Source organism: Rhipicephalus microplus, chromosome 7 (genome assembly GCF_043290135.1).
Source record: "Rhipicephalus microplus isolate Deutch F79 chromosome 7, USDA_Rmic, whole genome shotgun sequence".
Classification (NCBI taxonomy): domain Eukaryota; kingdom Metazoa; phylum Arthropoda; class Arachnida; order Ixodida; family Ixodidae; genus Rhipicephalus; species Rhipicephalus microplus.
In genome coordinates this window covers 154,667,022-154,811,200 of record NC_134706.1, presented here as the reverse complement: position 1 = coordinate 154,811,200, position 144,179 = coordinate 154,667,022, and the positions used below count along the sequence as shown (strand labels likewise).

Here is a 144,179-nt window from a genome sequence, read left to right as displayed (position 1 = left end):
GAAAAAAAAAAGTAGCTCCTGGGAGATCGGCAAGATCTTTTCACTGCATTCGAAGCTTTACTTCATCGCGTGAACTATTTGTCGATTCCCTGTGAACGTTGAGTGTCTTGTAAAGTCTTGCGTTTCGTCTCCATTGCACTGACACACACACACATCACGTCACCGAAATGCATCAGTATAAAATGCTTCTGCTATTTTGGTGTTGTCTGTTTCTATACATATGCACTTTCATAATAGTGGTTGGTGTCAGCATTTTTCGGCTTTAGTTTCTTCTTTGCTTCTACACAATGTATTTTGGAATGTTTGCTTAAAATCTTAAAGATCTTTGCCCTTTTATTGCCGCAGATATAGAAGCTCGCTTCTTGAGAAGGGCGACAAGAAAATTATAATCGCTTTAGAAACAGTGCTCGTTCTTTTTTCGCTCCTGATTAATTTTGTTATGTATTACCAGCAGCGATATTTAACCTGTTGACAAAAGTGGAATATACTTTGCTCCGAAAGCATGGCGCAATTCTTTTACAGCGACAGCTGTTATGAGATCACTTTTCGGGTCCTCCGCGGCTGCCGGTATCCGCAATCGCATCACGTGAAATTAAAAAAAACCTAGCGCTAATGGCACAGTGGGGCTCGAACCCGGGTCCGCTAAGTGCCATCCCAATGTTCTACCACTGAGCTAAACACCGTTTTTTTTCTTTTCATTTTTTTAGCTACACACTGGAGCTTGTAACTTGCTGTCAAACTGCCTTAGGCAGGCTTGATGTCGGAAAAGCAATCACGTTAATACGACTTAAAAGGCGTTTTACAACAGTGAAAGAACAACCAGTCGTCGCACAATGCAAATAGCGTTACAAGTGGGCCGTCGAATGTTTCAACCTATTACAAAAGTTTGTTCTTGTTTCCGTATCAACTGCTGCGCATACCAACTTCAGCCATAATTCCTCATAGTCGTCAACCAATGCATGGACAATTGGCACAAAATTCCTTGCAAGTGTTTAGCGAATACCAGGCTTCTCAGAAGAATGGCGAAAAATAGCATTGCGAATGCCGGCCTACTACCCAAATGTTCATTATTGTTGCCCTAGTGGGAACCAAGCTAGTGTGCTTGCAGTAGTTCCCCAATGAGTGTTTTGAAAAGGCTTTGAAATGCCGCTCTTCAATCTTTTGCTGTGACTGTGCTGCGCTTACCGTGCAGGCCTGGCGTTTTTCAGGGGTGAAGATCCTTGTAACGACACCTGTTCATCCCTCGCAGCCGTTGTAGTGTGTAACAAGTATAACCTTTTGACCTCCAAGGTGGTCCCGGTTAGAGATTTCATCTTTGCGTTGTTAACAATGAAAAACAGTGCTCAGTTTACATGCCAATGGCTACTATTGGGGAATGAGAGACAAGAGCATTTGGGTTTTAGTTAACGCGCACGGTACGATCACCATTAGCAGCCATTGGCATGTACATTGAGCCCAATCTGACAAGAAGGGTTGCTACGTTATACTCTCTTGGTGTAACCTCCTTAGCTTTAGAAAGGTTTAGCGACCGTTGAGTCACATTGCCATGAATACAGTGAACTAGTATATACCATGAACTCGTGGTGGTTAAAGCTGGGAAGTAACCCGAAGCGCAAGCTGTAAGAAAGTGTGCGTGTGCCACCTCTCGTTTAGTTCTCAAAATTTCCTCTGGATGGCGGTGCTTCTATATGGGAAAAATTGTGGGCATTTAGTATACCAATCCTCTTCATCTGTACATTATCATCATTATCATGTGTTGCTCATGCATCCTCATCGTTGTCACGTAGCATCATCATCTTGGTCCGATCATCTCAGCTGTCGGCTGCCGGTTCTTCGGGCCTAATAAAGGTCTTCCAAACCAAGACTCCATACGTGGTGGAGGTGCTGTTGGATCCCCCGCCATCCTCTCGACCACTCTACCCCCTGGAGCTACGTTCAGGTCGCTGCTTGGGCCAGGTGTCCGGAAATATGTCGCACCAAGAAGAGGTCGGTGCTGCAGCCGTTCCCACTCCGCCACCGCGTGCTGCGCCTTTTCACGTCATTAACAGCCTCCAGCGTGAGCCCCATCCCTTCGCTGGTATGCGCGGGGAAGATGCGGAGGAATGGCTGGACGATTTCGAACGGGTTGGCGCTGCTAACCGGTGGGACAACACCTACAAACTCGCTTACGTGTCATTATACCTCACGGGTGTCGCGAAGACGTGGTTCCTCAACCACTTCATGGACATCCCCGACTGGTCAGCCTTCAAAGATCAGCTTCGCCATGTCTTTGGCACACCGGCTGTCCGTTCAGCTCTCGCAAAGAAAGCTCTTGCGACTCGGAAACAGCACATCGGGGAGTCGTATACATCCTACATCGAGGATGTCCTTTCACTTTGCCGCCGGGTTGACACCCAAATGACAGAGTCAGACAAGGTACGCCAGCTTCTTAAGGGCATTGGACCCGTCGCATTCAATGCCCTTGCAATCCAGAATCCGGCTACCGTTGCTGACGTTGCGACAACCTGTCAGCGCCTCGAAGAACTTTAGTCTATGCGCCTACAACCGGACAGTGACGCGGCCCGTATTACGACTGATCCAAACCTACGAGAAACGATAAGGGTAATAATACGCGAAGAATTAGAATCAATGGGATTCACACTACCTTCAGTATGTACCATTCAGCCTTCTTCAACGTCATTGCGGGATGTCATCAGGGAGGAGCTTACGTCCATGACCCATATGGCCCACCTGCAGCCCACTGTCGATCGTACTCTCCCATCGTTCTCGCATGCCGTCGCCGCACCATCAGGCACCGTCAGCTCGTCGTCGCCACCACGAACGTACGCGTCGGTTGCTGCCGCACCTCCCAGAAGCTTTCCCACGAGCTTTGCATCACCACCGCCTGAGCCATCATCTGTCCCTCTCACTGCTCTCTCTCCCGGTGCATCTAACACAAGCTACCACCCTCCTTATCGATCGACTCGCCCTACGTGCTATTATTGCGGCTATCGTGATCACATTTCACGCTTTTGCCGCAAGCGCCAGCAAGATGAGCGCCGAGGGTACGACACACGCGAACGAGACTATATCGCAGGAGCCTTGTACCAGGGCCGTCGTTATTCGTCACCGCCGCGTCGGTCTCCATCTCCGCCAGCATCCGGTGAACTGCGCAGTAGTCTTCGATCAACCAGACGCCGTTCACCATCGCCCTACCATCGCTCCTCTTCTCCTCTTCAGCCTGCTTCCCTCGCTTCTGATCGGCGTCCGGGAAACTAAGCAATGCAGTTTTTGGAGGACAAACTGCATTCCTACACAGTACTCCAATTCCTCCAGCGCGCCCTTACAATATGATTGCAGTCTCAGTTGAGGGAGTAGACGTTGATGCTTTGGTGGACACTGGGGCTGGGTTTTCTATTATTCGTGCTGATTTGTGTACCCGTCTTCGAAAAGTCACGACGCCTTATGATGGACCAACACTGGTTACAGCCCAGGGAACGATGATTCGCCCTTCCGCTCTCTGTACTGCCCGTGTGCTAATCGACGACATTCTTCATCACATACAATTCGCTGTGCTATCCCCGTGCTCCCACGAACTCATTTTAGGCTGGGACTTTCTTTCGTCTGCTTCCGCGGCTATTTGTTGTGCACAACGTGTCGTCCATCTTACTGACACAGACCACTTGCTTAGTGACGAAACCTACAGGCCACTTCGACTCATCGCTGCTGTAGACATCGAGTTACCCCCGAACGAACATCAATTAGTCACAGTTTTGTCCAACGACGTCGACTCTGGTGACATTTTGGTCACTCCATCGCCCCGTTGCCTTAATAAAGGCATAGCTCTCGCATCAGGTGTGGCTCGCTTCAACGATGGATCAGCTGTCCTCGCTGCTACGAACACCACACCAGATAAAATTTTACTGCCGCGGGGCACTACTGTCGCCTGCGTTGCCGATCTGGAGCCTCTGTGCGTCGTGCCTCTTACTCCTGCCTCCTCTAAAGGCCATCCTGGAGATCATGCTGCTTCCTCGGCCTTTACAGCAGCCATCAACAAGGACTTGACAGACTCGCAGAAGCAGCAGCTGCTTGATTTGTTGCAAAAGCATGCAAACTCTTTTGACGTTCATTCATCCAGCCTGGGTCAGACAACTGCTACAGCACATCGTATTCAGACCGACGGAACATCCATTGTGCATCGTCGTCCGTACCGCGTCTCCCTAGCCGAACGAAAAATCATTGAGGAAAACGTAGACGATATGCTGCAACTGGAGATAATCCGACCCTCAACCAGTCCTTGGTCGTCTCCAGTGGTTCTGGTACGTAAAAAAGACGGTTCCGCACGATTTTGCGTCGATTACCGAGCACTCAATAAGATCACTAGGAAGGACGTATACCCCATGCCACGTATCGACGACGCCCTCGATTCTTTACAAGGTGCTGAATTCTTTTCAAGCCTCGACTTGCGTTCCGGCTATTGGCAAATCCCCATGCACGAAGAGGACAAAGAAAAAACTGCGTTTGCAACCCCGGACGGCCTATACGAATTCAATGTTATGCCGTTTGGTCTATGCAATGCGCCCGCAACTTTTGAGCGCTTGATCGACACCGTACTGCGTGGCCTGAAATGGAAGACTTGCCTATGTTACCTCGATGACATTGTTGTATTTTCATCGACGTTTCCTCAACATCTGCAACGCTTGGACGAGGTCCTGACTTGCCTTGCGGGCGCTGGTCTTCAAATTAACACCAAGAAGTGCCATTTCGCCAGCAGATCTATCAAGGTCCTCGGTCATGTTGTGAGCAAGGACGGAATTCGTCCAGACCCTGAGAAAACTGCTGCGGTGCTTCGATTCCCTCGCCCTGACAAGCCGAAAGATTTGCGAATTTCCTTGGTCTCGCCTCTTACTTTCGGCGATTCATACAAAACTTTGCCTCCATAGCCGCACCACTACATAAGCTGCTTGCTTCTGGTACGCCCTTTCAGTGGTCTCAGGAATGTGAATCGGCTTTCGACAAATTGAAGAGTGCCCTCACAACCGATCCTGTACTTTCTCACTTTCACGATGATGCACCGACCTTCCTCTATACAGACGCTAGCGGCCACGGTTTAGGAGCCGTGCTCCTCCAGCGCGACAACTCTTCGCGAGAGCGAGTCGTTGCGTACGCCAGCCGCGTCATCTCCGCAGCCGAGAGGAACTACACGATCACCGAGAAGGAGTGCCTCGCCATCGTTTGGTCAGTGCAGAAATTTCGTCCCTATCTTCATGGCCGCCATTTCACCATCGTGACCGACCACCATGCTTTATGTTGGCTTTCGACACTCAAGAACTTGTCGGGACGCCTCGGCCGCTGGATTCTACGCCTACAAGAATATGATTTTGACATCGTATACAAGTGTGGCAGAAAGCATAGCGACGCCGATGCTCTCTCTCGCTGCCCACTACCAGCGGCTCCCCTCAGCGTTTCCGCAATCACTTTGCACAACACGCCCTCGGAGACCACGTCTACGGCGGTTTCCTCTCTCGCCTCTATGGACCAGCTGCCTTCGGACGACCCGCACGATTTTTCTTCTCGACAGCTGGCTGACCCATACTGTCGACGTATTATAGGCTACCTCACTGGCAGTTCCCGTCCTCCTAATGCGAGGCTCCGTCGCCAATTCTCGCAGTTTAAGCTGGACAACTCGGTGCTGTACCGCAAAATTTACCATCCTGACGGTCAGCGCTGGGTTCCCGTTCTGCCCCAATCGATTCGATCCGAAGTCCTCAGAGCACTTCATGACCATCCGACGGCAGGTCACCTTGGTTATCACACAACCTACGATCGCCTTCGAAGTCGGTTTTATTGGCCAGGTATTACCACTAGTGTAGCTCGGTACGTTGGGTCCTGCACTACCTGTCAATCTAGAAAACTACCCACATCTGCTCCAGCCGGAACAATACAGCCTCTTCCGTGCCCAGCCACACCATTCGAAGTTGTAGGCATCGATCTTTATGGCCCCCTTCCAGTCAGTGCTGCTGGAAACCGATGGATAGTAACAGCCGTTGACCATTTGACGCGCTACGCCGAGACGGCATCCGTCACTACCGGTTCAGCTTCTGAAATTGCCGATTTCATCCTCCGAGCCATTATACTGCGTCATGGTGCTCCACGTGTATTGCTCAGTGACCGTGGAAGGGCCTTCCTTTCACAACTAGTGAACAAACTTCTTCGCGCTTCTGGCACAACTCACAAGACTGCCTCTAGTTATCATCCCCAAACTAACGGCCTCACTGAGCGATTTCACCGCACTCTTTCTGACATGATCGCCGCCTACATTCAACCAGACCACAAGAACTGGGATGTAGTCCTACCATTTGTCACTTTCGCCTACATTACGGCTATTCAGCGGACAACCGGCTACTCACCATTTTACCTAGTTTATGGACGCTCCCCTACTTCTCTCCTGGACGTCTCTTTCTTTACCTGCCATGTGAATTCATCTCCATCCTCTTCAGAGGAATACATTTTACGGCTCGCAGAGAGCCGCCAACGTGCTCGTATAAACACTGAAGCCCGACAGCAAGACAGAAATCTGGTTTATGATGAATCCCATCGTGCTGTATCCTTTCAACCTGGAGACGAAGTGCTTCTTTTGACGCCTATTCACACACCTGGTTTGTGCGACAAATTCCAGCCACGGTTTATCGGGCCGTACACAGTTCTTGAAGAAACTTCACCAGTGAATTATCGCGTGACGCCACTTGTAGCCCCTGCTGATCGCCGTTATCGAACTACTGAGGTCGTCCATGTCTCCCGTATGAAGCCCCTCATGCGACGTTCTTTGTCCCCTTGACTTGCCGCGGCCAGGCTGGCCGCTTTCGCGTGGGGGGAATTAGTGTGGGCGTTTAGTATTCCAATCCTCTTCATCTGTACATTATCATCATTATCATGTGTTGCTCATGCATCCTCATCGTTGTCACGTAGCATCATCATCTTGGTCCGATCATCTCAGCTGTCGGCTGCCGGTTCTTCGGGTCTAATAAAGGTCTTCCAAACCAAGACTCCATAATATATGATTAAAAGATGCGAGATGGTGGTACTTGGAGTGTTGAATAGATGGACGAACGTACACACAGACAGATGCATAGAAGAACGCATGGACGGTCACACAGACGGACGCATGGACGGACGGAAGCAAGAACGAATGGACGGACGAATGCTTCTGCCCACTCTCCATCATTCACTCCGTGGATATGCTGCCAATATTTTTTCTGGTACTTGCCTAATACCCGTGCCACACGGGCTTAGAAAATGACATTTGTTGGCGACGGCCTTCAGTTCCCGAATGACATTTGTTTCGCCCGCGCTGCTACACGTCCAAAGTGAATGACATTTGACTTGATGATGTCGATCACAGCACCTTCCAACTGAGCATTGAGTGAATAGCAACAAAAAAATTAAGAAACATTTACAAGCTTCATACACATCAGATAATCATTAAATGTAGAAATAGGCGTATTACGCTGTCCTAAGTTTTACTTTCTTGCTTTGTTTCACAACGTTGCAGCCGACCGTAGCAACCTAAGCCAACCCTAGTCAGATCCACAGCGTAAATAGAAAATGGCGCCTGTCATCTCTTCACTGAATCATGTTCACTGAATAGACTCTAAGCGTGATAGATCGTGATAGAGAGTGATAATAACAACTGTAAAAATAAGACTAAAAGGAAAAGAAACAAAACTAACATTGAACTCAATTTCACGCCTCTGAAATCAGAGTAAATAACGAAGTCGACAAGCAGGCGACGTATTATCATTCATAAATAACAAGGGAAAATGCCGATGATCGCGAACGTTGACTGAGTTCTTTCTTCATCATTTCTTTCTTACATCTTGTTTTTCTTTATCTTTTCCTGTATTGCCACACTTGTATCTCCTTTACTTTCTCAGCGCCAGCTAGTGGGGGCTGCTGCCTTCACCCCACTCTTCACTACGCCTGTCCTGTTCTCACCTATCAGCTACAAGTCGGCTTTGCGTTCATGGGGAAGGATAACCTCAAGCGTGAGCTGCACGACGGTGTTCCTAGAAGATAATTTTGGTTATCTTTGTTTTCCGTGGGCTGTCTTCTTGCATTCGTCGTTATCATTACGTTCGCGGTCCCACAGGCTCTCTAAGGGACGCTGTGTTTTGGTATGACGCGACTGGCTCTTTGCACTGTGCGGGCTTCAAACGAGAACGCACCACTGCGACGCTGCTGCATGTGTACAACACGAGTGCTGCGAGGTGGTGGTGGCTTCGCTACAAAACACGAAGGAAGGAGAAAGATAACAAAAGAACAATTGCGACAGACGCACGACATTATATAGAGAGAGGCATTGCGTCTCTGGCATATGAGTCAGAACGCGCTCAGACGCACGTGCGATGCCAGCTGTCGAACCCTTTCGGTGGCGTCGCACCGTGACCGTTCCTTGAACTTAGGTGGACCAAGGGTTCCCAAAGAGAAATGAGCGTTTGCCATGACATGGAAATAATATTTTACATAAGGAATCGGTTACATTGCTCCTTTCTCTCCTCCTATAGCTGTCCCATCATTTCTGCTCACCCCACTTCTCTTTCCTTCGTCTTGCTATTCTACTCTATAAATGGTTAGGCTATGGTGTACCCCTTCGCCTTCTCTTTCCTCACCTCCTCATCCTAATATCGTTCATCCTAACCCTCAATTTCTTTTCTCTCCCCATTCCTGAACTGTAACATACAAAAATATGCAAAACTGTCCGCTCTCCCATTCACTTTTCTTTTTTCACCACCTTCACTCCTCCCCTACTACACCTCACTTCCAACTACGTGGCTTCACTATAATACGTATTCTATGCTACGCAAGCTGTTGCTTCGCACACGCCCTCTACGTATAAGAAAGGAAGTGTTAACTAAAGGGCTCGATTTCCTTTGTTAGGCACGATATCCAATATAACTAACTGACAACAATGCCAAACCATTATAGGCAATGTTAGTACTAGTCATTCTAATGTAAATGTCGAAAAAGAAAAGCGGGTGAAAAGACTTAGCAAGGACGGAACCTGTGACCTTCCAATAACGCGTGCGATTATCTACCAACTGAGCTACAGGTTCGGTCATCGTCCGTGTACTTTATAGGTTATATTGGTGTATTTTAACGTCGAAATTTTTGTCAGCGCCGTTAAAAGCCATGACGGTGTCATTTGAATACTCTTCTGTCTGGTGGCGTCACGTAACACGTCAAAATTTTACAAGCTGCCATATCACCAATAATCCTTCTCTTCGCACATAGTCCCATCACCTACGGCATTACTACTTAGTAGAATACTCACAACACTCACCTTTCATCTATTCAGCACACCCCGAATCTGGCCATTTGCATTGTTGCCAGAGGTTCTTTTAGAATGACAGCTGTTATAAGATCACAACTTGGGTCTCACGCAGCGCCCTAGTTGTGCGCCGCCACCGCTGTCCATAACTACATCGCACAAAATTAGAAAAAAATATACTTAGTACCAATAACGCAGTGGGGCTCAAACGCGGGTCCGCTGGGTGGCCGCCCTGTATTCTACCACTGAGCTACGCTGGTTTGTTTTTTCTTTAATGAATGAAATTATCACCAGTAAAGTACACACAACATACTTGATCAGAAGTCAGGCAAACAGACACAAGCGTGAAGAACGGGAAGCCACTCTGGAACGGGGTCGAAAGTCTCAACAACACTGCGCACTTGAGCAGCTGCTTCTCGCAAGACAGATCTCGTCGACCGTGTTGGCTCGGCGTGTCTATCACTCATGCGACTTTTCCATAGTGAATAAATTCGCAACAACATAAACAAGTCATAAGGAGTATTATCAGTCAGACTCTTTTTGAATGGAAGGAACCTAATACCATGAGCTGTGATTGGAAAGTCTGAGCTATGCTGGTGCTTGGGGGTTGTTGCAAACTTGCCATAGGCAGGCTTGAGGTCGGGAAAGCAATCGCGGTAATACGACTATAAAGTGTTTCAAATCAGTGAAACAAGAAGGAGTCTAGGCACAACGCGAATGGCGTAACGAGTCCAGTGCTCCAACCTATTACAAAAGTTTCTTTTTGTTGAGATATAAACTGTGGTGCATACCCACTTCAGCCATAATTCCTCATCACCGTCAGCCACTACATGAAAACTTCGCACAAAAGTCCTCGCAATAGTTTAGCGGGTAGCACACTTCTCAGAAAAATGGCGGAAAATAGCATAGCGAATGCCGGTCTACTACACTGAATTTTTTTTTCTTAATATTGCCACAGTGGGTACCAAGCAAGTGTGCTTGCAGAAGTTACTCAATGAACGTTTATACAATACTTTGAAAGTCAACTCTTCTAGCTTCCGTTCTGACCGTGCTAAACCTTCCACGCAGGCCTGGCATTTTTACTAAACTTGGTATCACGTTACGTGAATAGACAACGAAGGTAACTTACACGCCAAATCATAATAATCGTGACGTGCGTGTCATGTAATAAACATGACTACATGCTGCTCTCACAGCATGCTGTCACTGTTTAAAAAATTAGTGTTTATGAGTGTTTCAAAAAGGCTCTGAAAGGCCACTCTTCTAGCTGTTGCTGTGACTGTGCTGCTCTTTCAGCGCAGGCCAGGCGTTATTGAAGGTAACTTTATTCTTACTGTGTCAGGCTTGTTTAGATCTCAAATAACCATAATACTATTTTAACAATTTGACAAGCAGCTGCTGTGTGAACTAATTGATTCTAGACTATTTTTAAACAATGAGAACACTATGTTTGCCCATAATCACAACTTCCTTGCACCTAAATGTAACGCCAACTATGATACGATGACATCCTCTATTGCGGTGAATAAGTTATGAAATATTTGCTCTACAAACTAAATTTATCATCATCGCTGCACGCATTCAAGCATGAACTAAAGTTTTATATTTTATGATTGCCTTGTCAACAATTATTTCCTTCATAACTATGTGTCTATATAACACCTAACTATATGTCATTTAAATGTATAGTCTTCTGTCTGTATAATAACATCAAAACTACTTCTTGTGCACTTGTATAGCATAGAAGGTCTTTGCTTCATTTCTAATTCGTTCACAATATACTGTCCATTTGCACTGTGTAATTTTAGCATGCTTCCTCATTTATATTTCTGTTGTTATTGTTAATAAAGGGTACCGCTGTCATTGATCGACTTTGGGACAATTGTCTGCACATTACTAACCATGAACCCTGGTATCTTGAAATAATTGTAATAATAATAAACTGGACTGAACTAACCTGAACTACCCTGGAGGATTGAAGCCTACGAGAACGACATCCTACCCGTGAATAAGGAAATAAGTAGAAAATTAGGTGCTCGTTTCTATTTGCTTGACACAATGACAATCACAACAAAATAATGTACCACTGTTTTTGGCACATAAAAGATACTATGCAGCGTTTTGCAATGCTTTTTTTCTCCCCTTCTATTTTTCTTGTCGCCATAGCATCATTCCTTCTTGCCCTTGCTTCTGGCTAAAATTCTGTGCTAAATATCCAAGCTCCACCCTTTGCGCTCCCCCAGTCCTTCCACCTAACCTTCGAATCATTCCTCATCCTCACTTCTCTTTCGCACGCCCTTACTATGTATAGCCATGCTATACTAGGAGCTGTATGGCAAACACCCACCGTCTGTGGCGCATAAACTGCATTATAAATGGTATCACTTGCTTTTTACTCTCCCCTCCTAATTTTCTTCCTTCTCTCTCTAACGTCAGTTATCTCGCATTCCTCTTCTTAATGCACTGTACTGAGCCCTGGTATCCTTTGCTAGAAGTAGCAGGTTTATCAAAGGAGTCATGATAAGGTAGCTCCCAAAACGGCATTGCCAGATGACCGCCAGGCAGACACTGACTGGGTGACACCAGCTTAAGAATAGTAGGCCTGCATTGACGCTTATCGTGCAAAAGCCATGATTAGTTTATCGAGAAAGGACGTTTTGTCACATTGATCATCCATGCTGGTCTACTCTCCTTTCGCTGACTTCCCCTAGTCAGTGTCTGTGGCTGGCGGTCATCTCGCATTGCCGTTTTGGGAGCGACGTTTTCACGAACTCTTTAATCTGTGATTCGGCGCGCGTGTCGTCTCGTCTGGCTTGGTGTTTTGTGCATGACGTCAAGTAGTGTCTGCCGCCCATGTGCTTCTTATTTTAAACAAAGTCGACGTTAGTCCGAGTCTGCAGTGCTCTTCACAGTTTCTAGCGGGTATGTAATACCGAAGTTTGCCGAGGCCCGCTACTTATCTGCACTCAATTGAAAGTAAAGAAGCTGTCTATCACTAGGATGTTGGGGAGTTGTGCTTTCTCGAAGAAGCCTCTCGATAGAAATTGGAATGTCAGCAACAGAATCAGCGGTGTACACAAGCGCATGAGCTAATGCTGATGACGTTATTCTGGCACGGAAACGTGTCGGAGACTATAAGAAACAAATTAGATGAAAGAATTCGCTTCCGTTAATTGCCAAATAATTTCCCCTTTTCTAAAATTAACCCCACTCCTCTGACCTATACAGTGTTGCGAGGACCAAGTGATGAGTAGAGCTAGTGGTATTGAAATGTTAAAACTAGCCGAGGAAACGAGAAAACAGCCTGTTCAAGGAAAATGAATGAAAAACAAAAGAAGAGTCAAGCAACCATGGAGCAAGCCCCACGGTTTCATGAGTTCACCAACGTTAAATTAGTGAAGCTTGGTTAAACTTTCTATATTTGAAGAAAATGTTGTAGTGACATGTGCCCAATATGTGTGGCACATACATATGTCGGTGTTTCCAACCTGTGCTTTTGCTTTTTGATTTTAGAGCACCAATACTGAAAGTGACGTTCGCCCTATTTCTCTCGTGCATATGATTTGTTTGCGGAGGACGGCAAGAATTAGCTTCGTTATTTCCTTGCAAATTTACCTCTCACTCCATGACGGTAGCTGACAAGCGGAGTGAATGGGCACAGAACTTGACTTTGGGATTTGTCCAAGGGATGCCTATAGCGCAATTTTTTAACACCATTGTCAGATACGAAGAAGATGCCTAACACGGAGGTACTTTGTCCCGGTGCTTACACTCATCAACCCATCATATACATACGCCTGCGTCGGCACTATGCGTGATTATAGGCAGCACTTCCGGCATGCAAGGCAATGGAGGATTTATAAACTACAGGAAGCGTCTCCGGTGTCGGGCTACCTTTAACCAAGCAATGTCCCGTGGTGATGTGAGCGTGCGACGTCACATGATAACCTTAAGTGACGTCACATTGATTTCATGATGACGGTGCAAGTTTTGGTGACTAGGGGCATCATGATGGCGTCATAAGCTTGAAGTTATCTCGTTATGATGAATATTGGCATCACAATAACGTTGCTAAGGAGCCGCGATGAGCAGGAGGGTTGCCACATACAAGCAGACGACTCCGAAGCCACATTTTGCTGCCATACCCGCGCAGCGGCACTATCGTAATGGAGATCTATTGCTGCGTTTAAAAAGACGCTATTAAGCGAGAACATGCAACACGTATCCCGAGAGATTCCAGTCCTCACGCTCAACATCGACCACGGTTTTCCTCACGGCTTTCTTCCCGAATTCCATCCTTTTCTTGTGTGTCATTACTTTTGAAAATGTCGAAGCAATGCCATCGATGATAAGTATGTGCCACCCAAAGGAAAATGCCACCCGATCCCCCACTGCTACCGCTGGCACTTCTTTTCTTGCTGACGTCTCTTCTAAATGTTGGACGCTCCCTTAACACGACATACAAAACCTCCATTTCTCCCACACTCTTAGTCAAATCCTTGCTAGACTACATGCCAGCAGGCAGGAAATCAAGTCAAATTATCGCCGCTTCTACGCGGCTTCGTAGCCGTGTGCCTGAGAAACCGGCCCGATTTTAAGTGACCTTCCGAATAGCCGGGACAAGGATTAGCTGGGATTTTCGGTGAAACTTTTTCTGGCAAGATACGGCCTGCGCTTAGGCTTGACATTTCCGTAGGCGGCCCTGAGGTGGGGGCGGAAAAAAAACATTAGTAATTTTTCTGTTTTGGGAGCAGTTTCTCGCCGACAATGCGGCGGATCTTATGACTACAGGTAATTAGAAAACGATAAGTATGACAATCATCTACATCTTGAAATTAACATGCAAAGCACTAACAGTGCTGGAATCGAACTCGGGACCGCATGCACGTGAAACAATGTCTTACCCTTTGCACCACAGCGCCACCGCATGAGGGCTAGTGTTTTTGCGCATATATAACCACCAAGTGGCTTTTTCCAAACAGTCGGCAAAATCGGCAGAACTTTGAACTGTTATTGCGCCATATACATGCATTTGATCAACAAATAGTTCCTAGGGCTTCATGAACTGGAGAAAACCACGGTGAGCGCTTTCTGCTCCGGCTTCGGTTCGTAGTGCGCCGTTGCGCAAGAACGATTAACGTGTGTTTGTGGATTGTTTTAGTGCTTCTCCGGGAACTGCGGGTGATACGCTCACCGAAATTTGTGGACGAAGCTGTGTTCGGCTGTCGAAACAAGCATATGTTTCTCACACGTGCGTGTGCTGTGAGCAATTTCGCTGATTAGTGTCGGGAGGTACACGCGTGGCAGTGGCAGCAGCCTATTCTCAGCTGTTTGAAGACAATGCGCTTTCACACGTAAACTTTGCGTGGGCAATTTAGCGTGCCTACTCTAACATTTGCATTTCGTACGCGCGAACTTCCGCGAGCTGCACGCTGGGGCAGCAGCGCCATTTTAGCAATTCGACGATTACTTATTTCTGCAATTAGAGTTTATGCGAATTACTTTGCAATTAAGAGTGGTTTTTACTCATTTTCAGTCTTTAACTGATCCTATTTATGGGGAGTGGCTACTCTAACCTTTATTCAGCATCACACCGCTGTTCAAGTGAATGCCGAAACGCGCGTCGAGGTCAGGTATGACGTACACAAATTAGCGACGGACGGGTCGGTCTCCCCCAAATAAATAATCCTTCTGCACATCTTTTTCGCAAACGTCCGCGTACAGTTGGGGTGAAAAAATGGTGCAGAATGAACCTCAAAATCTTTATTGTTACGCATGCAGTTGCTCTTTAGATAATGGTAATTTTTATAGCTGGTACGTTATCTCTACAGCAGTACACTGGTTCTCTTGGTCGTGGTTCATTGTTACAAATCCATGCTTGAATATCAGAGCTCTATTTAATATTCAAAAGACTGAGCACATGTCGGTGACATATGCTCTCCTGCTGACTTTTGCACCTGACTTCTGACTTCTGTACACGATGTTCATCATCAAATTACGCGACCACCAATGCAACAACCAATCGATTTTCAATTTCAATCTTTCTCTGTCTCGCTGCCTTCGGTTTGTTTCTTTTTTGCCCTGCTTTCATAAAATCAGCAGTTAAACTTGTTTCGTAGAATACGAGCGTCAACATACATAGACCAGTGTTTCGGTAAGCTGTCGCGCATGTACTAGTACTCTTTATTTAGTGCATGACACAGTGTCATACCACTACAACTGATAAACGGAAAGTAGTTTGTACACTTTTATTGAAACCAAAAAAGTAACACTAGGACTGCACATCCCAGTGTTTGCCAAAATGCAGGGAGATGTACGATATCTTGAATAAAGTGTGTCGTAAGGCACTGACAAACGTTTCCATCCCTGACCATCTTGTAGAAAATCTACCATCACAAGACAGCGGGACGAAACAACGACGCACAAATGCCATGGCATGCAGGCGACGGTGAACGTGATGCCGGCGCCGGGTGCCGAGTCTGTGAAGCGCAGGCAGGGTGGAAGCATTTCTTTCTCTTCTTTTTGTTTTTCCCCGCTCGCACTTGTCGCTGAACAGTTCTGCGTAAATTGATGCCGGCTCCTGGCGCCAGGCGTGCGGGCCAGAGGCGGCGGCTCTCTCCCTTTTTTTCCTTCTTGCGCCTGCTCTTACCTGCTGTAGGCGTTACTTCCGCGCCGCGTGGCTGTCACGGGTGTATTCTATTGCATGGCTTCCTATAGACAGGATTTAAGTCAGTACGCAGGAGCGCGCCGCCTATATGTCATTCGTTATCCGCCACCTGACTGAGTGCAGTATCTGTAACATACAGCAAACCATGCTGTCATGTTCATCTTAAGCCCTACAATACGCAGATTTTTTTCTGCTGCTTGTTTAATACCGATGTTTGACGGGCATTTTTATTCGCAATCAGTGTCGATCCAGACCACCACAATCAGGAATAGGTGCTCCTACACGGTCACTTTTATTCTTGATCAGGCGTGACCGCGATCAAGAATATTGCGAATCACTCATCGTGATCTGCTGAGAGATCGCAATATTGTGTCGTCTGCATCCCCTGGCCGAGCTTGTTAAAAGTACAATAAACATGAAAATTTAGCATAGTTCAATCAATCGGCAATGAAACAGCTAGATCTTTATAAAAAGCAAACTAAACTGTGTAAATAGGAACAATACCTGAAATATTGCATACTTGAATACTCCCTTTGACCAAATGTAGCTATTGTAGAAGCAGGCGATAAGCACATGGCCGTTGTCTTTCACGCTTAGTTCAACTATCACACCTTCGGAGCAGTTGAAGCACCTCGAAGCAAACCGATCATGAGTGTCGCCAGCTTTTTGACTACGTCGCAGCGTACCTCCTTTTGTCGTCAAATGAAAATACCTTTGCAGTAATTGATCGCTGGTACGACTAACTGGAAAAATTAAAACGTCAGAAGCGATACTCTGGCGCGTACAATGAGTTTGACGCTTCATTTCGACTGGACGGCTACGAGGGGTGACTATAAGAAATAAAAACGAATAATAAGAATCTCGCACAGCAATACAGGTAAGGGCAAGGAAAATTATATCGAATGACAAAGTTTTGAAATTACTTATGTAGTGGCACGCATAGTTCTTGATGTTACTATTGTGGTGGCACGCAAAGTTTTTGTTACACGAATAACATTGCTCATAATGGACATAGTGTACCGGGTGCAATACACGTTAATTTGCATCTTATGTGCATGCGTATTTAACTCGTTCATTCTGGATCGCCCACAATGCGTTGTTTTCCATAGGTTCTTGTACAGAAGCTGCAATTGCGCGATGTTGTGCACCTGCATTGTGCGCTTTTTGCGGCCGGCACCTTGAACTATTTCTTTTAGGGGCTAAGCCCTTTACGCCGTGGGGTTCGTGTCATCGTAGTCATCGTAGTCGTAGTAGCCAGTTACTACGTAGTAGCCAGCCATTGCATGTCAATTAAAACGGTATCACAGCATATCCACGGAGTCAATGATGATGAGCAGGGCTAAGCGTCCGTTAGTTTGTCTATGCTTGCGTTCCGTCCATTCATCCGTCCGTCCATCACTGCTTTAGTTCATGCATCCATTCATCCGTCTGTGCGTCTGTTCGTCGCATCCATCCGTGCGTTCGTCCACGCGTCGGTTCGTCTGTGGGTCCGTCCATGCGCCCGTTCTTGACGCTTACGACGCGAAATGCACTTCTTTTACTGAACGCAAGCGCCAGCTGGTGCATTTTCTTTTACCAAAGCTGAAGCTAGATTAGCTTGGTCCGTGTATCAGCGGCCATCAAGTTGATCGCGATTAAAAGTGGTCGTGTGACACAAGTAATATTTCATTTTCACAATCCCAACAACTTTGGAAACCAAGTGGTGCCTCTCTGTGCCAGTATTACTGCATAACATATCGAAAAACAGAGGAAAAAATGATAACCACGAGACTGTGCGAAACATATAAACGGTGGAGGAATACCACAAGATGGTTAGCAGTAGTATAGGATGACGTCCTTAATCTTGATGTCACGGAAGGTACGTGGAGATTTTATGTCACTCTAAGGACAAGAAGATGTCTGCTGCGTTAAAGAGACAATAGAGAGGGAAAAAATTCAGCACTAGTAAAGAGAAATTCCGCAATTGCGACAAGGCAACTCGCTCCGCGAGGGAACGCTAAGTAGGCAAGTAAATGCGTGATTATAAAACACGAGCCTAAACGCCACCTTGAGATTGCCGCATCAAACACTGTGGCGTCATGAGCATCTAGTACTCGATTGTAACATCTACCAAATAGCTGCTAAAAATTCCCGCATATGCACAGCGTGAATAATGATAAGTAGGGCGAAGCGTCAGTCCATCCATCCGTCCGTGTGCCTGTCCGTCTGTGCCAGCGTTCATGTGTCTGATCGCGTACGCAAATGCAGACGGTGTGCGAGCAACACCGACGAGACGCGAGCCAAGGAAGCCGAGCGCAAGCGTCTTCAGCGTACCCGTCGCTCTGCTTCGTCCATGCCCCACCAACGATCCGCCACTTACGGCGACCATCCAGGAGACTGAGAGAGGCACTCGTTCACGAACTATGCAGACAGCGCGTGGGTAACAACGACGACCACGTGCTCAGGGAAAGCGCGCGGAGCAGCGAATCGAAAAGTAGCGGCTCTTCAGAGAGTGGCGACAGAGTACCACCATCTAACAAATGAAGCAGAAAATGTTCATTTATTTCTCTCTCTCGTCTCTTCTTCTCTCGGTTACGCGCAACTGGGGACAAAGTTAGATTATAACAAGCTTCGCCTCTCAGTGGTGCTTCTCTGTGCCAGTATTACTGCGTAACATATTGTCGCGCACATGCACGAAGACAAGGAAGCGTATGCGGTAAACGCACTTGTCGGCTGGAGTGAGAAAGAAAGAAGAGGATCAGGAGAATCTCAAACCAGTCGGCTGCTTCTGAGCTGCCCCTCACGACCTAATAAACGGCCCCTTTCAACCTCTACCGTTCCCTTTGAAATGTAGCAGAGTGGTGGAGGAGCTGGGTAAGCGCTTCAATTACGTAACGATCACTGCCACAGCTTCGACGAAGCCGTCGACTTGCCGGTCTCCCACCACCTGCCGTGAGTAACTTCGACGTGCCCGAAGAAGCAGGAGTTCCCCGGACAGCACCTCTCCCTCTCCGTCTTGTCCGCTTTCGTACTACTGAGTTCCACCGCCCTTCAGAGGAAAAGCCGGGGAAGATGTCGATGCCTGGCTCACCAAGTACAAATGTATGGGGAAGTCCGGCGGTTGGGATGCAGCCGCTATGCTAGCCAACGTACTGTTCTTCTTGACCGACGCCGTGCTGGTATGGTACGATAACGACGAGGACGCACTGATGACGTGGAACCTCTTCGTGTGGTGTGCCAGGCCACATATTGCGGTTTCGCAACCATCGGGTGACACCTCGGTATTACCAACCATCCGACTTTTTACGACCCTTCAAACAGTCTCATGGTGTCCGGCGGCGGGCCCACATACCACCTGATGACAACTATTGGCGCAGCAACTTCCGCATCCACCTGCGGCGGCTGCATTTCTGATGGAGGCGGAAATGTTGTAGGCCCGTGTGCTCAGATTTGGGTGCACGTTAAAGAACCCCAGGTGGTCTAAATTTCCGGAGCCCTCCACTACGGCGTCTCTCATAATCATATAGTGGTTTTGGGACGTTAAACCCCACATATCAATCAATCAACTTCCGCATCCACTCCGCGGCATCTGACAGGAGTTTAACGCCCCCACCACGACCTCGTGCTCGCCGTTCTTCTTCACCGCTGCATCGCAAAGCGCCTTCTTCGCCAAAGGAAAAGTAGCCAGTGCTGCTGATGGGGGGGAGGTGCTAGAAACGTGCTACTGACAGAAATACCTCCTGTGTGTATGTTTAAAAACAAAGTGCGTGTTTTCGTGGATTATGTGCCTGTGATGGCCTTGGTGGACACAGGTTCAACGATTTCCGTGATGAGTGCTTCCTTTCAAGTCGTGTTAAGGCGGAAAGTTGTTTTAGGGGCGAAGCACCATAAAGCGGCACCCCTTCGTCTCTCGTAGTCGTAGTCGCTGCGCGTAACAAGTGTTATACTTGGACCTGCAAGGTGGTGCCGGTGGGAGATTTCCCCTGTGCATCGCTGAACAATAAAAAGTTCGCGGCGTGCGAGTTAACTAAAAGCCGAATGCTCCTGTCTGTCATTCCCCATTAGCTACTTTTGGCATGTACATCGAGCACTATCTGACAAGAAAGGGTTGCTACGTTATACTTGCTGGGCGTAACTTCTTTATTTTTAGAAAGGTTTAGCGAGCGTTGAGCCGCAGTGCCATGAATACAATGAACTACTATATACCATGAATTCTAGCTGGTTAGAGGTGGGAAGTAGATACGAAGCGCAAGCCGTAAGAAAGTAAAAGACGAATTCTCCTGGCTCTCATTTCCCATTAGCAGCCATTGGCATGTACATTGAGCACTATCTGAGAGCAAAAGGTTGCTACATTATACTCGCTGGGCTTAACCTCCATTGTTTTGGAAAGGTTTAGCGAGCGTTGGGCCGCAGTGCCACGAATACAGTGAACTAGTATATACCATGAACTTGAGGTGGTTAATTGTGGGAGGTAGAATCCAAGCGCAAGCCGTAAGAAAGTGTGCGCGTGCCACCTCTCATTTAGTCCTTGAAATGTCCGCTGGATGACGGTGCTTCTATATGGGGATTACATGATGAAAAGATGTTAGATTGTGGTACTTGGAGTCTTGAATAAATGGACAAACGGAGACACAGACAGATGCATGGATGGACGCATGAACGGATGCAGGGGCGGATGCTTGGACGAACGCAGGGATGGCCGCACGAATAGACGCATCCACAGACGGGAGGATAGACGCATGGACGGTCATACAAACGGACGCATGGACGGACAGAAGCAAGAACGAATGGACAGACAGATGCTTCGCCCCACTCTTCATCATTCACCCCGTGAACATGCTGCCATTTTTTACCTGGGATGAAACTTCTATGTTCTGTGGAGTGAGTGGAGAGTCGTTGCGCCCTATGGGTGTGTGTAGTGCTGAAGTAATGTCGGGGGCCTTATCATAAGTTCAGAGTTTGCGATTATTCCTCGGTCGACACATGACGTCATTCTCGGCATGGACTTCTTGCGAGAATGTGGTGCCACTGTAGACTGTCACACGGCGAAAGTCTTTGTGAGTGGTCAGATGCCGTCAGAACTTCTGGGAATGCCAGCGGATGACCAAACTACGCTGTGTGTCTCTGGCGATACGTTCATACCAGCGTTGCCTACCGTGCGTGTTCCTGCTGTTTGTCGTGGCGCGGAGTCTGACAGTTTCGATGCGAGGGTAGAACCAATGCACATAAACTGCGTGAAAAACAATGTGCTGGTTCCCCATTCTGTAGTGTCGCTCGATGGCGGACGAACTCGCCTATAGACTGTAAACTGTTCCTATGAGCAAGTGACACTATCCAATGATTTGAAATTAGCTTCGGTCAGTAAAGAACACGCGACCTATTCAGTGGCCGAGCTCACAGACATGCTGGAAGAACGTGTTGGAACTGGTTGTCACAAATTGGACGGGGCGCTTATGGCAACAATAATTAAGTCGCTTAGCTCAAGCAAGCGCCGAACTTTCATGAATGTGCTGTTGAAGCATGTTTCGGTATTTTACTTTGCGCCGGACAAAGTAATCCCTATCCTCTGTCACGAATGCGCCATACCATCAACACTGACGCGGCAAGTCCGATTCGCCAAAAACCATATCGTGTTTTCCTGTCAGAAAGACAAATTATCAACGAGCAAGTGCAGGAAATGATGCAAAACGAAGTGGTACAAGAGTCAGCCAGTCCATGGGCAGAACCGATAATCCTTGTTAAGAAGAAAGATGGATCTTGGAGATTTTGCGTCGAATATTGCCGACTGAATGCCGTGACTAAAGAGGACGTATACCCGCTGCCCCATGTAGAGGACGCAATAGACTGCTTAGATTCGGTCTCTTATTTTCCCTCCGTAGACTTACAATCCGGCTATTGGCAAATTTCGATGCACCCATAGGACAAGGAAAAGACTGCCTTTGTAACCCCTGATGGGCTCTTTGAATTATGCCATTTGGACTGTGCAATGCAACGGCCAGGTTCGAGAGGTTTATGCACACCATTCTGCCTGGCTTGAAGTGGAACATCTGCATGTGCTACCTCGACGACGTCATCATCTTTGGCCGCACGTTCAGTGAACACAACTCTCGTCAGGATGCTGTTTTGAACTGCATCTGAAACGCTGTCCTAGATTTAAACTCGAAGAAACGCCACTTCGGAGACTGCCAAAAGCTTTTGCCCGGGCATCTCGTTGACAAGGATGGCATCCGCCCTGACGCCGAGAAGACAGCAGCAGTTGAGGCGTTCAATGCGCTGCGTTTCGTCAAGGAGCTTCGCAGTTGCCTGGGGCTTTGTTCGTACTTCCACTGCTTTATTCCGAAGTTTGCCGACGTTGCGTATCATCTCACATGCCTCTTACGAAAGGATAATTCGTTTGGGTGAACTGCGGAGTGCGATTCTTCATTCAGTCAATTGAAGTTTTTACTGACTTCATGACCCGTCCTTCAGCATTTCAGTTCTTCTGATCCGACAGAGCTTCATACGGATGCTAGCGGCATAGGTATTGGAGCCGTCCTAGTAAAACGTTGCGGTGACCGCGAACACGTCATCAAATAAAGTTGCTCCCTAAGCAAGTCGCTCCCTAAGCAAGCCGGAGCGACATTACACTGTCGCGGAACAAGAATGCCTGGCGGTAATATTTGGAATTCACTGGTTTAGGTCTTACCTGTATGGACGCCCATTCACAGTCGTAACCGACCACCACTCGTTGTGCTGGCTTGTGAACCTTCGTGACCCTTGCGGCCACATTGCGCACTGGCCACTCCGGCAACAAGAATACAGTTTTGCGCTTACAAGAGTGGTCGTCGACATGCTGACGCGGACTGTCTTTCACGTATGCCATTTAGCACAACGGGCTGTGAATCCGATGAACTTGGCCAGCTTGTAGCGTCTGCGTCGCCTAAAATCCCGGACTACCCCAGTTTCAGAGCAGAACAGCGGAAGAACGCTAAACTACCACCCCTATTCGCTGCTATATCCGTTTCCACTATTGCATGCTGTTTCTGTGTGCGTGATGGCCTGTTGTTCAAAAGAAACATCTCCAGTAGTGGCGCGCGTTTCCTTCTAGTGGTCCCGGAGAGCCTGCAAAAATTTATTATGAGTGTCATGCACGACTACCTAAATCTGGACATTTAGGTTTTGCGCGGACGCTTTACCGGACTAAAGAGCGCTTTTATTGGCCTGGTATGCAGAAGGAAGGTAGGTAAATAATCAACTTTATTGATTTACGAAGGAATCATTTGAGGGGGGGTGTGGTAGGGGAAGTGGAATCAGGATGACGATGAGCCTTCGGGCCGCTCTAGGTGGCCGGACACTGCTGTGCTTCGGCGACCCTTCTGGCCCAGCTCACTGTCCGGAGCTGTAAACCTGGTTGCGAGCTGCGCAGAGCAGCCTCCGATCGCTCCTGGTGTTCTGACCCTTGCCACGGGTGCTTGGGTTTGTTTGGACAATTCAGAAATATGTTCTGGAAGTTGGCTCTGGTGCTAGGACAAAGTTGCAATGAGGCGAGGTTTCGCCATGAGAAAAAAGGGAGAGAAGAAAAGGAGTCGTCTCTGTGGCTGTTTGAAGTCTGCGCCACAAAGCCTGGTCACTTCTGGAAAGAGATGTATGTGGTGGGGGATATGTTAGGCGGGAATTTCGGTAAAATAGCGTGAGATCGTGATAGCTGAAGAGTCGATTCCTGGCACCTCGAAGCGAAGTCACTGTGAGCCCGGTTGGCGAGTGCTCGGGCTTGGGTGTGAGCGGCCGTGTTGCCTGGGTGTCCACAGTGCGCAGGGACCCAGAGGAGGGTGATGAGGCGATCAGGTGGAGGAGATGATTCAAGAATTTTAGCAGCCGGAGAATGAATTCGGAAAGTGGCGAAATTACGAATTGCAGTTTTTGAATCGGAAAAAATATACTCAGCAGAGGAGTGAAAAATGGCTAAAGCAATTGCCGCCTCCTCTGCTTCCAGGGATTCTGTCGAATTTTGAAGGGACGCACTAGCGACCAGTTTTTGAAATCCATCTACAACGGCTACCACGAAAGCTCGATGATCTACATATTCGGCCACATCTACATAAACTGCGCGAGAATTAGGAGAGAAGCACTTCTGAAGGAACTTGGCTAGAGCTTCCCGTCGCGCCCGATTATGTTCTGGGTGAGTATTTTCGGGGAGTGGTGGGATTAATAGCTTGCTGCTAACAGTGACGCGAACTGCGTGCGTGGCCGTGGTGTGACCAGGAACGTTGATTCCAAGTCAGCGCAGGAGTACCTGTCCTGTTTCTGTGAGTGATAGTCTTTGATGTTGGCTGAAAAGATGCGCCTCTACAAGCTCTCCCAGAGTGTTGTGCACCCCAAGTTGAAGTAGTTTATCCGTGGCTGTTGACTTAGGCAGATGAAGCGCAGTTTTATAGGCATTACGAATAAGACTGTTAAGTTGCTCGATGTTCGTAAGTGAGAGATAGAGGTAGGGGATAGATTAGGTAATTCTGCATAGGCAAAAGGCCTGTATGAGGCGGCGTGTGTCTGCTTCCCTCATGCCGCGATGACGATTGGATATGCGCCTAAAGATGGAAGCTGTATTGTGAACTGAGGTGTGGATTAACTTTATTGTGTCAGCGTTCGAACCATTGTCGGAAATATTAGGGCCTAAAATATTGATTTTATTGACCCTGCAAATAGGGGTGTCATAAAGCATGACTTCAATGTGACATGTATCTTGCTTTTAAACTCAATTACTAGGAGGTTTGATTTAGCTGCCGAGCAGGTGAGCCCAATATTGTTGGCATGTTTAACAACAATGTCAGCGGCCAACTGAAGCTTCGATTCGATTTCACCATGGTTGCCAGCATTGACCCAGATGGTGATGTCATCCGCTACAAGGAGTGATTGATGGAAGAAAGTTTGGCAAGTTCCCGCGCTAGCGGTATGGGAGTAACGTTAAAAAGGAACGGGGACAAAACCGATCCCTGGGGCGTTCCCTTGCTACCTAGTTGAAGGAATTGGTTTTGAAAGCATCCAACTGTAGGCGGACGTACCTATTGCTGAGAAAGGCAGAGACATACCTGTGCGTGCGAGAGCCTACGTTTAGTTCACTAAGAGATTGTAAAATTGAGGGGTGAGAAACCTTATCAAAAGCCTTAGTCAGGTCCAATGCAAGGATGGCTCTGGTGATGTGTGGAAAAGTAGGATTTAGCACATCCTCCTTAAGCTGCAGCATGACATCCTGAGTGGAGAGTCCCGCTCGAAAGCCGTACATAGTGGAGGGAAACAGTTTTTCTTGTTCTATGTAGCGATTAAGACGATTGAGAATTACATGCTCCATCAGTTTTCGTGTACATGAGGTAAGAGAGATCGGTCTAAAATTATTAAGGTGTAACGGCTAATTATGTTTGGGTATGAAAATCACCTTAGCTGAGTTTCATTCCTAGGGCAGCGTACCCTGCTCCCATTGTTGATTAATGTAATCGGTAAGAGCTGCCACTGACTTGGAGTCTAAACTTCGGAGTGTCCTGTTAGTAATTCCATCTAGTCCTGGAGCAGATGTGGTGCGAAGTTTGCTTAGGGCAGCCCAAACTTCCGCTTCTGTAATTGGTGCATCCAAGTCGGCATTGGGAGCGTCATTGTAGGTAGGTAACGATTCTCGCCTTGGGCCAGGGAAATACGTAATTTTAAGAGCAGTTTCAACATCTTGCCCTTGTTTTTCTACTTCAAACAAGAGTTTCGTAATTCGCCTATTACTTTCACATCGCGAGGAGCATGGGTCTAACATATGGCGAAGCAGGGACCAAGAGTTCTTCATATGTATAGTACCGTCGAGTCGGTTACTTATCTGGTTCCATTGCTGCGATGAAAGTTCGGCCACGTGTTCAGTTACAAGCTGGAGTGTTTGTGACATTTTGCGTTTTAGTTTGCGATTATATTTTTGCTTAAGCCATCGTTTCTCCAAGCTCTGATAGGCCTCCCATAGGTGGAGTAGCCTGCTGTCTACTGGATCGTGGATATGTGCTGCTGGGGCTAATTTTTCGCTAAGAGCTACATCCTGTTTAGGCTGAGACGCCCAGTCTTCATAGTCTTGAATTTCTTTTTTCGGGTTTCGGTCTCGGATTTCGCGAAATTTGTCCCAGTTAACAATAGCTTTTAAATGAAACTGTGGACGAAAATTGGCATGGGACAGTGTAATCGTTAGGATTTAATGATCACTGCCGAGGTTGACCCCACTGTGTGTCCAGTTAGCTTGTCGCACATTTTTAGTGAAAGTATTGGTAGCATGCAGTCAGTGACTAGAGTGTTGGTAGCATGCGGTCAGTGTTGGTAGCTTGTTGGCAACAATTCGTGTTGGTAGCATGCAGTCAGTGACTAGAATGCACCTGTTTCGCTGAATGTATTGAAGAAGGCTGGTGCCCTTCCGAGTGTTTCTCCTGTAACCCCAATCTACGTGTGGGGCAATAAAGTCACTCGTTACAACTATGGGAGCAGAGTTTGCTATTTGGATGGCCCTATCGATTGCTTCAAAAACAGCAGTGAGGCCATCTCTAGGTTGAGAATAAATATTCAAAATAAAATATGTGCCTTGTGCTGTATGACGTGGGGAAGTTCAAGGAGAAGGCAGTCACTGTAAAGATGGGAAAGATCGTGCGCTATAAAGGAGATATTCCTTCGTATATATGTGGTAGCCCACGGGGAGCTAGGATGTGAATATACAGCCTGACAGCCGAGGAGTTTGCAAGCTGTTAAAGGCTCCTGTTCGGAGAAGACATCAGGGGCCCGTGTAGACCGCTGTATATAAAGTGAGAGGTTGTCTCTCTTGTTTCTTAATCCAGAGCAATTCCATTGCCATATGCAGAGGGAAGAAGGTGAAGATGAGGCAAGGGTGCCGGAGGGGGTTATGGCTGCGAAGGTGCTGGAGAGGGTTGAGATTGTGGGAGACAATTGAGCCGAGCAACTAACACGTCTAGAATACTCTCCATCCTATTGAAGCGTTCAGCAATTTGCGTAATGCCTAAATCAACCTTTTGTTTGAGTTCCCGGTGTTCTTTCCGAATTTTTTGACTGGTGCTTTTAAAATCATCTTCCGATGACTCGGGCTGCTCTGTCCTTTTCTTTTTTGCTGGCTGTGGAGAGGAATCTATAATATCGGTCCCTGATTCGGCTGCCATATAAGGCTCTATGATAGAGAGGGAGATGAATAGGGGTGGAGAAGACGCGGGTGGGGCTGCTGTAAGTGCACCTAAACAATCCAGCACCAGAGCCAACTGTTGTTTTCACTCTTGATTTTCTCGCATTAGACGTTCGATAGTCTCCTGAGTTCTAGAATTTTCGTTAGCGTCAGAGAGCTTACAACAGGAGCAGGAGGCTTGCTTTGCCCAGCTCACCTTTTTGGGTTTGTTGCTGAAGTTGCGGCTTTGTGATGCACTTCGTCCAGGGCTTTTGCTTTTGCTGCCACGGTTTCGTCCAGGACTCGTGCTTCTGCTGCTATGGTTTCGTCCAGGACTCTTGCATCTGCTGCTACAATTTCTACCGTCGATGCTTGCAAAAAACTCCTTCTCGAGCTGGAACTCGGGCTGCTTCTGCTGGTACTCTTGTTGCGGCCTTTGTCGTGGCCGAGAGAGACGGCTGAAGCCACGCTGAAAGCGTTGCTTGCATGCCCTGTCACCCGTCTTGTGAGCGTCCCCACAGATGATGCACTGCGGAGTGCAGGGATAGTCCTCCGAGTGTTTCTGTCCGCACCTTGAGCAAGTGAGGCGATTTGGCAAAGGACAGACATCTCGTCAGTGGCCGACTTGTCTGCAGTTTAGGCACGCTTCCACCTTCGGTCGAAAGTTGAAAACGGCGTAGAGGATGCCAAACATTTTGACTGACGGAGGAAGCTCCTCAGCAATGAAGTGAATGAGCACTGAGCGTGAGGTACGCCCCATGTCCCTTGCTTGGACTATTGGTAGAAGGGGATTCGCCCGACGTAATTCTTGAAGCAAGTCCTGAGGTCATTCACCATTCCAAGCGTGGTAGATGATCCCTGCCCGTGCCCCGTCTGGGGAAGCTATGTACGCATGAAATCCCAGTTTTTTACCACGTAACGTGAGTTCTCGTATTTTTGAATAGTTGGCAACTCGGTCGGCGCAAGATGTGGACTCGGTGAAAATATTCTTGGTCAGATTGGTGCACACAAGATCTTCGTTGGCAACCACAGAGTGCAGTCCGCTGTTGGCGACTACAGCCGCTCGTAACTCTCCATCGTTGTATTGGGCCAGATCTACGCCCGCACTCGGAAGAAAGACAATCTTGAAGTCATCGACTGGCAACCATGGCAGTCGTTTTAAGCGAGGATGCGCCACAGCTGTGCAGTCGAGCTTTGAGGAAACGCTGGGCGGTGATTTCGTTTTGTGCGCTGGCGTTTTGGCAGCTGACGCCGCTTTACTTGACTGCGTTTCTTCAGTTTCTTTTGACTGCTGTCGAGGTGAGCGTTGTCGGGCATTCAGGACTACACTCCATTCTTGCTGGGTTCAATTCTGTGGCAGGTAAATCCGTGCCACTCACCATGTATGCCATTGCGTTGCCGAATGAACTTGTGCACGCGCGTCGAAGCGCGAGCCCGACGCCGGTGCCGGTGGCGTTAGGCCTAACGAGGCGGCGTTCCCCCGCTCAGCAAGAAATGAAGTTTGCAAAGCTCCTCAAGAACAAAGAGGTTTGAGGCACTCACCAGCAGCATCGGCAACTTGCTGAAGTTCAAGAGAGACCACTGTTGGCACCAAAAAAGCAGTCTTGGTTCAACAAAAAACTTCGTAGAATACGGAGCCCATGCGAGGCACACCAGCCTTGCCTGGCCCCCTAGCGGGAAAAAAACTGGTATGCAGAAGTCCGTTGAGAGTTATGTGGCAAGCTGCATGCAATTTCAGTGTTACTAACGTCCATCAACTGGTCCAGCCGGGCTTCTACAGCCGATGCCAACTCCAAGTGCACCTTTCGAACAAATGGGGATTGACTTTCTGGGTCCCTTTCTAAAATCGGCTAAGGGCAACCGATGGATAATTGTTTAGGTCGACTACCACACACGCTACTGCGAGACGGTGGCCATCCCCTCCGCAACTGTCAGTGAAGTCTCGTCGTTTCGCAACAGTACGTCATCTTCCGACATGGCCCGCCTTGCCTGATTATCAGCGATCGTGGACGACAATTCACAGCAGATGTCATGGAGGAGCTACTTCGTTTGTGTGAATCCCGCCTGCATCACTCGACACCACAGCACCCCCACACTATTGGGCTGACGGAGCGTACCAACCGCACCATTATCAACCTGTTGTCTATGTATGTCTCATGCAACCTTAAGAACTGGGATGGCATTCTCTCTTTCATTACTTATGCGTTTAAAACCGCGAAGTATGAGATTACAGGTGATGGCCCTTTCTTTTTAGTTTATGCACGTTCGCTCTGGCACACAATCGACACAATCTTACCTTTTCGTGATCACGACAACGTCACTGTAGCCGAAGAGGCGCGTCGCATAGCTCGGCTACGAACATTGGCATCCCAAGACAAAGCGAAAGCACGCTATGACATTCACGATCGACCAGTGATTTATCGCTGTGGTGATCTGGTGTGGTTGTGCACGCCGATGCGTAAGCGCGGGTTATGCCAAAAGTTCTTGGCCACATACGGTGAGACTTTTATCATTGTCCACAGACTTACAGAGGTCAACTATGTAATTGCTAGTCTCACGGCGAGTGGTCGACAGGCTGCCAAAACTCAAGTGGTTCATGTTGCCCGCCTGAAACTGTACACACCACGACAACTCGACTGACTCGTCCAGCGACCTTCGTCTGCGCGGAGAGGAATGTTGCGCACATGCACGAAGACAATGAAGCGTATACGGTGAATGCACTTGTCGCCCGGAGTGAGAAAGAAAGAAGAGGATCCCGAGGATCTCTAATTAGTCGGCCACTTCTGAGCTGCCCCTCACAATCTAATAAACGGCCCTTTCAACCTCTACTAACATATTTCAAACGTAACAATAAAAAAAACACAGGAAAAGAAGAGAATCGCGACGTTAAAAAAGCAAAAGAAACTTACAAGGAGGCTAGATGTATACCTTAAAAAGGGAAGAGTGCATAATCTTGACATCGCGGACGTGACCGTGCGATACTATGTCACCCTGTGGGCGAAAAGACGTCCGCTGGTTATGAAAGAGACGCTAGAGAAGAAAACAACGTTTTGCGTACTAGTAAAGTAAAATTCCACAATTCCGACAAGGCGACACTCTCCGCGAGGCAACGCGAAGGAGGTGAGTAAGCGCGTGAAGAGAAACATTTGCAGATCTCACGTACAGTGGGAATCAATGATATGCGAAGCACAAATCATAAAGGTTGATACACCACTTTATAATCAGCACAATGTTACGAGGTGGAGGTAAATGATGCCTTACATGACTTACGTGTCATGATTATCATGTTTGAATGCGTCGTTTACCTTGCTCATCTATTCTTGTCTCGTGATACCAAACTTAGTATGTGTGAAGCTAGCAAAACGGCCGCGAGCACGCTATGGGCGTGGGATGTTGTCATGTTTCTATATGACACGCTTCTCAGGATTATCATGTTTGCACCAGTCATATACTTTCGTCAACCATTGACGTCACGTAACACCAAATTTCGTATATATGGAGCTAACAAAACAGCTGCGAGCGCATCATGAATGGCTCAATATACTCCAATGTAGCGTTGACTCGCGCGAACGCTGGGCAAAGTGACGCTTCGTTAACAAAACGCACACGGGCACTCTATAGTCTCACGCCAGGTGCGACCAACGCGACTAGCACCCATCGGCGCGGCCCGATGGCAACCGGCGCGAAACGCGACATGCTGCATTTCGCGCCGATGCGTAAGCAGATAGCACTGCGTCTCCCTTTTTTCGTGACGGAGATGCGCCGGACGCGCTGAAACGTGCATGCGTCAAAGCAACGCAGCGCAGCGCGCACCTGCGAGTATATGGCAGCACCGGTGCCTGGCGTCGCAACGCTGGCGTGATGTGACGAAATGAACGCTGGTGAGCACGCGCACCGCGTCACGTCGAAATGTACTGGCGCCTTGACTGTGGCATGTAGTCATGTTATCACATGATACGCATCTCATGATAATCATCTTTGGCACAGTCGCATATATTCGTCACCCATTCACGTACCATAATACCAAACTTGGTAATGACATGCTAGCGAAACGGCCACGAGCGCATCATGAGCATGGCATGTAGTTATGTTGTTACATGACACGCACGTCATGATATTCTTGTTAGGGTCTGTCGTTTGTGTTAGCCATGCAATCATGTCATACCATACCAGTTTTGCAACATGCCATGTGAACTAAACCACTGCAAGAGCTGCAGGACCAGGAAATGTAAACCATGACATTCATGACTTACATATCACAATTTTTATGTTATGACTAGTCAAATATGTTCTCTATGCAATCATGTTATGCCATACCAAGTTTGGTATTGATACCATTATCGAAAGATTCAGGAGAGCTAAAAGTAGTAGGTGGCCAGATAGATAGATAGATAGATAGTTAAATAGATAGATAGATAGATAGTTAAATAGATAGATAGATAGATAGCTAGATAGATAGATAGATAGTTAAATAGATAGATAGATAGATAGATAGATAGATAGATAGATAGATAGACAGATAGAGATATAGAGAGATAGATAGATAGATAGATAGATAGATAGATAGATAGATAGATAGATAGATAGATAGATAGATAGATAGATAGATAGATAGATAGATAGATAGATAGATAGATACGCTCACAGTGGCCGAAGCTTGCTAAGAAATGCTTCGCATTTAAAATGTGAATCGAGACACTACCTTCAGATATCCGCACCGAACACCGTGGCGTCGTAAGCATGTAGTACTCTATTGTAGCGTCTAGCAAATAGCCGTGATAAAAAATTACAGCGAAAGTTGTGCATGCTAGGAGAAACAAAACCCATCCGGCAGCGGTGTCACAAGTGGTCTCCATCCCTGTTACGTCGTTCGCAGCTTCGTATTGACGCAAGTGCGCCATAGGCTGCGTTGTGAGTGTCGTTGTTCATTCTTTCTTAGCTATGAACTTCAGCACACCCGCAAGAGTTTCTCCTTAAACCATAAAGTTTTCCACAATACTTACTAGAGGGAACTCTGGCGCAAGTGTCTATGGGAGTTGCAACACACGGCGCTTCAGCGAGCATGGGAATGATGGGTAGTACACACATTTGTCTAATTTTCGTACTTTTGGCCTGCTTCTGGCTCCGTGTGGGTTCGTGTGGCTTGGAGCTTATTTTTCACGAAAACATAAATTAGCAAATGTTCACCGTTTGCGCTTCAGAACCTTATTTTTTTAAGCTTGCTATTTCGAATCAAGTCCCTAAGTTCAACAGGGTTCGTTCTTTCTTACAAAACAAAACCGTAACCAGTAATAAACAAAGCCGCAAGTACCATTCGCCACCCGCAAGTACGAATACTAGGCAAATGTGTGTACTACCCATCATTCCCATGGTCGCTGGACGATCGCAGCGCCTGAGTGCCCTCTTGTTAATTTTGGCAAACTCTATGCCTTAAACCTTCCACTTGTGCATTCCCGTTCGTGATTTGGCCGCGCTAAATCGCGAACAGGAATGCACGCGCCGGTGGCAGGCGGATCCTGCAAACAACGCCGCCAAGTTAGCTCGCGTTGTCAAGCACTTGCAACAACGCGGTGTTACAGCGTCAATGCGGGAGCATGTTTTGCCGGGACGAACACCCGCAGTCGGCGGTAATTTCTTCAGTGGCTCCTTCGCCTCAGGGCGACGTCTGTGACCGCATGTGGTTCGGAAACACCCGCTGTAATAAAAGCATTTCGAAAGGCAGTTAACCACTCATTACACGCCTCCATGACCATGAATATGCGAGGCACAACTTGCGGCATGTAAAATATACACTATGGTAAATCCAAGCCAAATCTGTGTCTAACCTCAATAGGGCGCTTGATCATATAACCAATAACTGTGAAAGGCTTCAGTTCCACGTCGGGTTCAACTCACTGCTGAACACTTGAGTCGCTCGTTCCAGTTTTCGCTGGTTAACCATTTGAACGGAGTGTTTGGGCGGTGATTTTTTTTATCAAATGAAGTGTAAATAAAAGTGGAATACTTTCATACATACTGTTGAAGATTTGTGTGGTGCGATACCTTCTTTTTCACATAATACTCCAGAGCCATCTAGTTTCCCGGAACTTGTAAAAAACAAGATAGGCAATTATAGGTTTATATGCGATTCCAAAAAAATATCGTAGTGTTTTGCATATTGAACTCCTTACAGACTTACTAAAGGTATTGGATACAAAAGATTTAATGAACCTGCAAAACTACATTGAATCGGCTATCATAGAAGTGTAAAGTTCATGGCTGCGCCATTGTTTTAGATCACCCTGTTTTCCCAATAAATACTCACAAATTGTATCGTATGCCAGACCTTTCTAGTCCTTCACCTTCGTTAAAATCATGAAGCAGTGGCACGGTCTCCTCAGTGAACGAAATCAAATCTACGACCTTTAAACAAGCGCTTTTTCACAGTTTATTTATATAGGTTGCCAATGCAAGAGGTATTTACGTATAGCACGCGCGTAGTTCTCAATCCGATTGCGAATAAATGTGCATCGCTCACTCCAATCATTCAAGATTCGAGATATTTGATCACTATGGCAAGAAGCCATATTAGCTAATGTCCCTCAACTCCTAACCACAACGTTTACGGTGCCGTAGTTGCTTATACCGACTTTGCTAGCGTACTACTGCAAAAACTGGTTAGCATCGGTTAGCGTTGGAGCAATCATGACTAAATCGCTGGGTATTTGCTCTGGCTGGACATACAGTGCGATTCGGCATTTGATCCGAATCTCTGTAAAGTGCAATTTAACACTTTTCGTTCGCGCCTTCCTTCATTTCTGATAGAAACTAAATTCAAATTGAACTTAATAGAAGCAATTCGACGTGCGACACCTCACGCAGCGTACGTCGATTCACTACATGTAGGGCGAACAACCCATCAGCGCATGGGCTCCAGCCATATACGTATCTCAGCTTTCATGCTAGAAAATCATCGTGTCGTCTTCATCAAAAAATTGGCAAATCCCACATACAGTGGGAATAGATGATATGTGAAGCACAATTGAGAAATGTTGATCTGTGACTTTAAAATCAGCACAACGTTACGAGGTGGAGGTAAATGATGCCGTACACCACTTCCGTGTCATGAGTATCATGTTTGGATTTGTTGTTTACCTTCGCCATCTATTCACGTCACGAGATACCAAATTTAATATATGTAGAGCTAGCAAAACGGCCACGAGCACGTTATGAGCGCGGTATGTTGTCATGTTCTTACATGACACGCGTGTCAGGATTATCATGTTCGCACCAGTCAATTATTTCATCACCCATGGACGTCACGTAACGCCAAATTTTTTATATCTGGAGCTTGCAAAAGGGCCATCAGTGCATCATCAAGGGCCCAATATACTCCAATGTAGCGTTGACGCGTGCCCACGCTGGGCACAGCGACGCTACGTTAGCAAAACGCGAGCACTCTATAGTCGGTTGCCAGGCGCGACCAGCGTCCGTCAGCATGACCCAACGGCAACCGGCGCAAAATGCGAATTGCTACATTTGGCGTTAATTAGGCAACTCTGTCTCTCCCTCCTTTCGTGACGGACGGACGCCGGACGCGCTCAAACGAGCATGCGTCAAAGCAACATAGCGCGGCGTGCGCCTGCGAGGATATGGCAGGACCTGCGCCCGGCGTGGCAACGCTGGCGTGACGTGACGAAATGAATGCCGGCAAGCACGTGCACCACATCACGTCGAAATGTATTCGCGCCTTTACTGTGACTTGTAGTCATGTTATCACATGATACGCCTCTTTTTATTATCATGTTTCCACCAGTCACATACCTTCTTCATTCATTGGTGTCACGTAATACCAAATTTTGCATATTTGAACCTTGCGAAACGGCCGCGAGCGCATCATCAGTGTCGCATGTAGTCATGTTACGTGACACGCATGTCATGATTATCATGTCTGGATGTGTCATTTACCTAGGTCATCCGTTCGCATCGCGTAATACCGAGTTTGGTCCAGGTGCAGCTAGCAAAACCCTCGCGGGCGTATCATGAGCGTAGCATGTAGTCATGTTATTACATGACACGCATTTTATGTTTATCATGTTTGCACCCGTATCATAGCTTCGTCATTCGTTCACGTCCCATAATACTAAATTTGCTATAAGTTAAGCTAGCAAAACGGCTGCCAGCGCATCATGAGCGTGGCATGTAGTCATGTTGTTACATGACAGGCATCTCATGATTATCATGTTTGCACCAGTTACATACGTTCGCCATCCATTCACGTACTGTAATACCAAATTTGGTATATGTGACGCCAGCGAAATGGCCGCGAGCGCATCATGAGCATGGCATGTAGTCATGTTGTTACATGAGACGTATGTCATGATTTTCATGTTAGGATCTTTCGCTTGTGTTCGCCATGCAATCATGTCCTACCACACGGGTTTTGCAACATGCAATGTGAACAAAACCACCACAATAACTGCAGGACCATAAAATGTAAATCACAAGATTCATGACATACATGTCATGATTTTCATGTTATGACTAGTCAAATATGTTCTTCATACAGTGATGTAATGCATACAAAGTTTGGTATCAATACCAATATTGAAACAGCCAGGAGAGCTAAAAGTAGTAGGTGGCTAGATAGATAGATAGATAGACAGATAGTTAAATAGATAGATAGATAGATAGATAGATAGATAGATAGATAGATAGATAGATAGATAGATAGATAGATAGATAGATAGATAGATAGATAGATAGATAGATAGATAGATACGCTCATAGTCGCCGAAGTCTGCTAAAGAATGCTTCGAATTCAATACAATACAAACAACCTCACACAGCCATGCTTCTTTGTTTTAAGAGCAATGCCAATAGGGCAATGCCTTCGCGAGCGCCAAAATTCTAAAGCCCACGTTCACATAAGTAATGACTCCGAGCGTTAGCCTACAAATTTGGTGGTGCTTATAGTGGCGCCACTCGTGAGCAAACACGAGTTAAAGTGTCGAGCGCTTACTTTCGGCCACACAGTTGAAACTTCTACTCTTATATTACGCGTTAACTAGCCCTATTGCTCTTCTCGATGGTCTCTATATGAAGAGCAAAGGTGATAACGAAGCAAGGAAATTCACCAAGAAGGCCGGCGTCCCTGTATACCTGCGAAAAAGCCTTTCACCCCGGCTCGACAGCACGTTGGTTATTCAAAAACATATGCCGCCTTGACGAAATGGCACACTTTCAACACAACTTTGTTCAATCATGAGTTACTTCTCATCAGAAACAGTTTATTGAATATTATTGTGCCACAGAGAACGGCGATATCCAGAAATACTATGGTGATCGCAGCCATCGGAGCAGCATGTTAGGAACCAGTGTCACAGGCGCCACCAGCGGCGCCTTTGCCGCTTTGCGATTGTCTGATGCTGCCCGATTGGTGCGGTAGCCGCGCGGCTACGTTTAGCAACGACATTCAGACAATGGTGTCGTTCAGCCGCAACTTCTCTGCGCATACCTATACGCTTTGTCCCCTTAGTGCATTCTAACCAAGCATGATCAGTACAGTCGGGGTTAAAGCAGAATGGTATCATTGTTGCCCTCGCAGCAGCCTTCTTTCTGATTTCTGCAAGGCAGAGTTGTGAAAGTCTTATCGTCAGGGATTGTCGGCTTAAATGGGTTTAAAGATGTGATGAAATGGCGCTCAAATAATTGTTTAGTGAGGCATACAAAAAAACGATGTGCATACGCGCCACTGAACAAATATTTGCCATTTTTTTTGGCCGCTTAATGTTCCAAATGTGGGTCCTAGCTATTGTTAGAAAAGGCAAGGGTTCTCGTGTTCCACCCTACAAAATGCACAAGATTTATAATCGAAGCTGCAGCAATTGCTAGAGACAGCTGCATCCAAAAATTGTTTATAGTTTTATCTGAAAAACAATTGGCGTATTTAATTTCAGCACGTGAGGGTCCGGGGTGAGCACGTTGTTTCTTGCAATCTCTTTTTTTTTGCTTAAGCAAGTGATCCTATATTCTTTTCTGCAACATATATAATTACGTCTTAGTAGTAATAAATTAGTTGGAAGTCCGCGCTCGTTCTCGCTTCTTGTGTTCGTTGTCTGAAAATTTCGCGCTGAGTTTTTAATGAAATATTAACAAGCCCAATCCCACATTTTGCACGACCGGGTCCGTGCATTGTTGCGCTCGTTGTCGTCAAGACCGCCCATGCAATCGCAAGCTCTACAGGTGCCTTTAACGCAACACGCAACACTTTCTGATGTTTCATTGTGTACAGCATGAATATCTCAAGCTTACTTTGATCTTGTCGTTAACGCCGTACATACGTGATTGCTGTGCCAGCTACACAGCAGTGCTGCCAAATGACGGCGTTAAGACGGTAGGCTTTCCGTCATCCAGCACAGACACGTGGCAACGAATGTGCGGAAGCTTTGCTAGGATACGTCACTCGCGTGAGACATAAGGCGTATTACCGTACGGCAATCGTCTAGGCTCGATCTGTCTTCGCTGAGTATGCATGTGTTACCCATAGTTTTACGCTGAGTGAGAATACTACTGACGTAATCCTACGCGCCGTTCAGGGGCCCGGGAAGTCGTGCGAAGTCTCGCGTCATCTCCTGTATTATTTCTATCATCCGATGTCTTTCCGCAATAATAATATTTATAATAATAATAATATTAATATTAATAATAATATTAATAATGAAAGATTTCACTTGATCTTCCGAAAGGGAAGCTCTGAAAGGATGCGAAGCAGTAGCGTTGCGTGCGGGTGGCGTCACGGGTTGAACGGTGCTATCGCCCATGCTGCAGTGAGTGTTGGAAGGTTTTTTTGAAGCGATGGCTGGCCTAGGTCTTGTGGTTTCATCAGAGTGACGGCCGGGTTAAGCCTAATCGCTTCGGCGAATGTTTCGGCAGGCAAGGAGCGTCGTCTTCCAGCGCCCTCTCCATCGCAGTTAAACGAGCCGAAAGAGTGTTACCACTCGAAGTGCACTCGTGCGTTGCGAGTGGTGGAGAGAGTGAAGCGAGAGAGAGGTGACACGTACCGACACGTTTTAGCGCGTAAGTTAGGCGCACGTTAGATTCATAGCGCCTTAACCGACGAGTCGGCGGTGTAGCGAGCGGCGGTTGCGGGCACTGCGGCGAGCGCACGGCAGGCGAGGAAGAGAGTGATGTCGCCACACAGTGCAACGGGAGCGTAACATCCACGCACCACTGCGGCTTGACCTACTTGGCACCGCTCGAACGTCTGCGCGTTGTGGTGCATTGCAGCACGTTAGCATGGACGCGAGGCGGGACACCATTAAGCAGGCCAGACCGAGAGCTGCTTCACATCAAATATTATCTAGAGTTCGACGTCTCATAACCACGATAAGGTTGTGGAACGGCGGTAGTGGAAGGCTCCGGAAGTTTTGATCATCAGCTGTTCATTAACAGGAACTCACATGGTACAGTACACCGGCTTCTCCCATTTGGCCTCTACTGAAATGTGACCACCGCAGCGAGGTCAAACGCGCGACCTTCTAGTAAGCAACCGAGTGCCATGAATACTGCTCCACCATGGCGAATTACGCTGTCTGGAAAGAAAATCAGCTTAGCACAGCCATCTACAATATAATATGACAAGGACGGGAAAAAAAGAAGTGGGTTGAGGAAGACTGATGTGAGGGTGCCCAGGAGTGAAACAACCAAGGGTGATGCTAAAGCATAGCACACTCTTGCATAATATCTTATAGCAAAGAGAATACACATGAAGGTGAGGAGGTGGAAAAAGGGGGAGAGTAAAAATATTCCATAGCCATTTATAATGTAGTGTAGAGGAGGAAAAGGAGGGTGAAAGAAATAGCATAAGAAGTAATTCAGAGGAAAAGGGGTCCGATAGGGTGCCGCTTTCACTACTGCATAATGATTTGTGGGTCTACATCTAAAACTAATCTTGTTAGACTAATAAAATTGCAGAAGAAAGCTATACCATATGTAGAAAACCTATCATTCAACGATCACACGTGTTTATACTTTTTAGAACACTGTGTTCTAAAGGCGAATCAGCTATATAAGTTTCATTTACTCTGTTAGGTTTTTAACGAAATTAAGCTTCATCCTTCTAGATATATTGAATGGCAATCTAGTAGCTATGTGCCTTATGAATTAAGATAGGACCAATATAGAATTCCACTTGTCCGAACTACCTATGGAACGCAAGCACTCTTATATTTATTTCTCAGTCTTCTCCACAAACATATTCAGGTTATAAAAATTGCGAAGAAATATTTGTCTCTGAAATCTTTCAAGAAGTATATCAAAGCTTGCCTTCTATTCTGTCCTCAAGATTGATAAGTTTTGTTTATAGCAGTCGTTTGTTTCTCTGGTTTCATTATTTGTAGTGTTATGAATCTTTTTTGTTGCGTTACAAGTATATACTTCATTTACTCTGTACAAAAACAATGTTACGCATGCATTTTTAGTGTGTTATATTGTATTTCTTTTTATATTGTATGCTCTGGGTGGTGCTTTCGGGTACTTGGGTCCCATCAGGCAGAGGACATCCGCCTTTTGCCCTTGTAACCGAGACGTACATTTGTCTGAAATAAAGACAACAGCAACAACTACAACAACAACAACAACAAAATGAGGACGTTTCCCACCAAGGATGCCAAGTATACTGCACGTTTCAAATGTTAGCGCGGCCGAACGGCAAGCGAATCACTGTTCCTCACGTCCTACATCATTCGTGCTGAGTCATAATCCTCCTCATTATCATAATAATCAGACGGAAATGCCCACTGCCGGGGAAAAGCCTCTCCCCTGTTCCGCCAATCGATCCGGTCATGTGCTTTCTGTTGCCAGGTTATACCTGCAAACTTCTTAATATCAACTGCCCACCTAACGTTACGTAATCCTACTTACTCTCATCTGACAATTTGATGAAATTTCAAGGGAAGGTAAATGCCTGAGGTGGTGACGAGAAATTAGGTCATGCGAAGTACAACTGCATAGTTGTTTTTCCTTTTTTTAGACATCCACATCTTTTCACAATGCCTGCCACGTCAGAAAGACGAGACGCATCGCCAGAATCTCCAGATGTTTAACTGCATACACTTCAAAGTATATCAATTCACTATAACAATTTATTTTGAGCAAGTTTAGCTACTATTTTTATTGCAGACCTTCTGTCGCTTTTTGTTCTCTACATCGTGTGGATTCCTTAAGTTCACGCTACTATCCAAGACATTTTTTCCTAAGATGTAGGCTTTTCTAACATTCGTGATTCTCTTACGAGTACGACATTTCTAAGATGATTTTGTATCCCTGAAGCTAGAACTAAGAATCAGAAGCCATAACTGAGATGCTCCACTTTTTTGTTTTTTTTTGTTTCATTTTATGTAAACTTCACGTCACTTTTAATTCCTTGAAGACCTCTGTAGGGGTATTACATAAGGGGTGGTGTATAACGAGAAAAAAGAGTGCTATACAACAGTGTTTTTAATCGCTTCTGCAAACATAGATGGGTTTGTGATGGCATAGATGTCGTGAGGAAGGCCGTTCGTGTTTCGCTGCTCTTAAGAAAAAGGAGGCTTGGAATGCAGTGGTCCGGGTACGTGGTATTGCGACTTGTAACAGATGACCAGAGCAAGAGGATATGCGCGGAGGCAGCGTGATGTACGGTGGATGATTCAGTGAACTGTAATGAAACATATGAAGAAGAAGAGGGTGGCACACTGTCGGCGTGAAGCAAGGGTTTCTTGACTTGATTCCGCCTTTAGGAAATAGATGCTGATATCGTACCAATATGCAGAATGAAGGAACGTGGTAGCCCGATTTTGAAGTGATTCGAGTTCTCTTATGATGTATGATCGATGAGGGCTCCAGATGAAAGATACACACTCGAGTTTGGACCTGATCAATGACTTGTATGCACGCGTGTTGACGTGAGACGGAGTATAGTGTAAGTGTCGTCTTGGAAACCCTAGTGATTTATTAGCAGACGAGATGATGTTAGTAGTGGAACGACGCCAATGCAGGTCATGAGCCAAGGTGATGCCGAGTTATTTGAATGATATAACTGATTGTATGGGAACATTAGTGATGGGATAGGTAAACTGAAAAGGGTTATGGTGGTGGGAAAAAAACAAGCTTAAAATTATTAGGATTTAAGTTCATTAACCTACGATCACACCACGTTTGTAATTTGTTAAGATCATGCTGAATGAGTATATTTTTGAAGCGTCATGAATGTTGGTCATGAATAAAGGCCATGAATGTTGGTTACTGATCGGTAGATTACACAGTCATCGGCAAACATACGAAAGTCACATGATACATGCATGGTAGATCGTTATCTTAAATTAAAAAGAGTAGAGGCCGTAAGACACCCTTGCGGGACACCTGAAGTTACAGGTAGTCGGTTAGAAGAGTGATTATCAGCAAACACAAATTGGGAATGATTAGTCAAGACATATGTTATGCATGCAAGTACATTAGGATCTAGATTTGACAGCAATAAATGCTTTAGCAAAATCCAAGAAGAGAGCATCAGTCTGAATGTTGCAGTCAAGGTTAGATTGTAAGTCATGAATTAAAAAGGCCAGCTTCGTTTAACAAGAAAGAACCCCTTCGGAACCCGTGTTGAGAAAGATGAAAAAAGTGAATGGAGTCTACGAAGTTGATTATATGGGAGTAGATGACATGTTCCATGATTTTGCAGGTGATGTTTGTTAAAGATATGGGACAGTAAATTAGTGGAGAATCTCTGTCACCTGATTTGTAGACTGGTATGACCTTGCCTACTTTCCACTCTGCTGGCAGAATGCTTGATGATAATGACTGCACAATAACAATTTAAGTTATGCGGCACACACAAGTTTGACATTTATGGGAAGTTTTGAATTAGTGTCATCGACACCTGCAGAAGAAAGCTTACTCGTTTCTATAATCGAAATGATGCCTTCCGTAGAAAATGGAATCGGGGAGATAAACTCGACGCTACGCGCCGGTGAAGAAAAATCGGGAACTGAACTCTCATTTGTAAAAACAGAGAAAAAGGCCTCGTTAAAAAGTTCGCGCATTAATTGTTGTTGACTATATCGCCACGCGCATTAGAGAGATAAGTGGTGCACATCTCCTGAAGGTTTATCACTTCCCAGAATTTGTGAGGGCTGGATGAAAGCATTTTGGGCAGCTCCTCATGAAAGAACACGTGCTTGGCGTTTTTGATCATTCTTAGATAATCATCTTCCGCGGCGTAATCTTTTTAACATAAGGATGGAAGTTTAGCTTGTTTGGCTGATCGGAAGAGGCGCTTGTTCTTGTTTCTTAGTTTCTGAAGTGTACGTGAAGACCACGGCTTGTTTCGGTGGGCGGTGCACGGTATTTTTCAGATAAACTTCTAGACAAGAGTGGCTACCTTATCTATAAATGTAATCTAATTCTCATCCATTGGGCGTGTACGGCTTATTCTCTCGATCTGAAGAAGAAAAGATACCTATTCATTATTAATGGCACTTTAATTGCCCGTGTCGTAAATACCGATTGTTTTGGTGGCTAGATCTCATGTTACAGGTCGAAGCGCAAAAGCCGCATGAATGACCTTTTGGCCACTGCCGGCACGCAGATATGCAATTGATGATAAGCTCTCTTGATGATTAGTTAGTATTTGATTTAAGAAGCTAACTAAACAGAAATTTATGAAGTCTCTTGCGGACTCACTGCCGACAGCTGACGGGACGCTACTACTCCAATCTATTTGAGGAAAATTAAAATCGCTGAAGAGCAGTATCTCTGCTTGCGGATACTGTTTGCCAAGGCCACTCAGGTCCTATTACAGACGCCTACAAGGACAGTATGAGGGTGAGTACGGCAAACGACCCAAAGAATTTCAAGTTCAAGAGAGTCAGTCCTGGCCACCGAGCACGATAACTGTTGGTGCACAGCAATCAGGACCCCGCTTCCACGAGCGCCTGTTTGCTCCTTACTATGAAGTTGGAATCCAGGTAGGTTATCAAGCGCTTCTGCATCGGTTATATGATTTGGTCATTTACTGCTTGGGGAGAAAACAAGCTCAGCAAAAGTGATGCGTTTCGGAAAAAAACTGCGCGCGTCAGCAAAGACTACGGAAAGTGACAGGCCAGATTGAGGTGTGGGGGTGTGCCCGGCAGATTTGCGCCGAGGAAATTGTACGATGCTTTCCTTACAGTTTGCGATTGCTCGTCGTAGACATAGCGCTTGTGACCCATTAGCAGTGTTTTGTACGTGATGGAAAAAGGCAGCGACTTGGTTTTAGCAAAGGCAATCAATCGCCGATGGACATTTCGAACACGACGTGAAAAACCTTCACGAACGCTAAAATTGGTTTTTTTTAATTTTAGTCCGTTAGAAAGAATCTCTGCTTTTGTTTTATAAATGGGAATTGAAATACTATGGGACGATGTTGTTCAATATCCTTGCGGCGACCCAGACGATCGGTGCTCTCAATTTAATTTGGATTGATTGAAATACCTAGACGATCAAGGCAGTGCTTGATGACAAGTTGTTCAACTTGGACAAGTGCTTCTGACACAGTTGATTCAGGAAGGTCATAAAATATGAGGTTATTGCGCTGAGAATGATTCTCGGCGTCAACTACATGCGCTTCAATCTTGCGCAGAAGGTCACTCACAAGAGTGGTGTCTCTTCTGAGTGCTCCCACATCACTGCGTAAGGAAATATTACTTTTACAGTGCCCTTCCAGATCAGTCATGCGTCTACTGAGATCTGCTTTAGATTTATCTGTTGATAGCAAATGGGTCTAAAGGTCCTGTACCTGACTGAATAATTCCGTCTGACCAGCTGACAGTTTCTGCACTTCAGTCAGTAAAGCATTAGAAGCAGGACCCGGATCGCTATCAATATCGCCCAAAACCAACAAGGTACGAATCGCACGAGAACACTAGAGTGCAGCAAGAACGAAGCAGTGGGAGCTCAGCTGCTTAAACAGCCAGTAATTACTAGACTTCTTAGCGAGAAGAATGTAAGTTTTACTAACTTGCATGACAAGAGTGAAAGGATTAGCGGTTTGCGTTGGTGCACAGCCGCCGAGCCCACGCAGCGCCGACGGCAAAGGCCGCTCTTTTGTAGTCGCCAAAGGCATCGATGCTGATGCTGATAGCGCCGACCAGGTTTTGTCGAGGACCATGTAGCTGACCGGTGGCGCCGGAAGGGATCCAGATCTGCTGCGTGTGATGAAATCTAGTGGTTCCAAGTACGTTGCGGTTGATAAGCTTGGGTCGATGACCAAGAGGGCGTGACAAGTAAGCACGCCATTTTCACTGGATCAATGTTGATACTGCAGCGGTAGGCTCAAAGATGCTGAAAGGAAAACGGAAAGCAGTATGCGCAGGAATGCGCACTGAAACACCTGCATGACGAGTGAAAGGATTAGCGGTCTGCCTTAGTGCACAGCCGCCGAGACGACCCACGCTTGATTAGTGTATTCGACCTTAAATAATAACAAATGAATAAATGAGGGGACGTATTTTTTGTGTATTTATCAAAGAAAAATAAGGGACGTCAGTAGGCCTAAATGTAGGCAAGCGCAAGATCGGGTCGCGAGGCAGTCTCTAACGCTGTTGATTGCTCTTTCTAACAGCTTATAGTTGTCCTATTGTAATGAGTAAATGAGAAAAATGTTTTTTTTTAATCCGGACGTTTCTTTGCGTACTTCAGGCACTTTGAGCGTCTATTTTCTGTAGGCACATTCTTTCCTAAATTTTTTTGTATCATCTCGTTACACTGTAATTCTAAGCTCAAACCACATCTGCAAGGTTCAAGAGGCTTCGGGGCCGTAGTAGATCACTTTGCTAAGATTGCACGCACAACGCGAACATCAAACATTATTGTGGGAAGTACATGGCCGCTAGCAATTGCGCTAAATATTCGACAGCGCATGCATAAATGCCGATGAGCGCCAGAGTTTGTCAGTTGACCGACGGCCGACGATCTGTTCGCCGCTAGCCAGTGTGTATCGCTGTACCTTCTGTTCACCGGCCACATGTTCGGCCTTATTAACAGTTTATTCTTGGAACTACAGCCTGATCCTGTCATTCCCATCACAACACGATGACATCTGGTGCAGGCATGTACCGGAAGCCCCCGTGCAGCCATCAACCCAGCCCCAGTAATCAAGGAGACATCGATGCCAAATCAAGCAGCTAGTTAGTCGCAGGCAACCAAGGCTACATTCAGAGTACGGTGCTCTACCCGATCTGACTCGCAAGCGCAAGGCCACGAGCACTACCACGGCAACTATGACATCCTCTGTGCCAACGCCTGCCACAGTTCTTATTCAGCAGCAAAGGGAGCCACTCACTTTGCGTGGATCATGATGTGAAGACACGCAGTCCTGACTGGAGACCTAAAAGTGAGTGGCCACCCTCAACCAGTGGGACAAGGAAGAGAAGCTGCGTCGTGCCTATTTCTATTTGGAAGAAGATACCCTGGTTCGAGAATTGGGAGTCTGGCCTTCAAAGCTGAGATATTTTTCGCGTCAAATCTCTGGAAACGTTGAGGAGCATCACTTTCAAGGAAAAGGCCGGGACCTTGCTGGAGGTGCGGGTACAACTCCCGAATGAAATTTTGACCATTTTCGTGGAAGAAACCCTGCGACTATTCCACCACTCTGACCCCGGCCTACAAGAGGAGAAAAAATTCGTTTTCTCATGCGAGGGGTGAAGGAACAATTATTCGCTGGACTAGATGAAACCCTCCGTACAACGTTAATGAATTCCTGTCAGAAGCAGTAACGATCGAATAGACGCTGGAAGTGTGAACCCACCAGTACAATTGGCGAGCGATGCATACAGGCCAGGTCTTAATGCTTTCGGCTTGGACAACCTGCGTGAAACAACAGGAGCGATCATGCGGGAAGAACTTCGTAAGCTGTTACCCTCATCGTATCCGTAAGTGGACTCGATCACCGACATTGTTCACGAAGAAATCCACCTGTCCATCTGCACCCCTGAATATCCTCTGCCACACCCGTGGGCCATGCGCTACGCTGCTGCAGCCCGGTGCTTCGCTCAACATTCACGCCCACGTCAAGAGGTCACCCCATCGCAGTTCTTCCGCTATACACCGCTGCCACATCCGCCTTACTATCAACCTATTGGCCAGCGCAATGCCTCGAGAAAAACCGACGTGGGGTGCACTCCCGACAGCCGCCCTCTCTGCTACCACTGTGGAGAAGCTTGCCACCCCTACCACCACTGTCAGTATCGCCAGATGGGACGTCGCGGTTTCACTATTACGTGCCTACTCTACAGCAAACTCCCTTCCCTATTGCAACAGGTTCCCAACATCCAGCATGCCATCTATGCAGATGACATTACAATTTGGGCGACCAAAGGATCAGACGGAACAATTCAGGACGCCCTACAGGAAGCTGTGTCTGTGGTACAAGACTATGCTGCTGCCGGCAGCCTTACGTGCTCAGTGGATAAGTCGGAGTTGTTATTGGTATAAAAGCGGCACCGCAAAACCGCTGATTCTCCTAACATTTCGCTGTTTCTTGATGGTCATCCTACCCCTCTGGTACCACGAATTCGCATTTTAGGCCTCTACCTTCAGTCTGACGGCAAGGCCTCGTACACTACGCACCTTCTGGCTCAGCAGATAACTCAAATGACACACATGATCCAACGCATCACCAATCGCAGGAGAGGCCTCTGTGAGAAGGATGTCCTCCGCTTAGTACAAGCACTCATAGTTAGTCGGCTCACCTATCATCTTCCCTTTCACAATCTCACTCTAGCTCAAATAAAAAAGATGGACATCCTTCTACGGACAGCTGTGAAGGCGGCTATCGGCTTGCCTGCACACGCATCTACACAACGCCTCCTTCAATTAGGAGTCCACAACACCATAACCGAACTCATCGAGCCCCATCACAACAGTCAGCTCCAACGGCTCAGGCAGACCCGTCAGGGCTGCGCCATCCTGTCTCGTCTTGGCTACCCTATTCCTCAAAAACCCGCACAAGTACCGCGACATAAACTTGCTTCTACTGTCCGCGCACTCATTAAAGTGCCTCCAATTCCACGCAATATGAATCCCTCTCTCCACGCCGGTCATCGACGTGCCCGGGTTGAGGCTATGACACGCGTCTTTGGTGATGGTACATCAGACTTACAAGTACTTTACACTGATGCAGCACGCTACCCAGAGAAGTCAGCCATGTGTTTAGCCGTGACAGATTACACAGACGCCCTTGTGGCGTCTGCCACACTTCGCACTACAGACAGTGGTCTGGCAGAGGAGGGAGCTCTCGCTCTGGCAATTGTTCACGCTACGACATTGTCACATGACTCCCCTGTCATTATTGTAACAGATTCACAAGCTGCTTGCCGTGCTTTCGCTCAAGGACTTGTGGCTGCACATACACACAATATCCTCTCTTCTGTCTCACCGTCCGCATTACGTCCTGTGCGTATCGTCTGGACTCCTGGACACGCCTCTCTCCACGGTAATGAACGCGTTCATGCGGTTGCCCGAGAGCTGACCGGCCGGGCTCCATTGGAAGAGCTGTCCAATGCAGACGACGCATCGACAGAACCACTAAACTACAACGCTACGCTGCAGTACTATCGACAGAGCCGTTATACGTATCCTCCCCCTCATTCTTCACTTAACAGAGCAGATGCTGTCGCTTGGCGGCAACTACAGACCAATTCATTTCCTTGCCTTTACATGCTAAATCGCTTTCATCCGACTCTCTACCCCTCCTACTGCCCCTTCTGTGGATCCGTACCGACGGTGTACCACTCCACGTGGGAATGCTCTGCCCCACAGGGCGTGCCTCCCATTCCCAATCCCACCCCTTCCTCTTGAGAGTCTGCACTGCTCAGCTTACGCCGGCAGGAACAGCAGCAGCTGGTCCAGCGGGCTCGCAGGGTCGTGCAAGGCAATGGAGCCCTGGACTGAGGGCCCCACCCAAAGAAGGCTCAGTGTGCATTTGTTATTATTAAATGTTTATTCTCTCTCTCTCTACTCTACAGCGAGGGGAAAGACCACATGACATCGCTGACTATCTTGCCGGAGTTCAGTCGACACCCGGAGGATCGGCAACCAGCATCAACAGAGAGTTCGAACCGTCGCACCCAGAATGGTTGCAGTTCTTGAGTGACAGCTTTCGGCCAGCCGTGCCAAATCAAGTCGCGCACTACTGATAGTAGCTTGTCGCGCGTTGTATCACGCTCTATATCTTTTGCTGTCAGTGGTAGTTCGTTCAGAGTGGCAAAATAAAAAATGTCTTCATTTTGCTCAGAGGTCTGGGGCAATGGCAGTCTAGATAAAGCATCTGCGTTACTGATTGCCGTGCCCGGCTTATGTGCAATCTTATAGCTGTAGTTAGCTAGGAAAACAGCCCATCGGTGTACTCTAGCTGTGGCTACAGCACTAGCTTTCCTTTTCGTGTCGAAGAGCACGGTGAGAGGTTGATGGTCGGTAAGAACCTTAAAAGTTTGACCATACAAGTAGTTATGAAATCGCTTCAGACCAAACACAATGCTCAAAGCTTCTTTCTCTATTTGGCTGTAACTATGCTCCGCATGTGATAGTGATCGCGGCGCAAATGCTATTGGCTTCTCTGTGCCGCCCACAACATGCGACAAAACAGCTCCCAAACCGTACTCGGAGGCGTCACACGTTAGCTGTATTTCTTTGTTGACATCATACAACTCAAGCACATTTTCGTTAGTAAGCATTTTCTTACTGGTTTTAAATGCCTCATCACATTGGCGTGACCAATCCCATGCTGCTTCTCGACGCAACAAATTATGCAGGGGCTCTAAAACCGTAGCCAGATTTGGCAAAAATTTTGAAGAGTAATTTACCAAGCCCAAAAAGGCTTTGAGCTGAGTCACCTTGTCCGGTTTTGGCGCCTGCTTGATCGCAGCTACTTTATCCGCCGTAGGATGCAACCCATTCTGGTCAACTTCATGACCCAGGTATCTGATTCGTTCTTGGAACAGCTTACACTTCTCAGTGTTGACCCGTATGCCATGTTCTCTTAGGCGTATGAGCACCTGCTCCAACCTGTCATGGCATTGCTTTCTATCTGCGCCTGCGATGACGACGTCATCTAAGTAACAGGCTGTTCCTGAGAGGCCGTGTAGGATCTGATCCATCACGGCCTGGAACACCGCCGGTGCACAGGCTACGCCGTATGGCAAGCGCCGGAACCTGAACAGCCCCAGGTGGGTATTGACAGTGAGCAGTTCTTGTGCTCGCTCGTCTAATTCGAGCTGTAAGTACGCCTTGGACAAGTCCAGAACCGAAAAGACAGTTCCACCATGTAAAGTTGCAAAAATATCCTCTGGCAGAGGGAGCGGGTACTGGTCTACCTCAATGGCAGGATTTACTGTGACATGGTAGTCACCACATAGCCGAAGCTCCCTGCCATTTTTCTTGGGTACGATCACCAAAGGTGTCGCCCACGCACTGTGCCGCACCCGGTAAATGACTCCAGTTTTTTCTAACTTTGCCAATTCCTGCTCGACTTGTTCGCGTAGCGCATACGGCACTGATCGCGCCTTACAGAATACAGGTGAAGCGTTTTCTTTAACAACAATGCTCGCCTTGAACCCTCTTATCGCTCCGTAACCCGGCTCAAACACTTCGCGGTATTTGTCAGTCAAGGGAGTTTCTTTTGTCAGTGCCTTCACTTGCATAACTTCATGCCATCAGATTTTGATTTTATTCATCCAGTTACGGCCAAACAACGTAGGCATTCTTGCACATTTCGTCTCTTTCGCAATTACTAGCGGCAAATGAAAGCACTGCTCGTGGTATTGCACTTCAACGTCAATGACGCCTTTGGTATCAACGGGTGTACCGTTATATGTAACAAGTCTGACATCTGTTTGCCTGAAATTTGCCCCAGGAAAATACTTCGCGCACTCTGCTTCGGACATAATAGAAACTGCCGCTCCCGTGTCTAGTTCTATGGGTACCTCTTTCCCGTTTAGTCTTACATTTATTACAATGGCACGGTTGCCCGAACGGTTATCGGTGTGACAAAGCGTTAGCAGTTCAGTGTCCAACGAGTGCTGCTCTTCTAGATGATGTACAACCCTACTTTTACACATTTTCGCGACATGGCCCTTCTTTTGACATTTATAACACCTGCTGTTCAGAAAAGGACAACTTACAGGTGCGTGTTGTCCACCGCATCGCTGACAGATAGTCTTAGTAGTCCGTGTCACCGAAGTCTTTGTTTTGCCGGAGCCGTGGCCGGTGCATGCCCCACTTTGTGAACTCCGACGCAACGCTGCTGATTGGCTCTGCCAATGTATGTCACTGCAGCTGGCTGACTGTTCGGCGGTGTTTTCCGCGACCATTTTCACGGCGTCTTTCGCTGCCGCCTCCATGGCCGTATCGGTGTTGCAGACGCGCTCCCAGGTGAGCTCGCTGTCGCTCATGGCCAGCAACCGGCAACGTATGGCTTCGGAATGCAGGCCTGCTATCAGGCGGTCACGAAGCGCTTGTTCCAAAAAGGCGCCGAAGTCACATAATGATGCCAATTTCTTCAGCTGCACGACAAATTCTGCGACAATTTTTTGAGAGGCTTGCTTCCTTTGGTTGAAATGGTATCTTTCACTCACCACTGACCGCCTCGGAGAATAGTGCTTCTTCAGCGCCGACACGACTTTCGGGTATGACGACGTGCTCGGCGTCTTGGGTAGTAGCAGATTTCGGAGCGTCACGTATGCTTCTTCTCCGATGGCGCTCAAGAACAGATGTAGTTCCTTGGCCTCGGCAATCTCATTGACTGTGGTGTAGAGCTTGAATCTTTCGGCGAACACGTCGAAGCTGCCGCTGCCGGGAGCCAATTCCGGTAGCTTGCTGAGAGCCATTGCCGTCTTCAGTTCTTGTCCAAGTCCCACCCTCATCGCCACTTTGTTGCATCCGCCAGAAGAGAAAGACCAAGGCCTTATAAAACACCTTTATTTACGGCACTGCATGCTTGCAGCACAAAGTAACGATTCACACAGCAACAGAACAAGAGCCAGAATATATACGCCCACCAGACACTCGCGCATGTACGATAACATGTTGACGTCACTAACACTGTTCATCGGCGATGCCTTTCACGCACCGTAATACAGATAACAACACAACACTTACCAAAAAACTAAGGGCACCAACCGAAAAAGGTGCGGTTGCTCTACGTATAATTACTGAAGATCCTCCGCCGACGCTGCCGACTACGCCAGAATGAAATAGGAAAAACACAGATGCAGATCTGAAGTAGAAGTTTCTCGACCGGAAGACCAGACGAAGCCACATGGTAAAAGCGCAGTAAACCGACGTAACCGTGATCCGACGCCGCGGTCTATAGAACGCAAGGCGATTAACTATCGATCTTGAAGTTTTCATCGACGGCCACAACGTCACTGGTCTCGTCGATACTGGAGGCGACAAATTGTTCTGCAGTGGGTCGTTCCTCGCGAAGTTGAAAAAATGTTAGGACTGCTTGGAGAGGCTCCAAAATCCGCTCAGCTGGAGGTCAACAAGTAACGCACAGCTGGAAGCCACCAAGTAATCATATTCATCCCGTACGCTTCGCAGTCCTGTAGGATTATTCAAAAGATGCCATCCTTGGCATGTACTTCTTATGCCTCTAGGATGCAGTCATTGAACTGAGAACACAGTTGGTAACAGTATCCACAGGAAAATCACTACCACCGCGCACACCACCTGAAAGCCACGTCTTGAATGTCCTGGAGAAACAGGTCACCATTCCGCCTCGTTCTGCGTCATTATTTTACTCGACACCCTGCAATCAGCAGACCAGGAAAGCGTAGTTGATGGTAATCAGCATCTGTTCGTCACCCACGATGTTTTCGTTGCAAGAGGAATAGCCGAGCTGCGGGGAGTCAAAGAAACAGTTATGCTCATTGATTTCAGTAAAGAGACAAACACGAGAACAAAGGCACGACGGTCGCAAAGATCAAGAAAATTGTGGATGCCACCAGTGCATTCATCCTCAACGATTCCATGGAACGTACAACAAGAAACCAAGCCCCTCCTTAAGCTTCGGACGTTGTGTTGATGGGTTTACTAAAGGCTGACCCTACGAAGCGACCGTGAAGGAACAGGACAATATCCACCAACGTAGCGCAAAATGACGCTACGGCCGGTTTCGTCGACTGACCGACACGGCACAGAGATTGACCTCGTGGACAGTCGTCAACAAACAAGGGTTTATGCACGATATGCAAGATGTATCACAGTGCGACAATCACGGGCTCGCGAGCCGGCAGGAAACTCTGCAAGACCGGCCGAGTGTAGGCTTGTTGTGAGCCGCTAGGGCTATCAGACCAGGGACCGCTGCCAAGAGCACGTGCGAGAAGCCACCTGCTAGAGCAGCGCGTCATCCTTTCGTGCAAGCGAGCGAGCACCACGCGAAGGGAAGTTACCGGGGTAGGGACTGTCACGGGCGGCCAATAAGGACCGACGGTGCACCTTGACGTGTGCTATCATTGCATTATGGACAGGAGCGTGTTCTCGGCATGTTTGGACACAGGCCATTTTGGAAGAAAAGCCAACACTCGGCTTTCGTAGGGCAGATATGCTCGGCGCTGAGATATGCCCGGCGCTGAGAAGATAGGATGACTGAAAGGAATACAAAATCTTCGGCGGTACATTATAACAATTCTGTTGGAGAAGGAAGTCGGGGTTCACAGGATGAAAATGAGGGAATAAGAAAGATAGGGTCACTGAGGAAAAAAAAGATTGAATTAGGTGAAAGAAAGAAATAAGTGAAACAGAAAGAACAGAGACCGCAGGAAAATAATTGTAGGTAGTGAGAAATGGAGAAACAGAGACATGTAAAGACAAAGAAAAATAGAGAGAAAAACAAAAGAAAGAAATAAAAAAGCAGACAGGCAGCGAAATCAATTGTAAGAGAAGGAGGTCGGAAAAATGACCTCAACAATACAAAAAGAACGAGAGCAAGATTAGCAACGTTTGCTATAGTTTAGCAAGCGATGCGAAAGACTGACCTGAGAGTTTGAAAGCCTACCCAAGGCGCGTTCAGTTAGCAGACTACCAGACTTAGTATGATCGATTATTGTATGATTTAGGGCAAGCTTAGCAATTTTTTTCGGTCAAGGAGAAAGGACTGCATCTCTTAACACCCACGTGATTAGTAATTTTTTCGGAACGTTATTTACCCCAAGCTCCCTTCGCATCTCCCTCAGTCGATCAGAGCCATGCTTTAAGAATATTTACATGGAGATTTCGCTTTTCCTCTGTTAAATCTTTTCAACGCGAGAATGACATCCTTTGCATTACTCAACTCTCTACATGAAACATAGGTATTTTTTTCTACAACTTTATTATTAATGAACTTTCACCACAATTTTTTGTGTTTCCTGGTATTAAGATTCAGAGTTCAACTCGATTCGTATTCAGCAGCCATTTTCTTTCACCCATACTTTCTACAAAGTATGGTAAGAAAACCACAACCTTTATCTTGCTAGGAAGCGCAGCCACTATAACAAAGAACACACAACACAAGCGGTTGTGTGTTCTTTGTTATAGTGGCTGCGCTTCCTATCAAGATGGATGCTTACCAACTGGCCCGATACAATTGTTTATTGAGTCACAACTTTTACTTCCATTTTGTTGTAGACCCCTCTTCCACTTACGCTGATAACTACAATATCATTTCATCAATTTAGGAAAGATCTAAACATGTACTTCGTGCATAATAACCAGAAGATATATAGTTTCTTTATTTATTTGTGCTCTTTATTATTAGTGTATTTTGGATAAAGGTTGATTAGCTGTTGAACCCTTTTAGATGCGAAGCGGCTATTTAAATATATAGCCTGTGTGACGATGTCCGTTTGTATCTCAGTGCCAACGCGCCACACCGCGTTCTCCCCACCGCATTTGTTTGAACGGTCGGTCAAGTCGCAGTTGCGCGTTGACGGCACTCTCTTTCCCACCCGCAGCAGTTCCCTCACCTGCCGGCTCTAGCCAATACACCTATACTTGGCGCCAACTTCCTGTGGCAGCACAGCCAAGGCTACGAAGTCCCAACACGCGCTTTCTTACTACGCTTCTGCATGTAGTCCACAAACGTTTAATTTGGTATGATGCGTAGCATAATGGAAAGTATAAAAAGAACACATGTTAATAAGATGTTAAAGATGGTCTGTATTATTATTAGGAAGCATCACTTGGGCAGGTTTTTCATTATTTGCTGTTTCTAGTTTTGTTTTTTTGTGGTGCCATTTCACCTTTTAAATGCGAAGCATTTCTTAGCGAACCTCGGTGACTATGAGCGTATCTATTTATCTATCTATCTATCTATCTATCTATTTATCTATCTATCTATCTATCTATCTATCTATCTATCTATCTATCTATCTTTCTATCTATTTATCTACTAGCCACCTACGACTTTTAGCTCTCCTGGTCATTTCGATAATGGTGTCGATACCAAACTTGGCAATGCATAGCATAACTGTATGAAAAACATATTTGACTAGTCATAACATAAAAATTATGACAAGCATGTAATAAATGTCATGATTTACGTTTCGTGGTTCTGCACCTCTTGAGGTGGTTTCGTTCATTCACCTGCCATGTTGCGAAACTTGTATGGCATGACATCAATGCCTGGCGAACACAAGCGACAGACCCTAACATGAAAATCATAACATGCGTGTCATGTAACAACATGACTACATTCCACGCTCATGTAGCGCTCCCGGCCTTTTCGCTAGCGTTAAATATACCAAATTGGGTATTACGGTACGTGAATGGATGACGAAGGTATGTGGCTGGTACAAACATAATAATCATGAGGCGTGTGTCATGTAACAACATGACTACATGCCACACTCATGATGCGCTCGCGGCCGTTTTGCTAGCTTTACATATAAAAAATGTGTTATTACGTGACGCCAATGAATGATGTTTTATTTGGGTATTTGTTGTCCTATCTCGAAGAGCTTACAGCGTCGTGGCGACACGATGTCTCATCCTCCGGCTAGGAGGGACAATACTTGCGGGCATAGAAAGCCGGCCGGTCGGCTACTTGTTTGAGGATTAAAAGAGCGCCGCTCCCTCGTCAGCTCTGGCGTTGGTCACAGCAAGGCAGATGGTCTATAATTTTTTGTCTTACATTTGTTTACTCATATGTCATAATCGTGCTATCTCATGCAATCTCCTTCGTATTTTTTTTACTGTTGTTTTAAGTTTTTCGCCTCAATGGCATCTTTTGGTACTTGTCCATTCAAGTGTTTACTACCGTATTTGCTTTGTACAGGAGTATCCGATGCACTTCCTGGGACGTCCATCTGTTTATTCAATCCCTGTAACATTGCTCAACATTTAGTAATAAAAATTCTGATTCTTATTCTAGCCTCTGTGAAGAGAATGCATGTTCAACGAACAGCAAATAAATGCTGTAATTTTTATATTAAGAGAAGCGCCAATAGGCCAGACGTCACGCTCACAAATAAAATGATTTCTTGCGAAATAATAACAAATGCTTGTTGAAACAAACGTGATGCCACAGTTGTATTCCCTATGCCCGGAAGACATGATTGTATTCATTCAGTCAACCCCCATTATTTCCGGTGCAGGAAATATCTTTGATCCATTGCGTTGATCTATAAACACTGCAGAGCATGTTTCACCGCTGTTACATACGTGGACGATTTCTAAAAGTTACACCCGCACCGACGAGCTAAGTACCACCGCACCTAGGCAGTTGAACTACCAATGCACGTGCATGTTTGCGTGAATGCGCCTTACAAAATACTGATGGATTCGCAGCCTTTGCTAATGGACCGATTCGCATCCCGTGTACGGGCCTTATTTAAAGGTACCTATAATTTTTGTTGCAGATGAGCTTGCGTAAGAACCGAGGTAACGCTGGGTACTAGCAGAGGCTGACTGAGGTTATCATCAAAAGGATAATTGCAAACGGCATTTGCAATATACCCCACTACGTAGATGAAGGAGCGATACGTATAAGTGGAGGAAGTCCATAAATTTGCCGACATGGTGGTATGTAGGTTGTGCGATGTTCTCGCTGTGAAAGCAGTCGTCTGGCAATGCGAACACACCTATAGCTACTGATCCACTCGGTGGGTATGCGCCCCATCTTAGTGTATGTGACAAGGCAGGCAGAAGATGTTGAGGAGCGTCGCAAAGATATGCACATTTTGCGAGTAATTGCCCGGTGCATGCTTGTTGTAAACAAGTGGCTCTCTTCATTTAGCACGATAACGTTAGAGAGCTTGTGTCACAGAAATTCCGCCGTCAGCGTCAGCCGCATTGGTTGTGAGCGAGAAATTGTCCGTGAGCGAAATATTGAGAAAGAAGGAAACAAAATAAGGTATAAAATATTAGGTTTCCCTGAGGATAAAACCTAGGCCGTTCGAGTGGTGAGCGGCTGTCCTACCGCAAAGCTGTCCTAATAAGCAGCTGTCCTACCATAAAGAACACTATACCATATATGCCATGTAGTGGATTATAAATGTTATGTAGTGGAAGAAGTCTTCTCAACGCATTTTTTTCGACAGGTGGTACGACGAAAACGATCCCATTCGGCGATTTTTAGGCACATTTGGGAGGCCAAGAAACTACGTCAAAAAAGGCCAAAATAGTGCAGCCATGGCCCCTAAAACGCACAGGAATTTTCAAACAGCTCTAAAGATGAAAAACTATGTTCATCTTCCTCAAAACATATCATGCTTTTCCAGAGTCGTTGATCAAGCAAACAGCAAACGCTAGATAATGTGCTGCCATCTGTGAGGTATTGTGAGACTGTTTATGATATCTGATATAGGGAGCACGTGGCGTGTAACCTGGAGGCCATGTGACTCTTGCTTTAGATCACTCGGCAAGAATATTTCAGCTGTGTGAACACCGAGGCTATCCGCTACCCTATAATGTTCTGCTTCGCTGGAGCCTGTAAGATGGAGCCATAAGCTTTCCCCCTTCTTCCTTTCCCCCTCTTCTTGGTGTAGAAAAGCCCAGGGCTGTAGGAAAGTAGTGGTGCTCATTTATCGTCGCTTTAACACCCTCACCGCACCGTCAACATCTTCCCTTCTCCCCCCCTTTTTCGCGGCGCCGCTCTATGCGTGTCGCTTGGTTGATATCACGTGATTACTCGGTTTTCTCAGATATAGAAACCATCGCTCATGTGCCAGATATGCTTTGCGGAATTCGCCAGCAGCTTACTACGGTTTTTAGAGCTTTAACCGTCGTCGTTCCGGCGAGCCATCTATCGGCACGCCGCAAACGAGTACATAATCGGTTCCTCCCCACCAAACTCTCGCTTCGCGCCATTTGCTCACCTAAAGTGTTCTTGCGCCGTGCTTTTGACCAAAAACCTGTATGTAACGTTCGCGCTTGGGCGTGTGTTTGTGTGTTTGTGTGCCACCAACCGCTCACGCTTGCACGCGCGCGCGTTTGTGTGCGTGTGTTTGTGCATGTGTGTGTGTGTGCGTGTGCGTAACAAAACATATTAGTAAGTATGCACTTAGCGGTTGAAGGGTGCACTAGGGGCTGGATTTCGCAATCTCGACCAACTCCTAAAGGCGAAGCTTAAAGATACCCCAATTTTTTTCGTGGCTTACCATAAATAACTTCTGCCATGGAGCTAACAGCTAACCCCTAAATATTCCGCGTGTATAATTTTCACATGCTTGTTTCTTGAAGCGCCGTCTGAAATGTAACTCTCTAACTTTCGGCATCAGTGACTGAATCGACCCCAAGCAATCAAGGACCAAATAACCACCGTGGTCCACCATCATCCCTCCGCATTCGCCATTGTCACCTCCACAGTGGCGAAATTCCTCATGTAACACCTTTCAAAGCTTCTGATCTCAATACTATTCCATTGTTAAAAATTGCCCAGAATTTAATATTCGCAAGCATAGTGCAAGTTACATTTCCGAATTGCTCAGGGGTAAAATCAATGGCCGCCCCTCGCCACAGTTCAGCGGCCTCCGTGTGGCGGTGAATAATCCTTGCCACTATCGGAGAAGCATGGCGTAGTACATCCACTCCATCCACATTAAGGAGAGCATAGCGCGAAACAGCGCCTCCAACACCCCACTCGTTACAGCTTCTTTGCTCGTTACCTGTCGACGCCTCTTCCCTTCCTCAATAGCACCCCACTTCTGGCAACGCCGAGTGCTACACACTAAGCATTCACGTCCACTGGTGCTGGAGAGCACACGTCGTGACGCAGATTGAAAGAACAGAGGCGCGAGCGAGCAAACAAGAAATGAGCATGCATTCATGCAACCTGCTGAGGCGAATCTACAGAGGCGCTGCGGAACGCTCCCACCCTGCCTCCTTCTACAAACAAAGAGCGGTGTCCGTACGTGCGAACCCCATGGGCGGTACCGGTGTGGATGCCGACTATGGTAATGCCAAAGAAGAAGTGGGTGCGCAAAAACACTTGTCCATCCTCGAAGCAAACGCGGCGCCACGCTCGCATTCTTTGAAAGTTGCGCCTACCCTCGCAGGTACGTTGCGTTGCTGGAGAATCGGCACATGCGATCAAACAGGCTGTGAAGAAGATCTTGGCCCAGCGCTCGGCTAAGGGAGCGACGGGATTTATGTGTGCTGAGTAGGCGCCCTTCTATTGTGGCGTCTCTGAGAGAGCGGGCATATAAACGGCATCGAGGCGCGTGTTACTAGCACTCAATTGATTCTGAAGAGCGCTCAAGAGCGCAGGTAGAGACATATGTTTTCAAGTGTCTGTAAAGGGCATAGTGCGCGCGCGCATGTCTCAAGATTGCCCTACTCAGATAGTAAACTGCTGCGTATAATAGCTGCGTACTGGTGTACAATACTCAACTGCATGCATTTATACTATACAGCCGTGTACATAAGTTCACTGTGCGTTGCAGCGACGACAAGTCGCGCACGAAGATCGTTAACAAGTTAAATATTAGTACAAACGGGCTTAGCTCTACTGTGGTTGCTGGCGATCGCTTAGCCCAAGTGCCAAATATCCAATGCGTCAAAACTTTAGGGAATTTCATTGATGACAATGGGAGCACGAAACTAAATTTCTTGCATACTATGACTCACCCTGCCCAGGTGATCTTGTGGCTGAAGAACTGGCTTCTGACCCACAGGCCGCGGGATCAGATCACGGTTGCGGCTGTTGCATTTTCGATGGAGGCGAGAAGTAAGTAGGCCGATGTGCTAGGATTTGGGCACACGTTAAAGAACACCGGGTGGTCGAAATTTTCTGAGCCCTCCTTTAATTCGTCTCTCATACTCATATAGTTGTTTTGGGACGTTCAACCCCACATATCTATCAAGAACAGTAGGGCTCACATGAATCGTTGTTTACACTCCAACTGTGTTTCATCGATGATTCTTCAAGAAACTGAAGCGTCGCTTTCCATATCGAATTGCGTCGAACTTTGCTCTTTCTTCTTTGACAAAAAACAAAGCAAAAACATTGAGTTTTTGCTTTGTTTTTTCAAGGGCCTACTGTTCTGTTCAGTCGTATGCCCGATTGAGCACCATCATATATTTGCGATGGACTAAGCAACCAGAACTTTCAGATTGGCTTTACTTTCTTTTACGCTAATTATTGCCGCAGTTGCTTGAAATGCTTGGTCACGTTGAATTAGCACAGTTATTTGTCTCAATGTTCATTCAGGATAATTATACATCACAAGGTATACTGTCGTGATTAGTGGTGGCGCTGCGTATGGCTCTCGGGTAAGGTTACCTGCGGGTATCTTGTTTGCAGTCTGTAATGCGCACCATTTTGGAATAGCAGTTTTCAGGCACTCCACGTGGACGATAATTGTCAGATGGTGCAATAATGCTTTAAAAATATTTGACCAGACGAAATTTGTATTGTACTCAAACTTGGTATATCACCATAATCACAAGGTACAGCATGAATTCTTTCTTCTAATGAGGCAGCTATGGGCGCAATAACATATTTGCTATGTTCGAACTTGCCGACGCGATGGAGATAGAGAGAGAGAGAGAGAGAGAGAGCACTGCAAGGAGATAAGGAGACAGGTGGCGCGTCAGCAAACTCCAAGTGTGTTTGCGATGCTTAACCAAGCAATAAACTAAAGCAGCCAACAGCGGCCTGCAAAGAGCAAGCAGGGTGGTGCGCATGAACGTTGAAAAGCAATCTTTATTTTTACCACCTCACAGCAGACCTAAGGAGCCTACTGCTGCTATTGCTCACCGACGCAGTAAACTATGCGATAAATAACGTTGATAATATTGCCAAGTTCCTTTCCTCAAGTTTTGTTATCAGCCTTTTACACTACGTTCAGCGCAAACCGCGCCCACGATGTTCGAGAAGCTTCGAGGCTTTAGTAGATTGTTTTTTGTTTTTGTTAAGATTACACCCACTAAGCGATGAGCTGGCCGACCAGCTTTGGGCCGTCTGGAGAGCTGAAGATGCCACCCTGGTGCAAGGACTTCGAGCGGTCACCTTAGGCACCGCCATCGTAATCGACGGAGAGTGGGAGGGGACAGAGTTTAACACCTTCTTCCCCCACCTCGCTCGGTAAAACTGCCGGACTTTTAGGCACCGCCATCATAATCGACGGAGAGTGGGAGGGGACAGAGTTTAACACCCTCTTCCCCCACCTCGCTCGGTAAAACGTCCGGAGTTTATTCATTCAATCATTCAATCATTCATTCGGGAACATCATAGATTATTCGGGAACCTACATCGCCGCTAGAGATAACGCTAGAATATTCGAGGGCAAGGGTATAATTGCCGTCAAGCCTCGCCGCTTGTAAGTTGATCGACGGCCGACGCTCCGGTCGCAGCTATCAATCTAATACTGCTACTGTAATCCGACTTTCGCTTTACTGGGCACAGGTTCGCCCAAATAAACAGTTTGTTATTCGACTCTTAGTATGCTTCATTCGTCCACGTCATGACCCCGTGACAATGTATCCATCCCTGTCTGCTTTACGTTGAGGCCTTTCGAGGGCTGGAAGCCCAATTTCAGGAAGAGAAGTGCTGCGTCGCAGATGTATGTATGTATGTATGTATGTATGTATGTATGTATGTATGTATGTATGTATGTATGTATGTATGTATGTATGTATGTATGTATGTATGTATGTATGTATGTACCTGCAAGGGCGTGTGCGTAAACAGGCGTTTGGTGTGTAGCGACACAAGGGACCCGAGCTAACGGGGGGGACAGCAGTCTCACCAGAAAAGAATTGGCCACCCTGGTACAGTTTCTGGCCACTACCTCCCACATGCATACGTCAAATAACTCGCGGCCCTCAGTCCCCAGCAGCTGCGAAGCAACTGACCACGGCGGTGGTCAGATCTGCAACGCAGCAGAGGGTGCTGAGGGAGACCGGGCAAAAGGAGACCAGGCAGTAGGAGAATATGGCATCGGTTCTAGAAATGCCAGAGGAGAACTACCAGTAGAATTTGCAGAACGCAATAAATTACGTATTTTCAATGCCTCCTACCGAAAACGAGGAAACCGTAAGTGGACATGGAGGATCCCTAATGGCGAAATTAAGAACTAAATAGGCTTTATAGTGAATGCACACCCAGGCATCGTGCGGGATGTGGAAGTGGTTGGCAAGGTACAATGCAGTGACCACAGATTGGTACGGTATCGAATTCACCTAGACTTGAAGAAGGAATGACAGAAACTGATGCGCAAAAAGCCAATCAATGAGATAGAACTGAGAGGAAAAGTACAGGAATTCAAAGTCTCGCTTCAGAAGAGGTACTCGGCTCTTATTGAGGAAACCAATCTTAGCATAGATACAATGAATGATGATCTGACGAGTATCATTATGGAGTGTTAAGTGGAAATTGGAGGCAGGGTAGTTAGAAAGGACACTGGCAAGCTCGCCCAGGAAACGAATAATCTTATTAAGAAGCGTCAAAGCATGAAAGTCTGAGGTACAACAGACAAAATAGAACGGTCAGAGCTTTCGAAGTAGAATAATAAGCGTAGGGTACGCGATGTAAAAAGGTGTAACATGAACAGAATTGAACACGCTCTGAAAAACGGAGGAAGCATCAAAGCAGTGAAGAGGAAACTTGGGATAGAGAAAAATCGGATGTATGCACTGTGACGTCCCCGCAAACACGTACTGAACCCTGGTCCTTTCAAGACGTTTACGCTCGTTAATTGAACCCACGCATTGAAAAAAAGGAAAAGAGAACCTTCGGTGTAACGAATGGGCATTCCGGAGTGGAGTACCTGGAAGGATTATTTCTACTGTTCTTGCGGTCCCCCCCCCCCCCGCGCAAACACGAGGACCGGGCGGCGCGTTGTTGTCTACAGACAGTGTGACAGTGTATGGTGGCAATAATCCGCGCGCACCCTTCAGATTTGTGGCATGAGGGAGCAGCAGAGCACCTTTTGTTGGTTCGGGGAATGCGACCCTGCCGCAGCGCCTGTGCCCGGTCCGGTCTGACTTTCCGTCAGCCTCCGTGGCTCCAGGACTCATTACTGCGTTCTGCGCGGATGGCCATCCGTGGCGTTGAATGACGAAGAAGGCACGGCTACGGAGAATTTCGCGGGAGACACCGAGCTGCATGGAGACGTCGAGACTCGTTCTAGACATCGGCTCATCAAGTACCAGAAACCGGGGCAATTGGTTCGGCCGAAAGGTTTTCGGCACAACACTGCAAACTCCGGACGTTTGCCATTGCAAACGACGCACTTTGTCGGAAGCATCGGGACCATTGTTCACCCGTAATTAAAATGTCTTGGGACAGCTCGCCCATCTCTCTCTCTGAGGCTTGAGTTTGTACATTGTTACATGCTCGGCTTTGTTTGGCAGGGGGTTTTCTACTCGTGTGGGCTGCGGGAGCGGCCGTCGAAGACGACACACTCCGACTGACAAGAAAATATGCCGCGTCGATAGTGGTGATTGGTTGGGTGCCCCAGTAGGGCGGAGTCGGGTCCTACGAAAAGGGACTACGAGAAGAAGCGAGAAGAGTGAGAGATACGATGCAATGAGCCCGAGATGGTAGAGGGACGGAATGGAAAAGGAAAATAACGGTGCGAAGAGATAGCGATGAGAGGCGATGAGATGATGACTGGGGCAAGGACGGTACGATGAGGAATGAAAGTTAGGGATAGGAGGCGAGTGAATGGAGCGTTACAAAAGAGGACTAAGATGGAAATCACTGAGAGGCACGACAAAGGTGACGATGACGAAGACAATGAAGACGCTGACGAATTGGACAATGACCCCACCAAGAAGCCCTGAGCCCGACTCGAACAGCCAGCTCCGAGGCCCCCGTCAATATGAACATTCTGTGAGACGAACTTCACCTCTCTTAATTAAACGAGCTTTGCCGGAAGGGATGCGGCCTGTTGAGACATTGCGTGGTTTTATTCATGGATAACTTCATCATTTGTGTCGTCGTGTGTTTTCTTTATATATGCATACACTTCAATTGTTGCAGTTACTTTCTTTATGTGCCTGCCCTGTGTCGAACGTCGCGAGTGTCTAAATCAGGTGTTATAATTTTGTGTAGAGGTTGATGTACGCGGGTTGCAGTTAGCAAAAAATAAAATGAATCAGTAAACAGGATCAGATCGTAGCGTCTCTTACTTCCCGGCCCCAGCACGAATCCCTGTCTGTGGAAAGTGATTGAGACAAGTGTCCAAGAGGGAACCGAACAGAAAATGGGTTGAGTGTTCTTCCCTCTCTTTGGTAATCGGTGGGGTAGCAGGGGAAGTCTCAGCGCTAAGGGACAAAGAAGGCAAAATTACTACCGATATGGATAGGATAGTTAAAATGGCACAGGCGTTTTACAGAGATCTGTAGAGTAGCCGGGACAACCACGACCTTAATACTATAAGATCTAGCAGTAACCCAGATGACACCCCACCTGTAATGATAGAAGAAGTCAGAAAAGCCTTGGAAAGCATGCATAGAGGCAAAGCTGCTGGTGAATATCAGGTAACGTCAGATCTGCTGAAAGATGGAGATTGATGGTGTTAGAAAAACTAGCCACCCTGTTTACAAGGTGTCTCCTGATGAGAAGAGTACCAGAGTCTTGGAAGAATGCTACCATCATCTTAAGACATAAAAATGGAGATGACAAGGACCTAAAGAATCACAGGCCGATCTGCTTGCTCACTGTAGTATAGAAGCTATTTAAAGATAATTGCTAACAGAGTTTAAAAAACATAAGAATTCAATCAACCAAAGCAACAAGCAGGATTTCAAACAGGCTACTCAGCAATCTGCCACATTCATACTATCAATCACGTAATAGAAAAATGCTCAGAATATAACCAACCACTATACATAGTCTTCATAGACTATGAGAAGGCGTTTGATTCAGTAGAAATACCAGCAGTCATGCAGACACTGTGGAATCAAGGCGTCGATGAAGCACATATAAACATTCTGGAAGAAATCTACAGGGAATCAGCTGCTACCAGAATGCTTCCTAAATAAAGCAACGGAATACCAATCAAGAAGGGTGTAAGGCCGGGAGACACAATCTCCCCAATGCTATTTACCGCTTGCTTACAGGAGGTTTTTGGAGGCCTAGATTGGGAAGAATTGGAGATAAGAGTTAAAAGACAGTACATTAGTAACCTGTGTTTCGCCGGTGACATTGCATTGCCGAGTAACTCAGGGTAAGAATTGCAACTCATGATTACGGAGTTAGACAAGGAGAGCAAAAAGGTAGCTATTAGAATTAATCTGCAGAAAACGAAAATTATGTACAAGAACCTCAGAAGAGCTTCAGCGCTTCGAGAGATGTAGTAGTGCACCGGAAGTTGCAAACGACTAAGTATACTTAGGACAGGTAATAACCACGAGTCTCAAATAACTAGAAGAATGAGAATAGGGTGGAGAACATTTGACAAGCACTCTTAAATCATGACAGGAATATTGCCACTGTCCCTCAAGAGTAAGGTATATAACAGCGGCATCTTGCCGGTAGTTAGCTACGGAGCAGAAACTTGAAAACTTACAAAGAGGGTTCAGCTCAAATTGAGGACGACGCAGCGAGCAATGGAAAGGAAAATGGTAGGTGTAACCTTGAGTGACAAGAAGAAGGCAGAGTGAATCAGGGAACAAACCGGGGTTAAGTATATCATAGTTAAAATCAAGAAAAGGAAATGGACATGGGCCGGGCATATAGCGCGTAGGCAGGATAACCACTGGTCTTTAAGGGTAACTGACTGGATTCCTAGAGAATGCAAGCGTGTTAGGGGTGACAGAAAGTTAGGTGAGCAGATGAGATTAAGAGGTTTGCTGGTATAAACTGGCTGCAGCAAGAACAGGACCGAGTTAACTGGCGGAACATAGGAGAGGCACTTGTCTTGCAGTGGACCTAGAGGAGCTGATAATGATGATGACTCCTTTGATATGCTGTGATTTTTTGTAATTTTTAGCTGTGAACCAATGATGCTTCTACGCAGTCTATACAAAAACTATATTATAAACAAGCTCTAATATTTTGCCTTTGTTCCGGACTCGAAGAACAACTATGAGCAGTCAGTTGAGCCCACAACGTAGAAGAAAATTTAGCCTACTTTCCCTACGTGGGTGACCTGCAACGCTCCAGAGTGCATTTCGAGAGGCTACAATCAAGTATTGTCATCCATCAATTTCGCTATGTTTTATTTGCTCTCGGGATATATATCGCTATATGAAAAAACAATAGGGTTTGCATTGGCTAAAGGCTGTTCATTATTATTGCGACGTTTTTGTTGTGCTTTTGGACCTACGTTTCTGAGTTACTGAAGTATGTCTTCAGATAAGTGACCATTCTGTAATATTTTCAACTTTACGTAAACATAGAGGCTTCACGCTGCTTTTTTGCATAATGTCTGTACGTTTTACTAACGGCAAAGAGATTCTGCAGCTGCTTTTGCGATCTGTAAGGGCGCTGAACAAAACATTATGACTACTTTTCTTACTTCCGTCAATTACAACAGCCAGAACGTGCAGTCGTATGTAGTACGAAGCAAGCCATAAATTTCTGTACTATAGCACGTGCACTAGCGTGATGCTTTGGGAATATTGTCAACTATTTGTGTGTAGAATGTTAACGAGTGTAGAAACACCACTGATGAGAGAAGTATTTATTGGGGAGCTAGAGATGTTTGTCGGGCTTTACCACCGATGAGTTACACTATCTTCAAGTTCTCATTATTATCAAACAGCAAATAAACTGAGCATTTATTTTACTGCTTTCGCTGTAAAATAGACAACCCTTACTGTTTCGACGAAACGCGCTTATTTCAAGAACGAACTTAAAACTCAAATAAAGCACTTTGTAGATGAAATAAATGACGCCTCACGGGTGCCTTGTCCATAATGTAGACACTCAGCTGCGCCGGGGTCGTATACATACACAGATCACTGCAATATTGCCATGTCATCATTTTATTGTCCCTAATAATGAGGGCATGGGGCAGTAAAGACCCAGTCGTAGCATCAATTACACTTACCTTTCCAGTAGCGGATGGTGCCTGCTTGGGTGCTTCAGAGAACTCAAGTATAATTTGCGTAGACAGTTCACCTGCGCAAACAGTGGTTGACACGCGTCAACCATTGAGCAAAAGCGAGCAACGCCACAAAAGTGCTGTGAACCACCCCTCAGGATTGCGGAAAAAAATATTTAAGTTTTAACGGAAAGCAGGAGTGCGTCTATGTTGGTGTTACAAAATATGAAGAACCAGTGAAATGACGTGTTCACGTGTTGACTTCTCCTGTTAGGTGATGGCCGGTATGTTCCAACGTGACGCCAATGGCTCGCCATTACAACGTGCTAGTTAAAACCATATTTTCTGAATTATTTCTTTTTGACAGAAGTCATGGGGCTGCTACCCATTGCAAAGAACGGGTCGTGTGGCAGTGGCCGTTGGGAAGGAGGTTTGAGTGCCTCTGTAGTTCACGACGCTTGGACCCGCAAACAGTGCAGCTCGTGTTAACAGTTCTCAGTGAGTATGGAGTGCGACAAGTTGCGAACACAGTTTTGTGCAACATCGGGCGCTCCAAATCATCTACCCAAGCAAGCAACATAGTTCCAGCGACACCAAGTCAGAGCGCTTGCGTAAACCACTCCATGCGAGACTTTTTTTTCTTTTTGGCTTATCAGTGGTCAGTACTAATCATGCGTGCGCTACGTCCATGATAACCCGTTAGGCCGAGATCATCTGTTCTACACGAGTTGCAAATATAGAGCGGACCAATATTGCAATACCGTTCGCGTACTTTGTTCGTTTTCAATAATGCCTGTGTATTTCCATTTGTAACATAAAACAATGCTTCCAATGGAAGTTGTCAGCATATTTCGCCACTGTTTTCTTCTACTGAGACTTTTTAGCTCCTATTTTGTGTAATTACCCATACCTTGTTCATTACTAATGCGAAAGCAGTTATACAGACCCTGTCAGTTGGATTTTGCTTACGGTGTCGGCGTCAATGTCGATGTCATCGTCATTCACCGTATATGTTTGCTTATCTATATATATGAAAATGCTAAACGGAAAAAAATAATCCAGACGAAAATTGCAGCATATACATGGAGTGAATGATGGAGGTAGGGGCGAAGCATTCGTCCGTCTAGTCGTTCTTGCTTCCGTCCGTCCATGCGTTCATCTGTGTGACCGTCCATGCGTCCATCCGCCCGTCCGTTTGTGCGTCTGTTCATGCGTCAGCCCTGCGTTCGTCCAAGCATCCGCCCCTGCGTCCGTTCATGCGTCCATCCATGCATGTGTCTCTATTTCCGTTCGTCCATCTATTCAACACTCATGTACCACAATCCCGCATCTTTTCTTCATATATTCGGATGAATGGATGGATGGACGGATAAATGTATACGGCTGTACCCTTTAGATCGGGCGGTGGCTAGCACCACCAAGTCGTAATACTTAATGCACAAAAACTAGATTTATTTTTTTCCCTTAAATAGTGAGGTAAAGGATTCGTACTTTGCAGTGAAGGGTTTGTTTTTACTCGTGTCTTGACTTTAGCCACCAATCAGATAACCTCCTTCTAGTTAATTCTACCCACTTGAAGTCTATTTTGCCCTCGCTGTCCCTAAATCCCAATGCTTTGAAAAACTCTGTGCAATCATCCTGAACTATAGGGTGAAGCCCTTTACAGAACATTATCAAGTGTTCCACAGTTTCTTCTTCCTCTCCACACGCACTCCATACCATGTACACCCCTTCGTATTTGGCCCGATATGTCTTGGTTCGCAATACTCCCGACCTAGCCTCAAACAGTAGATAACTACCCCGACTATTAATATAGATCCTTTCCTTGGCGATTTCCTGCTTAAAAGTTCGATAGATCTCTAGTGCGGACTTCTTAATCATGCAAATTCTCCACATATCGGTTTTGGCTCCCTTCACCTTCTTAACCGACATTTTTTTATTTGGTTTGGCTCCCTGCTGTTTTCCAAGTATTTACCAGTCAATTTTCTGGTGCGCTTCCGCCATATTGTATCGACATTCTTTGTGTACAAGTAGCTGAATACCTTCCTAGCCCAACGCTCCTCCCCCATTTTTCTCAATCTCTTCTCAAATTTTATCTTGCTGCTACCTTCCGTGCCCTCAAATGAAGTCCATCCCATATCACTTTGTAATCCCTGATTTGGTGTATTCCCGTGAGCTCCTAAGGCAAGCCTACCTATTCCACGTTGCCTAATGTCTAATCTTGTTTGAACTTCTGATCTCATGCACCAGACCGCATTGCCGAACGTCAGACCAGGAACCATGACCCCTTTCCATATTCTTGTCACAACATCATACCTATTGTAATTCCACAGTGCCCTGTTTTTCATTACCACTGCATTCCTGTTACCTTTAGTCGACACGCATATTTCGTGTTCCCTTAGGTACTCGGCCCCACTGCTTATCCATGCGCCCAGATATTTGTATTGATCTGTTATCTCTAGCGTCACCTCCTGTATTCTAAGCTCACTACCTTCATTCTCATTAAAAATTATGACTGCTGATTTTTCTTTACTGAATCTGAAATCTAACCTATCTCCCTCATCACCGCAGATGTCCACCAATCTCTGCAAATCTTCCTTGTTGTCGACCATTAGCACTATATTATCTGCGTACATCAATGCTGGTAGTCCCTGTTCAATGAGTTTTCCTTGTTTGACAAAAGAGAGGTTGAAGCCCAGCCCACTTCCCTCTAATTTGGCCTTCAATCCTTGTAGGTACATCATGAATAATAAGGGTGGCACCACTGCGTAAGCCCCCGTTTTACCTATGCAGGCTTGGATACCTGTTTTTCCCACTTTATAACTACCTTGTTACCTTTACAGATATCTTTTAAAAGGTTAGTGACTACATCAACCACGCCTAGTGTGTCCAGTATTCCCCACAATTCCTCTTGAACCACGCTATCGTACGCTTCCTTGATATCCAAAAATGCTAGCCACAGGGGCCTGTGTTTCTTTTCTGCTATTTCGATGCACTGCGTCAGTGAGAACAGATTGTCTTCCAACCTCCCGTGTTTCCGAAACCCATTCTGCAGTTCCCAGCACCCCCTCATCCTCTATCTATGCCTGCCGTCTTTCCTTCATAATCTGCATCGCCAGCCTGTAGACCACCGATGTCACTGTGACAGTACCGTAGTTGTTTATGTCAGCTTTGTCCCCCTTTCCTTTATCGATCATGCTCATCCTGCTAAGTTTCCATCCATCGGGAACTTCTCCATCGATTATTATTTTGCTCACTGCCTCTCTGAAAGCCTGCTTAGACTTCGGACCTAACGTCTTTATCAGTTGAATTGGAATGCCATCTGGGCCTGTTGATGTACTACTAGGAACCCTTTTCTCAGCCCTTTCCCACACATGTTGTGAAAATGAAGCCATTGTGCCACTTGATTGAACCTTGTCTATTGTGGTGCATAAAGCACTTCTTTGTTGGAATTTTTCTGTCACCCTTGTTCTTATATATTCAATAGCTTCGTCCGCTTCTAGCCTAGCACCTTGAGCTTTAGTTATAAACCTCTGCTCTGAAACCTCTGCTCTGAAAGAAATTGGGAAAAATTTCCCATTTTCTTTCAACATAATCGGTCGGTTCACCCCGCTGCTTAGCATGTCTGTGTTCCCTAGAAGCTTCCTGACGTTTTGCTATGGCTCTCTTAACTTCCTCATCCCACTAACTTTCGGGTTTGTGTCTTCTTTTCCGGGGTGACTTGTCACGGGGCTTAGCAAGCTCTAGCTCAAACAATCTAATTTGATTTGTGTATGTCCACACTGTTTTTTTTGTCTTCAGTGACTACTTTCTCCCTTTGTTTAGTGGCTATTTCAATTTGCCTTTCTGAATAAAAATTTTCCTCTAGTTGCTCATCTTGTCTGCTTCCCACTTTCACTGTTCTACCAAAACTTAGCTTGATACGTTTGTGGTCACTACCCAGACTTCTGGAGCCACCTTCATCTATGTGCATTCCCCTGAGCTTATCATACATCCTATGTGACATCAGTGCGTAATCTATCGTCGACTGCAGCCTCTCTACCTCCCATGTTGTTTGCCCTTCACACTTCTCGGTACTGTTGCAAATGAACAAATCAAGCCTTTCACACATATCCATGATCATTTTGCCTGTCGGGTCGGTATACCCATCTATATCTTCTATGTGTGCATACATATCTCCTAGTATAATTATCTCGCACTCTCTTCCTAACTTCTGAATGTCCTTTTGATATACTGTCTACCATCGCCTGGTTTTCCTCTCTGGCCTTTTCTCCCGTCCACAAGTACACGAAACCAAGGAATGTCATTTTTCCTGCCAGTTTTACTTTTAGCCATAAATGTTCCTTGTACTCCTGATTGACCCTTTGCCAGTCTGTACTTTTATGAATGAATAGCCCAATACAACCCCCCTTTTTGATGGCTTCTGTTCTATCACAATATTCCCACGCGTAGTCTGCATTGTTCGGAGGTTGTTCCATGTCCCTGAGATGTGTTTCTACAAAACTATATACCATCTGCCTCTCCTCGTTTAGATGTTCTTCAATCTCTTGCCACTTCAGCCTGTTCCTACCACCCTGCATGTTAATATATGCTATGTCTGACTTGGCTTGGCACACGTGGCTACGTCTATTTCTGCCCCAGACTCTACCTATCTTAAATACTGGTGCCACTTTGGAATCGTATCTGTCCATACCACTTGTCAAAGAGTCTCCCTGGTTGTTTTCCTCGTTACTAGCTATCTTGCACCCCGAAGGGCCCCCTTGCCCTCCAGAAAAGCTACTGCGCGTCCTGCAAATCGCCTACCCACCTCATAACCTAGCCGCCCATCGAAGTGAATTCTGTCTCGTTGAAAACTACCCCACCTATGCACCTCTCTGTTTATTTTCACCACCTCAAAGCCTTTCTCTCGACTTATCCGCCATATCTCATGGTTTGCGTTGACAACCGTTCTTCGCAGGTTGCTATCACGCACCAGTACCTCAGGTATTGTGCATATCGCTACCTGTACCTGAGAAGAAGTGGCGTGCATGTCATCGACGCCTTTCACCAGCGTAGATGCTAGTCCTGCTGTATCTTCATTTAAGACATCGTTTAAACTGCCTGAAATTATCACGAGGTTTCGTCTATCAGCTGTAGTTTTGAGTTTTGTGCTCGCTTGCCTCATGACTGCTTCCAGCTTGCGTCCTGGGAACGCCCCTACTCAACCCTCTTGTCACCACTTACCCTCTCTTTGATGGCTTCTGTGCATCGATTCAAACTCGAGTCTCTGGCGATTATCACATGCTGTGACTTTCCAGTTGGAGCATCCTGCACCTGGGGGTTACTTGTACCTGTGACGCCGGCTGCTTTGTCCCCTCCCAGTCCCACCACTACTTCCCTGAAGCTGGGCCTTGCGAAAATTGAACCGGCTGAACCTGTTTTTTCCAAACTTGCCAGCTCTTTCTTCTCCTTCCTTCTGGTAGCCGGTTCCCTACTGTTCTGTTCGTAGGCTGCTCCTCTGTTCACCTCGCCTAGTGCTTCCTCGGCGAACTTCAGCCTGTCTCCCAATGCCCTCGTCTTCCTTTGCTCTGTTGCTAACGCATCTTCAAGCTCGGTGATTCTCATTAGTAGGTCACTCTGGGTAACCATCATTTTCTCCATTTTTTTCTTGACCTCACATTGCCTACACTTAGCGTCAGTCTCTTCTCCTTCCGCTTCTACACTTGGGTCTATTTTCAAACCAACCCCACATCCTGAACACTTCACAGTCTTTTTAACCATGTCTTTCCGACACCAATTGTCCCTATGACTTCTCTCACTCGATAATTACAAAACTCGAGCCCTTCCCTACGAAAAAGAGAAAGTCTAAGCTCTACTACAAAATTTTGTGTGTTCTATGTACATGCACCTCCCCCACTGGGTGGCAAAAGAAAAACAAAAACAGCAAAAAACTAAACAAGTCAAACACACATACATGCTTGTTACACGCCACAACGGCTACGAGGAACGAACGGGTGCCGCTATAAGAAGCTTCGCTCTATAACTCCAGCATGCAGAATCGGAAGTTTGAGGGCTTAGCCACTGAGTCATCAAAGGGCTCCTCCTTCAACGTTGAAGCGGCTAGCTATTTATCTCTACCACTTACCGCTGGCTATATCCATCTCGGTGGAAATATCGTGTTTTCAGGATTACCAGTGAGAAGGTGGGTAGAGAGAATCGTACGCCTTGGGGTTTCACCAAAATGATTCTGTTCTGTAGTTTCCGGGCCCATAAAGCTCCCTGCACTCGTTGCACATTCTCCATTTGGGAAAATGACCCACTTTTTAGACACAATGAAGTAACAACCGAGACGGTTTTTTGCGTTCATCTGTACCTGTCACTACGTTTCGTGCATCATTTGTGCGTGAATTACGCGGGGCATGTTTTCATCTGCTTGCCATTCTTCGCGTGTCCTTCGAATTCGTTGCTATCGCGTTGATTGCTGTGCCTTTATGGCAACGCCGTGACTTCTTTATTTACTTGCTTATAGTGTTTGACACAGCACCAAGTATCCTTGTTTGCTATTTGAGTTGATCCCGCCTTCTGGACATCGCTCGTGCACTTAGCACTTGTAATGCTTATTTGAAGAAATTGAACTAATTTCTGCAGCTACATAGGGGACATGGCACAGTGTCAAGAGAACTGAGCATTAAGGTAGATTGCAGAAGAAGAGAAAAAGAAAAAACCAGGATCTCGTCCATTCATATAGAAGGCCAAGAAGCTGTGTCCACTGACAAAGGTTGACCGGCCTACTAAAGTTACAAATGCTCCACTTTGGGGGCGTCTCCAGCCAAAGCGTGAAGTAGAATCCTACAGCAATGTATGGATATACTGCTATTCATTAAGGTGCCCTGAAAAATGTTGAATCACTTTTTGTGTTTTGATATTGAATGTCACGGCGATAGGCAAAGCATTTTTTGCAAGAAAATGCTCCGATATAAACCAGGGATAATGTCGATTCTGCTATGATAGCGTACCCAGCAGTAGTTCAGCGGAAGGAGTAGGGGCTTAACCATACCTAATGCATGCTTGTGCGTGAGTTTTTATGGGCGCAAGCGTACATACTTATGCAAAATATAAACACAATCAAGACGTTGTACCCCCCCTCACAAACTTCTTACACTAGTTACGCCATTGGCTGCTCAAGTCTTTGTCGGTTTGTGATGTGCTTGGGACATTCGATCAGTGTATCTGACACCCATCTTCGCAGTAGTGGCTGCACGAAGGATTTGACACCACGAACGCTGAACTATGAATCTTTTATAGATTTTTTTGTGGTTTGGCTGTTCTTATCTTCTCCATTTCCGGGACATGCCTATTCTTTGCATGGAAACAAATAATATTTGCAAAATATGATGCGAAGTTGCTTATCAGTAACGAATATATAGATAGCTCTGGTGCGGTGCCTGAAATTGTTTGCCATGGATGGGTCGACAGTAAAGAAAAGGTATGGAGATCATTTTGCGTGCGTATTTTCTTATCACAGCATTCTGGGTGAGAAGTTCAAGCAGTAAAAACTTGAAAAGCATTGAGAAACACTCACTTAATCCTGTTGTCAACTCAAGGTAACGCAGGATGGCATTATGTACGAGTGCTGTTGCCTTTTATATGTACAGCATAACTGCACAATAGACCACTTGGGTTTACTAGTTCACCAATAGTTCTGTCAAAGCTTATAGAGGAAGTGAACCGCTTTGTAAAATTGTGACCATTGAAACGCAAACACAAAATTACAAATTTGCTGAGGTTTCTTAATTTACCTCACGAGAACACTAACATCGGCCACTTAAGTGGATACCAATAATAGTTTTAGGTATCGTAATTTCTGTGGCAACCATAGCACAATTCTTGCCAGTTTATCTTACAGCTATTTACACTTCTTCCATTTCCATCAAACTCAATAGTGTTATGTAATACTCGATCACAAAATTAGGCGTCCATTACACCTTGGCACTTTGCAGCTCGAACCCGACAATTTCGTGGCATTAAGGAACAACGCGAGTAGACTCCTCAATCGAGCATTCTGAAGAGAAGATAAAAGTGAATGAAATGTGCCTAACATTGGCAGGGTGCACGGCGAAGGGCGTATACAACCCTCTCTAACACGCCATAATTTCATAGCTATAGAGCAGATATGAAATACAGCCGTGGTAACATCTTACTTGAAGGTGTTTGAGTTGCCGGTCATAATAATAAAGCTTTCGGACCACTTGCGCCCGGAGTTTATCACAATTTTTTAACACGCGCGTAATTATATGCTCTACCACTTCACAAGTAACATTCGTAGAAACGGCAGCGTTATGCTTAAGAATAGTTGCATATTACACCTTGGTACTATAGTTATTTGGTCGTCAAAACAAAGAGAAACATCCAAATAAACTAATAATAAAAATTTACCCATCAGCTTGTCTGTCTTATCCTGTTGCATGCAACCAGAAAATTCCACAAAGCGCGAAAGACCACCATCAATGAACAGCATGCGCAACCAGTTTTGCAAACTTGTGCTCCAATCTGTGAACATACGACATTAGGATTGGTTGGGTCTTGCATGAAGTATAGCATACAATACATTCGCTATGACGAAAAGCAGTCATGCAGGTTTTTTTTCTTTTTCACCTCTAACCGTTTTCGTGAACACGACTCCTTAGAATCATTTCTGTGCGCTATTGTGAGGAGAAAGACGTATACGAACGGGCCGCTGCGGTGGTGTTTTATGGTAAATGTGAACGCATACCTCTTTAACAAAAAAAGTCGCAGATCCATGAAATATAGTTATGACGAATGCTCAAAATATCATAGAAGACTTCATGCTATTGTGTTTATTACTTGACTTATGTGTCTAGGGTGGCCTGTTCCTGCCCAGATTCATGGGTATGTCGGTTAATACTGTATTGTACATGGCAAGTGCATACTTGTACTGGCTATTTCCGGAGCCCTCCACTACGGCGTCTCTCATAATCAAATGGTGGTTTTGGGACGTTGAACCCTACTTATCAATCAACTTGTACTGGCTGCCTGTTGGTATAATAGATTTATGGACTTCATTTGATTTCAAACCAATGTTGTGTCCCGAGCAGTACAGCTTTGCCTCCTTTTACTTTTATCTGTCCTTCGGCTTATTCAGGAGTTCTTTGCAGGGTGAGGTCATTTTGGCAGTCTGGGCTGCCAACTTGTGCAAAGTTTTGACACATATTCGATACATGGCATCGCACACAGCTTCATTTTAGCTTCATACCACTCTTCATTGTTGCAGCGATTATTCAAACCAATACTTTATAACCAGCGTATCACAGACGTAATGATATAAAATCGGTCCAAATCGGAGATCAAATTACGGCGTCGCTTCGCAGCTCTAGTGGCACCACGGGACCGGCCCCGTGGCATCACCGAGTAAATACGTGTCACCGACTATTCAGAGCATTTTAACACAGCTTCCAGCTTCTCGAGAGCCAATCGACTATTCGTTTCGGTATTGAGCATTTGTGGCCATTTCGCCGAGGGCTTAGTTTCTGCGACCTGATTGAGCATTATCCGTCAGACGTTGCCGGCAAAGAAATTATAGAAATAAAGAAGGAAAAAATATGGTGGGTCAAGGAGGCACAGAGAACAGGTGCGCGGTGCTAAATCGAAATAATTGCACCAGGCTCTATACACGCCGGTTGCAGCGTTTTATGGGCAATACTTATCGTAGCTGGTGCAACGTCCGTAGGCTCAGTGTTCGATACAGCCGTTCATACACAATCTGCAGTTGCTGAACCTAACCCGCACGTGCCGAATGGGTGGACATGCAGGAAAAAAATAGGCGCTTGAAAAATAATTGCGTTAATTAAAGAACAGAAATTCAGCTCCCAAATGAGGTTTGTTAGTCACTGCCTAAAGGGCAAAGGTAGCCCACGAACCTTTCGACAAGCGGACTTTTTGGTAAGAGGCTGTTCTGAATAAGACAAAGTTCTTGTTCAAGACGAAGGCTCCAGCAACATTCTTGTTCTGGTTCAGTTATTGTAGGTGACGCATACTCACTGTGCGGAATGAGTGAAGAATTTTGTGGTTTTATACAATATAGTGCAGCTTTAGAATAATTGAGGTTATATAGTAGAAAGATTACAAATTGCCGAGAAAAGTGTGGCGATTGATCTAACGTATATTATTTTCCGAAATTCCCTACCAGTGTTTCTCATCAGTTCAGTTCTTTGATAAGCCGAGGGTCCACGATAGGGTAATACATTTTGGTTATCTTCTCAAGTTACAAGTTGTCCCTAAGGACGTCATGATTGAAACAAGTACTATCGTACACATGAAAAGTGGATGCCGAATTCGAGCTATATGAGTAGTCCCGTTTCGTACGTGAAGCCTATTTGTAAAAACTTTTTAGTTCCAAGTGATTGCCTTGTGCTCTTGTATCGTTTTTCAGCTTGACAGCTTGGTGTGTTGTTTTCAGATGTGAAGCATCTTAGGGTCGAACTCAAAGCGGTGTGTAGCCTGACCACCCTTGCAGCGCATGTGCGCCCCTGTCACTCCGGCTCCTCTCCTACGCTTTCCCTCTCTCTCTTCCGAGTCACCGGGGAAGGCAACAACTCACCCCCTCAACGGTACCGGGTCCACATCTCCACTGCACACGTGCATCCCCCTGTTCCTGTTCTACGCTTCCCCTCCTACGCGCCCCGCAGATACGCTTTCCGTTTCTGTGAGACGGACAGCGTCGGCGTTGTTCATAGCCTTTGATCACCTACCCTTCTCGTGTGTTGTGCACCATGACGTGCTGCTTGGCATCACGTCATGGTTCCCTTGAACAAGAAATTGCGTAATTTTTTAAGCGAAAATGTTTTATGCCAGAGTCTACAACGGCTGCCCTGACGTACTTCTGTCCCGGAAGTGGTGTTGTAAATGTGAGAAATAAAAGATTTCAAGGGAAAGAATTCAAGGCAAGCATATGTAGCGCAGAAATGAACCAGTAACTTCTGGATTCTCAACACGCGGCAGTAACTACTACGCCACGAAGCGTACGTTTTCTGAGTGCTACTGGCTAACCATTTATATACACCATACGCCCTTTGGCACTCCTCAGAGCTTCGAAACCTCAGCTCGATCATTATCGTTACCAGTGGCGAGATGGCCCGATGGGCTCACATGTGGCGCTCTCTAAAGGTCATCGCCACCGCCAAGCGCCCGCCTCTACGAAGCATGGATCTAAGACAGCAAAACGAAGCCATGAATCAGGCTCTTTAATTTCACGTTTGTTGTGCATTATTGTAACATATGCAGGAAACCTAGTTATTGGTATCGACAGGGTTATGAACCAGAATGATTCATTATTGTCATGGTTTCATGACATCAACGAAGGGAGCATACTGTGGTGCGAAGAGCAAGCTGTTTATTCAGTCTAACCTCTGGCCAGTGAACGAAATTCAGGTTGATGCGATGCACACCGGCAGTGCGGTGCCGTCCAATATTCTGGCGTTATCGCTGGTGGTCATGAAAGTTACAGAATATTTTATAATATTCTCGTTGAATGCATATACTTAAGAAGATGATCTTCTACAGTTCCAAAGCTTCTCTAACATTGTAGGTGCAGTTTGCGGTGACTTATACACCGAGTGTAACGGGGCGTTACCAAAACAAATGTGTCCTTACTCCCTCTGAAAGAGGCATCGTCCCGATGCTTAACCATATGATAGGAGTACAATAAATATTATAGTAAAATAAAAAGTAAGTACAAGCAATATGCACAGCAAATCAATTAGAATAAGTTCTTTGGGTCTGCGCACAAAATGGCTTGAGCCACGTGACATGGACGACTGAAGGTCAGTAATTGTGCTGTTGATAGTTCGTAATGCCTTCGGGAACAACCTCGGAGTTGAGGTGGTCGAGATGTCAAACTAACCTGTATGGTCCGAAGTGTGGTCACAGAATTTTTTTTATTCATTGAGTCCACGTCGGCGTATTGGCGTCCACCCTTAAGCGCGGTTGCCGGGCTCGTAATTCACAAAGCTTCGTCGAAGATTGTAACGACGGCTGTCTCTCGTCTGCTTAATTTTTATGAGCAGGAGGGCGAGTTGACGAGCTTCTTCAGCGTGCTGCAGGTCGACGGTCACGTCGCCGTTCTCTTCGTGAGCGACGTTTGGCAGCAAAGCGCCAGGCATCGTTTCCGGGTCTCCTTCGTTACCAGCTTGTATGGAGGCATCTATGTCGTCTCTCACAGCATTTTTTTATGCGAAGGTCACGTATCGAAGGATGGCGTCCCACGTTTTGTGTTCGGCGTCGACGTACATGGCTAGCATGTCGGCGATGTTCTTGTTTAGCCGCTCGGTGAAGCCATTGGTCCTTGGGCGGTACGCTGTCGTCTGGTGGTGACTTGTCTGGTTGTATGCCAAGATCACTTTATTTAGGTCACCAGTAAATGCCGTAAATCTATCGGTGATGAGGACCTCTGGGGCACCATGATGCAGGGCGATGTTGTCGACGAAAAACTTTGTTACCTCGGCAGCACTGCTTTGGGCAGTGCCCCAGTCTCAGCGTGGCGAGTGAGGTAGTCATTAGCTACGACGATTCATTTGTTTCCAGAAGTCGATGTCGGGAATGGCTCTAGTAGGTCCATGCCGATTTGCTAGAATGGCCGGCGAGGTGGCTTGATAGGCTGTAAAGTTCAGCTGGCCTAGTTAGCAGTGTATTCTGTCGCTGGCAGTCTCAGCAGGTATTCACGTGATAGATTACGTTGGCATGGAGGCGGGGTCAGTAGTAATTTTTCAGTATTTGCGCTAACGCGCAGTAACATTCAAGGCATCAAGCCATCGGGTCATCATGCAGAGCATCCAAAGCATTCTACACATAACACTGATGGTACCACGATAAGGTAGTTAGCCTGATGAGGTGAGAAGTCTATTTCGACGAAAATGCTGTGCCAATTAAGGAACGATGCCAGTCCTCCCTTGAATACATTTGGAACAGCGGCAGCTTTATCCTAGAGGTATTTTATGAGGTCCTTAATTTCAGGGTCGGCTCGCTGTCGTTCGGCGAAGTCATCGACGCTTAAGGTTCCCAGAAAGTAGTCATTGTCGTTGTCATTCTGCGGTGTTGGGCCAACGGGGGCACGAGGCAGGCAGTCGGCGTGAGGGTGCTTTCGTCCGGACGTGTGCACGACGATATCGCCAAACTCTTAAAGTCTTGGACTCCATCGTGCAAAAATACCTGAAGGGTCCTTCAAGTTAGCTAGCCAGCACAAAACATGGTGATCGCTCACAACTTTTAAGGACCTCCTATGGAGGTAAGAGCGCAACTATGACGCAGCTCAGGCGATAGCAAAGCACTCTCTTGTCATAGAATTGTAGTCTTCTGCCTTAAATACCGACCGGCTAGAAAAACTAATAACCCTTTTTCTCTGTTATTCTTCTGCAACAGAACAGCTCCGAGACGTACGCTGCTTGTGTCGGCGTGGACTTTCGTATCAACGTCTTCGTCAAAATGCTCAAGTATCAAGGGGTCTGCAAGTGTTATTTGAGTTTCTGAAACGCGTTAATATGCGCTGTTACCCACCTAAAATCAACGTCTGTCTTCCATAGCTGCGTTAGTGGCTCGAAAATCGGCGAAAGGTGTTTGACAAAGCGTCTGTGAAAGGTGCACAAGCCGAGAAATAGGCGCAAGGCCTTCTTGTCGGTGGGTGGTGGCAACGCGGCGATGATAGCTGTTTTTGCAGGTCTGGGCGCACTGCAGTCTTGCTGACCACGTTATCCAAAAGCAGCAGCTCCTTTTACGCGAAGCGGCATTTTCCTGGCTTCAGGGTGAGTCCGGACCTCCTGGTTTGCTTAAAGTACAGATTAAAGCCCATTGAGATGTTCGTCCAAACTTGAGGAAAACACCACGAATATGCCAAGTAAACGGGGCAAGTGCGCCACTTCAAGCCAGGCAGGACTTTATCCATGAGCCATTCAAAAGTCGGAGATGCTCAGAAAAAACCAAAGGGTATCACCTTGAACTTGGACAGGCCGTTCGGTGTTATGAAGGCTGATTTTTCTCTGTCTCTTTTGTAGACTTCGATTTAACAATAGCCGGTGTTGAGGTGCATTGAAGAAAAATACATCGCGTTGTGGAGTCAATCATCTATCAGTGGGAGCTGGTACACGTCTTTTTAGTAAGTGTGCTCAGGCGGGGATAGTCTACGCAGACGCGTAGAATTTCATGTTTCTTCTTCACAAACACTACCGGTGATGCCCATGCACTCTTTCAAGGTTGGAGGATGTCATCGCGTAGCTTTTCATCAAGTTGTTTCTTTAGAGCCTCCCGTTCTCGCGGCGAAACTCTGTACAAGCTCTGACATAGTTGCCAGACACTTTTTTGGTACGATTTGACATGTTGCGACAGGGTTTTCTCAAATTGTTAATGACGACGAGAAGCAGTCCTTGTATTTGAGGAACAGGTTTCTGGGCTGTTATTGTGTATGCGTCGAAAGGCTCATAATAACGTCGAAAGCTAGTTGATGGGCTTGAGTCTTCAGAGTCGATATGGCAGAATGAGTACGACGAAGCTTGCAGGATAAATCTGACGGTTAATGGCTTCTCACTCTTGCTGTGCAGATTCCTGCTAGTGTAACTAGGTGACATCCGGCTGCATGAGTTTCGGGGCCTTCCCAAGCGGTTCTTTGTTAAACTTCGCGGCGAATGAAGGCAAATCAAATAAAAGTACTTCGAAAGTACCACTGATGACGGAATAAATGGCTCCGGTGTTGATGAGAGCTGTGATGCTGTGGCCGTCGATGAGAACGTTAGGCCACTAGTTCGTCATTTCTCGTTGCAGCTATAGGTTCTGGCGTCGGATGTCAGCTACAACAATTTGTACGTCTGCTTCGACGTTACGCCAAGAGGTTTTCTCGCCACGAAGTTTCAACGTTCGGACTACGGCTACGCTGTGGTGGATTCTTGAGCTTTTGTCACGTAGTCGTCGTCGGCAACGGAAGATCTTTCACGGTTCATCCTACAGCAACCACACCTTCATCGGTTGCTCGGTTTCTTTCCGGAGTTTTCCAAGTACGGGCTAGGGGTCTGGGCCCGGGTTAGGTTAGAATACGGGCGGCAGTAAGATGACATGTAGCAGCTGGGTGACGGCGAAAGGGAAGATCCTCGGTGTGGCCATTGTGTTACTTTAACGTAGTTTTTCGGGTTATTTCACCTCGCTGTGGACGCGGCTCATCTATAGTCAAACCTCGCAGACCCGTGCGGCAGTACTGCCAGCGACGGTAGATTTGGCTAGCTTCTCTGCAGTGGTGCCTTAGAGGTTGGTGGTCGAGGGCACGCTACGTGTCAGTTTTCCTCGTAGCTTTGCACTGGCCGGCGAGTGGATAGTATGGCATCGACGGTGGCTTTGGCTGGTGGCGCAACTGCAACGATGCAGCCTTTGACGTAGGCGTGAAGGGGGAACGTAGCGTCAGGCTGCAGTAGTGTAGCCCATCAAGTGCGGCTGAGGCTGCTGTGCTTCGAAAGCCGCAAGCGATTGCCGAACTTCTTTGCGTACAATATCGACAATTGAATACACCTAGGACAGTGACGAAGCCACCAGATTCCGTAGCTTCTCCCGCGCCATCTATTCGATTGTTTCATGTATGTAGTCGAAGCTGAGGGTGTGAACAACTGCGCTGTCCTGCATCAACCGGTGATCGATCTGGTGGGTACGCATTTCAGCGTATTCTCAATTGTCGTAGCTTCTGAGAGAAACTCTCGAAGTGTTTTGGGTGAGTTCTGTACAAGTCCCGCAAAGAACTCTTGCTTGACTGCTCGAATCTGGAACTGGAGCTTTTCTCCTCAGCCACGGCGGAGTCAGAATTACGAAATAGGCGGGCCATTTCTTCAACAAAGATGGTCATGTTTTTGTTAGGAAGTTGTACCCGCGTCTTCAACAAGGTGTCTGCCCTTTTCCTTCAAGCAATGCTCCTGAACGTGTCCATAAATGTGCCTCGAAAAAGGTATCAAATTTGAAGCCCCGATTGTCAAACCAGGTTCTTGCCGCGTCTTTCAGGAGGTAGTTCTATTCCATGTCCCAGTGGTTGAGGGTGGCTACTCGGTCGTTGGTTTCCCACAAATAATTCTGGTCTTCGAACGGCGATCAGCGGAAGGTTGGTGGCTCTATCGGCTGCTGCATCACTACCGCTGCAGGAGACGCCACGGCTGTTTTTGTGCCTCTTGTCGGCGCCGTGGGTTTTATCTTGTCCGGTAGCGGTCACTGTTGGAGGGCTGGTTCTTTTTGTCAGCGGCTGGCTCAACTGCCGATAGTGATGTCGCTATCTTCTCCACAACGTGGGCTGGGTTAATGGCTTGACGACGGCGTCCCATACATGAAATTAGCAGCCCCTTCACCACATGTCATGGGGTCGTGACGTGACGTATAGAGCAGACTGTAGTTGGTAGATCAAAGTGTTTATTTGGCCTAACTTGTGGCCAGTCGAGGAGAAGTCAGATTACAGCGGTACGATCTGGCACTGAGAGCGTCGTCCGTCAATTAATTGACAAGCGGCGAAGCGCGTCGACAGTTATACATGTGCCATCGCATATTCCAGCGTTATCGCTTGCGGCCACGTAAGTTCTAGAATAATCTGTAATGTACACGTTGCGCACGTGATATAAAAAAGAACGTTCTTTTACAGTCCCGAAACTTCTCAAACAATATAGGCATGGTTTGCGCTGAAAGTTACTTAACAGGGCGATAGGAAAACTTGTGGAAGAAATGTGGCCATTTGTTTTCTGTTAATTGTTCATGGTGCAGTGGGTGCGCAAAAAACTGAATCTACAGTAATTTTTTATCCTATATAGGATTTAAAAACACCTTGTACATTTTTATTACAGTGTCTACGTTTCTTCAAAGTGAGCAGATGAGATGCTGTCTTTATGACGTCAGCAGTATACATACCCGTTCAGGCTACCCTATTTTCGCGTATTACTGATTCCCACCACTTAAGCATACCGTTGTCCATGTTATCAATATCGAAGTGACATTTATGTTTCATGCTAAAAACACAAAATAAGAATTTGTTTGGTGTCTATTCGAAGGGGCTGACTGTAGACAAAACAATAGAAGTGAAAATAAAGCGGGATAGAAATTAAAAAAAGAGCCTGCGGAAAAAAACAGTGAAAAAACTAGGCCAAAGTTGCCTGTTAACCATAAGTACGAGCTACGCGCGCACCTACGCACGCATAAATATAGAAATATTCATCGATATATATCCCTGAAAAATTCGACTACGATAATGCAACTTTATAACTACGTGATACATGACTCAGCCAATAATTTAATGTTATATTCAATTGTTTGATCATTCGCACTTTTCCGCAACATTTCCACTGATGCTACAATTGAAAGAAGGAGGAATATGCGCGCGACGTACAAAACAGAACCTGCTAATCAATTTTCTGATAAATCCTAACCTCTTCAAATTTTTCAGCCTCTGTAACTGTCCATGGACGTACGAAGAGACAAACTTTCGAGCCGGCATAGAAGTTTCAATGAACACGATAGATAACCACAAAAAGGATAGTCCACACTTTTTTTCTTTTGCCGGCGGCTCGCGAGCCGAGCCAATCTATCTGGCACGCATCGGCTACCAGTAGAGGATATAAATTCTGGTGAGTAGCAGCCGCAGAAGGCGTCCCGTACATGCACGTCCCAAAATCCAGATCAATATGTCCACACTCTCGCCCAAACCTAGTGAGAACAAATATATGGATAGACAGATATGTATAAAATGGGTGAATTGTAGACTCTTGAAGCAGTCACGTAAATGTGAAATGAAAGGAAGAACCGCAGCATAAGGAAAACAATGACAAAGCCGAATATTATGTGCGAGAAGGCATCATCGTGATGGAAGTGTATGCGTGCGCTGATCGATTCAATCGGACGTCCTGATGAATGCGTCTGCCGTGACGTCTCCATTGACAGCAACGACCTCTTGGGGAAGGAAAGGGTGATAAAGGAGGAGATGTGGGTTATTCCACTCGGAAGGTATATTGCAACGCTGAGTGAGTGGTGGCGCCACCACGCACGTGCAGGCACCATGTTTTATTGGTAATTCTTTTGTTGCGTTTCTACAGTGTATTGGGTCTATCTATCTATCTATCTATCTATCTTTCTATCTGTAGCGAGAGAGGAAGATGGGACGGCGGCCAACGTGGTCGTGTCGTTCTCTCGCCATTTTATTCTACGCCTGAAGCTGAGCCGCGTGGCTTTCTACGTCCGACACACCAAGTGTGCTAGCTTGTTCTAATCCTCGCGCAGCTCGAGCTAGCATCAGCTGCGCGAGAGGCGCGGCGCGGTGATTGAGAATTGATGATGGTGATGGTGGCACTACAGGGGTCCCCCCCTAGCGTTTTGCGCGATTTGAAGGCATATGAAAAAAAAAGAAAGAGAGCGACAAATGCTATATACATGAACGACAATTCATAAAGTGTTAGTTTCTCAAGTCCAGGTTGGCTACGTGTATGGGCCATCGGTAAGCAGTGTGTCTCCGGTGGGCGACTCTGGGAGAAGCGCAAGCAACGAAGAAGGAAGTGCCGGGTCGCTGTGGTCGCCGACAAGCGGGTCTCACGATGACCTGGTCGGACAGGCCGAGAGTGGATCGTGTGTCGCGAGGTCATGCTGCTAACGTCGGCAGAGGGTCGGCAGTGCGGGTTTTGACGTTGGGGTCGACGCAACACAGACCTCAAAGTCGAGCGGCGTCTAACGTGCCGGTATAGATAGACGTGCCGACGCCCGCAGGAACGTGTCCTAACAATGCCGCCAAGTGTACTTTGGGTAGTCGGGTACACGACAAGTGGTGGGACATTGCGTCGGATAGGCCGAGTAGGCGCTTGCGCCGTCTTCGGGGCTGTGACTGCAACTCGTGGCTGCGTAGCAGGACGGCTCAAAAGTTGCCGCAATGTGTGACGCTAAGCACGTTGTCGTCGCCGACGTACGGTAATCGGTGGTAGACACGTTGAGGTATGAGCGTCGTCGCGGTTGTGACACACGAGCTGGCGTTGTGTACACACGTCTGGTTGTTGCCGTCCGGAGGCAAAGGCTTCGGGAAAATGATGATGGTGATGATGGCACTATCTATCTATCTATCTATCTATCTATCTATCTATCTATCTATCTATCTATCTATCTATTCATCTATCTATCTGTCTGTCTGTCTGTCTATCTATCTATCTATCTATCTATCTATCTATCTATGTCGTGCTGCATGAACGCACACAATATAAGGATAGATTGAAGTTGTTTGTTCACGGTCTTATAGTACGAAAGCGACATAATTTTAGAAAACAATTTAATTATATCATGTGACTTCCTTAAAAGAGCCATGATATTCATGAATAAATTCTAAAGCAATGCTTCGAAACCATAGCTATAGTGATTAAGCCATGCTGAAATTCGAGAAGCTCCTGTGTAATATTCTGTTATGGGGGGCGTTCAAGCATAGCCCCCTAAAATGGGTATCGACAGGTTACCTGCAAGCGTGCACTCTCAGAGGCCGTGGCTCAAGGATCCTGTGGTTTAATGTTAAAATAACTAATTTTCCCGTTTCGCAGATGTTGAACGTCGCATTGCTAGCAAACCTTTTAAATATTATTTGTTAGATTGTACGTCTCAGATTCTTTGTATGGTTATGAAGGATGCCGTACTAGAGGGCTCCGGAAAATTCAACCATTCAAGGTTATTTACCGCGCACCTAGTTCTAAGTACACGGATCTCAAGCGTTTTTGCGTCCACTAAAAACGAGGCCGCCGCGGCTGAGATTCAATCCCGCCACCTTCGGTTCAGCAGTGGAGAACAGTAACCACAAGGCTACCGTGGCAGGTACAGCTTGCACAATTCCAAGTGCCTTCCCTGAAAGCCTATACAAAGAAAGATATTCATTAAAAATAAACTGAATGTTTCGGTATCACTTAACCACTCATTCTTCATTTTATCTTCATTCTATCTTCATTTTACGTGACTACAGTTATGCAGCTCCTCAGGAAGTGTTCTCCGGCATTCGTGGCTACTGTTTTCACTGATAATTTGTTGTTTAGTTTCTGAGTATGAATCAAATATATATCAGTGCTTATCGTCATGTACTTTTTTACTCCCTTAACATTTTCTGCAATGTGCGCGGCAAAATAAAATCAGATGATGGCGTCTCGTTTTTTCCCTTACAAGAAAACCGCCATAAACACACGCGCACGAGATATGTTGTAAACTTCCTGGGAGGTTCGGTATATTTTCAGTGCAGCGTTTGCATGAAATCTTTTAGTTATCTCGAAAATTGTTAATCTTACTGAACAAGCGGGAACTGACGTAATCTTAATAAACTGCCTTTATTTACAAATTCAAAGCGCATATCACTCTTCCAGCTCTTTTTCCAATATCATCACCGAAAAAATATCTCTAGGTAAAAAATTATTAACGACCAGCTCAAGCTAATTTTGCGAGATCGGTGCAATTGTGCATTTTCATCGGCACTTGATACGTCATTCGATCCACATGCCAGTGCTGCTTACGTGCAACTCAAGCATCGGCGTTTCACGTGGCTTTGCTTAGAGGAAAGAATGCGCGTTGTTTACGCATGCACGAACGCCTACAAGACCTAATGTATCCGTCACGATGAGCACAACAGACCCTTTGCGTGCCCAGGCGAATTATTGATGAGAGAGCTGAAGTGACGGAACTGTGTTGTGCATGCCACATCCATGGAATATATTGTGGGAGTGTCTTGAATTACATAGGTAAACAAACAGTACGAAAGTTTTGTATCTTTTCTATTTCTAGTGTATAGGTCTGATACACCTTGGAATACACGCAGAGGACCGATGTGTACACAGAACGAGCGCTCATGCAAAAAATAACGAGGGTTGTGGTTTCGCCATCGGCCTCACAGGTGCAACGTGCAACAGGTGTCGTGGCAGAGACACCTGTTGCACGTTGTCCTGTAGAGAACTAAAGTTCCCTACTGGACACCATGTACAATTGACATGGAGAATAGAGCGCACCAGGAAAATTCTGACTTTGTGAAAATTTGCCGCCCCACGTGCGTCTCGTACTGAGGTCTTTTAGGATAAATGAATGAATGAATAACTCCATATTGATCCTTCGGTGCATGCGTTTAGCGCGTAGCGGTCCGCTCCCACATCCGGACATGAAGACATTGCTCCTCCACCGCGTCGCAGGCCCGATGAACAGCCCAGCTCATTTAGCGGCCGCTCGAAATCCAGACGAACAATGAAGCGGATATTTGATGCCGATGCCACTTAAAAACGTCATCCTAAGAAAGAGAGCCGTTTTTAAAGACCAAAGTCTTTCTTGGGGACCTTCGGCGCAAAACGTTTGGTCTGTCTTTCTGTACATTTGTCTGTTTGTCCACCGTAACCGCGAACCCAGTACTCTAAACGGCACAAGCCGATACCCCGAACGGCCGACCCCGTCCGCAGCGCCCACCAATGTTGCTCAAGAATTAGCCTTCATACGTGTGCGATTGTCAATTAAAAAGAAATCAATGCGCATATTTGAGGCACCATAACAACACGTATATATTCTTCATGTGCGCTTTTTACTAGAAAAGTCATAGATAAGTAATTTTAAGGACCGTTGCGCTTATCATGCTGCGCTGACAATGCAACACTTGCACAAAAAAGTGAGTGTTTCCAACGCTTTGCTAAGACGACGTGGCAGTGGCACCTACCCGCTGCCTTGCGTTTTACACCTTATCACCTCTGAGACGGGCGCGTAGGCCCGTCTCAGGGCCACGGACTTTGTTTAAAGAAAATGGTCCCGGATCTGTATGTGCGCTGCAAATGTCGTCGAAAGTTGATAGTCTTGCGTCTGGAACGAGTGAACAAAGCCTTTCAAGAAAATCGGTAAATGGTATTCTGGAGGCACCGCTTTAAAGTGCCTCGAGCGTGAAGCGGGGGCGAATGAGCACATTGAGGCACGCTAGACACGAGCGCCATCTGGCAGTTTTCTTCGAAAACGGAGGAAGGCATGCGTGCCTGCGGTAAAAGATGCGCGCCATTCTCGGAGGCGCTAAGGTGTAGAACGCAAAGCGACGGACAAGTGCCACCACCGTGTCGTTTTAGCAATGCGTCAGTAACACTCGCGTTTTTCAGCATCGCGTTGCACTGTCAGCGCCACGTGTTTAACGCTACAGTGCTTAGAATTGAATGTGTGTGCCTTCTCTAGAATGAAGGCATACATACAAAACATCGACGTGTTGTTATGATAACTCAATTAAGCACAATGATTGCTTTTTAATTGACAATCGCACAAGTATGAACGCTGAATCTTGAGCTATTGGTGGGTGCTGCGGATGGCGTCAGCCGTTTGAGGTATCGTTGAGGGCAGAGAAACAGACAAATGTACAGACAGACAGACAGACAGACAGACAGACAGACAGACCAAAATTTTCAGTCGATGGTCCCCAAGAAAGACTATCGTCTTCAACAAAACTGTCAGATGGCGCTCATGTCTCACGTGTGACGTGACTTTGTGCGCTCGTTCGCCTCCGCTGCACGCTCGAGGCACTCTGACGAGCGCCTTCGGAATACCACTTACCCATTTTCTTGCGCAGAACATCAAATAAATATTTTATTCTCTCTCTGCACACGCAAGACTATTGTTTTTCGACGACATTTGCAGATTACATGTAGATACGGGGCCAATTTTTTTAGACAAGACCTCAAGCAAACTTTGCACCCATCCACTGTACAGGTGAGAAGTCTTTGACCGGCGTCGTGGTCTGCAGTTTCTTTCTTGTATTTCTCACATTATTGTTTGTTTCTTTTTTGTAGCAATTATAGTAGTCAAAGTTGAGCAACAATACTTTTACGCCGTCTAACGCCAATGGTATTAAAGCAACTAGTCTTAGCCTGAGCTTGTACCGTAGGAATTGTGTTTAGAGTTCCCGTAGGGTGCTAGTATAGATATCGATGTTACAAGTGGAAGCAATAAGTATCCATAGTACTGATGACATTCAACTTTACCTCCAAGTTTGTAGCCTTATGTAATACATGCGGGATTTCGAGCAGCTTTATTTTTAAGCAATACCTGTTTTTAGTTTCAAAAATCGACAATGTGAAATAGCAGCTCAATGTTTCTATTTTTTCATTAAAGAGGCAGAACGCTCGACAGTACAGTCACGCATAAGTTAACGCGAAAGATAAATTTATCTTTTGCAATGGGGATATGGGGCTTCATCAAGCTGTTTTATAGAGCTAATTCCTCTGTCCCAGCCACTTACGGTACAACTGTACATGGTAAAATAAACTACACTCAAACTAAAACTCAAAGTGGAATATATATCGCAATTCGAAAAAGGCGCCATCTCACCTTGAGGAACCTATACTGTCAAGTGATTTATCTGAATAGTTTTGACGAGGCCACATTATAAGCGTTGCGTTGCAGACATTCAAAAATATCAACATGTCCTTCGTGTCCGTAGAGACTAAGTGGAAATAAACTAAAACATTTCATTGGATAATTTGGTTGAATATGAACACAGCCTGAGAACAAGAGTAGTATCCATTTCGCCTTCCAGCCAACTTGTTAGCTGCGAGGGCCTCCAGGAGAGCTAAAATCATAGGCGGATAGATCGATAGATAGATAGATAGATAGATAGATAGATAGATAGATAGATAGATACGATCAAAGTCACCGAATTTCATCAAGAAATGCTTGGCAGTTAAAAGTACCATAATATACTACAGCACTACAGTCTAAACATGAGAATTTATCTGCCAGCTCACCCCAGCCTGAATCAGAAACAGGCAGTAACCCTCAAGAAGCTGCAAACTAACACCGAGAATTTGAGGTCATTGATTGGGATCTTTCGGAGAATTAGAACGCAAAGCGAACCAAATGCTGCCGAATCAAGCCTCAAAGAGTGGTGAGAATCCATCAGGAATGATATCAAATCAGTCACCAGAAAGCTTCTCACTGACGCTAACGTGGAGGCCATGGATTCTAAACTAGCCAACATAATTGAAGCAAAGCAGGCCATTACTAAAAATGGCGCACTCAATGACTCAATCGTACATTAAGGTAGAAAATAGCAGAACTGAATAAACAAATTAAACTGCACTGCACCAGCCTATGTAAGAAGCAGTGGGATGAATTGTGAAAGGATTGATGGGCAGATCAGGCACGGTAAAGCATTGAAACTCATTAGGCACGTAACTTAGAAGTGTGGCAGCTAGGGCTAGTTGGTATGGCATGACGATAGTTATAGCGCGAGAACAAAACGACGACACAGAGACAAGAAGGACACGAAAGACACAAGCGCTGGTGTCTTTCGTGTTCTTCTTGTCTCTGTGCCGTCGTTTCGTTCTCGTGCTATAACTATCGTCAATAAGCACCTCCTAGACGAGCAAGGCACCAGGTCCAACCAAAGACACTGTCTTGCCCAGGCAAAACACACAGCCCTCAAAAATGAAGACACTGAAACTGTTACTAAACAACTAATAGACAAATACCTAACAGTCGCTAAGAAGCCAGAACTATTTCCGCGATCGGGATACCGGGGAGCCCCTCAGCCGGATCTGGATCGACCTTTCACTTTATCTGAAATCAGAAGGGTGTAGAGTGAGTGAAATAGAAAGTCTGCCCCTGGCCCAGATGGCGTGACCAACAAGTCACCCAGGAATCTCGACAAGCCCTCTATTGAAAAACTGACTGTTTTGTTAACGAAGCATGGAATGCGGGTGAAGTTCTAGATTGATTGATGATTGATTTGTATGGGGGGTTTAACGTCCCGAAACCACCATATGATTATGAGAGAAGCCGTAGTGGAGGGCCCCGGAAATTTTGACCACCTGGACTTTTTAACATGCACTCAAATCTAAGCACACGGGCCTACGACATTTCCGCATCCATCGGATATGCAGCCGCTGCAGCAGGGATTCAATCCCACGCCCTGTGGGTCAGCAGTCGAGTGCCTTAACCACTAGAACACCGCGGCGGGGAAGTTTCAGATGAATGGAAACTTTGTCAAGTCATACTAATACTAGAACCAGGTAAACCTCCAAGTCTGGAGATCTTGCAACCAATATCGCAAACATCATGTGTATGAAATGTTGCCGAGCATACAATCCTCAACAGGTTTAAGGACTTGTTGGAGGACAACAAAATATACTATAGAGTCTTGGTTTGGAAGACCTTTATTAGGCCCGAGGAACCAGCAGCCGACAGCTGAGATGAACGAACCAAGATGATGATGCTCTCTGACAACAATAAGGATGCATGAGCAGCGCATGATAATGATGATAATGTACAGATGAAAAGGATTGGTATACTAAATGCCCACACTGATTCCCCCCCCCCCCCGTGAAAGTGGCCATCCTGGCCGCGGCAAGTCAAGGGGACAAAGAACTTTGCATGAAGGGCTTCATACGGGAGACAAGGACGACCTCAGTAGTTCGATAACGGCGATCTGCTGGGGCTACAAGTGGCGTCACGCGATCATTCACTGGTGAAGTTTTTTCAAGAACTGTGTACGGCCCAATAAAGCGTGGCTGAAATTTGTCGCACAAACCAGGTGTGCGAATAGGCGTCAAAAGGAGCGCTTCGTCTCCAGGTTGAAACAACACAGCACGATGCGATTCATCATAAACAGCTTTCTGTCTTGCTGTCGGGCTTCAGTGTTTACACGAGCGCGTTGGCGGCTCTGTGCGAGTCGTAAAAGGTATTCCTCTGAAGAGGATGGAGATTAATCCGCGCGGCAGGTAAAGAAAGAGACGTCTAGGAAAGAAGTAGGGGAGCGTCCATAAATTAGGTAAAAAGGTGAGTAGCCGGTAGTCCGCTGAATGGCCGTAGTGTAGGCGAAAGTGACGAATGATAGAACAACATCCCAGTTCTTGTGGTCTGGTTCAATATAGGCGGTGATCATGTCAGCAAGAGTGCGGTGGAATCGCTCAGTAAGGCCGTTAGTCTGGGGATGATAACTAGAGGCAGTCTTGTGAGTTGTGCCGGAGGCGTGAAGAAGTTCGTTCACTAGTTGTGAAAGGAAGGCCCTTCCACGGCCACTGAGCAATACACGTGGAGCACCATGACGCAGTGTAATAGCTCGGAGGATGAAATCGGCAATTTCAGAAGCTGAACTGGTGGTGACGAATGCCGTATCGGCGTAGTGCGTGAAATGGTCTACGGCTGTTACTATGCATCGGTTTCCAGGAGCACTGAGTGAAAGGGGGCCATAAAAATTGACGCCTACAACTTCGAATGGTGTGGCTCTGCACAGAAGAGGCTGTAGTGTACCGGCTGGAGCAGATGTGAGTAGTTTTCTACATTGTCATGTAGTGCAGGACCAGATGTACCGAGCTACACTAGTGGTAATACCTGGCCAATAAAGCCGACTTCGAAGGCGATCGTTGGTTTTATGGTAACCAAGGTGACCAGCAGTCGGATGGTCATGAAGTGCTCTGAGGACTTTAGACCTAAGCAATCGGAGTAGAACGGGAACCCAGCGCTGACCATCAGGATGGTAAATTTTGCGGTACAGAACCGAGTTGTCCAGCTTAAACGGCGAGAGTTGGCGACGGAGCCTCGCATTAAATGAACGGGAACTGCCAGTGAGGTAGCCTATAATACATCGACAGTATGGGTCGGCCAGCTCTCGAGAAGGAAAATCGTGGGGGTCTTCCGAAGGCAGCTGGTTCATAAAGCCGAGAGAGAAAACCGCCGCAGACGTGGACTCCAGGAGTGTGTTGTGCAAAGTGATAGCGGAAACGCTGAGTGGAGCCACTGGTAGTGGGCAGCAAGAAAGAGCATCGGTGTCACTTTGCTTTCTGCCACACATGGATACGATGTCAAAATCATACTCTTGCAGGCATAGAATTCAGCAGCCGAGGCGTCCTGAGAAGTTCTTGAGTTTCGAAAGCCAACATAAAGCGTGGGGGTCGGTCACAATGGTGAAATGGCGGCCGTGCAGATAAGGACGAAATTTCTGCGCTGACCAAACGATGGCAAGGCACTCCTGCTCGGTGATTGTGTAGTTTCTCTCGGCTGCGGAGAGGACGCGGCTGGCGTATGCAACGACTCAATCTCGAGAAGAGTTATCGTGCTGCAGAGCACGGCTCCTAAACCGTGGCCGCTAGCGTCAGTATGCAGGAAGGTCGGTGCATCGTCGTGAAAATGAGAAAGTACAGGGTCGGTCGTGAGGGCACTCTTCAACCTGCCGAACGTGGATTCACATTCCTGCGACCACTGAAAGGGCGGACGAGAAGCAAGTAGCTTAAGGAGTGGTGCGGCTATGGAGGCAGAGTTTTGTATAAATCGTCGAAAGTAAGAGGCCAGACCAAGGAAACTTCGCAAATTTTTCGGTTTTTCAGGGCGAGGGAAGCGAAGCACCGCAGCAGTTTTCTCAGGGTCTGGACGAATTCCGTCCTTGCTCACAACATGACCGAGGACCTTGATAGACCTTCTGGTGAAATGGCACTTTTTGGTGTTAATTTGAAGACCAGCGCCCGCAAGGCAAGTCAGGACATCATACAAGCGTTGCAGATGTTGAGGAATCGTCGATGAAAAGACAACAATGTCATCGAGTTAACATAGACAAGTCTTCCATATCAGGCCACGCAGCACGGCGTCAATCATGCGATTAAAAGTTGCGGGCGCATTGCATAGACCAAACGGCATAACATTGAATTTGTATAGGCCGTCCGGAATTGCAAACGCAGTTTTTTTTATCATCTTCGTGCATGGGGGTTTTCCATTAGCCGGAACGCAAGTCGAGGCTTGAAAAGAATTCAGCGCCTTGTAAGGAATCGAGGGCGTCGTCGATACGTGGCATGGGGTATACGTACTTCCTAGTGATCTTACTGAGTGCTCGGTAATCGACGCAAAATTGTGCGGAACCGTCTTTTTTACGCACAAGAACGATGGGAGACGACCAAGGACTGGTTGAGGGTCGGATTATCTCCAGTTGCAGCATATCGTCTACGTTTTCCTCAATGACTTTTCGTTCAGCTAGAGAGACGCGATACGGACTGCGATGCACAATAGATATTCCGTTGGTCTGAATACGGCGTGCTGTAGCAATTGTCTGGCCCAGGCTGGATGAATGAACGTCAAAAGAGTTTGCATGCTTTTGCAACAAATCAAGCAGTTGCTGTTTGTGCGAGTTTGTCAAGTCTTTGTTGATTGCTGCTGTGAAGGCTGAGGAAGCAGCATGATCTCCAGGATGGCCTTTAGAGGAGGCAGGGGTAAAAAGCACGACGCACACAGGCTTCAGATTGGCAACACAGGCGACAGTAGTGCCCCGCGCCAGTGAAATATTATCTGGTGTGGTGTTCGGAGCAGCGAGGGCAGGTGTTGAAGCGAGCCGCTACTGATGCGAGAGCTATACCTTTAGTAGGGAAACGGGGTGATGGAGTGACCGAAATGTCAGCAGAGTCGACGTCGTTGGACAAAACTGTCACTAATTGATGTTCGTGTGGTGGTAACTCGATGTCTACAGCAGCAATGAGTCGAAATGGCCTTTAGGTTTCGTCACTGGGCAAGTGGTCTGCGTCAGCAAGATGGACGACACGTTGTGCACAACAAATAGCCGCGGAAGCAGAGGAAAGAAAGTCCCAGCCTAAAATGAGTTCGTGGGAGCACGGGGACAGCACAGCGAATTCTATATGATGAAGAATGTCGTCAATTACCACACGGACAGTACGGAGAGCGGAAGGGCGAATCGTTGTTTCCCGGGCTGTAACCAGTGCTGGTCCATCATAAGTCGTCTTGACTTTTTGAAGACGGGAACACAAATTAGCACAAATAACAGAAAACGCAGCCCCAGTGTCCACCAAAGCATCAACTTCCACTCTCTCAACTGTGACCGCAATCATATTGTAAGGGCGTGCTGGAGGAATTGGAGTCCTGTGTTGGAATGTAGTTTGTCTTCCAAAAACTGCACCGCTTAGTTTTCCGGACGCTGATCAGAAGCGAGAGAAGCAGGCTGAATAGGAGAAGAGGAGTGACGGTAGGGCGACGGTGAGCGGCGTTGCGTTGATCGATGACTACTGCGCAGTTCACCGGATGCTGGCGCAGATGGAGACCGACGCGGCGGTGACGAATAGCGACGGCTCTGGTACAAGGCTTCTGCGGTATAGTCCCGTTCGCGTATATCGTACCCTCGGCGTTCATCTTGCTGGCGCTTGCAGCAAAAGCGTTAAATGTGACCACGATAGCCGCAATAATAGCACGTAGGGCGAGTCGATTGATGAGGAGTGTAGTAGCTTGCGTTAACTGCTCCGGGAGAGAGAGCAGTGAGAGGGACAGATGATGGCTCATGCGGGGGTGATGGAAAGCTCGTGAGAAAGCATGTGGGAGGTGCGGCAGGAACCAACGCGTACCTTTGTGGCGGCGACGTCGAGCTGACGGTGCCTGATGGTGTGGCGACGGCGTGCGAGAATGATGGGAGAGTACGAGTGACAGTGGGCTGCAGCTGGGCTATGTAGTTCATGGACGTGAGCTTCTTCCTAATGACATCCCGCAATGACGTTGAAGAAGACTGAATGGGACACACTGAAGGTAGTGTGAATCCCATTCATTCTAATTCTTCGCGTATGATCACCCATATTGTGTCTTGTATGTTTGTATCCGGCGTAATACGCGCCGCGTCACTGTCTGGTTAAGCGCATAGACTCAAGTTCTTCGAGGAGCTGACACGTTGTCGCAATGTCAGCAATGGTAGCCGGATTCTAGAATGCAAGAGCATTGAATGCAACAGTTGCAATCCCCTTAAGAAGCTGGCGTACCTTGCCGGACTCTGTCATTGGGGTGTCGACCCGGCGGCAAAGTGAAAGGACATCCTCGATGTAGGATGTATATGACTCCCCAATGTGCTGTTTCCGAGTCGCGAGAGCTTTTTTGCGAGAGCCGAACGAACAGCCGGTGTGCCAAAGTCATGGCGAAGCTGATATTTGAAGGCTGACCAGTCGGGCATGTCGATGAAGTGGTTGAGGAACGACATCTTCGCGACACCCGCGAGGTAGAATGAGACGTGACCGAGTATAGGTGTTATCCTACCGATTAACAGCGCCGACACGTTCGAAATCGTCCAGCCAATCCTCCACATCTTCGCCGCGCATATGAGCGAAGGGATGGGGCTCACGCTGTAGGCTGTTAATGACGTGATAAGGCGCGGCACGTGATGGTGGAGTGGTAACGGCTGCAGCACCGACCTCCTATTGGTGCGAGATATTTCCGGACACCTAGCCCAAGCGATGACCTGAACGTAGCTCCAGGGGTAGAGTGGTCGAGAGGATGACGGGGGATCTAACAGCACGCTCCACCACGTACGGAGTCATGGTTTGGAAGACCTTTATTAGGCCCGAGGAACCATCAGCCGACAGCTGAGGTGAACGAACCAAGAAAACGATGCTCCGTGACAAGAATGAGGATGCTTAAGCAACCCATGATAATTATAGTAATGTACAGATGAAGAGGATTGACATACTAAATGCCCAAAATACACCTACAGTATGTTGTACTTCATATCCTCATTATCTGCTCAGGATGCTATGAAGCAGACTAAACACCACAACCTAGGCGGATTCTCTGGAAATACCAATGCGATCCTCAGACTAGACATGCAGAAAGCATTCGACAACATTAGGCACAACTACATCCTTCAAACGATAGAGGAAATAGGACTTGAATCGAAATTGTATATTTACACGAAATCTTTCTTAGGGGCACGTACGGCGAGGTTAATTGTAGAAGACACGAACTCAGACGTGGTTCAACTCAGTGATCGTGCAACCCCTCAAAGCTCGGTGATCTCTCCCGTCTTATGCAACCTATGCATGATTGGCCTGTCCAGGAAACTGAGCAATATCAGCAACATTCACCACACCATCTATGCTGGTGACCTTACCATATGGTGGGCTGGTGGTAGTGAAGGACAGGTACAAGATGCAATCCGAGAAGCGGTGCAGACAGGGGAGGAATACATGAGTCCCACTGGTCTCAGGTGCATCTACAGGACTTGGAGTTATTCCTTAACAGAAAAGAAAAAGGAGGAAGACCTAAAGGCTGGAAGCCACTATCCAAAAGTGATATACCCATATTGACCGAAAACGGGCTAAATATACCCAGAGTGGACACGATGAGGGTACTGAGCTTTTTTATGGATGGAAATGACAGGAATCACATGGCGCTCAAGAAAATTATCTTCAAGACAGAGAGTGCATACCGGATGAACAGACGACTTGAAGGGAGACAAAAAGGCACGAAAGAGGACAATCTTATCAGGTTGATCAACTCTTTCGTGCTGTAATATTTCATATGCGGCTTTTATGTATAACCAGACACAAACCCAATTAAAGAATCTCGACACGATGATCGAAAAAGTGATCAAGAGTTCACTGGGGTCTCCCGCTTCTCACCAGCACTCAAAAGTTGCTCAAGTTAGTAGTACACAACACGACTAGAGAAATTGCGGAGGCTCAAGAAAGGTCACAAATAGCAAGACTCTCTACAACTTGCACGGGGAGATCTATCAGCAATAGGATCATGATCAACACTGTCATCGACCAGGAGACGTACACCAGGATACCACAGGACCTGGCTGAGGGCGTCATCGTTGCCCCGTTGCCAAGAAATACGCACCAAACCAAACGCCAGAAGGGTAGCCCGGGCTAAGGCTTTATGAAAGAAGTTGGATAAATGAAACAGGGGGGCTTGCTTTCTCGACTCAGCCTCATATAAAGACCGAAATAGGATCGCCGCGGTAGTAGTTGACCACCAGGGCAGGTGTACCAACTGCGCCGTGATTGACACTTTTAAACCAGAAGTCGCTGAACAGGTTGCTATCGCGTTGGCCCTGACGAATGATCGATACACCGAGATATACAGTGACTCAAAACCAGCAATCAAAGCCTCAAGCAAGGGCAGGATCATACGACAAGCAGTTCGAAATAATTATAGTAAACAGGCCATTGATACACATTACATATATTGGTTCCCAGCGCACCTTGGATCACTCGATAACATTCCCATAAATCCAAATGAATCGGCCAACAGCATTGCTCGCGAACGTACGGACCGTGACGCTCTCACACATGGCTTTGATTCAGCTGGATTCGAAAATATACAACAGGATACGCCCATGACGTATAATAAAGTTACTAAACATTACTACCTGTGGGGGACAGAGCTTGCACCCCTCACAGTAGACTAAACAGAGCACAAGCGGTCACACTTAGACAATTAACACTCTTATGATTCACCTGTACAGGTAAAACAATGGTACGATATAAAATGTATGGATGCTGTTTGCAAGGCATGTAAGAAAGAAGTATGCACGCTTGAGCATATGCTCCAGAAATGTGGGTTGCTTGGCCGTGTCATTTCCAGGAAATTCTTTACAGTAATTATAAATTCGCACGACCATATCCCCCAATTTCTTGCTGTCCAGTATGCTCATGACAGGGCTAGGAGGCTTGACCTCCCAGTACAAACGTGGGATTAGCTAGGTAAGTGGCTACACCCTGTACAGTACGTGTAAATAAAATTATTTCCATCAATTGTTCAATAGGCGTGGGAAATGGCGAAGGCCTACGGCTACTAGGAATAAGGAGGCCTCACACCTTGGGCGCACAATGTGTTTGTTCAAATAAAATTTTAATATCTCTCTCTCTCTCTCTCTCTCTCTCTCTCTCTCTCTCTCTCTCTACAGAGCAATCTGAAAGGCGAGCACATGAGATGTCTGGCAGATATTTATAAAGTAAATGATCAAATATAAACTAGCTTGGTAATTTTTTTGTTCCATGAGTGTAATTAGACACCGCAGAGCTAACGCCCATGTGGCTATAACCTAATCTAGTGCGACAAAATGGTACAACTTTGATCGTTCCTGCTATAAAAAGCATTTATTTTTGCAAACAATGCGGTCACTCTAGCGTCAGACAGTCGGCGCAAGAACCTCTCGGAGTTTTCGATATTGCATTTAGCAGCACGCGTAATGGTTGATTGAAAACCAAGGATAACAGTGGACAATGATGTTTCGACCACCATCGCAAATGGCCGAAACTAAGCACGCTTCACTGGTATGAATCCACCGAACGCGTTAAGCTGTTATACTTCGTTGATCGGTATGATCGCGAACCATTATTACGGATAATCCGTCACCGCTGTTTTACTATTGTCCCAGAGACCCAGGAAAGGTCTTCAGAGTTAAGTGCACGTAAAAAAGCCAGGGGTTCAGAATTTTCGGAGCCCTCCACTACGGCGTCTCTCTTAATCATATGGTGCTTTTGGTACCTTAAACCTCACACATCAATCAATAAGGAAATGTCTCTATTTTCTCCACACATGGTCGCCGATATTAATAGCACTGATTACGTAGACAGGTCTCATAAAAAAGGGCATTTAGGGCTACGGAACACAAAAAAGGTGAAACGAAATATTGGCAGATCCCACGTACAGTGGGAATCGATGATAAGCGAAGCATAAACGAGAAAGGTTGATATGTCACTTTAAAATCAGCACAGCGTTACGAGTTTAAGGTAAATGATGCTGTAATTGAGTTCCGTGTCATGATTATCATGTTTGAATGTACGTTTACCTTCGCCATCTATTCACGTCACGTGATACCAATTTTGTGTATGTGGAGCCAGCAAAACGGTTGCGAGCACGCTATTAGCGTGGGATGTTGCCATGCTCTTACTTGACACGCTTCTCAGGATTATCATGTTCGCACCAGTCATATAGTTCGTCGTCCATGGACGTAACGTAACACCGAATTCGGTATATGTAAAGCCAGCTAAACGTCAGCGAGCGCGTCATGAAATGCCCATTATACTCCAATGTACAGTTGACGCGCGCGCACGATGGGCACAGCGACGCTAGGTAAGGAAAACGCGAGCACTCTAGCGTCTGACGCCAGGCGCGAACGGCATGACCAGCATCCGTCGGCGTGCCTCGATGGCAACTGGTGCGAAATGCGACGTGCTAGATTTCGCGCTGGTGCGTTACCCAGACAACACTGCGTCTCCCTCTTTTCGTGACAGAGAGACGCCGGACGTGCTCAGACGTGCATGCGTCAAAGCGATGCGGTGCGGCGCGCACATGTGAGTATATGGCAAAACCGGCGCCTGGCGTCGCAACGCTGGCGTGACGCGAAAATACGAACGCCGGCGAGCACGCGCACCGCGTCACGTCCAAATGTATTGGCGCCTTCACTGTGTCATGTAGTCATGTTCTCACTTGACACGCATCTCATCATTATCACGTTTGCACCAGTCAAATGCCTTCGTTATTCAATGAGACGTCACGTAATACCAAATTTGGCATATGTGAAGCTAGCGAAACGGGCCGCGAGTGCATCATGAGTGTGGCAAGTAGTCATGTTGTCACATGACACGCATGTCATGATTATCATATTAGGATCTGTCATTAAGCTATGTCGTCTATCGGCGTCGCGTAATGCCGAGTTTGTACATGTGAATCTATCGAAACGGCCTTGAGAGCATCGTGAGCGTAGCATGTAGTCATGTTGTCACATGACACGCATCTCATAATTATCGTGTTTGCACCAGTATCATACCTTCGTCATTCACTCACGTCCCGTTATATCGATTGATTGATGATTTATATATGGGGTTTAACGTCCCAAAACCACCATATGATTATGAGAGATGCCGTAGTGGAGGAATCCGGAAATTTCAACCACATGGGGTTCTTCAACGTGCACCCAAATTTGAACGTCCCGTAATACCGAATTTGGTATAGGTGAAGCTAGTGGAACGACCGCGAAAGCATCATGAGCCTGGCATGAAGTCATGTTGCTACAGAACACGGATCTTATGATTATCATGTTTGCACCCATCGCACACCTACGTCATTCATTCACGTACCGTAATACCGAATTTGGTATATTTGACGCTAGCGAATTGGTCACGAGCGCATCATGAGCGTGGCATGTAATCATGTTGCTACATGACACGCTGCCATGGTTTTTATGTTAGGGTCTGTCGCTTGTGTTCTCCGTGTAATCATGTCATATCGTACCAGTTTTGCAACAACATGCCGTGTGAACAAAACCACCGCAAGAGCTGGAGGACGATGAAACGCAAATTGTGACATTCATGGGATACATATCATAACTTTCATGTCATGACTAGTCAAATATGTTCTCCATACACCCATGCTAAGCCATGCCAAAATTGGTAATGATACCATTATCGGAACGGCCAGGAGAGCTAAAGTTGTAGGCGGCTAGATAGATAGACACGCTCAAAGTCGCCGAAGTTCGCTTAGAAATGCCTCGCAATTAAAAGGTAAATGACAAAACATACTTTGACTTTAGGGCAAAAACTGAAGAGAAGGTAGCTGAGTCTCTTTGTTAACACAGCACAGTAATACTTCATCGTGTGAGTGACCATCCTGGCTTTTTTCTCGCATTTAGCAGTTCCTGTGTCCCCTCATGAGCTTCGTGAAATAGTATTCCCCATATCAAGAGATTCGAATGCAAGACAAGAATCGATTTCATCTAAATGCTCAATCAGTACTTACTATGCTATTTTGACTACCCCAAAAATAAAATGTTGTGTCTTGAAGCACGGCTAACCCTCTCAAACGTGCCTGCTTTTTCGTGCGGGTCATTCAACTGTAGGCAACGCGAAAGAAGAAAGCGGCTGTTAAAAAAACGAGCTTTTTTTCTTCAGCGATATTCATTTTTATGAAATATTAAGGAAAAAACTCTGGTCTCAGTTGTGATAATCTCTAATAATTGAAGAACCCCTACATCAGTCAAAACCAGCTTTCAATCTATTATGTCCCCATTTGCTTTCATCACAAGATATAACAGGCCAAAATCTACTTTGCAAAAGTCTACTGCCACCTGCATTCTGCTGGCTGTTATGAGCTCGCATTATTCGTAACTATACAGTCTCAATTTTTTCACTGGAGTGTAAATTCGCTTTGCTGGTTTATCTTGAAGAAATGCGTATTCTCAGACTTCGGGCCTAACGGGTGTGCATAGCCTGTTTCTAAATGGCGAGAAATATCGAATGACGAAAAAAAAGAAAAAAGCGCGACCGCAAGAACAACAATAACAATGAAAAAGCATTAAGTGAACGCAACACTTTCACAAAATCTTATTCTGCTATATTGGATAAAGTACTCTCGCCAGCCAACTGCCTGTTGTGACATATGTCAATATGTCACTCTCTTTCCGCTTCGTTCGCGCAACTACTCTTCTGCCCGCTTGCTTATGTGGCGTGTGCTAGTTTTTGTATGAACATTCATCTTCTGGCTGGCTGGTCATGGCTGAAAACTCACTGCAAATATGAGAATGACAACTAAAAAAAATTGTTCAAACAGGTGAGCCGCATACTCAAGCCGAAGAAAGCATGACTGTAAAGAAAGTAAACAAATTGCCAATAAATCAGGAAAATACACTAAGAGCAATCACCGAGTGAAATATTGCTCTTACAGCTGGCGGCCATTTTTACTTTACCTTGTAGTCCTTTCAATTCTAGAAGACAGGTAAAAAAGATGCTTAGAAAGGTGTCAGAAAGCCACAGAAAGAAAAAGCGAGAAAACATAGAAGAGACTCTCAACGAAAAACTTGTCTCGCGAGTTGTCTCGTGTGCACACGGTTGGAAACCATCTCGCTTGCAAAAGCCATACATCTTCGGTATGTGTGTTCAGAAAACGCGCTCTATTTCACTTATTCCGACACCCAACCAGCAAACACGGCAAAACCTGTGATGTCAAACAGGAAGGCTTCAGCCTGGGTGGAAATTCATTGCCACCGTAAGGTCGAACTCCAAGCCCGATTCTTAGTACCATTGCAGGAGGACAGGTTTTCTTCTTTTTTGAAAGTGTGCCTCCTTTAACAAAGAGGCAAGAAAGGCGGCAAAAATAATTGTTTGACAGAACACGAGTATAAATTTGACAAAAGAGTGTGTGCTGTGGGTGAAGGTCGTAAGAACACCGTTGCAGAAAAAAAGTGGTCGTCTTAACAGGAAGGAAGCTGCATGAGAATCCCACATCCTATGTCTCACGGCGTAAGTTTTTCTTCTTAAAGAAACTGCAGAAAACCATGTTAACAAAAGACACGTTACGACTGCTGCCGATACTGTACACAACTACATGGCAGAACGAAGGAAGCAATCCTGCTGTGCAGGTTCATTGACAACAACGGGGCTATTTTTCTGAATTCACCGCGCAGGGAGGTGGCGCGTGGTTGATTGTTAGGCGCAGTGGCGACTTCTAGGTTTGATCTTTATCTCGCGCTCCTTTGCCCTTGGCCAGAGCTTACAAATGGTTTCTTCGCCCCCGTATTCTAACGAGCACCCTATTTGGCATCAGCGCCTACCCTACTGAAAAGTTCCGTATGAAATCTTACGGAAAATATATGGACTCCGTAACATTTCCTTATGGTACATACGGAAAACTAATGGAGTTTTATGGAAATATACGGAAGTTGTATGGCATTTACGGAAAGCTTCTTATGGAGTATATGGAAGGATAAGGAAATTGTATGGCGTATACGGAAAGCTTTTTATGGAGTATACAGAAAGATAAGGAAAATGTATGGCATATATGGAATGCTTTTTATGGAGTATATGGAAGGATAAGGAAGTTTTATGGCGTGCATAGAGTGAGTTTTATGGAAAATATGGAACGATAAGAAGACTTATGGGGCATACGGAGAGTTCATTATGGAAGATATGGGAGGATAAGGAAAGTGTATTGAGTGTACAGAAGCTTTCATAAGGAAAATACAGAATGTAAGGTCTTACGGAAATATACAAATTTTGTAAGGTGCTTACGAAAATGTGCAATAGTGTATGAAAGGAATGTAGATTGTTGCAAAAATGTGGAAACTGTACAGTTGTTGTTACATTTTCAGCAGGAAATCCGAGCTCTATAAAGTTATAAATGAATGCACAGTGACATATATAGTACAAAAGAATAATGCAGGCTAGTCTGTGTTGTCAGTCACCACTGTTCGCCCTTTTCCAGAATGAATACAACTTCTGCAGATGACCAGGTGCTAAAGTCTGTCACACGGAAAATGTGTCATTCACAAGGAATGACAATAACTGTCATTTTACTTGCATGCTGTCACACGAAAACAAATTAAGCAAGCAAAGCACAACTTCAAGGGCTCGTTTTTTGGTAGAAACAATAATAATGAGAACTAAATTCAATGTGAATGAACTTGTCAATATTAATGAAACTGTTCTCATTAACATTGGCAAAGAGAAATGTCATTTTACAATATCGACCATGAGCTTAGCTCTCCTGAGCACCGACGAAAGAAATGAAAATCTCTGAAAACTAATTGCATGTAGCCTAAAAATAATTTTTTATTGATAGTATATGTGCTCCTACAATATAGATACAGCTATACACAACTTGCCACAGCTTCACGACAGAAACGAGGTAGGGGCAGAGGGAGTGGTCAGAAAAATAATTAAGTATGAGAGCACAACTGATATGTACAAACAAATAATGGTGCTTATCATTGATGCACGGATGGTCGTGTATAGAGCTGGGTCGTTTTGAGATCTTCAAAAGCATTGTTTCAGACCACCATGCAGATTACGCTTCAATTGTAGTGCTACATAAGACACAACTTATGGACCAGCTTTAATGAATAAGAAGATTATAGGTTAAACAAATGCTTTAAAATATATCATATCATGGCTGCATGGACGCATACAAGCTATGTAAAGCGCAATAAAGTGAGGACGCATGAGCTTCTCTTGATGCTTCAGTTCTACATAGATGCTTCAACTGTGCTGCAAAGAAATTTAACCAATGTCTGTGTGTGCAACATTGTCCATTTTAAACTATCTATATGTATATATAAAATTCCTACTGCGGGTTAAGCTACGTAGCACTCCATAACTCTTTCTTTTATTAAGGGCAATTTTTTAAACAATCAACTTTATTTATTTTCTGTCTGATGACTTCGTGCCCGCAATTCTTGGTTTGGCTCGATCACAATTGTGCAGCCCTTATTTTAGAGGAATCAAAAAACATCAACCAAAATTTGGAACTGCTTCTCGGTGATATTGCCTTCCCTCAACTGCCACAGCTTGAGAGGAGTCATATAGCAAGTCTCGCGCATACCTAGGGCCTACCCTTGAAGAAACTGGTCCGGCTGTGAAATGCTCAGTTTTTTCTCAAATAAATTTTTTCGTTTAAGTTTTCTCACTTCTCGAGTCCCTTCACAATCAAGCAGACCCATTGTTCCCCTTAGTCCTTAATTTTGTTATATTATGAAATAAATAAAAAAATAATAATGAAAATAAATATACCAATAACTGTTGCGCAAAAAACACAGTCCCACAAACGTACTTGAACGCAATATTGCTTTTATTTTGTTTTATAACCTAAGGCATTAGAAAAGATAGCAGTACAATAAAAACGTTGAAAAAAAACAAAAAAAAATTAAACTTTGCGGGACTCGAACCTGCGCCACTTAGTTGTGCTCGTGCACGTGAACCGAGTGGGTTAGCTTGCTGAGCTATTGGCGCTGAAGGTAGCGCGTGGGTTTAAGTTATGTATATAAATTTGCTCTTTACACGCTATGTGTTGGCATATTTATGTACGATATGCGATCGTATCTATTGTTGTGTGCATATGTTTTGGGATTGTATATACGTCACATGCTTTTCGCATGTCTTTCAACTATAGATTGCTGCCCCGCCGCGGATGAAAACAAGTATTTTTACACCCACACACAAGCTTGAGCAGTTGAAGGTTGTTTCCCGGGGCTCTCTTGCGATTGAGTCGGCCACCACAGGGAATTAGAGTGATACGCCATTAATCCCTGCATCTAGCTGTATTCCACTTAGTAGCTCTATCGCTTGATGACAAATCGAGCGCGGGGCGCGACGCTATTGCGCACGACCATGCCTCGCGTAGTGGCGACATCAGCTGATTGCGCTGGCCCGCTTGCTTCGATTTGCTTCAGAGCAAAGAAATGTCATACCTTGAAAGATTGCGTACTGCACGATGTCAAAATGTTACTGCTTTGTAGCCATCCTATGATTCATTGAGAATTGATAACTCTGATATCACTACTGTAGAGCTTTGCGTCGGCGACACGCACCGAACGTGAAACCGCACTACGTCTGTCGTAGAAGCAGTAGGAGGCTGTCGTCTGCTAGAACAAAAACAAAACAAAAACCTGCTAAAATATTCATAAGTTGTAACTTGTTTTTTGAATAGCCGCTTATCACTTTTAAAGTTATTTCGCTAGATAACATACATTTTTTTTTTTCAGTTTATAGCAGCGAAAGTTGTTTTTTTTCCTCACACAGATATCCAAGCCAAATCCATTCACATCTAAAGCCACATGTTGTTTGTCTTTGTCTCCGTGGGTAGCTCTCTCCTGTGTTCGCGCTGCTACACACGAGAGCACAAAATGTTAAATTTACGCAAGGAAGCGCCGTTCCTCGTTCGTGTGATGTGCTAAGATTGCGCCCTATTCCCGCGGTTGTCCGAGTGCGGATCAAGTGCGAGTCGTCCAAGGAATCGGCGGGTTGGGCGGGCGCTCGAAGGACTCCAAGGTGACGGCTGACGCCTGTGGTTGCTTCCCTCAGGACAGTGTGAAAGAAACTAAAGGTAAGGGGGACACTTTTTTATGTAGACCAAATATGCCACTCAGTGCAAGTGTGTGTTGCTGCACTCGAACGAGGCGTCGTGAGACGGTAACCTTACGCGCCTTTGCGAGTGCGGTTGCCGATTCGCTTTGACAACGCTAACGCTAGCAGAGCCATGGCGCATCGGCGCGGCCTTACTGGAGCTCATTCGAGACAACTGCGGCAACATGCATGTGTATGGTGATCGATTTTTTCATATGTGCAGTGTAGTGAGGAAGACGCACACGGCGCTTGCTACGTTGTTGATTAAACGAAGCCTGCAGTGCCACTTGATGAAAAGCAGCATTTTGTTTACGTTCGCGGGCGATTAAATTCGTAACTTGGCTCGATTCACCTAGCCAACCGCCTAAGTGGGTTGATTAGCATACGTTCACGGTAGAGCGTTATTATGCCCCTAAACAGTGGCGTGTGCTTGTTAAAAGATATAATGTGTGTGCCTAGTGTAGAGAGAGAGGTGTTCGTGTAATCTGCATATGTACCTTCAAGACGCTTTAGCTTGTAACTAATAATGTACCGGCCAGCACCTACATTGTACGCCTGACTTTGAAGAAAACTTGCATGCACAATATGAGATTTTGTAATCTGCCAGAGTTGCTTTTTATAAAATAATACACTGCCAGCATGTTCAAAATATGTTTCGCTGCTGTGTGGCAGGGGTGCGGTTATCACGCTGTTGTGTAGTTGCTGATGCAAGCACTTATAGTTTTGATGCGTTAATATTTCTCATCTAACTCATCAGGTGTTTGGCTGTTTCAGCACAAACAAGGCAAAGAGAGAAGGAAGACGGGTAATGACAGGACGAGTGCCGACTTTTGTTTGCAGGAGAATACCCATGTTGGTGTATTTATTGTGACAGCCTTTCTGTGTTGCTTTTTTGCCCAATTTATGCAACAACACAGTTGTCAGCAATATGAGAGAGAACACTGAAATTAGCTTTTAAAGATCATGGTGACTAAATGCCTAGTAATTCACAGCACAAAGTAACAACAAAAGACATCAGTATGATTAATGTGGACGAGTACAGTCGTGCATCTAGAAAATATATTGTGCAAAATGTTGCCTAAGTAAGAAACTTCTCTATGTTTGCAAATAGTGTGACGTCACTTCGAGCGCCGTGCCAGCCATTCCCTCCCTCTGTGCAAGGGCTGGTTGGCAAGGAAGTTGTTTGTGATGTTCCTGATAGACCACTGAGATGTATGCGATTCTAAACCTGTAGCCTAAAATATACGTAATCTTTTGCGCAGTTACATCGCTGCATCTGACACCTACAACTTATTTGCATATTTACATTGCTCCCTTAGGACCTAACACACAAACTTGTTTGCATTGTCACTTCATGAATATCGAGCGGTAAAGGTACTGAGTATATGTGAAACAAGAATCTCTGCTTATTACATGAAGACATATGAGGCCTTCGATAAAACGAGTTATACCTTTATTGGGCTTGCGTACTCGTCGGGGCGATTCATACATGCAGCTTCAGCAAATGGTATCTTCTAGCCCGGTGACCATGCAATTTTTTTCTGCACATAGCGCAATTATCGAGATGTACCCACTCGCAGATGGTCGTGTCAAGTGCATATTTACCTTGACTAAAATGTCGAATCAAGTTTTTTCATCGACCGGTCCTTGCCATAAGTGCTAACGTCTTCGCAAATAAGACACATTGTTATTGACACTGCACACACCACACACAATATTCTCAGTTGAACCAATATTCTCAATACCTTTCAATGCACACTACATGCCGCAATCAACAGTGCACATTTTTGAAGACTATGCCACTGTTCCTCGCACAGGCCACCACGTGTGTTCACTTCTTCAAGATAAACAGACAGCGTGGCAAATATTTTACCACACAGCTAGATGTTTGCTGACACATACTACAGCTAATGTTGACATTGTAACGTGAAGTGTAAGCTTTGAAAAATTAAAACTTGCCCCAAACACCGCACGACTGTACCGGGCTGAGCCACCAGCGGGAGTGTTTTTCCAGCCACACCTTTTACATGTGCCAGTGACATCATGCTGTGACGTACCTCGGTAGGGGCCTATCGCTGCATACTTTATGTGAATGAGGGTCCTGTTAGTGAAAGCAGGCATTGTTGATTTCGTAACTTGTTCATTCCCAACTGGACCTTCATTTGCACGAGTTGTCTGACTGATATTCAGGCGAACTTTTGTGCAATAAATTATACAGTTGGCAGTCTGTGCTTGCTCCATACTGTTGTTACTGGTGTTTCTTGTTGTTACTTTGCACTGCTCATTACTGCTCACCTACAGAAACTAGCCTATCTTGCTGCTGTTTTGGACAAGATGCAGCTGGCAAGTGCGATAGTGTTCATAACTCTAAATTCTCAAGCAAAAATTATCGTTTCATATTCAGTTAGTTGCATTCATATCAGTACATTATAAGAAATCATTGATTAAACATTAATCCGTGTTCCTTCACATAATGCTCACAACTTTTATATCAAATTGTATGGTGTTTAAAAAAACATGGGTTTTAGCTAAACTTCATGCTCTTTTCTTGAACAGCTGACAAAACGCTATTGGATGCTTACTTGCCATGAATTGGCCTGTGTTTGAAATACATTGCAATTCTTCACCGGACTGCCAGTACACTTCACATTGGGGGAACATTTATTAACCGTGGATTGATTAATTAAGAACGGAAAGAAAGAAGCGGCAGGCCGGGATACTTGATATTGGCATCCGTTTTGCTACCCAGCACATTATCATGCAAACTTCCTATAGAGTGGTTATGCGTCTTGCATGTGTGTCTGTAAACCAAGAACTTTGGGTAGAACTATATTTTTCTTACAAATGGTTGCAGGACTGTGGAGGCTGTAGGGCTGCTTAGGAATGGTGGAATCCCTGGACATGTGTTCAACCTTGCTGCATCAGCTCCTTGGTGTTTTCACGGCATCTTTACAGATGTGTTGGGTGAGTAAAGCAAGCAGGTTTCAACACAAGAAAAAGTATAATATGGCAGCACCTCTTGTGCGTGCCTTACATCCCAAGTATATCAAATATTTATCTTGCACCTTGTGGCCTGTAATTTTTAAAGAGACACTTCTTTTTGCTTTATATTTGAGTCTTGATGCTTCGACAGCAATGTATTTGTGTTTGACAGCAAGTGCTCTTGAACAAATAACTGATCTCAATAATGACAAAACACCCTTCATACTTGGTCCTTAGCATAAGCTAGCACATACCTGTAGCAGATTCAATTATTCATTTTTTGCTGGGATGATAATGGGCAAGTAGCAAAGGCAAGTTCAGACTGGAGTCGTCGGTGACGTCTGTTTAGGCTCTGCCATATTGCTTTGCAACCAGAGTTACTTGTGGCCACATATACAATGAAGCCACATGACGTGCATTCTAAATGAGATTACCATATCACATTTCGCTGCATCTCAATGTGTGCCAAACAAATGCAGATATCATTAGCTTGCCACTATAAAGGGATACTAAACCAACACAAGGTTGAAATTTAGTCGTGGTGTTGCAGATGTGTATGACTCTACAATGGATGCATAGCCGTGATAATTTGTCTATATGTTGTCGCAATAGTAATGTTACACACATTGTACGATACAAAAGAGGTCCTCGCTTATTTCGCTTTTTTTCGCAATGCTTCTTTCTTGTCTCTTCTTGCCATGTGCTCCTCCTCACTGTACAAGGAGCAAGAGTAGTGGGCACACAAACACGTATTTAAAAAAAATGCTGTAAGGTGAGCACTGAGAAGCTGAACACTTCCGAAAGGCTCAAAGAGGTAAAGGTATTGTTTCTAGCTACTTTTTGGGCACCCACAGCTAGTTGTGCTGCTGCAGTTAAAAAATGAGTTAAATGTTAAAAATTAATTGGAGGTGGTTTGGCACCCATAATTGCAGTTACATACAGAACTAGGTTTCAATGTGTAAGCAAAATCTGTTCACTCTAAATCAATCCTAATGATATCTGAAATTCAGGAAATATTCACAGAAAAGCTCAGGAAAGGCTAAGTGGTTGCCCCTTGAACGTGAAGGAGATACCCTTCTTCTGAAAGGTCAATAGACAGTCAAGTAGTCTCGATATTACATGCACTATAAAATATTCTGGTGTGGTGCTTTTCATGCATGTTATAATGAGAGGGGTTTTTAATAGAACTTTTGTAACTTTGCCCTGCGTTGCTGAAATTGTTCACATAGTTATATTACATGAATCACTTTATGCCTTTTGATTTTATGCAAATGGTTTGCTTACCGAGTCGGTTTAACTTGATTTTGATAAAAACATAAATGCTCTAAACTTTTTTTTTATTATACAGCAGGTTTATTTTTAAAATACGCGACCATTGATGTGAACACAGTTGGTGGCGTGCTTGATTAATCCTTCACTATCACCACTCTAACTACACCTGCTACAGTGCATAGTGTGACAAAAGTAATGGTACTTAACATTACTGGCAGCATACACTTTTATGTCTCAAAATGTGTTAAAAAGCCTGGTAAAAATGTGTGTACGTTTTTTTTTTCGCTCCAACTAAATATTCCGGTCTACTCAAAATATCTTCCGCTCTTTTAAGGTCCTCAAACTATTAGGTGTTCAAAAGAAGTATCAATGCCATATGCTTTCTTTGTCAGCCTATTCACCACTCTAATAATGAGAATTACCCGACAACATTACCCAGTAAAATATAGGGATGTTATAAAAAGTAATGTCAATTCAATTGTCAAGAAACGTTGCCAAGTTACGTTTTTGTTCACTTTTCTTTTCATAATTTTGTTAAAGTTACTTTTGATAACATCTCCTAGAGTTTGTTTGGCATCATTTTCTACTAGTTCTCATTATAATATGTTCAACAAAGACAACAAACCCTTAAATTTATAGTTCTTTCCTTTACTCATGAATCTGATACAGTGAATCTCGGTAATCTTAGCGGTGTGTGACTTGATTTTTTTTGATCAGTTGTGCATGTGTTCAAGTACATGCATTTAGGTGGGAGGGTGAACCATTACCACCTCCTGTGACTAGCAGATTTTCTGAGAACTGACAGATGCATAATGCTGCCAAAGAAGTACAGGGATATTGGAAGTAATCGTAACGTAATTGCAATCGTAATGTAATTGCCAGTAGGCAAAAAAAGGTGTCCCACACTCGCCATAATGGTAACAAGCAGCGCTGACTTACTCTTCCATGTATAAATGCACATATATACCGTACAAAATGGAAGAGGGATAGCCGCCATGGTAGCTCAGTTGATAGAGCATCGGACATGTTATTCGAAGTTCGCAGGCTCGGTCCCTGTACAGGGCAGGTTATCTTTTTTTTCCTTCTACTTTTCTTTCTTCACAATTACAACACTTCTATTCTTCTTGAAGACTTTCTGGTGTAAAAAAGGTACCTTATAATCTGAAGAGGCAAACAGAATCTGCCAGTGCACGAGTTAGCTCTTGTAGTGGTTACAAGTAAGATATGTTTTGAAGAATAAATCATTCTGCCACTTGCCTAAAGAATGGCTACAGGACATGGCACTGGATGCACTTTGTTATTTTTGAATCAAGCTATCTTGTATTCTATTTTTATAAATTACATGGGATACACATGACGGTATCACACACTTTAATGCCACAAAGATTATGCAGCAAACAATGTTATAAATGCGAAATTGCATAAGGATAAGGTGAAAACTGCACCCTCAACGAGAATGTACAGGGAGCACAGGGTGCAGGCGTCATTCCTTCTGCCCGTGCTTTTCAAGTGCGAGCTGTTTTACCTCGTTCTGACCAACTAACTAAATTGAGATGTGTTGTTATAGTGCAAGAAGATGCTCCACGGGAAACTAGGTTTGTCTCAAACTCTGTGTGTGTCTTTCAATCTATATGGTGCCCGGTTCAAGAGTTCATGCAGACCAGATCGTGTAAAACAGGACCGTGTAAAATTGACCGTGTAAATAAAATAAAATGGACCGTGTAAATAAACAGGATCGCGTAAAATGTCGTTTTCGTGTGCAACTGTAGTTGTGGTTGTGCTGAATGACCTTTCTTTATATACACTACATAACAAACTTGCTCCTTTAGAGTCGAGTGCATCTTCGGATCGATTGTAAATGTTTGCATATGCGAGGCCTTAAGTTTTATAAGAAATTGCTCAGTGTGCCACGAGGAAATGTGTGTTCAGCGAAAATTTGCATATCATTATATACAACTCTTAAAGCCTCGTCTACAACTTTGTGCAGGTTGACCTTGAGCAGAAAACGAGGAGCAGCGGCAGCCCCCAGAAATGAGCAAGCACCCTCCAAGCTCCCGAAGCTCTCTTCGACAGGAACATCATGGTCACTGTGTGGCATTGAAAGCCATTGCAAGGAGTGCCTTATCAGTACACTGTGCTGCTCTTTCATCGCAGAAGACGAAGTTGAGTCGGGCAGGCATGTTTGGACATTTGTCTAGCCAAGTAGTGCCAATTTTCACACTGGTCCTGTTGGAGTTACTGCCACAATCACAGAAGCTACGTTACCTCTCTAAATGTACAGATGTGTCGGGGAAGATTAGCTGCATTAGGTTTTTCTATAACTGATAGCTGCCAACATTCTTCATTATACAGGAGTTTTGTTCCTCACTTATGGGTCTAAAGCCCTCTACAGAAAAAATGCAACACGTCTACTTCCAGAAGACTCGAAGGCCCTACTTGTAGGTTTTTTCGGCTTGTATCATAAGCGCCTCGTTTGGGTTACATGAACATTTTATAAACATGTACAGCGAAAATTTTGGGTGGCTGGTCGTTTTGTCGTTATCTTGTTCCTCGCAGTATTCTTAAGCATGTTGTGCATTACGTTGTCAATCTGGTTCATGTGCATAGAAGACATTACGAAGTTTTAGGCTACAGTATAAAAAGCCTGGAAGCAAGCTATCAATCATTTTTTAACAGAGTTGCTTAATCTCATACATGATACATCACTAAACTTTCGTGGGTATTCATCAATGTAAGCTCGTCTTAGTGTTATCCAAAATGAAGATGTGAGTCGACAGATGGAAACATCTAGTAATCAGGGTGAACAGTGGAAGTGCCTCAGACAGGCTGGCCGATGTTGCGAAAGGAGGACCTAATTTTTAGAAGTCACCTTGTCATCCTTGGCGTGTTAGTTTAAATAAGGTCAGTAATGACATCATCTTTTGGTGTAGGCGTGTGTGCCTGTTGGAAATGTTTGTCTGAAAAAAAAAAAAACCTATAACGCAGAAGAGTGCAGCCCTTGCTTCTTTTCAAGTTAGGTTGCGCTGATACAAAGTGTTCTCCTGTCGGAGGTTGGGGGTAAGGGAAGCAAAAAAAGATAAATGATAGAAAAGAAGAAAAAAGAAGAAAGAAAAGGGGGATGAAGTAAAAGTAGTGCTACACTGCTCCTACTTTGTATCCCCCCTTTTTTTTTCTTTTTTTTCCGTTGTTTTCTTTTTTCACCCTTTTTGTTACAATTGCATTGTCCCATCTAATGCATGAATCAATGACACATGGCTTTGCTATAGCAAAGATGGCTATGTGGTGTTGGATTGAACAGCGCAATGTACTTCATTCAGTTAATTACAGACTGATCAGTCTTGCAATAAGTGCTTCCTGTCTATCACCACACATGTTCAAATGAAAAGTTTGTGCTTGGCTCTTAGTATGCTGGTATATAGCTTGTGTCTTGGACTACTCAAAATGAATGTTGTTTTGCTGCTGTTTATGGTAATGAATTTATCCAACATGAAAATATTTTGCCTTGCAAACTTTGTCGGACCTGCCTTTCTTTTTCTTTCCTATGCAGGCATTGTATGTGAGGGAGGCAGTAACAGAGAGGTGATAGCTTGAGCTTCGGAAGAATAAATGCTGGCAGTGAAGCAATTACACATCCAACATCCCAGCCATTTTGCCAACCGTACTAAATGTGTTTTGAAAAAAAAATATTGTGCTCGGTTACTGTATTGAAAACAGCAAAATGCTAAAATATATCGCAGAGAACAAAATATTAGGCCACGTTGGTGTCTTCTGGACTTCCCAGGATGTCGTCTGGGTATTGTTTGTGAAAAGTAAAAAGTGTTTCAAAAATACTGCCTCTTTTACACCAAATTCGGTGTAGGTATTAAGTAAAGGTGATTGTGTGTAGTGCATGAAGCTCAGTAATATTAGTGCAATTTTTTTGCCAGATCAAAAGCAAGGAAGCAGTTCTCTTTATATGGCAAGTTATATGATTACACTTTGTCTTAAAGTAGAAATGAATTTTTGAAGTTTTCTTATGATGGCTGTTTTCTGCATTTGATATACGACAGCTTCCATTCCGAAGTTCTCCATGGCCCTCAATAGGAGACTTCAAAAATCATTTTCCTCATTTAAACAAAAATTGTAATGATAACACTTGCCATATAACAAGAACTGTTTATTTGCTTTCAACTTACACATAAAAGTAATATTCAATTAGACAAACACACAGCTCAAGTTGCATCTCAATGTGGACAAAAACGATTATATAGTGATATTTGTAATCTGGACCTAACATTATTTTTTTTCGTGAAATATAACTTCTGTGCAGTGAGTATTTGTGGCTCAAATATTCATACAAAGTGCAGTATTGCCATACAAGAAATGCAAACGATAAACAGTTTGGCTGAATTCTTCAAAGCCTATGTAGCGGAAAAATTGCACTAATGTTACTCGGCTTCAAATACTTTAAGAAGCACCTTTACTTAATATGTAGATCAAATTTGATATTGCAAGAAAAAGCGGTACTTCGAAATTTTTCTCACAAATAACACCCGCACGACATTCTGCGAAATTCTGATGGTACACACGTGACCACTACTTTTTCCTCTTCAAAACATTTCTGCAAATAGCTATTTTCAGAAGAGTAAATTACCATCATTTTTTTAAACTATACATCTGTGATGGTTGCCAGGCAGTATGGTTTGTATGTTTGGTGTAGAATAGCCCAGTGCGAAAAACAACAAATGTCTGAGCATCCTTTGACGCTCGGGCAATTTCGAAAGCATTTGTTTGTTAGCAGCAATTCAGTTAAGCCCTTGTCTTTATGCTTAGGCCCAGAAACAAAACACAAGTAATCAAAGTAGTCCTAAGAGTCATGCAGTCTCGCTGTTCCAAGGCTTGTGGAGCCTAATTTAGTGCAAGCTTCACCATTTTTTAAAAATTCAGATTCAACCAACAGGTTTTGGAGGCACAGTGCATTTTCAGCTAACTTGTTTCACACCAGTTACTTCGATAAAAAGTGGGAAGTAGAGGTAAAAATACCATTTTAAAGGCATTGTAGATAATAACAAAAAAGACTGCTTTCTTTTTTTGTGTGGTGCTTTGCCTGAACACTGTGCTTTTTGTGGTATATTTCGTTGTCTAGTGAACAGAGGCCTTAAAAACTAACATTAGCCATGTTGAGGTCGATTTCTTGGTTATAGTCATAGTAGCCATATTAAAAATATATGACTTCAAACTTGATTGTTCTTTTGAAGATGTTTTCTTGCATAATGATATTTCAGAGTCTTAGTCAATTTTGTGATAAGAAAACGTGATGTCATAATAGGGTCACTTTTTGTAGGGTCATTCAGTTCTACCTTACCTTTTATATTCCTAATAGAGCAGTTATTTTCAATACTGGTATTTAAAATGGAATGAGCATGCTGTATGTAGTAAAGTGTAAGCACTTACAGATAGCACATGCACCCAACTTTTCTGTTGGCGGTTTATTTCTGTTATTCTTGATTTATATGTGGGGTTTCACGTCCGAAAACCACGATATGATTATGAGAGAGGCCGTAGTGGAGGGCACTGGAAACTTCGACCACTTGGGGTTCTTTAACGTACACCCAAATCAGCACACGTGCCTACAGCATTTCTGCCACCATCGGAAATGGAGCCGGGATTTGATACCGCGACCTGTGAGTCAGCAGCCGAATTTCTGGTACTCTTGCTCCCCTATATGTGTGCAGTTCGGTTATAGTTATCTGGCTTGCACAGATATTTAATGGCACCTGCCTTGTCCTGCTTGCTTTCATGGTGATTTTAACCTTCATAAGTTACATAGGTTTACTCTCAAAATTGTTCAAGATGCCAATTTTGTGCACAAACTGTATAGTATAAAGGCAGCAGATATACATGCACACACTATTAAATGTACATTGAGAGCTTTCACTTGCAGTTTCTAAAGTTTTACTGTGCAGGAAGCATTTAAATCATAATTTCATAAGGACATATTAATCGATTATCTCTACCATTGAAAAGCGTGACAACCTAGTTATTTTAACTGTGATAAGCATGCCGTTTTCTTTGATGTGGCAGAACTAATTTATACACTCATTCCTTCTGTTATTCACATATGCATAACATGAAGGATTGTGTGCCTTACATTTTCAGTTTTATTGTGTGTGTTATATTTCTTGTGCATGTGAACTAATGTGCTAACATGTGTCTCTGACATTATTTGTGCCAATTATTTTCATTTCCAGGTGCCTATGAAGGACACAAGTTCTATGGCAGTGACCTTCCAAATTTACAGTGGTGCCGGAGCCTCAAGCAGCATTTCGCCGATCTCCACAAGGCGTTCATGATACAAACACAGCGCCACACTTTCACAGTGCTATGCTATGATTATTATTTATGTTTAAACATTTCGTTCTAAAATTGCTGTTACATTGTGTTTTGTGCCACCATCCTGTGGCTTAGGTGGAGCTCGTGAAATTACGGTGTAGTCACCTCATTTGTGTACCATCAACACTGCAATGTCACCATTCTCAGCTGGAGCATACAGACAAATAAAAAAATATATTGATTGTAGCAGGGCTGGTGTGTATAATAATGCTTCTCTATTGATAATAATAACTTTATAAGTTCTTTAGGTCTTGCATAGAACACTGCATTAATGTGTTGCAATGTAACCACCATTTATGATCGCTAGCATGTTAATTTAGTAGTTTTGTAATGTATTTTATTTGAAAGGCAATTTTGCTTCCGCATCACGACAATTAGAAAGATGCCGATGATTCAATCCCTCATTAAGTAGCTTCTTAACACATTTGTTTCTTTCAAGCCTTTGTTTACTCATCAAGGCTGTTTCAGATAGCAAACATATTTCACCTTCATGCAACATATTAAGAATGAAATATTCATATATATTTCTACACAGTACTTGCTTTTGCAAACAACGTGAATGGCCAATTGCTTTTACTCGAGATCTAGGATGTCCATTTGATCTTTGCAAGATGCAGCAGATAGCTGCATAGTTTCTGCATTATGCTAATTTCCGTAAGCTGCTTATCGGGTAATTTAGCATGATATGGCACTTTCCGTAAGCTGCGGATGTCCGCAACTTTCTGCACGATATGGCGCGTTCCGTAAGCTGCGGATGTCCGCATCTTTTCGCATGATATGGCGCTTTCCGTAAGCAGCGGATGTTCGCATCTTTCCGCATGATGCGGCTTTCCGTAGTCCAATAATTGCGTATGTACGGATCCGTATATGCGGAACGTTTCAGTAGGGTATTGTTGTGTAGCCTTAGCTGACATGCGGGGCTATTCGTCAAAAAGACGCCCAATGTGTTTGCGGCTCACCATTTCGCCTTCCTTCTGGTTCATTGGACAGTCGTTAACAAGGCTTAGAAAACTAAGTAGACCCCAGCTTTCGGCTCATGAGGCACCATGAAAAAAAAATGACCGCTTACTTTCGTGCCCATCAGATCAGATAATGATCTCAACCTGCTAACCACGATTACACATCCTCTCCCTACTGAAACGTTCCGTAAGATGCGGAGACCTCACATACGGAATTATTGGAATATGGAAGACGTATGATGCGGACTCCGCATAAGACGTATGATGCGGACTCCGCATCCCATGGAAAGACGTATCATGCGGAAATTACTGAAATGTGTGCATGTTACGTCTGAATCTAGTGCAAAGCAATATAATGTGTAAATTGAATAGACGTCCACATCTTGAGTACATGCTATACTGTGTACAAATCACAATATTTCTTAAATGTGCATGATGAGGGATTGAACCATCGGCATCTTACTAATTGTCGTGATGCGGAAGCAAAATTACCTTTTAAATAAAATACATTACAAAACTACTAAACATGCTAGCGATTATAAATGGTGGTTACATTGCAACACATTAATGCAGTGTTCTAAGCAAGACTTAAAGAACTTATAATGTTATTATTATCAATAGAGAAGCATTAATATACACATCAGCCCTGCTACAATCAATATGTTTTTTTATGTGTCTGTATGCTCCAGCTGTGAATAGTGACATTGCAGTGTTGATCGTACACAAATCAGGTGACTGCACCGCAATTTCACGAGCTCCACCTAAGCCACAGGATGGTGGCACAATGTAACAGCAATTTTAGAACGAATTGTTTAAACATAAATAATAATCATAGCACTGTGAAAGTGTGGCGCTGTGTTTATCTCATGAATGCCTTGTGGAGATCGGCGAAATGCTGCTTGAGGCTCCGGCACCACTGTAAATTTCGAAGGTCACTGCGATAGAACTTATGTGTCCTTCATAGGCACCTGGAAATGAAAATAATTGGCACAAATAATGTCAGAGACACATGTTAGCACAATAGTTTACATGCACAAGAAATATAACACACAGAATGAAACTGAAAATTTAAGGCACACAATCCTTCATGTTATGCATATGTGAATAATAGAAGGAATGAGTGTATAAATTAGTTCTGCCACATCAAAAAAACAGCATGCTTATCACAGTGAAAATAACTAGGTTGTCACGATTTTCAATGGTAGAGATAATCGATTAATATGTCCTTATGAAATTATGATTTAAACGCTTCCTGCACAGTAAAACTTTAGGAACTGCAAGTGAAAGCTCTCAATGTTCATTTAATAGTGTGTGCATGTACATTTGCTGCCTTTATACTATACACTTTGTGCACAAAATTGGCATCTTGAACAATTTTGAGAGTTAAACCTTTGCAACTTATGAAGGTTAAAATCACCATGAAAGCAAGCAGGACCAGGCAGGTGCCATTAAAAATCTGTGCAATCCAGATAACTATAACCGAACTGCACACATATAGGGGAGCAAAAGTAACAGAAATACGGCTGCTGACCCGCATGTCGCGGTATCAAACCCCGGCTCCATTTCCGATGGAGGCAGAAATGCTGTAGGCACGTGTGCTCAGATTTGGGTGTACGTTAAAGAACCCCAAGTGGTCGAAGTTTCCAGTGCCCTCCACTACGGCGTCTCTCATAATCATATAGTGGTTTTCGGACGTGAAACCCCACATATAAATCAAGAATAACAGAAATAAACTGCAAACAGAAAAGTTGGGTGCATGTGCTATCTGTGTGTGCTTACACCTTACTACATACAGCATGCTCATTCCATTTTAAATACCGATATTGAAAATAACTGCTCTATTAGGAATGTAAAAGGTAAGGTAGAACTGAACGACTCTACAAAAAGTGACCCTATTATGACATCACGTTTTCTTATAACAAAATTGACTGAGACTCTCAAATATCATTATGCAAGAAAAAATCTTCAAAAAAACAATCAAGTTTGAAGTCATAATTATTTATATGGCTACTATGACTATAACCAAGAAATCGACCTCAACATGGCTAATGTTAGTTTTTAAGGCCTATGTTCACTAGACAATGAACTATACCACAAAAAGCACAGCGTTCAGGCAAACCACCACACAAAAAAAGAAAGCAGTCCTTTTTGTTATTACCTACAATGCCTTTAAAATGGTATTTTTACCTCTACTTTCCGCTTTTTATCTAAGTAACTGGTGTGAAACAAGTTAGCTGAAAATGCACTGTGCCTCCAAAACCTGTTGGTTGAATCTGAATTTTTTAAAAAATGGTGAAGCTTGCACTAAATTAGGCTCCACAAGCCTTGGAACAGTGAGACTACATGACTCTTAGGACTACTTTAGTTACTTGTGTTTTGTTTCTGGGCCTAAGCATAAAGACAAGGGCTTAACTGAATTGCTGCTAACAAACAAATGCTTTCGAAATTGCCCGAGCGTCAAAGGATGCTCAGCCATTTGTTGTTTTTTGCACTGGGCTATTCTACACCAAACATACAAACCATACTGCCTGGCGACCATCACAGATGTATAGTTTAAAAAATGATGGTAATTTACTCTTCTGAAAATAGTTATTTGCAGAAATGCTTTGAAGAGAAAAGAGTAGTGGTCACGTGGGTACCTTCAGAATTTCGCAGAATGTCGTGCGGGTGTTATTTGTGAGAAAAATTTCAATGTACCACTTTTTCTTGCCATATCCAATTTGATCTACATATTAAGTAAAGATGCTTCTTAAAGAATTTGAAGTCAAGTAACATTAGTGCAATTTATCTGCTACATAGGCTTTGAAGAATTCAGCCAAACTGTTTATTGTTTGCATTTCTTGTATGGCAATACTGCATTTTGTATGAATATTTGAGCCACAAATACTCACTGCACAGAAGTTATATTTTACGAAAAAAAATAATGTAAGGTCCAGATTACAAATATCACTATATAATCGTTTTTGTCCACATTGAGATGCAATTTGAGCTGTGTGTTTGTCTAATTGAAAATTACTTTTATATGTAAGTTGAAAGCAAATAAACAGTTCTTGTTACATGGCAAGTGTTATCATTACAATTTTTGTCTAAATGAGGAAAATGCTTTTTGAAGTCTCCTATGTAGGGCCATGGGGAACTTCGGAACGGAAGCTGTCGTACATCAAATGCAGAAAACAGCCATCATAAGAAAACTTCAAAAATTCATTTCTACTTTAAGACAAAGTGTAATCATATAACTTGCCATATAAAGAGAACTGCTTCCTTGCTTTTGATGTGGCGAAAAAATTGCACTAATATTACTGAGCTTCATGCACTACACACAATCACCTTTACTTAATACCAAGACCGATTTTAGTGTAGAAGAGGCAGTATTTTTGAAACACTTTACTTTTTACAAACAACACCCAGACGACATCCTGGGAAGTTCAGAAGGCACCAACGTGGCCTAATATTTTGTTCTCTGCGATATACTTTAGCATTTTGCTGCGATATACTTTAGCATTTTCAGAAAAATACAGTAAACGAGCACAATATTTTTTTTTCAAAACACATTTAGGACGGTTGGCAAAATGGCTGGGATGTTTGATGCGTAATTGCCTCACTGCCAGCATTTATTCTTCCGAAGCTCAAGCTATCACCTCTCTGTTACTGCCTCCCTCACATACAATGCCTGCATAGGAAAGAAAAAGAAAGGCAGGTCCGACAAAGTTCACAAGGCAAGATATTTTCATGTTGGATAAATTCATTACCATAAACAGCAGCAAAATAACATTCATTTTGAGTAGTCCAAGACACAAGCTATATACCAGCATACTAAGAGCCAAGCACAAACTTTTCAATTGAACATGTGTGGTGATAGACAGGAAGCACTTATTGCAAGACTGATCAGTCTGTAATTAACTAAATGAAGTACAATGCACTGCTCAATCCAACACCACATAGGCATCTTTGCTATAGCAAAGCCATGTGTCATTGATTCATGCACTAGATGGGACAATGCAAATGTAACAAAAAAGGTGAAAAAAGAAAACAAGGGAAAAAAAAGAAGAAAAGGGGGGATGCAAAGTAGGAGCAGTGTAGCACTACTTTTACTTTGCATTCCCCTTTTCTTTCTTCTTTTTTCTTCTTTTCTATCATTTATCTTTTTTTTTGCTTCCCTTACCCCCAACCTCCGACAGGAGAACACTTTGTATCAGCGCAACCTAACTTGAAAAGAAGCAACGGCTGCACTCTTCTGCGTTATAGGTTTTTTTTTCAGACAAACATTTCCAACAGGCACACACGCCTATACCAAAAGATGATGTCAATACTGACCCCATTTAAACTAACACGCCAAGGATGACAAGGTGACTTCTAAAAAATAGGTCCTCCTATCGCAACATCGGCCAGCCTGTCTGAAGCACTTCTACTGTTCACCCTGATTACCCCACTAGATGTTTCCATCTGTCGACTCACATCTTCATTTTGGATAGCACTAAGACGAGCTTACATTGATGAATACGCACGAAAGTTTAGTGATGTATCATGTATCAGATTAAGCAACTCTGTTAAAAAATTATTGATAGCTTGCTTCCAGGCTTTTTATACTGTAGCCTGAAACTTCGTAATGTCTTCTATGCACATGAACCAGATTGACAACGTAATGCACAACATGCTTAAGAATACTGCGAGGAACAAGATAACGACAAAACGACCAGCCACCCAAAATTTTTGCTGTACATGTTTATAAAATGTTCATGTACCCCAAACGAGGTGCTTATGATACAAGCCGAAAAAACCTACAAGTAGGGCCTTCGAGTCTTCTGGAAGTAGACGTGTTGCATTTTTTCTGTAGAGGGCTTTAGACCCATAAGTGAGGAACAAAACTCCTGTATAATGAAGAATGTTGGCAGCTATCAGTTATAGAAAAACCTAATGCAGCTAATCTTCCCCGACACATCTGTACATTTAGAGAGGTAACGTAGCTTCTGTGATTGTGGCAGTAACTCCAACAGGACCAGTGTGAAAATTGGCACTACTTGGCTAGACAAATGTCCAAACATGCCTGCCCGACTCGCTCTAGCCATCCTGGCTGAATCTGACACATGATTTCTTAACTGCTGGCTGGACAAAAACAAAACCACTGAAGCACTCACAATACACAGCGTGAAGTTCCTCTGGAGTGGTCAACTTCGTCTTCTGCGATGAAAGAGCAGCACAGTGTACTGATAAGGCACTCCTTGCAATGGTTTTCAATGCCACACAGTGACCTTGCTGTTCCTGTCGAAGAGAGCTTCGCGAGCTTGCTCTTTTCTGGGGGCTGCTGCCGCACCTCGTTTTCTGCTCAAGGTCAACCTGCATAAAGTTGTAGACTAGGCTTTAAGAGTTGTATATAATGATATACAAATTTTCGCTGAACACACATTTCCTCGTGGCGCACTGAGGAATTTCTTATAAAACTTGAGGCCTCGCATATGCAAACATTTACAATCGATCCGAAGATGCACTCGACTCTAAAGAAGCAAGTTTGTTATGTAGTGTATATAAAGAAAGGTCATTCAGCACAACCACAACTACAGTTGCACACGAAAACGACATTTTACACGATCCTGTTTATTTACATGGACCATTTTATTTTATTTACACGGTCCATTTTACACGGTCCTGTTTTACACGATCTGGTCTGCATGAACTCTTGAACCGGGCACCATATAGGTTGAAAGACACACACTGACTTTGAGACAAACCTAGTTTCCCGTGGAGCATCCTCTTGCACTATAACAACACATCTCAATCTAGTTAGTTGGTCAGAACGAGGTGAAAACAGCTCGCACTTGAAAAGCACGGGCAGAAGTAAACGCCTGCACCCTGTGCTTTCTGTACATTCTCGTTGAGGGTGCAGTTTTCACCTTATCCTTAGGCAATTTCGCATTTATAGCATTGTTCGATGCATAATCTTTGTGGCGTTAAAGTGTGTGATACCGTCATGTGTATCCCATGTAATTTATAAAAATAGAATACAAGATAGCTTGATTCAAAAATAACAAAGTGCATCCAGTGCCATGTCCTGTAGCCATTCTTTAGGCAAGTGGCAGAATGATTTATTCTTCAAAACATATCTTACTTGTAACCACTACAAGAGCTAACTCGTACACTGGCACATTCTGTTTGCCTCTTCAGATTATAAGGTACCTTTTTTACACCAGAAAATCTTCATGAAGAATAGAAGTGTTGTATTTGTAAAGAAAGAAAAGTAGAAGGAAAAAAAGATATTGATTGATTTGTGGGGTTTAACGTCCCAAAACCACCATATGATTATGAGAGACGCCGTAGTGGAGGGCTCCGGAAATTTTGACCACCTGGGGTTCTTTACCGTGCACCCAAATCTGAGTACACGGGCCTACAACATTTCCGCCTCCATCAGAAATGCAGCCGCCACAGCCGGGATTCGAATCCGCAACCTGCAGGGCCGGCAGCCGAGTACCTTAGCCACTAGACCACCGTGGCGGGGCAGGAAAAAAAAAGATAACCTGCCCTGTACAGGGACCGAGCCTGCGAACTTCTAATAACATGTCCGATGCTCTATCAACTGAGCTACCATGGCGGCCATGCCTCTTCCATTTTGTACGGTATATATGTGCATTTGAAGCAGCGATGGCGTAGTGGTTAGAGCATCCGCCTCGCATGCAAGAGGTCCGTGGTTCAAATCCCGGTACCGCGCAGTTCCCAACCGGATTAAAAAAACAAAAAAAAAATCCGCGTGTTGATGGAACTGCATTAGGAGGCCTGGGGTGCGGCCTCACCGGCAAACACCGCCGAGAACGCACTCCCTCACCAGAGAAGGATTGGCCACCCTGGTGCAGTATCTGGCCACTACCTCCCACATGCTTACGTCAAATAACTCACGGCCCTCAGTCCCCAGCAGCTGCGAAGCAACTGACCACGGCGGCGGTCAGATCTGCAACGCAGCAGAGGGTGCTAAGAATCTCTGGATCCGGACAGGCCGCCATTGGAACCTGAACTTGGCAACGTTTAACGCTAGAACCTTATCTAGTGAGGGAAGTCTAGCTGTACTATTCGAGGAGCTAGAGGGTGTTAAATGGGATATAATAGGGCTCAGTGAGATTAGGAGGACAGATGAGGCCTATACGGTGCTACAGAATGGGCACGTCCTTTGCTACAGGGGCTTGGCAGACAGAAGAGAACTGGGAGTGGGGTTCCTAATTCACAGAAACATAGCGGGCAACATAGAGGAATACTATAGCATTAATGAAAGGGTGGCAGGTATCGTAATTAAACTGAATAAAAGATACAAAATGAAGGTAGTACAGGCTTACGCGCCTACATCCAGCCATGATGACGCTTCAGTTGAAAGCTTCTATGAAGACGTGGAATCGGCAATGAGTAAGGTAAAAACACAGTATACTATGGTGATGGGCGACTTTAATGCAAAGGTAGGGAAGAAGCAGGCTGGAGACCAGGCAGTAGGAGATTATGGCATCGGTACTAGAAACGCCAGAGGAGAGCTACTAGTAGAATTCGCAGAACGCAATAATTTACGGATTTTGAATACCTTCTACCGAAAACGAGAAAATCGCAAGTGGACATGGAGGAGCCCTAATGGCGAAAATAAGAACGAAATAGACTTTATAATGAGTGCACACCCTGGAATCGTTAAGGATGTGGAAGTGATTGGCAAGGTACGATGCAGTGACCATAGAATGGTACGGTCTCGAATTCGCCTAGACTTGAAGAAGGAACGACAGAAACTGATACGCAAGAAGCCAATCAATCAGCTAGCACTGAGAGGGAAAGTACAGGAATTCGGAGTGTCGCTGCAGAACAGGTATTCGGCTCTTAGTGAGGAAACCAACCTTAGCGTAGATACAATGAATGATAATCTGACGAGTATCATTACGGAGTGTGCAGTGGAAGTTGGAGGCCGGGTAGTTAGACAGGACACTGGCAAGCTTTCCCAAGAAACGAAGAACCTAATTAAGAAGCGTCAAATCATGAAAGCGTCAAGTACAACAGACAAAATAGAACTGGCAGAGCTTTCGAAGTTGATTAATAGACGTAAGGTATGCGATGTAAGAAGGTATAACATGGAGAGAATTGAACACGCTCTGAAAAACGGAGGAAGTGTCAAAGCATTGAAGAGGAAACTTGGGATAGGCAAAAGTCGGATGTATGCACTAAGGGACAAAGAAGGCAAAATAACTACCAATATGGATAGGATAGTTAAAATAGTGGAGGAGTTTTACAGAGATCTGTACAGTAGCCGAGACAACCACGACCTTAATACTATAAGAACTAGCAGTAACCCAGATGACACCCCACCAGTAATGATAGAAGAAGTCAGAAAAGCTTTGGAGAGCATGCAAAGAGGCAAAGCTGCTGGTGAGGATCAGGTAACATCAGATTTGCTGAAAGATGGAGGACAGATTGTGTTAGAAAAACTAGCCACCCTGTTTACGAGGTGTCTCCTGACGGGAAGAGTACCAGAGTCTTGGAAGAACGCTAACATCATCTTAATACATAAGAAAGGAGATGACAAGGACTTGAAGAATTACAGGCCGATCAGCTTGCTCTCTGTAGTATACAAGCTATTTACAAAGGTAATTGCTAACAGAGTAAAGAAAACATTAGAATTCAATTAACCAAAGGAACAAGCAGGATTTCGAACAGGCTACTCAACAATTGACCACATTCATACTATCAATCAGGTAATAGAGAAATGCTCAGAGTATAACCAACCACTATACATAGCCTTCATAGATTACGAGAAGGCGTTTGATTCAGTAGAAATATCAGCCGTCATGCAAACACTGCGGAATCAGGGCGTAGATGAAGTATATATAAACATTCTGGAAGAAATCTACAGGGGATCAACTGCTACCATAGTGCTTCATAAAGAAAGCAACAGAATACCAATCAAGAAGGGTGTAAGGCAGGGGGACACAATTTCCCCAATGCTATTTACCGCGTGCTTACACGAGGTTTTCGGAAGCCTAGAATGGGAGCAGTTAGGGATAAGAGTCAATGGAGAATACCTTAGTAACCTGCGCTTCGCCGATGACATTGCATTGCTGAGTAACTCGGGGGACGAATTGCAACTCATGATTACGGAGTTAGACAAGGAGAGCAGAAAGGTGGGTCTTAAAATTAATCTGCAGAAAACGAAAGTAATGTACAACAACCTCGGCAAGGAGCAGCGCTTCGAGATAGGTAATAGTGCACTTGAAGTTGTAAAAGACTATGTCTACTTAGGGCAGGTAATAACCGCAGAGCCGAACCACGAGATTGAAGTAACTAGAAGAATAAGAATGGGGTGGAGCACATTCGGCAAGCACTCTCAAATTATGACAGGTAGATTGCCACTATCCCTCAAGAGGAAGGTATATAACAGCTGTATCTTGCCGGTACTTAGCTACGGAGCAGAAACCTGGAGACTTACAAAGAGGGTTCAGCTTAAATTGAGGACGACGCAGCGAGCAATGGAAAGAAAAATGGTAGGTGTAACCTTAAGAGACAAGAAGAGAGCAGAGTGGATTAGGGAACAAACGGGGGTTAAGGATATCATAGCTGAAATCAAGATGAAGAAATGGACATGGGCAGGGCATGTAGCGCGTAGACAGGATAACCGCTGGTCATTAAGGGTAACTGACTGGATTCCCAGAGAAGGGAAGCGGGTTAGGGGGAGACAGAAGGTTAGGTGGGCAGATGAGATTAAGAAGTTTGCGGGTATAAATTGGCAGCAGCAAGCACAGGACCGGGTTAACTGGCGGAACATGGGAGAGGCCTTTGTCCTGCAGTGGACGTAGTCAGGCTGATGATGATGATGATGATGATGATATGTGCATTTATACATGGAAGGGTCAGTCAGCGCTGCCTGTTACCACTAAGGCGAGTGTGGGACACCTTTTTTTTGCCTACTGGCAATTACATTACGATTGCAATTACGTTACGATTACTTCCAATATCCCTATACTTCTTTGGCAGCATTATGCATCTGTCCGTTCTCAGAAAATCTGCTAGTCACAGGAGGAGGCAATAGTTCGCCCTCCCACCTGATTGCATGTACTTGAACACATGCACAACTGATCAAAAAAAAAACAAGTCACACACCGCTAAGATTACTGAGATTCGCTGTTTCAGATTCATGAGTAAAGGAAAGAACTATAATTTTAAGGGTTTGTTGTCTTTGTTGAACACATTATAATGAGAACTAGCAGAAAATGATGCCAAACAAACTATAGGGGATGTTATCAAAAGTAACTTTAACAAAATTGTGAGAAGAAAAGTGAACAAAAACGTAACTTGGCAACGTTTTTTGACAATTGAAGTGACATTACTTTTTATAACATCCCTTTATTTTACTGGGTAATGTTGTCGGGTAATTCTCATTATTAGAGTGGTGAGTAGGCTGACAAAGAAAGTATATGGCATTGATACTTCTTTTGAACACCTAATAGTTTGAGGACCTTAAAAGAGCGGAAGATATTTTGAGTAGACCGGAATATTTAGTTGGAGCGAAAAAAAAAACGTACACACATTTTTACCAGGCTTTTTAACACATTTTGAGACATAAAAGTGTATACTGCCAGTAATGTTAAGTACCATTACTTTTGTCACACTATGCACTGTAGCAGGTGTAGTTAGAGTGGTGATAGTGAAGGATTAATCAAGCACGCCACCAACTGTGTTCACATCAATGGTCGCGTATTTTAAAAATAAACCTGCTGTATAGTAAAAAAAATTTTAGAGCATTTATGATTTTATCGAAATCAAGTTAAACCGACTGGGTAAGCAAATCATTTGCATAAAATCAAAAGGCATCAAGTGATGCATGTATTATAACTATGTGAACAATTTCAGCAATGCAGGGCAAAGTGACAACAGTTCTATTAAAAACCCCTCTCATTATAACATGCATGAAAAGCACCACACCAGAATATTTTATAGTGCATGTAATATCGAGACTACTAGACTGTCTATTGACCTTTTAGAAGAAGGGTATCTCCTTCACATTCAAGGGGCAACCACTTATCCTTTTCCTGAGCTTTTCTGTGAATATTTCCTGAATTTCAGATATCATTAGGATTGATTTAGAGTAAACAGATTTTGCTTACGCACTGAAACCTAGTTCTGTATGTAACTGCAATTATGGGTACCAAACCATCTCCAATTAATTTTTAACATTTAACTTATTTTTTAACTGCAGCAGCACAACTAGCTATGGGTGCCCAAAAAGTAGCTAGAAACAATACCTTTACCTCTTTGAGCCTTTTGGAAGTGTTCAGCTTCTCAGTGCTCACCTTACAACATTTTTTTTAAATACGTGTTTGTATGCCCACTGCTCTTGCTCCTTGTACAGTGAGGAGGAGCACATGGCAAGAAGAGACAAGAAAGAAGCATAGCGAAAAAAAGCGAAATAAGCGAGGACCTCTTTTGTATCGTACAATGTGTGTAACATTACTATTGCGACAACATATAGACAAATTATCACGGCTATGTATCCATTGTAGAGTCATACACAGCTGCAACACCACGACTAAATTTCAACCTTGTGTTGGTTTAGGATCCCTTTATAGTGGCAAGCTAATGATATCAGCATTTGTTTGGCACATAATAAGATGCAGTGAAATGTGATATGGTAATCTCATTTAGAATGCACGTCATGTGGCTTCATTGTATATGTAGCCACAAGTAACTCTGGTTGCAAAGCAATATGGCAGAGCCTAAACAGACGTCACCGACCACTCCAATCTGAACTTGCCTTTGCTACTTGCCCATTATCATCCCAGCAAAAAATGAATAACTGAATCTGCTACAGATAAGTGCTAGCTTATGCTAAGGACCAAGTATGAAGGGTGTTTTGTCATTATTGAGATCAGTTATTTGTGCAAGAACACTTGCTGTCAAACAAAAATACATTGCTGTCGAAGCATCAAGACTCAAATATAAAGCAAAAAGAAGTGTCTCTTTAAAAATTACAGGCCACAAGGCAAGATAAATATTTGATATACTTGGGATGTAAGGCACGCACAAGAGGTGCTGCCATATTATACTTTTCCTTGTGTTGAAACCTGCTTGCTTTACTCACCCAACACATCTGTAAAGATGCCGTGAAAACACCAAGGAGCTGATGCAGCAAGGTTGAACACATGTCCAGGGATTTCACCATTCCTAAGCAGCCCTACAGCCTCCACAGTCCTGCAACCATTTGTAAGATAAATATAGTTCTACCCAAAGTTCTCGGTTTACAGACACACATGCAAGACACATAACCACTCTATAGGAAGTTTGCATGATAATGCGCTGAGTAGCAAAACGGATGCCAATATCAAGTATCCCGGCCTGCCGCTTCTTTCTTTCGGTTCTTCATTAATCAATCCATGGTTATTAAATGTTGCTCCAATGTGAAGTGTAGTGGCAGTCCGGTGAAGAATTGCAATGTATTTAGAACACAGTCCAATTCATGGCAAGTAAGCATGCAATAGCGTTTGGTCAGCTCTTCGAGAAAAGAGCATGAATTTTAGCTAAAACCCATAGTTTTTTTAAACACCATTCAATTTGATAAAAAAGTTGTGAGCATTATGTAAAGGAACACGGATTCCTGTTTAATCAATGATTTCTTATAATGTACTGATATGAATGCAACTAACTGAATATGAAACGATAAATTTTGCTCGAGAATTTAGAGTTAGGAACACTATCGCACTTGCCTGCTGCATCTTGTCCAAAACAGCGGCAAGATAGGCTAGTTTGTGTAGGTGAGTAGTAATGAGCAGTGCAAAGTAACAACAAGAAACACCAGTAACAACAGTATGGGGCAAGCACAGACTGCCAACTGTATAATTTATTACACAAAAGTTCGCCTGAATATCAGAATCGGATACATCTCGGTGGTCTATCAGGAATGTCACAAACAACTTCCTTGCCAACCAGCCCTTGCACAGAGGGAGGGAATGGCTGGCACGGTGCTCGAAGTGACGTCACACTATTTGCAAACATAGAGAGGTTTCTTACTTAGGCAACATTTTGCACAATATATTTTTTAGATGCAAGACTGTACTCATCCACATTGATCATACTGATGTCTTTTGTTGTTACTTTTTGCTGTGAGTTACTAGGCATTTAGTCACCATGATCTTTAAAAGCTAATTTCAGTGTTCTCTCTCATATTGCTGACAACTTTGTTGTTGCATAAATTGGGCAAAAAAGCAACACAGAAAGGCTGTCACAATAAATACACCAACATGGGTATTCTCCTGCAAACAAAAGTCGGCACTGGTCCTGTCATTACCCGTCTTCCTTCTCTCTTTGCCTTGTTTGTGCTGAAACAGCCAAACACCTGATGAGTTAGATGAGAAATATTAACGCATCAAAACTATAAGTGCTTGCATCAGCAACTACACAACAGCGTGATAACCGCACCCCTGCCACACAGCAGCGAAACATATTTTGAACATGCTGGCAGTGTATTATTTTATAAAAAGCAACTCTGGCAGATTACAAAATCTCACATTGTGCATGCAAGTTTTCTTCAAAGTCAGGCGTACAATGTAGGTGCTGGCCGGTACATTATTAGTTACAAGCAAAGGCGTCTTGCAGGTACACATGCAGATTGCACGAACACCTCTCTCTCTCTCTCTCTACACTAGGCACACACATTATATCTTTCAACAAGCACACGCCACTGTTTAGGGGTATAATAACGCTCTACCGTGAACGTATGCTAATCAACCCACTTAGGCGGTTGGCTAGGTGAATCGAGCCAAGTTACAAATTGTATTGCCTGCGAACGTAAACAAAATGCTCCTTTGCATCAAATGGCACTGCAGGCTTCGTTTAATCAACAACGTAGCAAGCGCCGTGTGCGTCTTCCTCACTACATTGCACATGAAAAAAATCGATCACCATACTTATGCATGTTGCTGCAGTTGTCTCGAATTAGCTCCAGTAAGGCCGCGCCGATGCGCCATGGCTCTGCTGGCGTTAGCGTTGTCAAAGCGAATCGGCAACCGCACTCGCAAAGGCGCGTAAGGTTGCCGTTTCACGACGCCTCGTTCGAGTGCAGCAACACACACTTGCCCTGAGTGGCATACTTGGTCTACATAAAAAAGTGTCCCTCTTACCTTTAGTTTCTTTCACACTGTTCTGAGGGAAGCGACCACAGGCGTCAGCCGTCACCTCGGAGTCCTTCGAGCGCCCGCCCAACCCGCCGATTCCTTGGACGACTCGCACTTGATCCGCACTCGGACAACCGCGGGAATAGGGCGCAATCTTAGCACATCACACGAACGAGGAACGGCGCTTCCTTGCGTAAATTTAACATTTCGTGCTCTCGTGTGTAGCAGCGCGAACACATGAGACACGCACCGAAACGGCATGCCCACGAAAACAAAGAAGACAAACAACACGTGGCTTTAGCTGTGAATGGATTTGACTTAGATATCTGTGTGAGAAAAATAAAAAAAAAACATCTGTCGCTGCTATAAACTGAAAAAAAATGTATGTTATCTGGCAAAATAACTTTCAAAGTGATAAAAGGTTATTCAAAAAACAAGTTACAACTTATGAATATTTTCGGAGGTCTTTGTTTTGTTTTTGTTCTAGCAGACGACAGCCTCCTACTGCTTCTACGACAGACGTAGTGCGGTTTCACGTTCGGTGCGTGTCACCGACGCAAAGCTCTACAGTAGTGATATCAGAGTTATCAATTCTCAATGAATCATAGGATGGCTACAAAGCAGTAACATTTTGACATAGTGCAGTACGCAATCTTTCAAGGTATGACGTTTCTTTGCTCTGAAGCAAATCGAAGCAAGCCGGCCGGCGCAATCAGCTGATGTCGCCGCTACGCGAGGCATGGTCGTGCGCAATAGCGTCGCGCCCCGCGCTCGATTTGTCATAAAGCGATAAAGCTACTAAGTGGAATACAGCTAGATGCAGGGATTAATGGCGTATCACTCTAATTCCCTGTGGTGGCCGACTCAATCGCAAGAGAGCCCCGGGAAACAACCTTCAACTGCTCAAGCTTGTGTGTGGGTGTAAAAATACTTGTTTTCATCCGCGGCGGGGCAGCAATCTATAGTTGAAAGACATGCGAAAAGCATGTGCCGTATATACAGTCCCAAAACATATGCACACAACAATAGATACGATCGCATATCGTACATAAATATGCCAGCACATAGCGTGTAAAAACAAATTTATATTCATAACTTAAACTCACGTGCTACCTTCAGCGCGAATAGCTTAGCAAGCTAACGCACTCAGTTCACGTACGCGAGCACAACTAAGTGGCGCAGGTTCGAGTCCTGCCAAGATTAATTTTTTTTGTTTTTTTTTCAACGTTTTCATTGTACTGCTATCTTTTCTAATGCCTTAGGTTCTAAAACAAAATAAAATCAATATTGCGTTCAAGTACGTATGTGGGACTGTGTTTTTTGCGCAACAGTTATTAGTATTTTTATTTTCATTATTAATTTTTTTATTTATTTCATAATATAACAAAATTAAGGACTAAGGGAAACAATGGGTCTGCTTGATTGTGAAGGGACTCGAGAAGTGAGAAAACTCAAACCAAAAAATTTATTTGAGAAAAAACTGAGCATTTCACAGCCGGACCAGTTTCTTCAAGGGTAGGTCCTAGGTATGCGCTAGACTCGCTATATGACTTACTTACTTGTATAACTTATTACTATTGTTCTTGTGTCGCATTCTGACTGCCTGTTTTGTTTACTTGATGTTATTTTATGTAAGTTCACTGTTTACTTTTCTTTGTGTTGCGTATTTTACGTGCTGTTATAATTATAATTTTATTGTTATATTTAACCGAGGGTCCCCCTGCAGTCGCTTGACTTTGGGACCCTCGTCTGCATACTACATTCTACGAATTTTGTATTTTGAATGAATGAATAAACTGAACTGAATAAACTGAACTGAATAAACTGACTGATCTCAAGCTGTGGCAGTTGAGGGAAGGCAATATCACCGAGAAGCAGTTCCAAAATATATTTTGGTTGATGTTTTTTGATTCCTCCAAAATAAGGACTGCACAATTGGGATCGAGCCAAACCAAGAATTGCGGGCACGAAGTCATCAGACAGAAAATGAATAATGTTGATTGTTTGAAAAATTGCCCTTAATAAAAGGAAGAGTTATGGAGTGCTACGTAGCTTAACTCGCAGTAGGAATTTTATATATACATATAGATAGTTTAAAATGGACAATGTTGCACACACAGACATTGGTTAAATTTCTTTGCAGCACAGTTGAAGCATCTATGTAGAACTGAAGCATCAAGAGAAGCTCATGCGTCCTCACTTTATTGCGCTTTACATAGCTTGTATGCGTCCATGCAGCCATGATATGATATATTTTAAAGCATTTGTTTAACCTATAATCTTCTTATTCATTAAAGCTGGCCCATAAGTTGTGTCTTATGTAGCACTACAATTGAAGCGTAATCTGCATGGTGGTCTGAAACAATGCTTTTGAAAATCTCAAAACGACCCCGCTCTATACACGACCATCCGTGCATCAGTGATAAGCACCATTATGTGTTTGTACATATCAGTTGTGCTCTCATACTTAATTATTTTTCTGACCACTCCCTCTGCCCCTACCTCGTTTCTGTCGTGAAGCTGTGGCAAGTTGTGTATAGCTGTATTTATATTGTAGGAGCACATACTATCAATAAAAATTATTTTTAGGCTACATGCAATTAGTTTTCATAGATTTTCATTTCTTTTGTCGGTGCTCAGGAGAGCTAAGCTCATGGTCGATATTTTAAAATGACATTTCTCTTTGCCAATGTTAATAGAACAGTTTCATTAATATTGACAAGTTCATTCACATTGAATTTAGTTCTCATTATTATTGTTTCTACCAAAAAACGAGCCCTTGAAGTTATGCTTTTTTGCTTGATTTGTTTTCGTGTGACAGCATGCAAGTAAAATGACAGTTATTGTCATTCCTTGTGAATGACACATTTTCCGTGTGACAGACTTTAGCACCTGGTCATCTGCAGAAGTTGTATTCATTCTGGAAAAGGGCGAACAGTGGTGACTGACAACACAGACTAGCCTGCGTTATTCTTTTGTACTATATATGTCACTGTGCATTCATTTATAACTTTATAGAGCTCGGATTTCCTGCTTTAAGTGTGACAAGAACTGTAGAGTTTCCACATTTTTGCAACAATCCACATGCCTTTCATACACTATTGCACATTTTCGTAAGCACCTTACAAAATCTGTATATTTCCGTAAGACCTTACATTCTGCATTTTCCTTATGAAAGCTTCTGTACACTCCATACACTTTCCTTATCCTTCCATATCTTCCATCATGAACTCTTCGTATGCTCCATAAGTTTCCTTATCTTTCCTTATTCTTCCATATACTCCATAAAAAGCTTTCCATATATGCCATACATTTTCCTTATCTTTCCGTATACTCCATAAAAAGCTTTCCGTATACGCCATACAATTTCCTTATCCTTCCTTATACTCCATAAGAAGCTTTCCGTAAATGCCATACAACTTCCGTATATTTCCATAAAACTTCATATTTTTTCTGTATGTAGCATAAGGAAATGTTACGGAGTCCATATATTTTCCGTAAGATTTCATACGGAACGTTTCAGTAGGGCTGTGCAGCTCATTTGGTAACCTTGGTTCCAAAAGGAAAATGTTATTATCACCACTATTTGGCCCAATACGAACCATCGTCACTGAACATGGCGAAACACGTCCTTATAATATGAAAAGAAGATCTTAATGGAGTAGAGCTAAATATCGTCGCTGGTCTCACGCCACAGCCTTTTACGGCTAGGCCTAAGTGACTGAACTACACAAACAAAATATGGAACTCAATGAAAAGGGTAATTCGAATATTCTAACTGCTCTACTAAACTAATTAAAAGATTTATTGCAAGTTCTGTCTTCTGCCAGTGTCGATTGATGGCGTACGATTTCGTCGAGCACTGCTTTCCAGGCCTGAACAACTTCCTTTAAAACATTGAAGAAGTGCCCGTCAAGTAGAAAGGAGATAACATAAGTTTTTGACTGTAGTTTATGTGACAAGGAGCACCTTTTGATGAGAGGAAGAAAGTAATACAACTTCATGTGATAAAAATCAAAGTAAATGTGGTTGAGCACCAAGACAAGCGGGAGCTCGGACATGCGCATGAATGCGCTCATTCCCGGGGATATACTGATGGCCAGGCACCCACGTGATAGTCACCGGATGGAGAAGTGAAGGAATGTTGCTCAGTATGCATGAGACTGTCTATGGTGCTATGCCTTGACGGAAGTTTCGATAAGCGCTGTGGGAATCAGTGCAAATTTCTGTAATGGTAGAATCTTCGGCCGCATGCATCACTGTTAGGGCTAGTGCAACCCCCTCGGCCACGTCGGGGCGTGCCGTTTTAATGGACGTGGTAACACTAATGCTCCCATCTTCTGTCATGGCAGCAGCCGTGGCCATTCCGTCAAATGCGCCTACCACAGCGTCGACATAGAGGACGTCTTCACAAGTTTTGTACCGCCGCATCTAATGATCAGCGCTTGTCTTGCGTGAGCCCGGGTGGCGTTGTTAATTCATGTTGTGCGGCAATGGTATAAGTTGCATGTGTGCCGCGACCCTTATTGGAATAGGCGACCATGCTTCTTCGTTAAGCATCGTGTCGCTTGATTCGAGCCCCAGGGTTCGGAGCTGGTTTCGCCCTCTAGGTGTCCGAGAAAGGCGCAGTAGTTGATTGCTTCTCTGCGCCTCTATTATTTCTTGCAGTGTATTATACAGACCAGTCTTTAGGAGGAGAATAGTTTTGGTGCGCATTGGTGACCTCAATGCAGTTTTAACCTCTCGCCTGATTAGACTGTTAGCCCGTTCCATTTGCTTCTGAGTGAGGGGGTGATGCGGAAGATGACAAGCGAGATGACTTACCACCGAAGCTTCAACAATTCTCATGGTGTCTTTTTCAGATAGACCATCATTGTGCGAAGCAATCCATCAGATCAGTTTTGGAATTTGCTTTATTTGCTTACAAAGAAGTTTTAAGGTGAAGTTCTCGTCTAAGTGTGGTTGTATGTGTAGACCCAATACCCAGATTTTTTGAAACTCTTGGTACAGGTTGACCATGCACGTGCAGGTCAAAGGTTGGGTCGCGCATGTGAGGTTTAATTGTAAGTAACTCTGACTTTTCTGGGAAACAGTGGAAGCTCATTCTACTGATATGCCCCTCTATGACATTTATGGCAGTTTGTAGAACGTCTTGTGCCTCCTCAATTTTTAGACACGAGCTGGTTGGCAGCACCCAACGGCCAAGTGCCCAACTATACTTGTGCCCAGTATGACAAGTCTGTGCCATCAGGCCCTCTCAGGCATGTGCCCCAAGCTTGCAGAACTAGTTGCCCAGTGCCGACCGCCATCATGAGCTGGATGGTTTGGAGCTAGCTGAATGCACGACCGAGCATTTTTTTTACCTTTTAGTGACGCAGGTGATCAGCCACCGCAGTGGGGTGGTTTGTGTCTACATTACTTGGTAATTGCAGAAGGGTTTATTATAGGGCCAGTTGATACATGGTACTGCGAGAAACAGCGCAAAAACCTGGACGGAGAAAGAGTGAACGGACGACACAGCGCTTGTGTCATGTCTTTAATCTTTCTGCGTCCAATATTTAGCGCTGTTTCTCTCGGTACTTGGCAATCTTGCGAAATATTGTGATAACAGTTGTTTGGGTGGTGCCTCTCTGGAAGTCTTAACTTGTACGCAACAGAACACCTCTGCACTTCTTTGCCAGCATCTTTGTGACACAATGTAACTACACCTTATCTGACACGAGAAATCAGTCAAGTGTATCTACCAGCTGGAATCTTAGCACGTTAAGAGACAGCAGCTGTGTGAGTAACGTACAGAATGTTGAAAACTTACCCGCAGAGAACTTAGGTGTATCCTGCTTTGAAAGACGATAGTCTTTCTTGGGGATCTTTGACGCCGAAATTTCGTCTGTCTCTCTGTCTGCACATTTGTCTGTTTGTCATTCAATAATGGTACCTCAAACGACACCAAAGTTACCAAACGATACTCCAAAAGGCCGACCCAATCCGCAGCTCCCAACAATATTGCTCAAGACTTGGCGTTCATACTTAGGTGGATGTCAATTAAAAAGTAAATATTGCGCATACCTGAGGCACTATAACAGCACGTCAATTTTCTGTATATGTGTCTTTTGCTAGAAAAAGCATACATAAGTAAATATAAGACCATCGCGCTAACCAAGCAACGCTTGCACGGAAAGAGAGAGAGAGACAGAATAAACATTTATTAATAAGAAATGCACACTGAGCCTTCTTTGGGTGGGGTCCTCAGTCCAGGGCTCCATTGCCTTGCGCGACCCTGCGAGCCCGCTGGACCAGCTGCTGCTGTGCCTTCTGGCGTAAGCTGAGCAGTGCAGACTCCCAAGAGGAAGGGGTGGGATTGGGAATGGGAGGCACGCCCTGTGGGGCAGAGCATTCCCACGTGGAGTGGTACACCGTCGGTACAGATCCACAGAAGGGGGAGTAGGGGGGTAGAGAGTCGGATGAAAGCGATTTAGCATATAAAGGCAAGGAAATGAATTAGTCTGTAGCTGCCGCCAAGCGACAGCATCTGCTCTGTTAAGTGAAGGATGAGGGGGAGGATGCGTATAACGGCTCTGTCGATAGTACTGCAGCGTAGCGTTGTAGTTTAGTGGTTCTGTCGATGCGTCGTCTGGATTGGACAGCTCTTCCAATGGAGCCCGGCTGGTCAGCTCTCGGGCAACCGCATGAACGCGTTCATTACCATGGAGAGAGGCGTGTCCAGGAGTCCAGACGATACGCACAAGACGTAATGCAGACGGTGAGACAGAAGAGAGGATATTGTGTGTATGTGCAGCCACAAGTCCTTGAGCGAAAGCACGGCAAGCAGCTTGTGAATCTGTTACAATAGTGACAGGGGAGTCATGTGACAGTGTCGTAGCGTGAACAATTGCTAGAGCGAGAGCTCCCTCCTCTGCCAGACCACTGTCTGTAGTGCGAAGTGTGGCAGACGCCACAAGGGCATCTGTGCCATCTGTCACGGCTAAACACATGGCTGACTTTTCTGGGTAGCGTGCTGCATCAGTGTAAAGTACTTGTAAGTCTGATGTACCATCACCAAAGACGCGTGTCATAGCCTGAACTCGGGCACGTCGAAGACCGGCGTGGCGGGAGGGATTCATATTGCGTGGAATCGGAGGCATTTTGATGAGTGTGCGGACAGTAGAAGCAAGTTTATGTCGCGGTTCTTGTGCGGGTTTTTGAGGAATCGGGTAGCCAAGACGAGACAGGATGGCGCAGCCCTGACGGGTCTGCCTGAGCCGTTGGAGCTGACTGTTGTGCTGGGCCTCGATGAGTTCGGTTATGGTGTTGTGGACTCCTAATTGAAAGAGGCGTTGTGTAGATGCGTGTGGAGGCAAGCCGATAGCCGCCTTCACAGCTGTCCGTAGAAGGATATCCATCTTTTTTTATTTGAGCTAGAGTGAGATTGTGAAAGGGAAGATGATAGGTGAGCCGACTAACTATGAGTGCTTGTACTAAGCGGAGGACATCCTTCTGACAGAGGCCTCTCCGGCGATTGGTGATGCGTTGGATCATGTGTGTAATTTGAGTGATCTGCTGAGCCAGAAGGTGTGTAGTGTACGAGGCCTTGCCGTTGGACTGAAGGTAGAGGCATAAAATGCGAATTCGTGGTACCAGAGGGATAGGTTGGCCTTCAAGAAACAGCGAAATGTCAGGAGAATCAGCGGTTTTGCGGCGCCGCTTGTATACCAAAAACAACTCCGACTTATCCACTGAGCACGTAAGGCTGCCGGCAGCAGCATAATCTTGTACCGCAGACACAGCTTCCTATAGGGCGTCCTGAATGGTTCCGTCTGATCTTTTGGTCGCCCAAATTGTAATGTCATCTGCATAGATGACATGCTGGATGTTGGGAACCTGTTGTAATAGGGAAGGGAGTTTAGCCATAGCCACGTTGAACAAAGTGGGTGAGAGAACCGAGCCCTGTGGTGTTCCTCTGCCTGCGAGACGAATGACGTCAGAACGGAGGTCTCCAATCTCAATAGTGGCCGTGCGGTCAGAAAAAAAGAACCTGACGTAATTGTAGATACGTGAGCCACACTGAGATGAAGCGAGATTGTCAATAATAAGGTCGTGGGAGACGTTGTCAAAAGCACCCTTCAGATCCAGGGCCAGAATAGCTCGGACCTGGTTTGAAGTGGGGCTATCCAACACGTCCTCCTTAAGCTGTAATAATACGTCCTGTGTAGAGATACCAGGACGGTAGCCGAATAGAGTATCAGGAAAAAAGTGATTGTCTTCGAGAAATGGTTGTAGTCGAGAGAGAACAACGCGTTCAAAGAGTTTAGCTACACATGAAGTTAAGGATATAGGGCGAAGATTCTGGAGGAATAGCGGCTTGCCAGGCTTTGGAATAAGTATGATTTCTGCGTGTCGCCACTCCTGTAGTAACGTGCCGTTTTTCCAATGTTCGTTGTAAAAAGCCGTTAAATATTCGATGGACTGGTCATCTTAATCACGCAGAAGTGTGTACGTAATCCCGTCTATACCGGGTGCTGTGTTGCGCCTAATGCTTTGCAAAGCTGCCCTAACCTCTGCTTCTGTAATGTCCTCATCTAGAGGCGTATCGTGTACGTGTGGATAATCACGGTAGGCGGGACGGGGGCCCGTGGATACATAGTGTTGCTTTAAGGTGTGCAGCAGAGTGTTATCGTCGAGCCCTGATTTGTGGAGAATGGTGCGGATTGCGTTAGCAGGGTGTGATTTTGTCTGCATGGGATTTAAAAGAGCACGGAGTATACGCCACGTTCGAGGTGTACTTAGTGAGCCGTTGAGTCGATCACAGAAGTTGTGCCAATTGTTGCTAGTGAGGATGTTCGCATAGTCCTGTGCCTCAGTAGCTAGTTTGGCGATTCGGAGACGAAGTTTTTGGTTATGTTTCTGTCGCTGCCACCGCCGTGTCAAGCGTCTGTGGGCATCCCAGAGATGTAGCAGATGCCGGTCCACATCCGGCGTTTCTGTCGTCGCAGCGATGAGTTTGGTAGCTCTTTGAAAATCGGAGTGAAGTTGTAATATCCAAGCCTCTAGGGAAGGAGAGTCCTGATGGGTAGTTGTACGATTACGCCTAAATGCATCCCAATTCGTTAGTTTTATGATGCGCTCTGGGGCACGCGTGGCTGCTACTTGGAGCTCTGTAGTTAGTATATGGTGATCACTGCCTAGATTCACCATGAGGTTGCACCAGGAATGGTGACTAACGCCCTTGACTATCGTGAGGTCGGGGCATGTGTCCCTGCTCACACTATTACCTAGGCGAGTGGGTTGATCAGGTTCTGTCAGCAAAGTCATGCGATGAATAGCGAGAACCTGTGCGAGTCGTCGGCCTATAGGCGTTTCTGATACGTAGCCCCAAGCCGGATGGGGGGCATTGAAATCTCCTACAATAACTATGTGTTTACCCAACTTGCATAGTTGTGCAAATAGATGACCGAAGTCATCGTTCCTGGCGTTAGGTGCACTGTAAACGTTAAGCACGTACAGGCTGCCACTGGAACGAGAGCACGGGACTAATTCGAGAAGTACGTGTGAAATGGAGGTGCTTTGAAGGGTGCGTTCTATGACAGTGACATGCTTAGAAACTAATGTAGCTGTGCGATGTGGTGTATTGTTCGTTACGTCCGTGTATGTGGTGTAACCCGGAAGCGTAGGGGTACATTGTACTTCTTGTAATGCTATGACATTGGGAGTAATCTGCTGCGTCGCAATGAATTGCATTAGGGCTCCGCGTTTCCTACGATACCCCCTGTAATTCCACTGCCACACACGTAGGAGTTGAGGGGTGTCACGCGTTGACCTACGGTTTCTCGCCATGATCATGCAATAGCGGGGCCTCGGTAGTACACGGAGGCATTTCGGACTGTGCTCAATCTTGGTGGAGGGTGGTGGGAAGCGGGACTGCAGCAGCTGCGGCTGTTGGGACGGTTTTTCGGGACGGTGATAGGAAACGGGAGGGGCGTATGTAAGGATGCGGTCGCTGTGTTTCACGTGTCAGAGACGTGGTGCGTTTTGGTGCAGATGGCGAAATATTGAGTTGGCCAAGTGCAGCCAATATCTGCTGTTTAACATCCGTTACAATCTGCTGAACAGCAGGTTGCAGGGCATGCTGGATCAATTGTTGGAGTGGAGCTGTTAGTTCAGCCATAATGCTATCCTTCATTTTCTGCATTTCTACCTGCATCATAGTTGCGAATTCGTTCCTTAAAGAAGTAGCCATTTCGTTCAACGCCTCTCGTGTGCAATAGTCGGATCGTGCCATAGTTGACGACATGTCAGGGTGAAGCTGAGTGTCTACTGACATGGGTTGTGGTAGTCTAGGTGGCGTTGGTTGTGGTGTTCTTTCCTGCGTTGATGTTTGTGTGAGGGAGTGGGACTGGTGTGAAGAAGGAGGGAGAGGAGGGAACTGCCCTGCCCAGCTTACCGTTTGTGCTTTCTTGTGGGAACCACTTTGCTGGCCATGATGATGCGTTGTCCCGTCCGTGTGCCAGCCTTGAGATCCCGGCTGGCCAGCGAAACCACTCCGCGATGACGAGTTTCCTCGCTTGGGCCCCGACTTATCCCTGGAATGGCTCCTTCGCCTGGCTGCACTCCCGGACGCACTGCTCTGCTGTCCGGGGCTGGGAGATGGTGACTGGGCCTTCTTGGTGGGAGTAGCTGATCGGGGTGGTTTGCGTCGGTTGACAGGTGGCAAAAACCACTTTGGGCATGGTTTGGCAGCCGTCGGGTGGTCGCCACCACAAAGCATGCAAGAAGGGCGGCACTCGTGGTTGTCGGGTGATAGTGAATTCCCGCACACTCGACATTTCAGTGTGTCAGGAAGCTGTGGGCACACATCCTCACGGTGTCCAGTTTTGTTGCACTTTCTACAGTGGGGAATAGTCCGTTTTAGAGGTAGCAGCAGAGAGCCTGTCCGTACGCGTTCACGAAGAAGGGGACTCGCTTGCCACAAAATGTGAGCACCATTGCTCCGGAGTTGCCGAGGCGTCTGCACGTAAGGACCTCGTAGCCCGGTACTTCAACTTCTGTCAGGAAGTCGTCTGGTGTGATTTCATGGCCTATTCTGTTGACCACCCCTTTGCACGAAATATCAGGCGCAATACCATAAGAGGTGATGTCGTAGGTTGCTGCGTGCACTGTAATTTTAGTGATTTGTCCAAGTGCCATGGCGATGTGTTCAGATGAGCTGCTTATTGTTAGCACATTTTGATTTTCGTCAACTCGTAGCTTGATATCAGGCTTCTCACTGCGTGTATTTGCTGCATGAACTACGGCGAGAAG

At 45.1% G+C, this 144,179-nt stretch overlaps 1 protein-coding gene and 1 long non-coding RNA gene across 3 annotated transcripts; one reads left to right on the top strand and one right to left on the bottom strand.

The window, feature by feature from the left end:
• Positions 1-53,729: 53,729 nt before the first annotated feature.
• On the bottom strand, positions 53,730-133,182 carry LOC142767677 (uncharacterized). 2 transcript variants are annotated; one of them, XR_012885094.1, is made up of 4 exons: positions 132,891-133,182; positions 130,856-130,965; positions 123,906-124,104; positions 53,730-66,661 (listed from the first exon to the last, which is right to left on the bottom strand). XR_012885094.1 is itself a non-coding variant. In XM_075869848.1 (4 exons), the coding sequence occupies exons 2-4, from the start codon at positions 130,934-130,936 to the stop codon at positions 119,635-119,637; spliced, it is 384 nt and encodes a 127-aa protein (XP_075725963.1). In that variant the 5' UTR covers positions 130,937-130,965; positions 132,891-133,182; the 3' UTR covers positions 118,781-119,634. The 2 variants fall into 2 exon arrangements, 1 of the variants encoding a protein (XP_075725963.1); XM_075869848.1 differs by lacking the exon at positions 53,730-66,661 and adding an exon at positions 118,781-119,738.
• LOC142767678 (uncharacterized) lies at positions 107,175-118,002 on the top strand. Its single transcript, XR_012885095.1, has 2 exons — positions 107,175-110,149; positions 113,427-118,002. It is a non-coding gene; the product is annotated as an uncharacterized LOC142767678 (long non-coding RNA).
• Positions 133,183-144,179: the final 10,997 nt, after the last annotated feature.

What these genes read in the sequence shown, in the direction of transcription:
- LOC142767677 (XM_075869848.1), bottom strand. Translation starts at nt 130,936, where the DNA reads ATGGTGAAATCCCTGGACATGTGTTCAACCTTGCTGCATCAGCTCCTT. An exon ending in CATCTTTACAGATGTGTTGG is followed by an intron (nt 124,105 to 130,855) that starts GTGAGTAAAGCA and finishes AACTTTATGCAG; the next exon opens with GTTGACCTTGAGCAGAAAAC. An exon ending in GGAACTTCACGCTGTGTATT is followed by an intron (nt 119,739 to 123,905) that starts GTGAGTGCTTCA and finishes TTTCATTTCCAG; the next exon opens with GTGCCTATGAAGGACACATA.